Source organism: Mustela lutreola, chromosome 8 (assembly GCF_030435805.1).
Source record: "Mustela lutreola isolate mMusLut2 chromosome 8, mMusLut2.pri, whole genome shotgun sequence".
Lineage (NCBI taxonomy): Eukaryota > Metazoa > Chordata > Mammalia > Carnivora > Mustelidae > Mustela > Mustela lutreola.
Genome location: NC_081297.1, coordinates 103,099,869 through 103,244,047, shown reverse-complemented (window position 1 = coordinate 103,244,047; position 144,179 = coordinate 103,099,869). Strand labels below are relative to the sequence as shown.

General features: G+C 37.7%; 3 protein-coding genes and 1 long non-coding RNA gene across 10 annotated transcripts in view; all 4 read right to left on the bottom strand.

Moving 5' to 3' along the window:
- The window catches only part of SLC35E3 (solute carrier family 35 member E3), a 16,017-nt gene extending 4,368 nt beyond the window's left edge, over positions 1 to 11,649 (bottom strand). Inside the window, exons 1-4 of the mRNA XM_059186277.1 lie at positions 11,016 to 11,649; positions 10,034 to 10,144; positions 5,377 to 5,535; positions 2,373 to 2,455 (exon numbers count right to left, since the gene is read on the bottom strand). Coding sequence (XP_059042260.1) covers positions 2,373 to 2,455; positions 5,377 to 5,535; positions 10,034 to 10,144; positions 11,016 to 11,417 — 755 coding nt within the window. The 5' untranslated portion in view covers positions 11,418 to 11,649. The remainder of the gene's footprint in view (positions 1 to 2,372; positions 2,456 to 5,376; positions 5,536 to 10,033; positions 10,145 to 11,015) is intronic.
- Positions 11,650 to 18,458: 6,809 nt separating this feature from the next.
- Positions 18,459 to 64,441, bottom strand: NUP107 (nucleoporin 107). 6 transcript variants are annotated; one of them, XM_059186273.1, is made up of 29 exons: positions 64,245 to 64,441; positions 63,170 to 63,307; positions 62,188 to 62,279; positions 61,661 to 61,747; positions 60,740 to 60,855; positions 58,398 to 58,542; positions 54,092 to 54,195; positions 50,481 to 50,608; positions 49,723 to 49,771; positions 44,383 to 44,454; positions 43,887 to 43,975; positions 41,727 to 41,805; positions 39,295 to 39,408; positions 37,153 to 37,243; positions 36,926 to 37,002; positions 34,463 to 34,522; positions 33,644 to 33,789; positions 33,479 to 33,527; positions 29,625 to 29,694; positions 29,089 to 29,207; positions 27,887 to 27,925; positions 27,414 to 27,564; positions 26,968 to 27,080; positions 26,064 to 26,166; positions 25,426 to 25,586; positions 24,533 to 24,658; positions 22,592 to 22,705; positions 19,139 to 19,306; positions 18,459 to 18,784 (listed from the first exon to the last, which is right to left on the bottom strand). In XM_059186273.1, the coding sequence occupies exons 3-29, from the start codon at positions 62,261 to 62,263 to the stop codon at positions 18,677 to 18,679; spliced, it is 2,754 nt and encodes a 917-aa protein (XP_059042256.1). In that variant the 5' UTR covers positions 62,264 to 62,279; positions 63,170 to 63,307; positions 64,245 to 64,441; the 3' UTR covers positions 18,459 to 18,676. The 6 variants fall into 6 exon arrangements, with proteins under 6 accessions (XP_059042256.1, XP_059042257.1, XP_059042253.1 ...); XM_059186274.1 differs by having other exon boundaries at positions 63,170 to 63,284; XM_059186270.1 differs by lacking the exon at positions 63,170 to 63,307.
- A 19,348-nt stretch (positions 64,442 to 83,789) lies between these two features.
- On the bottom strand, positions 83,790 to 127,531 carry RAP1B (RAP1B, member of RAS oncogene family). 2 transcript variants are annotated; one of them, XM_059186268.1, is made up of 8 exons: positions 127,398 to 127,531; positions 93,461 to 93,543; positions 92,038 to 92,106; positions 91,226 to 91,282; positions 90,325 to 90,465; positions 88,299 to 88,442; positions 87,354 to 87,470; positions 83,790 to 85,117 (listed from the first exon to the last, which is right to left on the bottom strand). In XM_059186268.1, the coding sequence occupies exons 2-7, from the start codon at positions 93,515 to 93,517 to the stop codon at positions 87,384 to 87,386; spliced, it is 555 nt and encodes a 184-aa protein (XP_059042251.1). In that variant the 5' UTR covers positions 93,518 to 93,543; positions 127,398 to 127,531; the 3' UTR covers positions 83,790 to 85,117; positions 87,354 to 87,383. The 2 variants fall into 2 exon arrangements, with proteins under 2 accessions (XP_059042251.1, XP_059042252.1); XM_059186269.1 differs by lacking the exon at positions 127,398 to 127,531 and adding an exon at positions 94,065 to 94,086.
- Positions 127,532 to 137,259: 9,728 nt separating this feature from the next.
- On the bottom strand, positions 137,260 to 143,639 carry LOC131839132 (uncharacterized). The gene is made up of 2 exons (XR_009356823.1): positions 143,548 to 143,639; positions 137,260 to 138,572 (listed from the first exon to the last, which is right to left on the bottom strand). It is a non-coding gene; the product is annotated as an uncharacterized LOC131839132 (long non-coding RNA).
- Positions 143,640 to 144,179: the final 540 nt, after the last annotated feature.

The window sequence follows — 144,179 nt, the reverse complement described above, 5'->3', positions numbered from 1 at the left end:
CCCAAACCTCCTTCGGGCTGTTCTACTTCAGCTGCGGCAGTGCCATTCTTTCAGTGCAGTGCTCCTCAGCCGAGGTGACGTTGCCACCAAAGAGGACTAGACATCTTTCGGCTATCATAATTGGGAAAAAGGGGGCGCCACTGGCACCCAGCAGGCAGAAGCCGGGGTGCTGCTGAATATCCTGGAGTGCACCCGACAGGCGTCTGCAAACAAGAACTGTCCAACCCACACGGTCAACTGCACTCATGCTGAAACGCCCGCTTCAGGCCGTCCTCAACATCGTAGCCCAGAGTGATCATGTTGGAATGTAGATAAAAGCTCGTCCCTTCTTTGCTCCGAGTGCCAACAGCTTCCCATCTCAGGTGCAAGCTCTGCTCAGCCCAGCGCCCTGTTCTGCTCAGAGCCTTACTATTCCCCACGCTGCGCTCTCCCTGCTGCAACCTCGAGGCCTCCTGGTTGCGCGTCAGGGCCTCCCTGCGGCTCCCTCTGCCAGGAACACTCTTCATCCTGGTCTGCATGGGGTGGCTTCATTTCCTCCAGGTCTTCACTCCAAAATCCCCTCCCTGTAGATGCCCTCCTGACTCTCCCTGCGAATTTCAACCCAGTCCCCGACATTTCAGATTCTCTTCCCTGCTCCCTGCTTTACTTTTTGTCCTTGGCACCTCACAGTATCTGACACTGTACATGTATACGTGAATTTTTTTCTTTAGTGTCCCTCACCAGAAAGGAAACCTGGGAGAGCAAGGATTTTTGCTCACCCCTGTATCTCCATGCCCAACATATGGTAGATATTCATCGTGGAAGGACTTATTAAGTCAGTGAATGGTTTATAGTGGTTGTTCAATAAACATTGGTTGAGGGGCACCTGGGTGGCTCAGTTGTTAAGGTTGTTGGCCTTTGGCTCAGGTCATGATGCCAGGGTCCTGAGATCGAGCCCTGTATCGGGCTCCCTGCTTAGCCAGGAACCTGCCTCTCTCTCTCCCACTCCCCCTGCTTGTGTTCCCTCTCTCACTGTCTTTCTCTGTCAAATAAATATAATCTTAATAATAATAATTTAAAATTTAAAAAAAATATTGGTTGAATGAATGAATGTTCTTAATCAGGGCACAGCACTGGATACCTTGATTCGGCAGCAGGGGACAAGGTCAGGGACTAGACTCTGTGGGTCCAAATCTGGATACCAGACTTCTCAGCCATATGACCTTAAGCATATGACTTAACGTCTCTGCACCTCTGCTTCCTCCTCTGCAAAATATAATGATAGAATTTATCCGACAGAGCTGCTTTGAGAGTCCAATGCCTACTACATCTGAGGCGTTTCTTTCCAACAGAGCCTGGTGCAAGATAAATATTTACTAAATGTAGGGGATTTTTGGTTTTTAAATCATTCTTATTATAACTGTTGTATTTATTGATAGTTGACAAATAGGCTGCTTTTTAACTTTGGTGACATCTCAGCGTTCACTCATTTAAATAGATCAGCACACTTTGGATATGATGTTACTAAACTACCTCTCTGAATTGGGGAAATCCTTCTTTGCCTTTGCTTAAGAGTGGAGAAGGAGTGAAATGAGAAGAGAAACAGAATGACAAGCAAAATGTTACAAATGATTCAGACCTTTGAGGCCTGATTTCATTTCTTGATTGGGAAGTAATACTGAGAAAAACAGGCACACCCATATCCAAATAAGTACAAAACCATGTTCAAAAGTCAAATGTCAATGGTCTGAAGTTATCTTTTGTTTTTGGATTGGCTGTACCTGTACTTTAATACTACAGGGACTGAAAATTGATTAAAAAAAAAAAAACCACCGGGGCGCCTGGGTGGCTCAGTGGGTTAAGCCACTGCCTTCGGCTCAGGTCATGATCTCAGGGTCCTGGGATCGAGTCCCGCATCGGGCTGTCTGCTGAGCAGAGAGCCTGCTTCCCTCTCTCTCTCTCTGCCTGCCTCTCCATCTACTTGTGATTTCTCTCTGTCAAATAAATAAATAAAATCTTTAAAAAAAAAAAAAAAAAAAAAAAAAAAAAAAAAAAACCAACAACAACAACAAAACCCAGCATCCATTCCATTATCCACTCAACAAGTATTTATTTAACTCTACTATAGGCCAGGCTTGGTGTTCTATGTTGATTTTGATAAGGGTAAAGGTCACTTGCTGCATAAGAAAACTAACCTATTTCCCTGGCTCACCTTTCTTTAAGTTTCCATAGAGTCTAATGTGGAAAGATACAGGAAAAGACTGAAGATCAGCCTAGCTACTCAATTTAGAACACGTAATAGTAAATGCAAGACTCACAGAAGGAAATGAATGTGACAGAGTTTGGGAAAACAGAAAAGACAATGCATTCATGAGCCGTTAGGAAAAGGATACGTGACTGGTGACGTGTTCCCAATGATCCAATAAATCGATAAGTTCACCATGAAAGCTATTACTCCAGAGAGCAGCACCATAAGCTACAAACAAACCCAAAGAATCATTAATGTAAAGCAGTTGCGATCATTATCATCATCAAGTAAAAATCCATCTCATTAGGCATTTCTAAAAATTTAAATAACCACCATTAAGAACAAGAGTTTAAAAAAAATCCATTTGGGAGACGGCAAGAATTGAGGGTAAAATAGCGGAACGAATACTATTTGAAATGTAATTTTGTCTACAAGGTGCAATAGAAAGTTCTCCAGTAACATCCTGGTTGAATGTAGATTTCCAGGTTCACTTTTCTTATCCATCTGATGAAAATTTATTTTGTAATAATTTCTAATTATAAAAGTAATACACATTCCATATAGAAAAATCAGAAAATAAAAGATAAGAAAAAAGAAGGTAAGGACTTTTATAATCCTAACCACCCACCACTGTTAATACCTTTGTATGTATCCTTCCAGATGTTTTTCTATTAATTGCTCATATTTATCCTTATTTAAATTAAATCAATGGGTGTTCAGTGGTTTTCCATGACCTTTTGAGGAACAGAATAGGGTCTTGTCCTCAAAGAGCTTGGAAACCACTTGACGACATACTAAAAATCATGATAATCATAGCTGGCACTTACCCAGCACTTATGACGTGCCAACAACTGTCCTCCATGTTTTACATATATTAACTAGTTTAGTCCTCACAAACACCCATGAGGTAGTAAAATATTATCCCTTTTCACAGACGAACAGAGGAAGGAAAAGCACTTTGCCTTAGATCACACAGTAGTACGTGGTAGGGTTGAGATGAAGCCCAGGCAGACTGATTCTGGAGGCCCAGTATATAACCCATTCCACTGTGCCACCTCTTAGCCACAGGAAAGCCAGTGAACTCAGGAAATAGGTAAAAGGGTCTGGAATGCTGCCTCATGAAGAGACGAACACACAATAGATTTTTTATGAATCTCTAGGCAGGAGATATCATTTAGGGCTCGGAGAGGGAGTGGGTGTTTGGACCTTGAATGCATGTACAGATTAGACAAAGAAGGGGTAGGACTCCAAGCAGTCGTAACAGTAGGGGCCAAAGCACGGCTGCAAGAAAGCACAAGACGTGTGCGTGGGACGTGAAGAAACTGGCTTGGCTGAGGATGGGGGACAAAGTGGCTAAGCCCCTGTGGGCCCCTAGTGCATCCATTCAGACCTTTCCCACTGTTGTATTTAAAAGATTATAAAGTTATATTCTACTTCCAAAATAAGAGAATCAGATAAAGTATCAGTTATGATTTGAATTATTAAGAAATATAAATTCTAAAGAAAAAATGTCGTATTTGAAGAGTCCTCTATCCCCTGAGGCTTTTATCAGCTTTTAGATCACGGAGGTCACAGGAGGACTGAAGGAGCTGGATTGTGTCCTATTTAGGTAACAAAAGTAACACTTCATTTGTTTTACCACAGTGAGTCCGTTATATTTTCAACTAAGAGCATTAAAGACTTAAAAACTGTTTCTAGAAATATACTGTTGTTAATTTTATTGAGTTGACAGAATGTTACACGCGTACTCCTTGATGACTTGAACCATCACTGAAAACATAATTGCCTGCTCTACTTTGAGGCAACGATGCCCTCTAGGGACCTTAAGGAACGAAGGTGACTCTTTCTCACTCAGTGGACTCAGACCGCTATGCTCTTAGTTCCTCTGACTTTTTGGGGGCCACTTTTCTTCTTCGACTCTGTCAGGGGGCCTATCGCAGAAAGCCCCTCCTTTCGGTTTAAGCTATCTATGCTGCAAGAGTGTGAAGACCAGGTAACCAAGACGGCTAGCACTTTGGTAAAATTAAGAGGAAATACTATCTGAGAGACGGACAAGTGATTTCTACCGTGGATAAAAGGTTATATGCAAAGATGTGAACTGGAAACCACTAGCATTTGCTCACAGGCAGCGGAGCAGAGCACCTGAGAACGTGGGTTTTGGAGTCAGCATGCTTGGTCTGCTGACTGATTGTGGGGTCTTAAGTCAGCTCCTTACATCTGCCCCTCAGTTTCCTCATCCTCTACCCTAAATATGAGGATAATAATAGCAGTCACCTAATAACGTTGTTATGATGATTAAATAAGTTAACATTTGCCAAGTGTTGGAGTTGTTCTCAGGATAGAGTGAGGGCTGTGCAAGTTTGAGAAATGATCACTACCAACAAACAAGCTTTTTCTGCGTACTGTGTTCCAAAGGTTAAGGTTGTGGGAAGCAGAAATTCCTTCCCTAAGGAGGGGGGTTGTACTTTCTAACTTAAAATGTCCCCAAAGTACACCTCCCTTTGATCTGGACATTCTGCTCTTAGAACTCTATTCCAAAGGAAAAAAAAGCGCCAGTTCCCAAAGATATATATAATAAGGCAACACCGGATCTATGATACGGACACTGAACAGAACATCTGAAGAGATGTTCATGAGGTACGAAGCGAGAAAAGCAAGATGCAGAAAATTATTTTCGTTATGACCCCACTTTTGTCAAAGAAATAAACATTTAATTTATGTATATACATGTGTGTATGTGTATGTGTACTGTTTACATGCGTATGGATAGCACAGAGCAAAATATGGAAGAACACACACTAGAATGTTAACAAGACTTACCTCCAGGGGCAGAGACGGGAAAATGAAATGCTGAATGTGTGTGGGGAGGAGGGCTGGGGAAAAGGAATCCATGATCAGAACAGCATTTATGACACGAGTCCGTGTCTATAAAATTACACACACACACACACACACACACACACACACACACACACACGCTGTGCCTCAGTCTCTTCATCTAAAAGAGAATCCTTCACTTGCCTCCCTTCAAGGGTAATTATGAAGATTAAATGTGAGAATGGATCTGAGATCGTGCTCTGAAAACTAAAAATCGCACTAATAGCAGAGGGATGATTCTCTTGTTTCTTAGCGAAACAATGAGAACTTACCAATGCAGACAGTGACCAGGGGCCAAATATTCCTCCTTCTCCGAACACTGGCTCGAAGAAGGGCACAGCGACCAGCAACATGGCGGAGGACATGGGGGCCTGGTAATACAAGAGCTGCATGGAGTTCACTTGCAATTCATGCTGCTTGGCTCCTACCCACTGAAAATCAGGAGACGAAAGGCTTGAGGTTAGGAAAAAGAACCATCACCACTTAGTAAACAAAAGATGTGACTCCAGTCACCAGGATGGGAACATGGGGCAGGGCTGAGGGAAGCAGAAATGCCTAATTCTTCTACAAGACTCCAAAGATCATTTTTTTTTTTTTTAAAGATCAATAATATACAAATGTCCTTGAAGCACCCTGGATGAAAGGAGCTTTGCAAATTCAATGTATGACAATCTATTTTCTTTTCAGTTATAAAGAAGGAGAAAAAATATCCTCTCTTCCCTGCTGACCCTAGTAAATGGGGCAAGTCAATGAATTCATATGGGGGGGCCCCACGAATATCAGATCTTGGGAAAAGGAGTGGACATTTAGGTGACCAGCAGGAACAGAGATGTAGTGTTAGACTTCACGTCTTTCTAAAACTGCTCCCCCACCCCTCAAAAGAAGTAGGGGGTAAGCAGGGCAGACTAATTAGGGATTGACAGGAACCTCAGCGATCCTGGCTGCCAGTGTGGGTGGCTAGAGTATTATGTGAGACCTTTTCATTAATGTAAGAAAACCCAGACAATGGCAGAAGGAATTTTCTTCTTTCTGGATGATTTTACTGTGAGTAATCCCCCATGAGTACACTAGAAGAAAGTAGGTAATTGCAAATCACTTTAAAAGACTGTATCAGGGGTGGCTCAGTTGGTTAAGTGTCTGCCTTGGGCTCACGTCATGATCTCAGGGTCCTGGAATCGAGCCCACATCGGCAGGCTCTCTGCTCTTCGGGGAGCCTGCTTCTCCTTCTCCCTCTCCCTGACACTCACCCTGTTTGTGCGTGGGCTCACTCTCTCTGTCAAATAAGATAAAATCTTAAAAAAAATAAACAAATAAAGATTGTATCATTCAAGGGGTGCCCGCGTGGCTCAGTCAGTTGAGTGTCTAACCCTTGATTTTGGCTCAGCTCCTGCTCTCAGGATTGTGGGATCGAGCCTAAGTTGGGTTCCACACTGAGTGCAGAGCTGGCTGGTCACTCTTCCTCTGCTCCTCCCCCTGTTCATTCTCTCTCTTTTTCTAAAATAAACAAAATCTTTTAAAAAGATTTTTTTTAAAAAACCTATATTATTCAGGAGAACCAACACCTCAAAACCTCAAATCCCATCCATCCTCAAAATGTTTCACAAATACGACTAAAAGGAGGCTTTAAAGAAGGCCTGACAGGACTGGTTGAATACGATCTGGCAGGAACAGCCAAGCTTTTGAATAACTGCTCCTACATAATTCTTTTTCCTGTAGATCTGGGTATCCTGTTCTATAAACTCGAAAGCTATAGAAATACACCAAGACAAAAATAGAAGAGCAGGAAATTTGAAACATACTCTGCCTGCCTTCACTGAGAGTCTTCTGTGACTACAAAGGACAAAGAACCAATTCTTCTGCGGCCTGCTCCTGGGAAGGGTACAGGGAGCAAAAACGGAGGCAGAGTGTGGATGCCCGCTCCTCGGTTTCTTTAGCAGCCTCACTGGATAGCTGCGTGTGTGATAGAGAACTGCCTGGAATGGTGGCTCTTCTCAAGGCCTCCATTTCTCACTGCACTGCTCCCTGGCTTCTGCCCACCATCACTCTAATGCAACTGCTCCCCCAAAGGGCACTCTCACCTTCAGAGGTGACATCCCTCTGCCCTCTTCCTGTGGGGGCTGTCTGCGGAACAGGCAAACGTCTCCTGGAAGACCTTGACTTCTGGTCTGCACTGTTTCCTCACTCATGTCTTCCTTCATTGACTATATGTAAGGTAGATGTCCCATCTTTTTCTTTTATCTCCCTGACTGATCTCACTTACACCTGAAGACATCTCCAGCTCTGACCTCCTTTCTCAGGGCACCGCTAGTCCCCAAACTCCAACAGCTTACCGGCTGCCTTCACTTACACGATCTGCAGGGACTGTTCTAAAGCCAAGTCAGTACTTACCTCCCCAAATTAGCTCCTCCTGTGTTCCTCCCATCATTAAATATCTCATCTCCCCCAAGGATGAGATGCCTTCCTTTTCTCATTCTACATTCTGTCCGGTACTGCTCATTCCTTCTCCAAAAAGTTCCTGGGCTCTGTGTTTTCCTCTCCCACTTTCTGTCCGGTGCCTTCCTGTCTTTCCCTTGAACCACAGACAGCTTCCTAGCTGCTCATCTGTCACTGTCACCAGTTACTTCACTGAAACACAGGTAATGATCAAGTCACTCCCCCGCTCCCCCAATCTAAACCCCTTCCTGGCGCCTGCAGGATAAGGAGCACACTTCCTCAGCATGACATTCAAGACTGTGCCATCTGGTCTTGCCCACCCTTAAGCCTCAGGTTTCTACAAGGCAACTAGAATCTCACCAAATCCATCAAGTTCTCCAGAAATGCTCCGTATGTCCACACATCGTTGCAAAGAAAGACCTCTGCTGTACTGCTCTGCTAAGCAAATTCCTGTGGGCCCTTCCATTTAAATCGCTAACTTTTCCATGAAGTCTTAACCTCACCACTCCCTTGTAGAACTGCCACTTCCTCCTGGATGTTCCGCGGAACTTTCCTCAGACCCTGAGCTACACTGCGATTAGCGCTCTACATGTGTTTCTACCATGCTGGATTTTAGTTGCTTTTCATCTTTGTATCTTCAAGGCTGAGCATCAAGCAAAAGGAATGTCTGCTGAACGAATGCCTAAGGTAATCTGCCATCTTTCCACAACTAAAGCTATTACCTTATCACTCATCTTTTAACTCCTTTGATTGCCCTAACACTATAAGAAGAAATAACTTAGAAATTACACCTGGATACAATGGGAAACTACAGGCTTTTTTTTTTTTTTTTTAAGATTTTATTTATTTATTTGACAGAGATCACAAGCAGACAGAGAGGTAGGCAGAGAGAGGGGGAAGCAGGCTCCCCGCTGAGCAGAGAGCCCGATGTGGGGCTCAATCCCAGGACCCTGAGATCATGACCTGAGCTGAAGGCAGAGGCTTAACTCACTGAGCCACCCAGGCACCCCGAAAATACAGCTTTTTTAAAGTGAACTTTTGGGGAGTCCTTAACAGTACTTTTACTGTTTACTAATAATAGAAAACTCTGCCTATTAGTTTGTCCACAATCATTCCTTAGTCAATCCCATTTCAAATATGTACCTGAGGGATACAGAATCCTAATCTACAGTATCTATCTTTGATTCTAATCTACAGTAATTTTGAGGCTTGTGGGGAAAATGGTCATATTGGGAAGGACAGTGAATACTCTGAGTTGAATTTATGTGTCAGGGATACAAGAAATTCTGATGTTCAATAAATAAAATTTTTTGTTGTACTTAGTAAATAAGTAATCCCTCTTGGGCAAAAAAAAATCTGCTTAACAAAAAAAGAGGCACAGGAATGTTCACTTACTATATCTAATAACAAAATTTAAACTCACTGAAGTATATCTAAGCAAACCTTCTTAAAGCACAAGGGTTAGCTTGCTCTAATTCCTCTCTGTAGTGAGAGTATCTTGGAGCCAAATGACAGCACAGAGTGGTCTTCCTGACATCTCTTCCTGACATTGGTCTCTTATTTACACAGCTCCTTCCCACTTAAAAATGTACTCAATCCCACAATGTCTATACAACAATGTTTCTGAAATGATCAGTACTATAATGTTTCAGATGCTAAGGCTGTATTCTTAAACCTGTAACATTCATAACAAGAACACCTTAGTTTATAACCAACAGATATTTGTGGGGAAAAAAAAATCAGTTACACAATTTGGTTCTGACTCCCCATGCAGGCACACACAGAATTTCCAGTCCAAGGTTTTCAGTATAGAGAAAATAGTTTCACAGCACCCTACAACAAGTTATTTTTCCCAACTACCTAAGAAACAACAACAAAAAATACTTGCTGAGATTTTACTGTAATGAAGTGAGTGGATCCAGGCATAAATTTTTAATGAGAGCCTCCTATAGGCAAGGCACTGGGATACAATAGTACCAGAAGTGAAATACCCATTGCTAGAAAATATGGATATAGACAAATCATTGGAAGGTGATGTACAAGTAGTGTCAGCAGCATATTTTTTGAGGAAAAGATTTATAAATCTCAAATTTTCCTTTCCTGTTCAAATTTTGGAAATGGACTTGCTCCTTCATAGTAATCTTATAATTAAAGAGTAAATCACAAATTTCACCAGTAGTCTTGGTTTCAAGAATGAAGTCTTATTACTTATTTTGTAAAGATTTCCCAGATAATGCTACAGCATCCTCACAAACTCAGACTGTGAAGCATGGATATTATACACTTACAACAGGTAGGGAGGTACTTGGTGAGCATCAAACACCAAAGTTTCTCTGACTCCTTTCTTCTCTTCACCTTGAGTCAGACAATTTATGCAATTATGCTTTCTTCCCAACAGTCTATTGTCTCTATACTGTATTTTCTAAACCTTGGGATACAGCTTCAAAATTTATGAAATCTGCTAAAAAGGCACATAAAGAAAAAAAAATTACCAACCACTTGATAAAGGGATGTAACTAAAACACCAAGAGCAGCAAACACCATTCCAAGGAAATTAAACTTCACATCGTAATAAGAATTTAGGATTACACCTAAGGTTATAGGAATCTGTAAAGAAAAAGAGGCAAATGTCGTTCAGATTAAATTCATGAGACATAAATGTAGTATTTCTTTCATGTTGTCTTACAAGGTTAATCATAAAAACATCACTGGGAAACAATGAACCTCTATAATTGGATTTTTTTTTCCATTTGAAAAAACAAACTGATTTCTTCAAAATGAAATAAGTTAATTCTATATTTATGTTCATATTTAATTCTACTTAAAATTCTGGGTAAAATTAATGAGTCAATGCATTGCAATTTGCAACAAACACATTAAACCTGCAAGTACAGAGGACCCTCCCCAAACTAGTGTCTAAACAAACCATAAGCATGAAGGTATAACAAAAGCATTAAGAATTTAAATACTGTAAATTATTAAGTACTAAAATTATCATCTCCTTTTATTTAAAGACACAAAAAAACCTCTGCAGTATGTCACTGCAGACATACTCAGAGACATATTGTATATTGAATCTTTAACGTTTACCATATAAGATTTTATTCTCCTGGATCAAAGGAGGGCCATTTTTCAGTTTGAGATTTTGCAGATATTCTGAAACGCTGAACTGCATAATGCAATACAGCTTTCTTTTCTTACTAATCACAGCATTTACAGATTTCCAACAAACAGTAGTTACTAAAACTTAAACAAGCACACTCTTCTGGGCTAAGAACCCAACAGAGTGCCAAGATGACTTTATTCACCTCTCCCAAATAAACCTGAAGTTCACATGGCCACGGATGACTCACTGGTGGATTTCAAGACGATGGGGAAAGAGTGTGGCACAAGGCTAAACATTCGAATTTCCCGGGGAGAAAGACGGTCCAGGAGATGGACTGGTAAAGGTGCGCCTTGCCAAGCTGAAGCTACTCACCAGCGTGAGCTGTATTTTGGTAGAGAAGGTTTTCTTGTAGCAGAGGGTCTGGATGACTATGATGACCGGCGTGGTCATGGCCTTGGCCAGCTGATAGGTGCCTATGGTGTTATTCTGCAGAGAGAGGTTGGTGAAGACCACGAAGCCACAGAAGCTGAGGGCCAGGAGGAGGAGTTTGGAAGGCGGTAGACTTTTGGGGGCAAAGATGTCCAGCTTCTGGCAGATGTACAAGCCCAGCCAGGTGACCACGAAGTGCACCAGGGTCAGGCTCATGTTAGGGAAGCCGTGGTGCACATAGATCCATTTGTTGAGAAACACGATGCAGATGGACACCAGGAGGTTGAGCAGGAGCCCAGCGGCGATGCGCCCGTTGCCTCGCATTCGGTCCGCAAGCGATGCCATAATCCCGGCCAAGCCGGAGCCCTCCAGCCCCGGAGAGGGATGCCCAGCCTGCCTCCCGCTGCTCTCCCCCTCCTCCGCCGCCGCCACGTCCTCTCCGGCTTCACGGTCTGGCCCGGGAGAGGCATGCACTCTCCACGTCCCGGGCGGGCAGCAGCCTCAGCCGCACACACATGCTCCGCCGCCGCCCATTCAGCTGGTGACGACGCGGCAGCACGTCCCGCGCGCCACGCCCCGCTCCGCCCGCGACCACGTGGTTCGGGGCGCCCGAGCTTCCGCCCCCGAGGTGTGGATGGGGCGGTCTCTACCCTGCACAGGCGCGTTGGGCTCGGCGTGAGATTAAAACCGCGTCCTCGGTCCCCACCTCTTTGGTGGCTTAACGTCAGCTCTGGTTGGGTCCGTCTGGGACCCCTCTCTTGATGTTGGACTTCTCTTGGGTGTCAGTTGACTCACTCGCTAGACAGCTGCTTTCAAGCTGGTGGAGTGCGGACGCTATGGGCCAGTTTTATGTACGAGACAGGTGCTGAGCAGATGTGGTCATAGCCAAAGAAGGGACAGCATTACTTCTTGGGAGCTTATTTTTAAACATTTTTTTTTAAGATTTTATTTATTTATTTGACAGATAGAGATCACAAGTAGGTAGAGAGGCACTTATTTTTAAACATTTTATCTTAACAAAACATACAAAAATAGCATGATGAACTCATACTTATCATCGTTAGTACACCATTTCGATTTTCTTTTTGAATCAATGTTGGGGCTTTTAATTGTTCTTGAAAAATAGCCGGCTAACCTAAATGTCCTGATATACTTGGTTAGCGTTGTATATAGTGACCTACCATATTTAAAATTTATTTTTATCTATTGTCCTACCACTTACTGTAAAAACGCATTTGGGTTTTTTGTTTTTTGTCCCTTGATTAGTCTTGCCAGTAATCTGACTATTTTAAGCTTAAGTTTTTATTTTATTTGGAGAGAGAGCGAGAGCACGCAAGCACATAAGCAGGGGGAACAGGCAGCAGGAGAAGCAGGCTCCCTGCGGAGCAGAGAGCTGGATGGGCTATGGAATCCCAGGGCTCTGGGATCATGACCGGAGTCTGAGCTGAAGGCAGACGCTTAACCGACTGAACCAGGGATCCCATAGTTTGACTATTTTATTGGCCTTTTCAATGATTTTGATTCAGGTTATTTCCTTTTTTCTTTTTTCTCCCTAATTTCTTGAATAGAATGTTCAGTTAATTTACTTAAAAATAAAAGGACTTTGGGGCACCTGGGTGGCTCAGTGGGTTGAGCACAACTCGTGGTTTCACTCAGGTCATGACCTCAGGGTGAAGAGATGGAGCCCCTAGTCTGGGGTGCTGAACTCAGCTGCCCAGAGTCTGCTGGAGTTACCTCCCTTCTCCTTTCCATCCTCTTTGCTCTTCCCCAGGCTCACTTGGGGATGGGCATACATGCTCTTTCTCTCCCTCAAATAAATACTTGAAAAATAATTTTTAAAAAAAGGACTTGGGGCGCCTGGGTGGCTCAGTGGGTTGAGCCGCTGCCTTCGGCTCAGGTCATGATCTCACCGTCCTGGGATCGAGTCCCGCATCGGGCTCTCTGCTCAGCAGGGAGCCTGCTTCCTCCTCTCTCTCTCTCTGCCTGCCTCTCTGCCTACTTGTGATCTCTCTCTGTCAAATAAATAAATAAATAATCTTAAAAAAAAAAAAAAAAAAAAAGGACTTAGGCTAGGAGTTTCCCTCCTGAGAATACCTTTACTCACAGTCAAGACAGTATAATATTCTCAGTCCTTAATTCCTTTTTTTTTAATATTTTATTTTTTATTCGACAAAAAGACAGTGAGAGGGAATACAAGCATAGGGAGTGGGAGAGGGAGAAGCAGGCTTCCCACTGAGCAGGGAGACCTATGTGGGGCTCAATCCTCTTGGGATCAGATGTGTAACGACTGAGCTACCCAGGTGCCCCAGTCCTTAATTCCCAAGTAGTCTGATTGACAATTTTAATTTCCTCTTTGATGTAAGAATTATTTAAATATTGAGCCCCTGTTTTGTGTCAGGCACTAAATTTGGCACCTGGAAGATAGTGTGGAGTAAAGCCAGACCAGACCCTCTCCCTTAGAACTTAGTGAGAGAAGACTGGTAGTAAACAATGATCAACTATGATAATGAATATTTTGAGGTAATAAAATATGGTCCTGTGAAGTTATAATACAATTAGATCTAAACTTGGGGAGAGGGAGGTGGTCAGTGGGTTCCCCAAGGAAATGAATCTTTAAGATACAAGAATGAGAATTACGCAAGGTCTAAAGTCGAATTTTCCTAACATGGTCTTCTTGATAAGCTTTTCTTCCTATCATGCCACCAAATTCTATGGATTCTTACCACACCATGTGCCCTTCCCACTGTTTATATTGCCATTCTCCCTTCCAATTTGGATCCAAAGAACCCTCTAATCAGTGATTTACAATGTTTACCCTCACCTGCTTGCCAGTTAAGGGCCGTGGCACCCTGTCTTCATTTAGTCTACTCAATTGTCCCCTTGTGCTTATAGATTTGGACTATTAATTCAAATGCCTTTTGTGTTAGGGTTACTGAGTCTAACCCCATATTTGCCATTTAATCCAGATTTCTACTGTTCTGGAAACTGCCCTTCTCCAGACTGATTTAATGATTAAGCAGCTTTCTTGACCTTCTTCACAAAGCACAGTAGTCCTAATCTTTACTTGTCCTGAAATGGGATTATAATCTTTATTCTCATTTACAAATGTTAAAAATAGAGGTTAATGGCTGTTATCTTGCAGCTGGAGCTATGAGAGTAAGATTCCAACTCAGATTTCTCTGGTTCCTGGCCCACTTCCCCTCCTTTTTATTTTGGAAAATTTCAAACTCGTGCAAAGTTAAAATACCTATCACCTGGTTTCACCAGCTGCCATTTTCATGTGTACCTACTCCTCACCTCTTCATTTGTTATCTCCAAAGAAAATTTACATTCACTCAAATGCAATAATCTAAAGTGTACATTTTTTTGATAAATGGAGGCACCTGTGTAACCCACACCAGTTAAGATACAGTATACTTCCATCACCTCACAAAACTTCCTAGAAAATCCCCACCCCCCCATGCCCAAGAGGAAATCACTTTTTTCATTTTTCCTTAACCATGGTTTTGACTGTTCTAGAACTTCATGTAAATGGATCGTACAGTATGTACTTCTGGTGTTTAGGTTCTTTTGCTGGGTAGAACAGTTCTTTCCTTTTTATATTGCTGAGTAGTGTTTTGTATGAACATACTGCAGCTTGTTTAGTCATCCTATTGATGGTCATTTGGGTCATTTCCAATTTGGGGCTATTATAAATAATGCTGCTATGAATACATTTGCACAAGTGTTCTTTGGAATTTAGTTTCATTTCTCTTGAGTAAATAAATATATGAGTGAAATTTCTAGGTTAAAGGATAGGGGATTATAAAAAAGTCAAAACTTTTCCCAAAGAGTGTACCATCTTATATTTCCCCAGCAATGTATCAGTCACAGTTGTTCCACAATTTGGTGGTGTCAGTTTTTTATTTTAGCCATTTTGATGGCTATATAGTGTTATCTCTTTGTGGCTTCCTTTGCATTTCCCATGACTTGAGTACTTTTTCATGGGTTTTCTGATTATGCATATTCCCTTCCTTTACGAATCGTCTTTTTTTTTTTTTTTTTTTTTTGGCGCCACTTTTTGCTTTATTATTTAATTGAAAGAGTTCTTTGTATATTCTAAGTAGGAAGGTTTTTTTGGTCAGATATATTTTTGCAAATATTTTCTCCCAGTCTGTGTCTACTCTATTTATTTTCATAATGGGGTCTTTTTTTTTTTTAAGATTTTATGTATTTATTTATTTGTCAGAGAGAGAGAGAGAGAGAGAGAGAAAGCACAAGCAGGCAGAGGCAGAGAGAGAAGCAGGCTCCCCGCTGAGCAAGGAACCCCACATGGGACTCGATCCCAGGATCCTGGGATTATGACCCGAGCTGAAGGTAGCAGCTTAACCGATTGAGCCACCCAGGCGTCCCCATAATGGGGTCTTTGATGAGCAGTTTTATATTTCAATGAAATAATATTTCCTTTATGCTTATTGCTTTCTGTCAATAGGAAAAATCTTTTTTTCTTGTATAGGAAATCTTTGCCTACTCACAGGTCATTAAAGATTTTATTTTTCTTCAAACCTTTAGTTTTAGCTTTTATAATGAGGCTTATAACCCACTTCTAATTAATTTTTGTGAATAGTATAAAGTGGGGGCCATGATTCATTTCTTTTCCATATGGATATTTAGTTGTTCTGTCACTATTTAACTCCACTCAAATCTTTTATTTTGAAGATTTTTAAATCTACAGAAAAGTTGAGATTAATAAACATGACTGTGCCCTTCACATAGATTATGCAGTTAATATTTTGACATATTTATCTGTGTAGACTTTTAAAGCTAAACCTATTTTTAAATTTTTATTTATTTTTAAAAGTATTTTGTGATCTCTTTCTCTCTGTTAAATAAATTAATAAATCTTAAAAAAAATAAATAAAATAATTTTTTTTAAAGGATTTATTTATTTGACAGAGAGATCACAAGTAGGCAGAGAGGCAGGCAGAGAGAGAAGGGGAAGCAGGCCCCCCGCTGAGCAGAGAGCCCAATGTGGGACTCGATCCCAGAACCCTGAGATCATGACCTGAGCATGAGGCAGAGACTTAACCCACTGAGCCACCCAGGCGCCCTAAATTTTTATTTATTTTTTAAGTGATCTCTATACCCAACATGGGGCTAGAACTCACCACCCCAAGATGAAGAGTCACATGCTCTATCCATGTCTAGCCAGCCAGCCAGGTGCCCCAAAGCTAAACTGTTTTAAAGTGCAGACTTCATGGCCTTTCATCTCTAAATATTTCAGTAGGTATCTCTTATTCTTTTTAAAGATTTTATTTATTTGCCAGAGAGAGAGAGAGAAAGAGAGAGAGAAGAAGCAGGGGGACTAGCAGCAGGCAGAAGGAGAAGCAGGTTTCCAGTTAGCAGGGATCCCAGGCCCCTGGGATCATGACCTGAGCTGAAGGCAGACATTTAACAACTGAGTCACCCAGGCGTCCATTGGGGTGTATCTCTGAAGAATAAAAGACACTCTAATATCTGGCTACAATTATCACACCTAAGAAGATTAATTCAGTCATACCAAGTAATATATAATCTATCTTCTTGCTGAAATATTAGTTAGAATTGTGTTAAACCTGTTTATCAATTTGGCATCTTTACTATGTTGAGTCTTCTGTTTAATGAATATGGTATGTCTCTCCATTTTGCTCTTTTTTGGTTTATCAGTATTTTGTATTTTCAGCATACAAATCTTATACATATTTTTTAAGATTTAGACTTCCAAGTCAGTTCATACTGCTTCACCTCATTTTTTTAATGTATAAAAACTAAAGAGGTTTTGGAAAGTAAGTATTTCCTCTAGATTGTTCTTGCTAGCATAAGAACTTGAGGCGGAGTCCACTGCCTCTACACCTTTCCAGGGCTGATGCAAACAGTTGTATCATGATCAACTCCCGCTGTGTTCGGTACAATATCCATCTCTGATTTAAGCCAGAATACCCCAAGCTAATTAAAATCACCTATGGCATATTATACTTAAATATACAACTTCCAGGACCCTATACCAGGCCTCCTAGCCAGACGTCTCTAGGGTGGCATCTATAAATACATCTTTAAGAAACTGCTCAGGTGTGGGGTGCCTGGGTGGCTCAGTCGTTAAGCATCTGCCTTCAGCTCAGGTCATGATCCCAGCGTCCTGGAATCAAGCCTTGCATCAGGTTCCCAGCTCCACTGGAAGCCTGCTTCTCCCTCTCCTGCTTCCTCTGCCTGTACTCCCTCTCTCACTGTCGCTCTGTCAAATAAAATCTTAAAAAAAAAAAAAAAGAAAGAAAGAAATTGCTCAGGTGTGGGCACCTGGATGGCTCAGTCACTTACATATCTGATTCTGGATTTCGGCTCAGGTCATGAGATCGAGCCCTGCATGGGGCTCTTCACTAGGCCTGGAGCCTGCTGGAGATTCTCTCTCCCCTCTTTCTTCCTCCCCATTCTTGCACGCAATCTCAAGACAGACAGACAGAAAGAAAGAAAGAAAGAAAGAAAGAAAGAAAGAAAGAAAGAAAGAAAGAAAGAAAGAAAATTCTTGCTGATTCATAAATATGCTATGCATTACCATTTCTGGGCCTTGCTCATACTGATTTCCCAATGTGCAGCCCCTCACTCTTCTTGTGCTTTATCTCTGCCCTTGCAAATTCAGTGCATTACTCAAACAGCAGCTCTAATGCTACCTCCTCAGAGCCCTCTTAGCTGGTGACAGTGTCTTACTGCGCAGATTACTTGCATTTTTTTAACGGCATTTAAAAAAGGTATTTGTTGTATAACCCCTACTAGAAGGGCTGGAGTAGATTCCACTCATTTTTGTATTTCCCAGCTTAGTCAGTGCCTACTGTGTACCAGATACTATGATAAGACTTCATAAGATCTAACTTAATTAGTAGCCAGTTTATTGAATGAGTTAATAAAAAAGAAATGTTTCCAAAATAAAGAAAACAAAAGCGTAATATTAGACAAAACTCTTGCTATATTCATCTTAACTGTAGTATTTAAAAAACACTAAATTTATGAGGCACCTGGGTGGCTTAGTTGTTAAGCGTCTGCCTTCTGCTCAGATCATGATCCCATGGTCTGGGATCCAGCCCCGCATTGGGCTCCCTGCTCAGCAGGAAGCCTGCTTCTCCTTCTCCCACTCCCTCTGCTTCTGTTCCCTCTCTCAGTGTCAAATAAATAATTAAAATCTTTATCCCCTCCCCCCCAAAACCCACTAAATCTTATAAGAAATTACATACCTGATTTAGAAAAGAATCTACTTCTCATCCTCTTTATAATTTTAAGATATCAGCATATTTATGCTCACAGGAGAAAAGTAGGATAACAGGAAACTTAATTTCTTATTACATAAGAGGTAATTCTGGAACTTGTAAGAACAGAAAATTTTAATTTTTATATAATTTTATTAATAAATGCAGGGAAATAGTCATATAATACATTAAATTTTCAAAGTATCATCATAATATTCTGAAAAATATAAAATGCAAATGTGTAAATTTTCATTATTCCCATGACAATGCAAAAGAAAAAACCCAGTAATTACAAATATGTGTATTTTACAAGAAACTCCATTTATCATAGAAATTAGCAGAGTGGATGAATTATGACTGAATTTCATATCCTAATGGATCAAGTCCCTGGTCTAGGAGCATTAGAGAGGACTCTCTTAACTTCTGCAACAATTTCCTTAGTTCTTCCTTAGAAAATACCTGATTTTAAGAGAAGAAAAAAAAAAAAGTTAAGAATGAGAGCAAGGAAGAATATATGAATTTATGGTCATTTAATCAACCTGATTAGCTTAACATAAGAAATTCCTCTTTAAGATTTATATAGCCAAGGGCCACTATGTTCAAAGCTATTTCTTTGAGCCAATCTATTTACTTCTAAGTGTTTATGAATATGTATGTATTTTCAAAAAAAAAGAACAAACATTAGAAGTGGACCATTATGTTAAGAAAATCTAAGAACATCTCAAAAATGTAAACACATCTCACAAAATCAAATATTATTACAGAGCTTATCAAATCACTAAAATTTAAAACTGTAAATGCTCCAGAACTTACCAGATACAGTTTGTGGCGCTCAGAGGAGACCATATCTGCTAACTGCAAGCATTCCTGATACTGACCAGTACTATGCAAAATGGTATGAAGCAGAAAACACAACATCGGCAGACAAAGCTTTCTCAATGAAACCATTTGGTGTGTCCTTTCATGGTCTTCTTCAGCATCCTATAGTTGGACATCAAGTTGTCATTTTAAAAAGTTTAAGGTAAATATTGTTATAAAAAACCCAAGTTTTGAATCAAAACCAAAATACAACAAGTAGAAGCTAATGGGGTTTCTCTAAAGCTCATGATGCCCATTTAAAATAAAACAAGGCAGGATTTTAATCATGACAGACACACAATTTTTGGTAAAACCGCATGAAGGCAAACAAAACCTAATACAGAGGAGTCCCTGGTCTGATAACAAAAACAAAATGCTTCTGAATTTATATTTTTCTTTTTTTTTTTTTAAATTTGTATTTCTAATATCTATTATGTCTTGAATAAAAACATGCTTAAAGCCGTAAGAGAGACTAAATACCACTGGAACAAAACTGGGAAGAGAAAAGAAGCACCGTTTCCCTTGATGTGTACAGATGGAAATACATGTGAGAGGACATAAACTGACCGTGGTGACTGCTGCTGGGGAGAAGGGTCATGAGGTGGGGAGAGGCACACAGGGAGGGACAATGTCACCACAAACTCTTTTTAAGCAAAGTGAATTTATGATTCCTTTGTATAACTTTTCAAAAATAGAAAAACTAAAAGACCCCATAGATTTGAATAATATAATTAATGAGAGAACTAACAGATACATGAGAAAAACAAAATGTGGAGAAAACAATTAGCATTTCAAAGTACATATGGGCCTTTCTAAAAAATTATGTGGGCAGTAGTAAGAGTACAGAAATGTACCCAAAACGTTTTCTTGCAACAAATTTGAAATCTAAAAATCATTAAAATAATTTAAAAAGAACCCAGCCTTAACCTTTGTGAAATAATCTTAAAAATAGAAAGAAAAAAAAAATAGAAAGGAAATTCACAGAGTTCATAGCATAAGACAAAACAGAGAACAAGACAAGCTGAATACCTGGTCTTTAGAAAAGCCTAATAAAATACCTAATAAAATTTTTTTTAAAAAATATTTTATTTATTTATTTAACAGAGAGATCACAAGTAGGCAGAGAGTGAGGAAGGAAAGCAGGCTCCCCACTGAGCAGAGGGCCCGATGTGGGGCTCGATCCCAGTACCCTAGGATCATGACCCAAGCCGAAGGCAGAGGCTTTAATCCACTGAGCCACCCAGGCGCCCCCCTAATAAATTTTTTTAAAAAAGTGGATTTACCTTCTTAGAAGTCTGGAACTTTTTGTTGTTGTTTATGACAACTTATATTAATCAGTGTAAGTATCTTCATGGGACAGACTATGTTAAGCTGCTAAAGCATTTTTCAAAAGCAGATGTAAGTGGAGCAAAAAAATGTATGTGGTAATTCTACCAAGGAGTGATTTGTACTAATTTAGGCTGATCTAGGTCAGTTTTCCACACATAGGGAAAATTACTATCAATTGTTCAGTCTTGTTTTGAGATATAAATATATTAACAGTAAATATTAAAATGCATGCATGCGTTGTGTTTTCTTAACTTTGAAAGGGAAAGCACTTTTATTTTATTTCTCAAATAGGCACTCACTACCTTCAGAGGTGGATTTAAAACCAAAGGTCTTACTCATAATTCACATTAGTTGTTTCCACCCAGAGCCTGTTAAGAATGTGAGCACTTCCTCTGAGTCACTCCATTTGTACTCCAAGGGCGTCTTTCGCCCCCTTGCTAGGGAGGCAAAGCGGCCCTTGCTCCCAGACCTCTTATCACCTGAAAGTAGCATCAGGTCTATTAGTAATCTGATCTCACAGGATGGATTCTGGCCCCCTGCTTCTTCTAGGTCTTGTTGCTGGCCAAATATCAAAGGGGTGTTACTAGTAATCTGTTCTGCTAACTCAAATGGCTTCCCACACCAGCAGACTGAAGGCTACTAACTGTCCTGAATTATGCCTGATGGGCCCAGCAATTTGCCACAAGGAAAAGAAAATCAATTGCTCTCCACAACCTAAGCTGTTTTTGTCATTCGAATGAACAAAAGCTTTGAAAAATCCTGTAAATGTATAAAATTAAAACATTCTTTCCATTAGGGACATACAGTAGGGCCTTACATGTGAGAAAAATTCATTAACTGGTATGTGTTGCCCACAGGAGTTGAACTGCACTGACATTACAGGTATCTCTAATATGAAGACAGTGCGTTCACCCCAGTCATTTACTAAATGTACCAAACATTTTCTGAAAGCCTCTTATGTTCCAGGCATTAACTTAAGTGCCAAATTCAGAGAAATGAAGAAAACAATGTTGCTGCCTTCATCAAGTCTACATCTTAATGGAGGTAGACACACAACAAGCAAATAATATACATTATACATTATATGTAACTGCCACAAGGAAAACCAATGCAGGATAAGAAGAAAGTGATACAGGGTGGCTGGGGCTGGGGAATGGGGAGGGTCTCTAGAGAGAGAACATTGGGCATACTACTGAAGAAGGTAGGAAAGCCATCGGTATAGCTATCGGGGAAAGGGCATTCTAGGTTCTCTGTTCAAAATGCTGCACCAAATATTCAAGAATCCAGCATTTACACAGTTCCCCTTTAACAGATCATGAAGTCTGCAGAGGCAAAGCTGATTACTCAAGGTTTCTGTTAAACCACAGGATCAGGCCTCTGTATTTTTTCACTAACATGATAGTTACCTTCAGTATCCTTCCTTTCCCCTCTACTCACTCAGCTTCGACATCATTTTTTAGGAATCAAATACTATACCTTTCAAGTACCCCGTCTAGACCTCTTCCAGGTAAAACCAACGTTTTCTTTTCCTGAACTCACAAAATACTTAATCTGTGCTTTTCTTATGGCATTAGGTACTTTTGTAACTAGTCTCAACCCAGGATATACATTTAAGCTCTCCAGCAGATTAAAAAAAAACCAAAAACCAATAAATCCAGGCCTATCACAGACCAATTAAATCAGAATCTCTGACAGTGGAGCCCAGCATTTAAAAAAAGCTGCCTGCCCCCACCAAGGTCATTTAAATGGATAGCTCAGAGGTGAGGGTCATGGCTACTAGACTTATCTTTGTATCCTTAAATTGAATTGAATGCAAATACAATTAAATTTTTAGATCCAGAATTTTAAAAAGTTACATTTTAGTATCTTGAATGAATACATTAAATCTGAAGAAATAAGTTTACTCAATAGTCCAAGATTTCTATTCCCTAGTTATTATTTTCAGTCTAGGTTTAAATTAAGGGATGTTCAGTTACAAGAACAAAGGATATATAAGATCCATAGGTGCTTCTACTTAGAGAAAGAACCTTTGAAAATAGACTTTTACTTTTTTATCTATATACAATGTACAGAGCTTACCTCTCTAACATCTACCATCCACCCTCCATCAACAAACAACAAGACATTGTACATTTTCTCCTTCACATCAGCAGTCAGGGCATCCAAATGTCCTTTCCAAATAACATAATCCATCTGCAAAACAAACACAAGACATTAACAGACTAAAACCAATAAATAATGTATTTGTAAAAGTACATACAGGAATATTTACATGGAACATCATTCTAAAGAGTTCACTTTATTGAGAAGCATGCAACTCTTGATTTCTGGGTCATGAGTTTAAGCCCCACATGAGTACAGAGATTACTTAAATAAATACATAAAACTTAAAAAAAATAAAGTTAACTTTAGTCAGCCAAATACAAAAATAATCAACAGACTGCAGTGAAATAAAACACTAAAATGTTAACTTCATAAATGAACATTAATGTCACCTGAGGGTAATTTTCATGTTTGGTTAATAAGCTGCAGAAAACTAACAGGTGTCTTTTTTTCAAATAGCATTAACAGAAAGATCACCTGTTACAGTAAGAATAGAACTGCTGAAGAAATTACCTCTTTAAATATGACCTGATCAACTCACAGTTATATGGTCAATTAATCTTCAACAAGCAGGAAAGATAGTCCAATGGCAAAAGACAGTTTCTTTAACAAATGATGTTCGGAAAATTGGATAGCCACATGCAAAAGAATGTAACTGGACCACTTCCTTACACCAAACACAAAAAACAAATTCAAAATGAATTAAAGACCTAAATGGGAAACCTGAAACCATAAAAATCCTAAACAGAGCAGCATCAGGGTGGCTCAACTTGTAGGCACCCAATTCTTGGTCTCAGCTCAGGTCATGATCTCATGGGTCGTGGGATAAAGCCCTGCAAAGCAAAAGGCTCTGCACTCAGTGGGGAGTCTGCTCAAGATTTTCTCCTTCTACCCCTCCCACTTGTACTCACTCTCACTCTCGCTCTCTCTCTCAAATAAAATAAATAAATCTTAAAAAAAAAAAAAAAAAAAAACCTAGAAGAGAGTACAGTAAAGATCTCTAAAATTGACCATAGCAACACTTTTCTAGATATATCTCCTGAAGCAAGGGAAACAAAAGCAAAAACAAACTATTGGGACTATAGCAAAATAAAAACCTGCACAACAAAGGAAATAATCAACAAAACTAAAGGGTAACCCACTAATGGAAAAAGATATTTGCAAATAACATATCCAATGAAGGCTAGTATCCAAAATATATAAAGAATTTCTGCAACTCAACACCAAAAAAATGAAATAAACCAGTTAAAAAATATTCAGAAGACCTGAAAAGACATTTTTCCAAAGAAGACATAACAGATGGCCAACAGACACAAGAAAGATGCTCAACATCACTCATGATCAGGGAAATGCAAATCAAAACCACAATGAGGTATCACCTCACACCTGTCAGAATGGCTAAAATCAAAAACACAAGAAACAACAAATATTGGTGATGATATAGAGAGAAAGGAACCCTTGTGCACTGTTGGTGGGAATGCAAACTGGTACAGACACTGTGGAAAACAGTATGGAGGTTCCTCAAAAAGTTGAAAATAGAACTACCCTATGACCAGCAATTGGCACTACTGGGAGTTTACCTAAAATATAAAAACACTAATTCAAAGGGATACACGCACCCCTATGTTTACTGCATTCTTTACAACAGCAAAGTTATGGAAGCAGTCCAAGTGTCTGTCCAGATATGAGGGGAGGTGGTTGGGGGATGGGTGAAATAGGTAATGGGGATTAAGGAGTGCACTTGTGATGAGCACTAGGGGATGTATGGATGTGTTGAATCACTATTTTGGACACCTGAAACTAATAGAACACTGTAAGTTAACATACTGGAATCAAAATTAGAAAAAGAAATCTGAAAAAAAATGTGATCTGTATTTTTAAAGTGCAATAGATAGGTCTTATATAAATTCAACTTACTTCATATTTCTTTTCTTTGTGTTCATGAGCCACTCTCTCAGTAAAAGTTGCTTGAGGTATCAAAGTAGGTTTCTGTGGAGCTGAATTCATATGCTTAAACCACTCGTTAAAGGTTTCATTGGCTTCCTAAGATGTAAAATAAAATATAAAAAATACGAAACAAACACAAGTTTTCCGTATGTTCTACAGAGCTTTTAAAATCTGGTTCTTAGAAGTAATTTTGCAACATCAAGAAACAGAACTGTTCAACATTTATTTTTTGCACCCAAAAAAACCACTGTGAATAAATATTTTGTCAAATGGTGAACACCAGCAAGGTACATGTATATTGTGTTTTCTGGCACCTAGTCCTATCTCAAGCACTCCAGTCATATACGTATCTTGACACTTACCACTTTGTGATGTTTACTTGTCTGTCTTCTTCACTAGCCCATTAGCTTCTACAGGGCAAGGACAGACTGCTATCCACAGATGTCCCCTAGAACCTAGCCTGATGTAATCACTTCATTTTTTGTTGAAAGCATCTTAAATGAGTATGTTGTTATTTTAGGTATAACAAATTTAATTGTTTCGCCTTTGTCGGTTATTGACCCCTTACCCCCAAAGAAACACTAAAGTTGATACAAGCATTCAAAGAATTGCAAGGACACTAAGTTTTAGACATCACCCACTCTATGAAGTGAAGTTCTTGGTCGGTTAGCATGAATTAGAACCTTATGCTGATGAAGGCCGGATCATGATCTCAATGCTCCTGTGGATCAATCAGTACCACAGTCACAAGAGAGAGAAGATAAAAAGTCAGTCACCACTATTGGATGAACAGTTCAAAGTCTGAGAGTGAATCAGAAAAATCATGAAGGTAGACACATTTGTGATTTTCTTTATAGGCTCACCAAATAAGCTCTAATGCACAAATGTTCTCTGATAGCATTATCATCTTCGGCAGGAAGTGGACTTTCCATTCCTTGTTCCTCCCACTGATTATAGATTTCCGCTATAGAATCCTGAGGAATTTTCACAAATACTTCTTTTGCAGCTTCATGCTTTTTTGATGCTGTGAAAAAGAGGCACAATTTTTCAATATATGTGAATTGCTGTATGGTGGTTTCTAAAGGAGTCAAATTAATTGGTTTGCAACCTTTACAGTCAGCTGTAAGCATCTTGAGTCCCAAAGTAGTTTTATTAAAGGTATGGGTGATTCTTTGTACTTAATAGCCAGGCTTTTTCCTTATTTCAGTGGGTCAAGTCACAAAAGGATTCATTTAATGCAGTTGCTTCTACCAACTTTTGTGTCTTAAGGCAATTACATTTTTCAAAGCCTTGAGATTATAATAAACACTGATTAGGACAATGATAATGTTAATTTTGTTTCATTATACTAGACCTGATATATAAGAATGGCTGTTTTGTCACCTGCCCCCCTCCACCGGAAGGATTAGAAAAACAAAGAAAAACCCACAACAAAACAAAAATTTAAGAATATATAAGTTTGAACAAAAGCCTGAGAAAAGAATATTAAAATAAAGCATACCCAAGAATTTTCTCATTATCGCATTGCCTTGTTTAAGTGCTTCCGCCCTCTGTGCTGGGTCAAATACCAACCAGTCAATTACGTCAATTTTTAAACGGTCCTCCTATTCATTTATTTGAAAAAAAAGAAACATTGATTGTACCTTTTTCTAATATATTCTAGTTAGTAGAATTAACTTACATCTAGTAAACATGATCATCCCTCAAGCTATATGAAATTATGAAAGAATCTAGCTTTCCTTAGTTTCTTCTCACACTTAGTAACTCAAATTACAAAAAAGGGATGCCTAGGTGGCTCAGTCAGTTAAGCGTCTGCCTTTGGCTCAGGTCATGATCCCAGGGTTCTAAGATCGAGTCCCACATTGGGCTCCTTGCTCAGTGGGGAGCCTGCTGCTCCCCTTGCTTGTAAGTTTGCTCTCTCTCTTCCTCTGACAAATAAATAAATAAATAAATAAATACATAAAATCTAAAAAAAAAAAAAAAAAAAATCCTGAAAAAATTACAAAAAACTTCTTGGAGTATGAGTCTGAAATTAAGTATTCTATGTCCCACCAACTTAACCAGGTGATTCCTTAGCGGCTACTCTAAAATGGTTTTTTGTTTTTGTTTTTTTTTTTCCTGAAAATAGGGTAAGTAAACTACTTAAAGAGTTAGAGATTGATCAAGTGTCTAGAATAATCCAATAATCCAATAAAGCTTCCTTTAACACAATACTACTGCAAGTAACTTAAATCCCTTACATAAGACCTTAAGTCTGCTGCCAATTTTAAAATTTAAAAGGTTTTGGCTGACAAAGAAAAATTCTTAAAGAAAGGAGGCAGAGTATGTTAAGGAGGAAGTTCACCAAAGAGCCACCAAAGAGGGATTAGGAATTACACATACAACTCCCCTGCCCCTTATGTTACCTCAGTAGTGCTGGTATCTAGGGCTGGGGCCACGTCATGATGACTGAATTCACCATTATCTTTCTTTCGGATATTCTCGACTACAGTCTTTGTTATAGCTGCAATATCCAAATCTAAGGAATTTTTTTAAGAGACAAAAACCAGAATTAATCATTTACACTAATATTCTCTAAACAGTCACAATGATTTGGTAAACTGGAATTAAAATTCTATAAAAATATGTGTACAATATGAAAGACATTATAAAATTGTAAAAGAAAATGCCATAACAGGGATATTCTACATGGGTTACAGTATAAGTTATTTTATTCCTAAAACAGAATTTCATCAAAAATTTCATTCTTTTTCTCTCAAGAGAAGATTTAAAACTATAAAGATAAGTGTTACTAATGCCAAAATGATAACTTGCCTGTGAAACCCAACAAAAAGTTCTCAACCATTTTTACCTGCTTCTTTAGCCAGTTCCAGGCAATGGTGGCGCTGCTCAAATTCTGTAACACCTTCCAAAAATAATGCATACTGGGCTACAGCTAGGTCTTGAGGTAAATGACAGGTATAAAATGCTATAAGATTTGTATGCTTCTCATTTATTAAAAGCTAAAAAAACAGAAAAAGATCAAAATATGTCAATAATAACAACAGGTTCTGGGATCAGCAGTGTTTTTTTTAAAAAATTCACTTCAAAATTTCAAACATTAATGAGAGATTCATATAGATGTGGATTTGTTCTACTGAACAGAATGATTTTAAATTCTAAATAAAATATACTTAAGATAATTAAAAGATCTCTTACAGATTCTGATGACTTCCCCACCACTGAGCATTAAAACATCACCATTCTGATTTTTGTTTCCACCAAAAAAAAAAAAAACACACACAAACAAAAAAAACAATCAAATTGTGGATTCTTAAAGTTTACCTGTATGTAGGTCTTTAAAATTTCAATGGCAACTTCTTCCTTTATAGAAAAAAGGATATAATTAAATTATAAACAAAACTGCTTATATGTACCAGCAAGGTATCTAATAAAAATTCTACTAAGTGATTGAATGATTTTAATATTTACCATGGAGCAATGACTACATGCGAGGCTAAGTGCTTAGCAAAGTTTATATGCTGCCCAAATGAACCTTCCATAACTCTTTGTGAGTAGTTACTATCATTGTTCACAATTTACAGAGGAAGAAACTAAGAGTTTCTAAACTAAAAAAACTACAGAGGTTTTTATTTTACCCAGAATTACATACTAGAAGCTGCTGAGTAAGGATGCAAACCCAGGATTCTACTCCAAAGTCCAAACTTTCAACTACTGTTTATCATTCTGCCTCCTATAGGTACTAAATGTTACCATCATTTAGGAAAAAGAAACAAAAAGAAAAAAGAAAACAAAGGTTTGAAACCTCACATAGAAAAAGTAGTCTTGTTCAGTTAGCTTGGTGGGTTGATTTAGAACTGGGTACTGATGAGGATAAAGTTATGAATTTATCAAAAACCACAAAAGGCACCTGGGTTGCTCACTCTGGATGAGCATCTGACTTCAGAGCCTGTCATAATCTCAAAGTGCTGGGATCCAGCCCCACACTGAGCTCCCTGCTCAGTGGTGAGTTGGCTTGTCTATCTGTCCCTCCCTCAGCACATTCACGTGTGTTAATAAAATCGTTTTAAAAAATTACTTAACACACACACACACAAACCCCCACTGGTATTCTGCATCCATAGACTAGAGCCCTAAAGGGTCATCCACAGTGAGTTATCACTGAGTGACCATACAAGACTGTCTAGAAGACTTCTATGCCAGGGCGCTTGGGTGGCTCAGTCGATTGAGGGTCTGCCTTCAGGTCAGGGTCATTATTTTGGGGTTCTGGGATTCATATCTGGGGTTCATGTCAGGCTCCCTCCTCATTCCACTCCCCTGGCCCCTCCCCGCATGTCTCTCTCTCTCTCTCAGATAAATAAAATCTTAAAAAAAAAAAGACTTCTGCACCCTTACCACCATTTCTAGGGAAAAAAACCCCAAAAACCAAAAAACAAAACACCCCACAAAAAAGTAGCATGTTTTCCTGATGAGAGGCATACAGCATCACCCTTGCAAAGGACAGTCAATTGTTCTTTTTTATTTACTTTGATCTGTAGTCCCAGAGTGTGGAAAAACAAAACGAGGTGAGTCATGAAGCGGAGAAGGTGTCCAGGTAGATTGTTTCTGCTTTTGGAAAGCCATTTGTTAAATTCATTCATCAAACCTACAAGACATCAAAGCAAAAATTCAGTAATAGGAATAAAGACCAAAAGAATAGAAATAAACATTACTCAGGATATTTACTGTATTCCTATAGTACTATGAAATCACTACCTCATTGTTAAATACCCCCATATAAAACAGACCCAGGATTAAATTCAAGCTCTATTATCTTACAATTAATAGCTGCATTCAAATAGGCTGATATAAAGATTAAAAGATGCGGTGAGTCCTGTACTGTTTTGATAACTTTTTAATGGGCTCCCTGCTCAGCAGGGGTCTGCTTCTCCCGCTGACCTCTCTCCTCTCATGCTCTCTTTCTCCCTCTCTCTCAAATAAATAAATAAATAAAATCTTAAAAAGAAAGAAAGAAAAGAAACAAAGAACTCATAGAAAGCAAAACAAAAGTATAGTATCTTACCATCAATGTCTCCCAGGATAAGGAACTTTTGAACTATATGATAATGTTCTTGATTCTCTTCCAAAACTCTCTGAAAAAATTTTTACATTTTCCATAAATCTCCCAGTGATCATTCTTTAGTATGTATTCATTAGTAAGCCAAAGGTCAACTTTTGAAACAAGAAAAGTTGCACATGAGGGGTCTTAGGAGATGAAAACAAATTTGAGAAAGTAATGTCTTTGGAATATACTCAAGCTGAACAATCGTTGAAAGCAGAGAATTGTGTGAAAACAATTTAATCTCTGAATATTATTACTTTCATTTTTTATATTTTATTATTGTTCTTCTGGCACTCCATGGTGAGCCAGAAAGGAAGGGCACACGTAACCTAAGCAAAACAAACTATAAGATTTCTCCAAAAACGAAGAGCAGTTGTTGAAAGCATTCCTTTGTATTCTCTTCTGCAAAGGGCACCATGCATAACAGAAGCCACCAAAATAGTGATTAGACAGTAGAAAAAACTATAAGTGACCTTCTGTTGCACTGTTTGGAAGCAAATAGTTTATTTCTTTTTTGCCAAACACGTTTTAATTTTTTATTTCATTATCTAACTTTTCTTGCAGCATTCATTCTTGGTTACGTTCAAATCTTTGCTCTATCTGAAACTGACTTTAAAATGTGGCATGAGGTAGGGATTTAGCTGTTTTCCTCCAGACAGAAAGTCAATCATGCCCATATCATGTATGTAAATAAATCCCTCTTCCTTTGAAATGAAAAATCACCTCTGTCATCTATAAGTGCTAATACATATTTGGATCTAATAACAATGTCTGTGTTTCACTGATCTATTTATTCATTCCCGTGTTAAGTGCATATTGTTTTGTTGTATAATTATTTTGTTTTATTATTAAGTAAGGCAACTAGTGCATATTATTCTTTTTCAAGTTTTCTTGCCATCTTGCCATTCTCATTTATTCTTCTTTTTGTAAAATTCTGTTTAGAAATAATCCTCCAGGGGCACCTGGGTGGCTCAGTGGGTTAAACCCTCTGCTTTCAGCTCAGGTCATGATCTCAGGGTCCTGGGATCGAGCCCCACATAAGGATCCCTGCTCAGCGGGGAGCCTGCTTCCACCTCTCTCTCTCTGCCTGCCTCTCTGCCTACTTGTGATCTCTGCCTGTCAAATAAATAAATAAAAATCTTAAAAAAAAAAAAAAAAAGAAAGAAAGAAAAGAAATAATCCCCCAAAGATTAAGTTTCTATGTTAATTTTGGAATGGCTTACATCAAATCCTCTCATCCAGGAACATGGTACATCTATTTATACTCATGTCTTCCAATAAGATTCAACAGTTTCTTTTTGAAAGTCCTCAAACCCTTAGTTAATTTTATTCCTATGTATATTATGGCTTTGGTCAATAATTTAATGGGACTTTTTTTGGGGGGAGCACCAAATCCTTTTCTAATTAGTTGTGAAAAATACAGACAGGCTATGATTTTGGGGGGTAACTTTGTATTGAATTTAGGTACTTAAAAATTCTCATTCTGGGCGCCTGGGTGGCTCAGTGGGTTAAGCCGCTGCCTTCGGCTCAGGTCATGATCTCAGCGTCCTGGGATCGAGTCCCGCATCAGGCTCTCTGCTCAGCAGGGAGCCTGCTTCCTCCTCTCTCTCTCTGCCTGCCTCTCTGCCTACTTGTAATCTCTCTCTGTCAAATAAATAAATAAAATCTTTAAATTAAAAAAAAAAAAATTCTCATTCTTCTATGAATCCTAGTAACTGAGTTTCTAGTAAATTGAGTTTCTAGATTTATACTTTCATCATATGTAAATATTCCCCTCTTTCTAATACATATATCTAATTCCTAATTCTAATATGTAAATATAATTCCTAATTCTAATATGTATATCTATTCCTTTACTTGTTTTATTTTTAATTAGCTGGAATCTCCACAAAATAACAGACTGGTAAGAAATACTTGACAGAAGAAGTATTAATTTCTTTAATATACAGTTATACATAGTAAAAAGGAAAAGATAAAACTCAACAGAAAAACAGGTAAAAGATGTGAATAGGAAATTCACACATGGTCAATAAACACAGGAAAACTTGCTCAGCCTTATGAATAGACAGGGAAGTAAGAGCAGAACAGCAAGTTCCTATTTCCCACCTAATCTGATACATTAGCAAAAAATTCAAAGTGTGACATCTGGGACTGGTGAGAATGCAGGCAGATGGCTGCATTAATAAATTACTTATGGGAGTATGAATTAAATGCTACAACCAGGTAATTAATAATATATATCTACTCTTTATTTCAGCAACCCTGCTTTTAGGACACTTACCCTAAAATAGGACTAGTAGATAAGCATATATGTATATAACAATGTTCACTGCACTGCTAGAAACAACCTAAATACATCAAAAGAGAAATGATTAAAAAGAATAGGTCAGGTTACCCTAACTCTGTATCCCCTAACTTGGAGAAAGTATCATTAAAAGAAAAAAAAAACCAAAAAACAAAAAACAAACAGTTGGGGTGTCTGGGTGGCTCAGTTAAGTATCTGACTCCTGATTTCAGCTCAGGTCACGATCTCAAGGTTATGAAACTGAGCCCTGTGTCTGGCTCCATGCTTGGGCTCTGCGCTGGGCATGGAACCTACTTAAGATTCTCTTTCCCGGGGCACCTGGGTGGCTTAGTGGGTTAAGGCTCTGCCTTCGGCTCAGGTCATGATCTAAGGGTCCTGGGATCGAGCCCCACATCGGGCTCTCTGCTCGGCGGGGAGTCTCCTTTCCCCTCTCACTTTGCCTGCCTCTCTGACTACTTGTGATCTCTCTGTCAAATAAATAAATAAAATCTTAAAAAAAAAAAAAAAGATTCTCCTTCTCCCTCTGCCCCTACCCCTCCATGAAATCTCGCTCTCAAAAAGTTAATAAAGAGGGACGCCTGGGTGGCTCAGTGGGTTAAGCCGCTGCCTTCGGCTCGGGTCATGATCTCAGGGTCCTGGGATCGAGTCCCGCATCGGGCTCTCTGCTCAGCCAGGAGCCTGCTTCCCTCTCTCTCTGCCTGCCTCTCCGACTACTTGTGATTTCTCTCTGTCAAATAAATAAATAAAATCTTTAAAAAAAAAAAAAAGTTAATAAAGACAAAACACTCCTCCCAAGTTGGAGAGTAATGCAAGTAATATGATGCAAAAAAAAAAAAAAAACAACAAGAAAAATCAAAATCATATCTCAGAATTAACTACATTATTTACACATATTTGTAAGATTATGGAGAAGGAGAAAGATATAGAAGACTATATAGCTATATATTTTATCATCTCTGGGGAATGAGAATAACCATAAAATGGTTGGGAGGAAGTTACTTTATAGCTTTTATACTATATAGATTTTATTTATATCTTTGGATTATTTTGCTACATACTTCAGTTATTTAAAATTATTTATGAGAATATTACCTAAAAATATTAGATTATTTTAAGATCTAGGAAACGTCTTGTTCATTTTCCATTAACATTTTCCTTTTTCAAAAAGAGAGAAATTAGGGACGCCTGGGTGGCTCAGTGGGTTAAAGCCTCTGCCTTCAGCTCAGGCCATAGTCCCAGGGTCCTGGGATCAAGCCCCACTTCAGGCTCTCTGCTCAGCAAGGGAGCTTCCTCTTCTCTCTCTGCTGGCCTCTCTGCTTACCTGTGATCTCTGTCTGTCAAATAAATAAATAAAATCTTAAAAAAAAATGTCTCTCATTTAGATAAGAGATAAGGAAAAGGAGAAAATATAACAGTTTCAGGTTATTTTTTTGCTTTTCAGATACATGGCACAACAGCATAACATTGTTTCCTATTCTAGTTATCCTAAAATGTTCTTACTAATATTTACCTTTTTATCAGTAGCTTGAAGTTCTTCAAATACCTTTTCTAAGGTCCAACTTTAAAAAGAAAATAGGAAAGGATAAAACAATATTAGTAATATGAATAAGGGCTACAAAATAAAACTTTACAGAGCATACTGCAAATCACCAAGACAAAAAACAAAAGAACTCACTTTGCTTCCAAATACTCCCTAGGGAGTTCTTCAGTTTCATCCAGATTCACTACCGATGTCCGGATCTCCTGTTCTACCAAACTGTCCACCATCACCCGAAAGTAGGCCCACACTGTATCTTCCCAGGTGTCACAGACGGGAAGCAGCTTTTTTCCCCATACCAAACCAGAAACACATATATAGTCAACAAGGGGTGGGGAGAGCAGTGACTTCCATTGATATGGACTATAAAGTCATTTTAATGACATAAAACATAGTGGATTGTAATATACATACCAAACAGCCCATTACCCAACTCATACCAATCTTTTAAAAAGTTTTAACTATTAAGATTTTTTCCATACTCAGTTCACAATGGCATCAATTTTCCATGTTGGATGTAAGATGATGTTTCAACTAGTTATTACAACACACACAAATAGCTATAAAATGCAGGGGGTGGTAGCGTTTGTAAGAAACACACATACACAAACATAGAACAATCCCAACAGTCACTATGCCTCAGTGGTACACTTCTGTATAAACCGAGGGGCACTATAAGTCATCAATAAATGTGTTTTGTAAAAAAATATACATATATATTGGAATTAAATTTATAATTCTTAGAAATTAAAGTCTGGTTCCATTTATTAAAACATCATTTGGTGTATGGCATACATGAAATTAAGCAACTCAAGTCACTATTCTATTTCATGATTTTGCTGTCACTGCTACTCTTAGAAAGTAGCTTAAGCTTATAAAATTTATTATATATGAATATTAGACGATGTATCTGATTTTGATCTACAGGGGAAAAATGAATTAAAGTAGATTACATACCTGCTTGAGATTTCCACTTAAAGCTGCATAAATTGCCCTCTCGTATCTATTAAAAAGCTCCTGAAATACAAGGAGTATAAATGTGAAATACTGTTTTTCTAAGGATGTACATTTTTTCATAATCTGGAATTTTATAAGTCTTCTAAATGGCCTTATTTATTCACTTGATAGTTTCTAAACTTTAGTTAAAGATCTAGTGGGGCAGTAAGGACTCCTTTGGGGCGCCAGGGTGGCTCAGTTGGTTGAGTGACTGCCTTCAGCTCAGGTTATGATCCTGGAGATTGAGTCCTGCATTAGCTTCCTGCTCAGCATGGGGTTTGCTTCTCCCTCTGATCTTCCCCCTCTTATGTTCGCTCACTCTCTCTCTCAAATAAATAAATAAAATCTTAGATTAAAAAAAAAAAAAGAGGACTCCTTGGTTTGCTGATGTAGGCAGTGCTGAAATCTTCAGGAAAAATCAATCATCTCAATTTCAAATATAGGATGAAAGATCATAGTTAAATTTATCATAGTTAAATTTTATTCCAGATAGATCTGGAGTAGCTGTTTTCCTCTAGGAAGCTCCTAAATGCCTAATACTACTTGATACTTACAGAACATCAAAACAAGGCACCTGGGACCTGTCTTTTATCAGTCTGCATTTAATTCCTAAGCAGGACTAATTATGTTTATCAAATTAGTTCATTTTACTATCAGATTCTATTGATGGCACTTCCTGTTTTCTTATCATCTAAATAAGACTTCAAAGACTTTCACTGTTTACCTGAATCCTCTTCTGCCTTTGTTTCCAATCACCCTTTTGACCACTCTTGTTCCTTCCTTTCCACTATCAATATTATCCTAGGACAGGCCCTTAATACTTAGTGTCTAAATAATTCCAACAGGCTCCTAACTAGTTTCTCAGACTTTGGTCCATTCAATTTTTAAGCCTATTTTTTTTTTCACTATCATGTTAATCTTATTAAAGCACTGTTACCATGTGCTCTCAAAGTTTTGATGGTTCACTACTATCAATGATATATACTCCTTTAGAGAAACACTTGAGGACCACCAATGCCTGTTCTTTTTTCTTTAAAGATTTTATTTATTTGATAGAGATCACAAGTAGGCAGAGAGGCAGGCAGAGAGAGAGGAGGAAGCAGGCTCTCTGCCAAGCAGAGTCTGATGTGGGGCTCAATCCCAGGACCCTGAGATCATGACCTGAGCCAAAGGCAGAGGCTTAACCCACTGAGCCACCCAGGCGCCCCCAATGCCTGTTCTTAATTTAACCTTTTCAATCATCTTTTCCATTAGTTCTGTTCCAACCCTGGTTTTAAAAATGTGAATTTGTTCCAGTGCAACTGATCTATCAAGGAACAACATAAACGTAATGCAATTTCTCATAATAGAAATTTCATCTACAAGAAACACTAGGTGAATGCAGAAAACCACACCGAGCTGAATGGAGGCAGTTATAAATACACAAAACTAACATATCTCAAACATCTACCTGCCACCTCACTTCATTAGGTATATTATAAGCTAACTCCATCCATATCAAGAGTTACAATTTTCATTTTAATTTCAGCTAACCTCCTTCTACACCTCACAGTAACTCACAAGCTGCAACGCCCTGACACTCAAATGCACAAGTAAACTTCAGTGTTTTTTCAAAGTAAAATGCCATATTTACTGTAACATTTGTGTATTTCCTGTTTAACAGGGTCTTAAGTTTTTATCTTTTGATGTGTTGCCGATGGTTTTTGAGTACTGTGCTCGAAACTCTATTTTCCCCAAAAGGCCTGTGGGCTTTCTGCAAAATTTTGCATGCTGCAGTGATTTTTTTTTTTAGGAAAGCACAGGTCATATGGTATGGTAACAGAACTGACTCTATTTCCTTTTATGAGCCCTCTGCTCCAACCTGATAGCCCTAGACCTACCACCTTCCGTTAGGTTTTCCAACTTACATAACCTACCAAGAATTCCTTCCACTTCTTTTCATATCCAACAACTCAAATCCTAGTAATTTTTTAAACTGCAATTCAATTCTCTTCCCTGGGAAGCCAGATTTAGCCCAAATGCTTATTCTCTGAATTCATTTGATACATTCTTTCTATTTTTACTTTTTATCAGTATTTAATTCTTAGTACTTAGTGTCTGAATAATTCTGGTTAATAGTTAAACCTCCCGACCCATTCTTCAATTTGATCAGAAGTTTTTTTTGAAAATGAGCCCCTGCCTGGCTCAGGCAATGTGATCAGAAGTTTTCTGAAAACTTCTTGGCTCAGTTAGTAGAACATGCAACTCAATCTCAGGGTTGTGAATTCGAGCCCCACAACTGGGTATGGTGCCTACTTTTAAAAAAAAATTTTTTTTTGGAAACAGAAACCTTAGTGTTCTACCACTCTAAATGTTTCACAGCACCATCAGCAGGCTTGCAATTAATTAAAAATCAGTATCAATAAAGGTTTTCTTGTATCTTACATCTTCTGCCATTCTCCAACAACTTATTTTCCAAATGATTCTATATGGATTCCCTTCAACAGGTTCTAATTCTGTTCCTATAAAACAGTAAAAGAAATAAAAATTTACAGTTTAAAATAGAGAACTCCTATTTCAACAATTTCTAAAAACAAAAGCTATGCTTCATAAAGACTGGCATTTAAGCTAAATATATCATCTCATTCTGAGAATCAAATCTACTAAAATACCTCCATTCACATTAGGGTCATGGTAGAGTTTCCAGCCTTCAAGTGTTGCAGCTCTCCATGCTTGACCACAACGTTTACAGAGTCGTTGTGCCTTCAGAAACAAAAAGGGGCAGTCAGTCATATAACCAGAGTTAAAAGCATTTGTGACTTAAAGAAAAGTATAAGCAGGGGCGCCTGGGTGGCTCAGTCAGTTAGGCATCTATCTGCCTTTGGCTCAGGTCAAGATCTCAGGGTACTGAGATCAAGTCCCACATCGGGCTCCATGCTCAGCCAGGAGCCTGCTTCTCTCTCTCTCTCCCTTCCACTTGTGTTCTCTCTCTCAAATAAGTAAATAAAATCTGGGTGCCTGGGTGTCTCAGTTGGTTAAGTGACTGCCTTTGGTTCAGGTTGAGATCCCAGGGTCCTAGGATCGAGCCCCATGTCGGGCTCCTTGCTTAGTGGGAGACTGCTTCCCTCTCCCCCTCTCCCTCTGCCAGCTGCTCCCCCTGCTTGTATTCTTTCTGTGTCAAATAAATAAAATCTTTAAAAATGAATGAATGAATGAATAAATAAAAGTATAAGCAATATACTTCAGGATTAGATAATTTAAAGCACAATTATTTCAAAGGACAATGTAGGCAACTAGTACTGGCATTTCACTTTGCCACCAGCAAGCATGTCTCTTCTGTGGTCTCCACCTTTCTTTCTTTCCCTAATAATCCTTTTGGTTTGGGGCTTACTAATTGGCTCCCATGGTGCCTACAAGGATTTAGTTCCACTAGAGACAAATGGGGCTTAAGAGATTGATATGACCACTGATCTAAGCAAAAGTATTATGAAAACCAGTCTCTATAATGACAAGGCCCTAGTGCTCATTCAGCCCACTGATATTTATGTTAACTGTACCAAACAGATGAACTTAGACTAATCAGCGAAACATACCAGTGAGATAGATAGCATCACCTCTTTAGGAACTGTCTCTTCCCCATTTAGTTCATATGGTTTAGGTAAGATCCTATGATTCCACCTCTGAACTCTAGGATTAGGGATGTGACCTAACAAGAATCACTCCCAGGGCTCTTGCTAGAGATTCTGAGGAGGAGACATACTCCTTCTGCTGGAAATGCTAACTGACAAAAGGATGTAAGCCTGGGGCTGCTGGCCATCAGTGACATGAGGCTTCTTGAGAATGAAGTCACACAGAGAGGGACAGAGCCAAGAGCCTGGGAAAGAGATGGTATCCTAGTGAGTCCCCGGATCCTGCTTAAAACCAAATATAACCCCCTATACTTCCCTGTTCTACAAACCAATCAATTCCTCCCTTGTAAATAACCTGAGTTGGGTTTCTATCACTTGAAGCTAGAGAACCCAATTAATATAACCAGTTATAGAATACCCTCCCCCAAACATCATTCTGGATGTGTGGCTATTAAAAATTATAAATGCTATGAAGTAACATGGAAAAATGTTTTGATATGCTATCTAAAAAAGGAAGGATAAAATAAATCAGATACAAAAGAACAAATATTGCATGATTCCACTCACATGAAATAGCTAGAATAGGCAAATTCATAGAGACAGAAGTAGATCAGAAGTTACCAAGGGCTGAGGGAAGATGTAATGGTTTCATAAAATTGTAAATGCAATTAATAGCACTGAAATGTACACTAAAAAATGGTTAACAGGACAAATTTTAGGGCATGTGCGTGGCTCAGTCATTAAGCATCTGCATTCGGCTCAGGTCAAGATCCTGGGGTCCTGGGATCGAGCCCTGCATCGGGCTCCCTGCTCTGTGAGGAGCTTGCTTCTCCCTCTCCCACTTGCCCTGCTTGTGTTCCCTCTCTCACTGTACCTCTCTCTGTCAAATAAATAAAATCTCTAAAAAATAAAATGACAAATTGCGTTATACTTTACTACAGTGAAAAAAATAAATAATGCAATGTATCAAAACTATTGACTTGCATATTTTAAACACAAGATAAGGGGGGGCACCTGGATGGCTCAGTGGGTTAAAGCCTCTGCCTTCAGCACAGGTCATGATCCCAGGGAAATACTGTGGAAGAGATGATTGCATCGAGGAGACAAACTAGGTGGTCACAAAGATCCCTTCCAACTTGAAGAGTCTATGACTTTGAAACTGAAGCAGCAGGATATATGACTTACCTCTTCTGTCATTCCAGCACGGATTAAAGTGAAAAGATACTTGAGTAATCGGACTTCATCTTCTCTATCCAGATCATCAAGGGGCATTTTCTGTCTAATAGGAGCATCAGGGTCCTATATGCCCCCCCCAAAAAAATCAATGATAAATTCTTTGTACCTACATATATTTTGAGTATCACCAAGAGATGATAAATCTCCTGAGTTTATATACTGAAATAACTTTTTTTACAATTTAGTTAAGTAACAAAAGGAGTGAAAATATCACAGGTATTCCAGAGAGACACACAACTATCTGCTGCCCATTCAAAACAAACTCTGTTGGCCCACAAAGGTACAGGTCTAGTCAGGCAAGGCAGTAACACTACTACAGCAGCCTAGCCAGACAATTCTAAAAATGCTACTTATCATTCTAGCTGACACAAGCTGTACCCTGTTGTAGCAATCACACAACCAAGTTAATTCTAAACGGAATTGAGGACACCTGGGTGGCTCAGTCGTTAAGCCTCTGCCTTTGGCTCACATCATGAACCCAGGGTCCTGGAACTGAGAAGCCTGCTTCTCCCTTTCCCACTCCCCCTGCTTGTGTTCCCTCTCTTGCTGTGTCTCTCTCTGTCAAATTAAAAAAAAAAAAAACAAAAAACAAACAAACAAAAAAACTTAAAAACAAAACAGAATGAGGCCTAGATGGAGAATGAGCCAGAGGAAAACTAAGGGAGTCGACAGTACATTCTGTAACTTGAAAATGCTTAGCTGGTACTTTGAGATCATACTGAAAAGAGAACCCACTATGGAACTAAGACCATATAAAACACACCATGTCCAATAAAAAAAGTTTTAAGAACAGATTTCTAGTAAATAAAATCCACCTAAAACAGTTATTCCCACCTACTATTTTTCATAAATAGAACAAAATGTGCCTTTAAACATTTGGGATAACATATTGTCCTCACTTTTGCAGTAAATAGCACATGTGATCTTCATGATGAATTTTAAGTGAAAAACTATTTTAATGTGACTCATTTCAAATGCTACTAAGTATACAGTAATATGAATATTGATTCAGAAAATAAAGTTTACAATAAGGAAAATAGCTCTTTCACAAATATTCTGCAGACCAATACAATCATTCAGTTTTCGAGCACAGTCTCTTTCTGCCAAGGAAATCACTTTTCAGATGTTAAGATTAAATGATTTTTAGTTGCTTGCTACAAAGTAATTTAGCTATGATTATTGCAAGTTCTTCTAGTAGTTTCCAAAACAATTTTCATCAACATCACTTTGGTACCCAATGGAATTCTATCAATTTTTCCAGTTGTTACTTATTTCTCCCACTTTTCATTATAAATATTTAGTGCACGTGTCTTCACCTGTCACAAAGCTCTGTTCCTTTATTTCTACAGGAATTAGACTCCTGTTCTCTTCAATTGTACTGTTATTCCTATTACTCATATCCTGGAATGACCTTTCTAACGTCAAGCTTTCTTCCCCCTGCTTTTTATATGTAAGAGCTTTCTTCTTTCCTTTTTTTTTTTTTTTTTAAAGATTTTATTTATTTATTTGACAGAGATCACAAGTAGGCAGAGAGGCAGGCAGAGAGAGGGAAAGAAGGGAGAAGCAGGCTCCCCGCTGAGCAGAGAGCCTGACACAGGGCTTAATCCCAGGACCCCAAGATCATGACCACTGAGCCACCTAGGCGTTCCCCCCCGCCCTTTTTTAGGTTTTATCTATTTATTTGCTAGAGACAGACAGCAAGAGATAGCAAGAGAGCACAAGCAGCAGGGAGGTAGGTGAACAGAAGCAGGTTTGCCACTGAGCAGGGAATCCGACGTGGAGCTCAGTCCCAGGATCCCAGGACCACAACTTGAACTGAAGGCAGACACTCAACTCAGTTCAGCCACCCAGTCTCCCTATAAAAGAGCTTTCATAAGTCATCACCTTACAGTTGAAGGGTCAAACCTTACTGTAAAACCAAAATTAATTTATTTTTAAAGCTGGGAAATCACTTTCTGAACCTTCTTCTACAATTTACAATTCATGGACCACAGATATGTTCAAATACATTTGGTCACATTCAAATGCAACTGAGTAGCTTTAGAGTTAAATGGTATAATGCAAACTTTTGGGAAACCAAAACTAGGATCTGTGTGAATAAAAATTCTCAGACTTTAGAAAACAATTACAGGGGGCACCTGGGTGGTTCAGTTGGTTAGGCGACTACCTTTGGCTCAGGTCATGATCCTGGAGTCCCTGGACTGAGTACTACATTGGGCTCCCTGCTGAGCAGGGAGTCTGCTTCTCCCTCTGACCCTCTCCCTTCTCTCTCTCAAATAAATAAATAAATAACTCTTTTAAAATAAAAATAATAAATGAATTAATAAAATAAAAAACAATCATGGATCCTTGAAGACAACTTTCATTTCAAAGAAACTTACCAATTCAGTGACAAGGGGACGGACACTTCCTATGTAAGAAGGTAGCTGCCGCTGTTTCAGGGTATGCAGGGTGTTTTCCCTATAAGAAAAAGTATAAAAGTTCTTACAGGAGAAAATTTAGGAGGTCTATTTAAGAAAATAAAATCAAGTCAAAGTAAGAAAAAGAGAGTACAAACTCAGAAATACATGCAAAAATGCTAAATAGAAAGAGGCATTTGAGCTTAGATGACTAATGATGCTGAATATGTTTCCATGTCTTTATTGGCCATTCATCTGTTTCTGTGAAGTATCTGTCAAATCTTTGCCCTTTTTTACTGCATTATCTTTTTCTATTTTTTTTTTTAAAGATTTTATTTATTCATTTCACAGACAGAGGTCACAAGCAAGCAGAGAGGCAGGCAGAGAAACAGGAAGGGAAGCAGGCTCCCTGCTGAGCAGAGAGCAGGATGTGGGGCTCCATCCCAGGACCCTGGGATCATGAGCTGAGCCCAAGGCAGAGGCTTTAACCCACTGAGCCACACAGGTATCCCTGCATTATCTTTTTATTGAGTTGTAGTTCTCTATCAGCTACAAGCCTTACATGTTTCTTCCAGTATATGGCTTGCTCTCTTTCATTTTCTTAATGATGTCTCTAATGAGGTTTTTCATTGATGAAGTGCAATCAATCTTCCCTGATTATTGCTTCCCACGACCTAAGAAACTCTTGTCTATCCCCAAGTCACAAAGATGTTCTCCTCTAAAAGCTGTGTGGTTTTTAGCTTTTGTGATCCACCTTGAATTAAATGTTGGGTATGGTGTGAGGGAGGTGTCAAGGCTGACCTTTTTTTTTTGCAGCAGTATCCATTTTTTATGCATGGTTTGTTGAAAAGACATTCAATACCCCCCATTGGACTGCTTTAATGCCTTTATTGAATACCAACTGACCATCAAAGCGTAGGTCTGTTTCTGGGTTCTATATTCTGTTCCACTGATCAGTAAGAAAAGGAGACTAACCATAAAAAATTGTGCAAAAACCTTAACAGAACATTTTACCTAAAATTTTTAAGTTTTAAATGAAAATTCTGGGGCGCCTGGGTGGCTCAGTCAGTTAACCTCTGCCTTCGGCTGGGGTCATGATCTCAGGGTCCTGGGATCAAGCCCCGAGTCCAGCTCTCTGCTCAGCAGGGAGCCTGCTTCCCCTCACTCTCTGCCTGCCTCTTGGCCTACTTGTGATCTCTATCTGTCGAATAAATAAATAAAATCTTTAAAAAAAAAAAGATTTTTTCCTGGAAAAATCACAACCTCTCAAGATTTAATTTTTAACAAACACTGAATAGCACTAATCTCCTAGTTCAGCAAAGATATAATGATGGACTTGCAGACTTTGTAACAGGCATAATGTTACTGAACTGAAACACAATTTGAACTTTTTCAAGTCTTAAAATCAACTGTCCCTTTAACCTAGGGATGCTTCTTGGCTTCAAGATCCTAAAATAATTTAGAAGTATTAAAGGATGCAGTGACCAAAATTTTTTTTTTTAAAAATCACAAGTAGCTGTAAACATAGCTGAAGTATCTTTTTGATGATGGAATTACAATTATTAAGAAAATATAGCCAGGTAACTGTTTGAAAATACATATTAGACATGTCATTATTCTGTTCTCAAGGTTTTCTATCACATTTAGAATAAAGTCCCATAGCTTTACCCTGGCCAGCCTATAAAGATCCTATAGTATTTGACCCTCTTCAATCTCATTTCCTACCATACTTTTCTTTGCTGTGTTCACATTGGCCTCCTTGTATAAATACTTTGTTTTCTGATCTTTGCAGTTTCTGTTCCTGCCAAGAAAGCTTATCCCCCAGATGTTTGTGTTTTGCCTCCTCTCACTCACTACCTGCTACATTCTTAGAGAGGCCTGCCCTGATGACCTCTTCTATTTAAACTTGCACCCACTGTCATCCTCTATCTATTAACTCTGACACTTTTTTTCAAAGCTCTGATTTCCAACAGGCTACGTATTTGTGGTCTAAAGCTGTTAAATGATTATGACACCATAAAGGCAGAGTTTTTAATCTTTTGTTGACAGGCTGAATAAGCAATAAGAACTGAATATGTGCTGAAAGATAAATAAACAAAGCCAATGTTGAGTGACTTTAAGAATAAATGATTAGTAACTTACCAATACACTGATTTTGCATAAAATTCAATATTATCGGAAAAATCTCCGATCTCATCTTTGGCAATACTCTCTAGCCAATCCACCACAAGCTAGGAAAGGAAAAAAACAAAAACAAAAAAAAGAAGTATTAATTATAAAACCTGTCAGTGTTTTATTTAAAGTGGTACTTCCATCCTTAATTTAAAAAAGGTTTCTATTTAAAAAAATACCAACTAACAATTTTTCCAACTACTTTTTACTTTTTTAAGATATACAAATATGGCAAAAGAAAGATATTTTCTACAGGAATAATACAATTCTTAAAAGGCTATTCCTGCAAATACTAGGCTATTATTCAAAAACTGAAGAACAAGGTTCTTAATGCCTTTTAATTACAAGTAGAAGATCAAAAAGAAAAAAAAGTTAATGTTTTAAACTTAAAAATCTTCAGTTCTTTGTATGTCATTTAGTTTTTCTCCATGTTTCATAAAAAAGTATTTCAAAATTTTAGTCATACCTGACTTTGTCGGACAAGTGAATCTCTCTGAAATAATGCTTCCACCACCACTTTCTCACTGGCATTAAGAGCCTATTAAAAAATTATTTGAAGGAGAGGAAAAAAAAAGAAGATGCTCTAGGATGATTATTTTAAAACAAAGGGAAAAGTGTCTGACATAATTATATGTAATTATGCATAAACATTTAACCATACAATAAATCTGTGTATTCATGTTTGAAAATTTTTCCTAAGAAAATCTCAAACTGCTAGATCAATTTGCAGCTGCTCTTACTTGATACTTTAATTCTCTGGCTACACTTCAAATTTTATTTTATTTTTTTAAAGATTTTATTTATTTATTTGTCAGAGAGAGTGAGCACAGGCAGACAGAGTGGCAGGCAGAGGCAGAGGGAGAAGCAGGCTCCCCGCTGAGCAGGGAGCCCGATGTGGGACTCCATCCCAGGATGCTGGGATCATGACCCGAGCCGAAGGCAGCCGCTCAACCAACTGAGCCACCCAGGCGTCCCTACACTTCAAATTTTAAAACATTACTTCCCCAGAGATGATGTTGTGGGGAAAAATAAAACACAGAACAAATGAAACACAAAAAAATCTTAATAAAGGGCAGTAGGTAGTCATGTGACATATCAGAAAGTAAACATTTAAAAACTTTAAATTCTTTTCATTTTACATAGCAGAAGTTGATAGGTAATAAAACTTAACAATCTAAGGGTCTTTTTTTTTTTTTTTAAAGATTGTATTTATTTGACAGACGGAGATCACAAGTAGGCAGAGAAGCAGGCAGAGAGAGAGGAGGAAGCAGGCTCCCTGCTGAGCAGAGAGCCCAATGCGGGGCTCGATCCCAGGACCCTGGGATCATGACCCTAGCTGCAGGCAGAGGCTTTAATCCACTGAGCTACCCAGGTGCCCCACAATCCAAGGGTCTTAAGACTGACTTTAAAAGACAACTTCACATAGATATTAGCAAGTAATATTAAGCAGTGTATCAAAAGGTTTGTGATCAGTAGATGCACGGGTCAAATCTATTAATTAATCCATCTTATTTTTGGGTTAAAAAAAGGAAAAAGCAATATGAATACCTTGATAGATGCCAAATGTCATTTGATAAAAAAATAACTTTATAAATTAGAAATAGAATATTTAGCCAATATAATAGACTATCTTGTTGAAACCTATAGCAAAGTAACTATAAAGAGATATTCCTTCAAAAGCGAGAAGATATGGGCGCCTGGGAGGCTCAGCTGGGTGGGCATCTGACTTCAGCTCAGGTCATGATCTCAGGGTCCTGGGTTAGAGCCCCACATTGGGCTACATGCTGAGTGGGGAGTCTGCTTGTCCCTCTTCCTATTCCCCCCTCCCCTGCTTGCTCACTCTCACGAATAAATAAAATCTTTAAAACAAACAAAAAAAATAAAATCGAGAAGATGAAAATAATTTCTGTAATTATTCAACTTTACTTTGAAAGTTCTAGCTAATATATAAAACCAGAAAAAGAACTAAGTAGTAATAAGTATGGAAAAAACATCAAAGTCAGTCATCACTATTTGTAGATAGAAAAATAAAACAATCAATGGAAAACTATTAAAACTAGAAAGTTCAGGGGCGCCTGGGTGGCTCAGTGGGTTAAAGCCTCTGCCTTTGGCTCAGGTCATGATCCCGGGGTCCTGGGATCGAGTCCCGCATTGGGCTCTCTGCTCAGTGGGGAGCCTGCTTCTCCGTCTCTTTCTGCCAGCCTCTCTGCCTACTTGTGATCTCTGTCAAATAAATAAATAAATAAAATCTTAAAAAAAAAAAAAAACACCAAAAAACTAGTAAGTTCTATAATACCTAAGTATATGATAATCAATCTTCCTATATGTGCATGTCACTTGGTTAGAATTAAACAGTGTTTGTAGAATGAATAAATTAAAAGATTGAAAAGATGTTAGTATTTTAAGTGAAGAGCAGATTAACAGACATGTATGACTGAAATAATTTACTATAAAAATGTCTATTTATTTTCACTTTTATTTATAGTTGCTTCAAACATATAATCAGAAAATAAAAAGCAATTAAACCCCCAAAGACTACCTGGTCTTTATGATTTTAAAGGCATATTTTTATCCCATCTTTAAAGAACAAGTAGTTTCCATGTTCTTTAAATAGAGGATGGAACAATGATGGGAGATATATGATCTTGTTCTGGAGAGGAACAGAATTCAGACACCAAAACTGGATAAGTAACAAAAAAAGAAAATACATTTGCAAAAGTTCTCAATAAAATATTAGCTAAAAAATTTAGAAGTCTATTTAAGAATATATCATAACAGAGTTTATCCTACTTGAAGATAACTCAACATAAGGAAAATGCAACTACATTAATGCCACTACATTAATAAATTAAAGCAGATATTCATGGAGGCTAAAACACATCTGAGGGGCACCTGGGTGGCTCAGTGGGTTAAAGCCTCTGCCTTCGGCTCAGGTCATGATCTCAGGGTCCTAGGATTGAGCCCACATAGGGCTCTCTGCTCAGCAGGGAGCGTGCTTCCCCCTCTCTCTCTGCCTACTTGTGATCTGTCTCTGTCAAAGAAATAAATAAAATCTTTAAAAAAAATCTAAATAAATAGAGGGGGTGGAGGGATAGGGTAACTGGGTAATGGACATTTAGGAGAGGAAATGATATATAATGAGCACTGGGTATTATATAAGTCTGATGAATCACTCACACCTGTACCTCTGAAACCAATAATAATACATTGTATGTTAAAAAGATGTAAATAATGGGAAAGACATGCTATGATCATATGCAGATTCAACATGTAAAGATGTCACTTCTCCCCAAATTTACAAATTGAATAGCCACTTCAATAAATATCCCAATAGGACTTTCAAAAAAATAAAAATTGCAAAGTTCATTTGGAAAAAAGTGTGCAAAAATGTATTTTTTTAAATTATTTATTTATTTATTTGACAGAGAGAGATGACAAGCAGGCAGAGAGAGGGGAGGAAGCAGGCTCCCTGCTGAGCAGAGAGCCCGATGCGGGGCTCGATCCCAGGACTCTGGGATCATGACCTGAGCCAAAGGCAGAGGCTTAACCCACTGAGCCACCCAGGCGCCCCACAAAAATGTATTTTTAAATGAAGGAGACTTATCTTGCCAAATACCAAAACTTCTGAATTAGAGACTCAGCTATATAATACTGGTTTTCAAATAAATCAATCAATAAAAGAGAAAGAAGATATATGTATAAATATGATAAATACATTTGTTTGATAAGTGGTGTTGGGACTAAATGGATATCCATCTGAAAAAAGTTAAATCTCTTTCTTACTTCAGAGACAAAATTACTCTAGGTGAATTCCAAGAGCTTATTATGAAGAAAATGAGATTTGGGTTTAGAAGAAAACACTGGGGAATATTTTATTTACTTATTTATTTTTTAAAGATCTTATTTATTTATTTGACAGAGATCACAAGTAGGCAGAGAGGCAGGCAAAGACAGAAGAGGAAGCAGGCTCCATGCTGACTGGAGAGCCTGATGCGGGGCTCAATCCCAGGCCCCTGAGATCATGACCTGAGAGGAAGGCAGAGGCTTTAGCCCACTGAGCCACCGAGGTGGCCCTGGAGAATTACTTTAAAAATAGGTAGGAAAGGCCTTCCTTAACAAGACACAAAATAATCAATGACAAAGGAAAACCTGACAGATGTGAACACAAAAAAAGGGAAATATCTGCTTGACAAAGACTCCTTAAAGTTGAAAGACAAGTAACAGAAGACTATCTTTAACATACACGAGGAAATAATAATTGGAAAATAAGTAAAGGATTGAATATACAATTTAGTATAAGAATATTAATGCTTAAGGGGCACCTGGGTGGCTTAGTAGGTTAAGTCACTGCCTTCGGCTCAGGTCATGATCTCAGAGTTCTGGGATCGACCCCTGCTTCCTGCCCCCCACCACCACCTGCCTCTCTGCCTACTTGTGATCTCTGTCTGTTAAATAAATAAATAAAATCTTAAAAAAAAAAAAAAAAAAAAAAGAATATTAATGCTTAAGAATGAAGAACACTCCACCTTCCTAATGATCAATGATATGCATATTAAAATAACATACTTTTAGGGGCACCTGGGTGGCTCAGTGGGTTAAGCCGCTGCCTTCGGCTCAGGTCATGATCGAGTCCCACATCGGGCTCTCTGCTCAGCGGGGAGCCTGCTTCCCTCTTTCTCTCTCTCTCTGCCAGCCTCTCTACCTACCTGTGATCTCTCTCTGTCAAATAAATAAATAAAATCTTTAAAAAAAAAATAAAATAAAATAAAATAAAATAACATACTTTTTCTGCAATTAGCAACATCAAATGATTGATATTAAACATTTTCACCCACCATCAACATATTCCATTGGGAAGGCAATATGACAATCTCTATCAAACTTTGACCCAACAATTCACTTCTATAAATGTAGAAAATTTTGGAATATACAGATAAATTGAAGAATATTCATGGCATTATTGACTGGTATAGCAGAAATACTGGAAACAACCTAAATATGTTCATCAGAATGTCTGAAAAAATTATGGTTCACTTATACTCTAGCATATTATGAAAAAATAAGCTCAATCTACATGAACTGACATAAAAAAATACAAATATTGATGAATAAAAAGGAAAATCACTATAATATATAACAGAAATCATACTATACATTTAAAAAAAAAACAGCAACTATGTGGGGGCACCTGGGTGGCTCAATCGTTAATCATCTGCCTTCAGATTAGGTCAGGGTCCTGGGATGGAGCCCTGCTTCAGGCTCCCTGCTTAGTGGGAAGCGTACTTCTCCTTCTCCCACTCCTCCTGTTTGTGCTCTCTCACTGTTTCTGTCAAATAAATAAAATCTTAAAAACAAAACAAAAACCAAAATCAAAAACTATGTGAATGTATATACATATAAGGATCACAGAAAAGCGGTAGCAGAAAGACTTAAGAGTAAGAGAGATGAAATTTTACATTTTACTCTATAAATTGATATTTAAACATTTTATGAGATTATCTTTACTTGTAAAAAAGATTTTTTTTATTTATTTGACAGAGAGATCACAAGTAGGCAGAGAGGCAGGCAGAGCGAGAGGAGAAAGCAGGCTCCCCGCCAAGCGGAGAGTCCGACCCGGGGCTTGATCCCAGGCCCCTGAGATCATGACCTGAGCTGAAGACAGAGGCTCAACCCACTGAGCCACCGGGGTGCCCCTTTACTTGTAAAATTTTTAAAATGAAGAAACTCAAGATGGTCAAAAATAAAAATCTATTACTAAAAACCATTTTAAGTTTTAAATATTTATAGAGGAAAAAATTAAGCTTACAGTAACTGCAAATGTATTTTCCTCTTCTAATGCAGACTGTACTCTGTCTCTGAGGGAAAATAACACAAAATTAAAAGCCTTAATTTATATATGAAATCACCTCTTAAACTACATATTTACACAAACTTGTATTCTAGTCAGCATAAATGAATGAGTTTCCAGGCAAACTTAATCATTCTTTAAAAACAAAGTTACAAGCAATAAATATCTTCTGGATCTGATATTGAGACCTGAACAAAACTGATTCTAAAAATACACAGTGCAAAAAGACTTTTCTTGGCTACCTACTAATGCACACACCTAACTTTTTAATATAATATTTTCATATGGCAAAAATTAAATAATCTGATTTCCTCTCAAGATTTTCTCATCATGATGAAAAAGCAACAGAATGAGAGCCAAAACTTTTCTGAGAGCAAGAATCTGAGAGCAGGAAAACATGGTTAACTTCTTTCAAACTGATACTTGACATAAAGTCTGTTTTTCAGTTCTTTTTCTTATCTATCCTTTCCTAAGTACTCAAGTATTTTCAGCACTTTCCTTAAACCATTATACATATATTCTTGGGAGCTACCGGCTTTATGACCTCGTATTCCCTCTTCCCTCCTAACTCAGTCCCAACAATGATCTAATGACAAGGCATTCAAAATGATAAATATCAAAAACAGCAGAACCTATTTCCAAACACATACTACTTTCACTTTTGTCTTTTGGTTACTGTGTGTTTATGTTACTGAGTCAGTCCTTCAGAGTTTTACCTATACAGAGAAGCCAGCAGCCTCCACGTGACCATCTCCTGTTGAAGAAGCCAGAGCATACTGGCTGTTTTTGAGAACTTCTGAAGTCCAGGTGTTGCTCGGCTCACTATTTTACTCAGTATGTTCACCTGTCATAAAAACAAGAGATTCTCTTTCATTCTAAGTCATAACTTTGTGTTCTTCAACTGCATGGTGCTAAAACTAAATATATACATGTATAAATATACACATACACACTGTATTATAAATTGTTCCTGCCTATCTATTACCTTTTTTAATTGAATGAAATATAACATTCCCACCAGAAACAGCCTTTGAAGTAAGGTATGCTTATTTGAGTATTTATGTAAAAGTTTTAATATACTCTAGAGTTCAGATTCAACATTAACAGCCATGGGTGTATTTTTTTCATCCTATATACCTACTCAGAAGATAAGCTAATTCTAACCTATACCTGACAAAATCATAACATGAATAGCATGGCAATGAAAATTAAAAATATCTTCAAATTATGACAGAAAACTTAATACTGTATAACAAATCAAGAAAAGCATTTTAAGATGGGATGCCAGGTGGACTCAAGTCGGTTGGGCCTCTGACTCTTCATTTCAGCTTGGGTCATGGACTTGGGATCAAACCCCTAAGCCGGGCTCCAGGCTGCATGTGGCGCCTACTTGGGACTCTCTCTTTCTACTCTCACTTCACCCCTCCCTTTTAATCCCCCCTCAAACCCATGGGTGAGCACTCTATCTCTTAAAAGAAGGAAAAAAAAAAGATTGGTACTAAAACATTGTCATTTCTAAACAAAACTTAACTAAAATCCCTCCTTGTTCTAAAACAGTAGTTTTTAACATTTTTCAGTTGAAGCATATGTGAAAATCTAATGAAAAGTAGGGATGGGGTCGCCTGGGTGGCTCAGTGGATTGGGCCGCTGCCTTCGGCTCAGGTCATGATCTCAGTGTCCTGGGATCAGTCCCACATCGGGCTCTCTGCTCAGCAGGGAGCCTGCTTCCCCTTCTTTCTCTGCCTGACTCTCTGCCTACTCGTGATCTCTCTGTCAAATAAATAAATAAAATCTTAAAAAAAAAAAAGAAAAGAAAAAAGTGGGGATGGTCTCTCCAGAAACACACATAAAACTGTTTATCAGAAAGTTTAAGGACACAGGGTAAAGGAAACCCTTCTCAAAGGTCACGAATAGTTCTTCCTTATCTTACCAAAGTAAGTACTTCCTTATCTTACCAAAGGGAACTAGGAAACAGGAGCTCTCTCATTCAGAAGATGAGGAATTGCTACCATGCAATTTTTCTCTCCATTCAAAAAGCATTCACAAAGTAATGGCACTCTTATCTTAAGGGCAATGTTTAATAACAGTGTTATCTGTACTTCTCATTATTACCTTTTCTATTGGAATCTTAACTCCAGTAATTCACTAAGTGATTATTATTGCTTTTGTTATTTAATGAAGCTACTGCTTTTATAATAGAGCAATTCAGATTATTGAATTAGTATTATTATTGAAATATTATTGAATATTATTATTGAAATAGTATTAAATGCTCAGAAAATATTGGCTATTATTTCAATCATTCTTAAATGCGATAGTTATTTGAAGTCCTTTTTTTTTAGTTTATTTACTAATTTTTAATGTAATCTCTACACCCAATGTGGGGCTAGAACTCAAGATACCAAGATCAAGAGTTGCATGCTTTTCCAACAGAGCCAGCCAGGCACACCTCCTTTTCCTTTTTTTTTAAAAAATAGAGTTTTTTTAACAGGCGCCTTACTGGCTCAGATAATTAAGGAGCCAACTCTTGGTTTTGGTTCAGGTCATGACCTCAGGGTTGTGAGATGAAGTCCCAAGTCAGGCTACATCCTTGGCATGCGGAAGGAATCTGCTTGAAATTCTTTCCCCTTCCCTCTCCTCATCCTTTCTTTGCTACTCCCCCAGCTCACATGTGGACTTGCTCTCTAAAATAAATAAATAATACAGTAAAAGAGACAATTTTTTCAAGCAGTTTTAGGTTCACAGCAAAACTGAGTGGAAAGTACAGAGTTCCCAGTGCTTTCTGACTCCACGTGTAACTTCACCCCTTATTAGGAATATCTAGTACCAGAAGAGTACATCTGCTACAGCAATCAATGACCAACACTGACCTGCCATGATCATCCTGAAGTCCCCAGTTTATATTAAAGAGCTCATTCTTGGTGCAGTATATTCTTTTTTTTTTTTTTTTTTTAAGATTTTATTTATTTGTCAGAGAGAGAGCACAAGATGGAGGAGCAACAGGCAGAGGGAGAAAAAGGCTCCCTGCTGAGCTAGGATCCTGATGTGGGACTCAATCCCAGGGTCCTGGGATCATGACCTGAGTGGAAGGCAGATGCTTAAACAACTGATCCACCCAGGCATTGGTGTTGTATATTCTACGGGTTTTGACAAATGTACAAGTATCCACATTATAATCTCATACAGAGTAGTCTCACTCACCACCCAGCTCCACTTTTCATCCTTATTTTCTCCATCCCTGGGCAACCACAGGTCTTTTTATTCTCTCCAAGTTTTGCCTTTTCCAAAACGTCATATAGTTGGATTTAAACAGTATGTAGCTGTTTCAAAGTGATTTCTTTAGCTTAGTAATATGTGTTTAGGGTTCATTCTTGTCTCTTCATGGCTTGATAGCTTATTTCGTTTTAGCATCAATCAATATAGTCTTTAAGTACCACGGTTGATTTATCCATTCACTTACTAAAGGACATCTTTTTTGCTTCTAAGTTTAGGCAATTACAAATAAAGCTGCTATAAAGATCTATATGCAGGTTTTTGTGTGGGCATAAGTTTTTAATTCATTTTGGTAAATACCAGAGTATGAATGTTGTTGAATCATAAGCTAGGAGTATGCTCAGTTTTGTAAGAAACTGAGAAAATGTCTTACAAAGTGGCTATACCATTTTGCATTTCCATCAACAATGTATGAGTTACTGCTGCTCCACATCCTTGTTGGCATTTAGCGTTGTTAGTGTTTGGGACTTTTGCCATTCTAATAGGTGTACTGTGACATCTCATTGTTTTGATTTACAATTCCATAATGACACACGATGTTGAACATTTTTTCATATGCTTATTTGCCAACTGTGTATCTTCTGTGGCGTGCTGTCTATTAACATAGTTTGTCTTTTTTTTTCTTTTTTAAAGTAGGCTTCATGCCCAGCATGGAGGCCAACACGGGGCTTGAACTCACAACCCCGAGATCAAGACCTGAGCTAAGCTAAGAGTTGGACGCTTAATCCTAAGCCACCCAGGAGCCCCATGTCCATTTTTTTAATTGGTCTGTTCATTTCCTGATTGTTGGATTTTTAAGAGTTCTTTGTATATTTTGGATTTTCCTTTTTAAAATTTCTTTTAAAGCAGCAGAATCCTTTTGTTTCCAAATAAATCTTTTATGGAACTTCAATATGCAAAAAGCAGAGCTGCTCTGGCTAATGTCCCAACCATGCCACCCCTGCCACTATACCCCTAAGGCATCCCCTTTAAATAAAGTATGGTAATTCACAAGTTGAGGCTGTTCAAAAAACTAAGAGTACTGAAGTCTGACCAAACTTAGTGCAAAACTTACCTGACAACTACAAATGTTTTCATACTCTTCTACAAGGTCAAAAACTGTAGACGAAGAGTGCTTTAAAAAAGACTGCAGGAAATCAGAATACATACTCATGGATGCTAGAACACATAAAAAGAAAAGGAACAAAAAGTTAAGTGACATATTCCTAGGTAATTCTGTTTCTTCGAACACTTAAAAACATAGCTACACATCCCTTTTTTCCCTTCACTTCTGTATTTTCTTAAAAATTTTAACTGTGGTAAGAAAAATATAACAAAATTTACGATTTTAACCTCTTTTATGTAGTTAGTGGCATTAAGTACATTCACACTGTTGTAGAACCATCACCACCATCTACCCACAGAACTCTTTTCATCTTACAAAACTACAACTCAGCATAGCCGAAGCAATCCTAAGAGCAAGAAAGTGGAGGCATCATACTTGATCTCAAACTATACTACAAAGTTTTAGTAATCAAAACAGTATGAGACTGGCATAAAAACAGACACACAGACCAATGGATGAGTCCAGAAATAAACTCCCACATAACACAATCAAATAATATTTGACAGAGGAACCAAGAATACTCCATGGGGAAAGGACAGCCTTTTCATTTTTTAAAAAAGATTTTATTTATTTATTTGCCAGAGAGAGAGTGAGACAGAAGAGTATAGGCAGAAGGAGCAGCAGGTAGAGGGAGAAGCAGGCTTCCTGCTGAGCAAGAAGCCCAATAGGACTTGAAGATGCTTAACCAACTGAGCCACCCAGGTGTCCCAAGACAGCCTTTTCGATAAAGTGTGCTGGGAAAAGGGTGACCACATACAGAAAAATAAAACTGGACCCTATCTTATACTACTCATAAAAATTAACTTGACATGGATTAAAGACTTAAATAGAAGACCTGAAACTATAAAATACCTAGAAAAAATATATAGGCAAAGAGCTCTTTGACATTGGTCGTGGCAACAGTTTTTTTGGATATGACACCAAAGTACAAGAAACAAAAGCAAACTCAAAAAGTAAGACTACATCAATCTAAAAAGCCCTGTACAGCAAAAGAAACAATTAACAAAATGAAAAAGCAAACACACAACCTCTGGAATGGGTGGAAATATTTGCAAACCATGTATCTGCTAGGAGGTTAATTCCAAAATATATAGAGAACTCATATAATTCATTAACAAAAAAACTCCAGTCTAACTAAAAAATGGGCAGAGGAACTGAATAGTATTTCTCCAAAGACCTACAAATCGCCAAGAGATATATGAAAAGATGCTCCATGTTAGTATCAGAAAAAAACATAAATCAATACAATGAAAGTATTGCTTCACACTGGTCAGGATGGCTATCATTAATAAGATAAGAAAAAACAAGTGCTGTGATGTAAAGAAACGGGAACTTTTGTGTACTATCGGTAAGAATGTAAACTGGTACAGTTTACTACAGAAGAGTATGGAGGTTCCTCAAAAAATTTTAAAAAGAATGACCATATGAAACCATAATCTCACTTCTGCATATATATCCAAAGAAAATGAAAACAGAGTATCAAAAAGGTATCTGCACTCCTATGTTCACTGCAGCACTACTCATAATAGCAAAGACATGGAAACAACCCAAGTATCCATCATGAGATTAACGGGTAAAGAAGTGGTAATACATACAATTGAATATTATTCAGCCATCAGAAAGAAGGAAATCTTGCCACTAGTGACAATGTGGATGGACTTTGAGGACATTACGCTAAGTGAAATAAATCTGACAGAGAAAGACAAATACTATAAGATAACACTTACACATGGAATTTTAAAAATCCGAGATCTTATAAATAAAGGGTAGAGGAGTGGCTACGGGGCAAATAGGTGAAAAAATTGAAGATGTTGGTCAAAGGGTACAAACTTGCGGTTAGGAGATGAGTAAGTTCTGGAAATCTAATGTATAGCATTGATTACAGTCAACAAATCTGTATTATATACAGTTCGAAGGTACTGAGAGACTAGATCTTAAATGTTCTCACCACAAAAAAGAAATAGTATTTCTGTGATGTGAAGGTATGATGGAGGTATTAGCCAACACTAGTAATCACAATGCAATATGTAAATACATCAATTTAATGTTGTATACCTTAAACTTACACAATGTAGTATGTCAATTATATCTCAATTAAAAAAACCCAAAACTGGGACGCCTGGGTGGCTCAGTTGGTTAAGCAGCTGCCTTCGGCTCAGGTCATGATCCCAGCGTCCTGGGATCGAGTCCCACATCGGGCTCCTTGCTCGGCAGGGAGCCTGCTTCTCCCTCTGTCTCTGCCTGCCATTCTGTCTGCCTGTGCCTCACTCTCCCCCCCCCTCTGATAAATAAATAAAATCTTTAAAAAAAAAAAAACCAAAAACAAAACTCTGTACCTATTAAATAATTACTCCATTCCTCTTTCCCATAGTCCCTAGCAATCATCATTCTATCTTCCAGGAGTCTGATTACTTTAGGTACCTCATATAAGTCGAATCATACACTATTTGTTCTTTTGTCACCTACTTATTTCATTTGGCAAAATATCTTCAAGTTTCATTCATGTTGTAGTATATTGTCTGAACTTCCTTACTTTTTAAGGCTGAATAATATCCAGTATATGTATATAACATATCTATTTATCCATTCATCCATCAAAGGACATTTGGGTTGCTTCTACCTTTTGGTTATCATGAATAATGGGGCTACAAACAATGATACACAAATTTCTTTGTGATCCTGATTTCATTTTTCTGCGGCATATACCCAAAAGCAGAATTGCTCATCATACGGTAATTCTATTTTTTGAGGAATCACCATCTGTTTTCCATAGCACTGCACAATTTTAATTTCCCACCAATAATGCACAAGGGCTCCAATTTCTCCACATCCTTGCCAACACTCGTTATTTTCTTTTCGTTTGTTTTGATTTGGTAGTATCCTTCCTAATGGGTGTGAGGTGGTCTCATTTCAGTTTTGATCTGCATTTCCCTAATGATTAGTAATGATGAGCATCATAACATATTCGTATTGGCCATTTTTATATCTTCTTTGGAGAAATGTCTATTTAAATCCTTTGCCCATTTTTAAATTGTGTTGTTTTTTGTTGTTGAGTAGTAGTTCTTTCTACATTCTAGATATTAACCTCCTATCAGATATAAGAATTGCACATATCCTCCCATTCCATGGGCTGCCTTTTCACTCTACTGATTGTATCTTTTGATGCACAGAAATTTTAGATTTTGATGTAGTCCAATGTATCAACTTTTTTTCTTGTTACCTACAAGTCTTTTAAGAGCCTGAAGATGTGTTAGGTATTAATGTGATCTATCCACAATCACTAAGAAAATGTGAACCAAAATTTAAAATATCTGAATTGCATTTTAAATACATAACAAAGAAGCTGAGACAGAATAGATACTAAGATGACATGGTCTACTCAGGGAAAATACATACACTCTACTAAAGTACTGTATCGTATTTAAGGTCTCATCCATTACTCATACTAAAAATGAACATTTTTTTGTATTTTAAAGATTCAGTATAAAGGATTTCTGAGTCACTCAAAATTTGAGTACTTATTATTGGCAGATACTACAAGGAAGCAGTGGTTACCACAGTGTTAAGAGAAGTGCTGTGAAATCAAACTGCTTAGTTTCAAATCCTGGTGCCCTCAATTCTAAGCCAGGTGAGCTGAAGCAGGTTAACCACAAAGAGCAGCAGTTTCCTTTCCCCACAAATGGGAATAGTTATTGTAACTCTTTAATGGATTGTTACAGGAGATAATGTTCATGCAGAGGTAAGCACACAGACTCTATTATGTTAGCTTATGATGATGATAAAGTGAAGAACCTCTGTAATAATGACTACACACAGACACATGAAAAGCATACTTTTTTCCAAAAGGGAATGGTAATAACCAACCTAAAACTAGAAAGGTCACAATACTATTTGAAAACAAAACAAAACAAAACAAAAACAGCATTAGCACCCACATCAAAACATATCAACGGTATTACCTGAAAACTAAACCTAAAAAAAAAAAAGAGAGATGTTCTTCCAACAGAACAAATGTGAAAAGAATAAAGATGAGACTAGTCTACTCACCTGACAAGGTATTTAAACAGAAGCAAGATGCTGTAGCTGAGAACTCAGGTGAGGTTCTCAAAGTTCCAAAGAGACTACATCAAATGACTCAGGCATTACTAATCAGCTTAACAAAAACTATGTTAATGACATTCACAAGGAAGAGATAGCTTCCTTCATCGTAGTAAAGGAGCAGGCTACTTCGTTAAAAAGCTCAAAGCCATCTTACCAGCTTCACCAGGGTCATCCTCACGTAACATAACAGCACTCAGAGTTACATCCTCTGTTACACTGTGAGACTCCGTGTTTGTGAGGGTTCCTGATCGCTGTGACGTGAATGCAGTGGTCCAATTACTGTCATCCAGATTAGTTACCTAAAAAACAAAAAACAACAAACCAGGAAGATATAAAAAAGTAATGAATGACCTACTGCCATTGAGGGAATAAAAACTTTAAACTATTGCTAAATTTTTTTAAACCTCTATATGTATTTTTCATATTTAAGAGATAGCCATAGGCTATTTTGTTAAGGAAATCACAGCTTTCATGACTGTTTTCTTCTTTGTACTACTCCATATATATTTTTTAAAGGCAATAAACATTGCATTTGTACTACTGAAGCTGATATTAACAGGTAAATCCTACTGCTCTAGCTTCATATCAGTTTTTCACGACTGGGAAATTGTAAGGGACCTATGACACAGTCTTATCAATATATAAATGGTAATAAAAGGGATGACGGAAGAAATTACAGATTAAAAGATGAGACATATCGGGGTGCCTGGGTGGCTCAGTGGGTTAAAGCCTCTGCCTTCAGCTCAGGCCATGATCCCAGGGTTCTGGGATCGAGCCCCGCATGTGGCTCTCTTCTCCTCAGGGAGCCGGCTTCCTCCTCTCTCTCTCTCTCTGCCTACCTGCGATCTCTCTCTGTCAAATAAATAAATAAATAAAACCTTTAAAAAAGAATTTCTCCACATTATGTGGAGAAAGTTTAAAAGATGAGACATATCAAGCATATGCAATGTGTTTATTTTATATGAAGCCTAATTTAAACAAACCAACTTAAAAAAATTGCCATAACCAAGGAAATATGAATACTTAATGAAATATAAATAATGAAAAAATACATACAAAATGGAAATTTGAAATGATAAAGGAATTACTGTGTGTGTGTGTGTGTGTATATACAGTGTTAGATGTGTTAATAGGAATGTGTTAAAGAAATATATTCTTATGTCTTGGGAGACATATACGAAACTATTTATAGGTAAAGTGGTGTGAAATCTGGGAGTTGTAAAGTAACATAGAAGAAACGCTTGTGGGTGTAGATGAGACAATATCAGCCATATATTGATAACTGGGCAATGAGAACATACATGGGGGCTTACTCTACTATTTTTGGACATGTATAAAATGTTAAAAACATGTCCCTATTTTTAAAATTCACATTTAAAATTCATCTTTTTAAGCCAGAGAAAGCTATCTGAAGGTTTAAAAATTTTAATCTTTATTTTTTTTTAAATTGCCTTTATTTAAAATCCAGGCACAAGCAACAATAAGAAGTATATTTAAAACCAAACATTTTATAATAATCAATACATATTTTCTCTGTCCTGGGTTTTAAGACAGTAAGAATTTTACTATTAATCTTGCAATTCTGAAACAGTAAATAATAAGTCATCTTCTTTTGTTTAAAACCAAATGTGGTCAATTCCCTCATGTTTTCAAGCAACACTGCCAAAATGAACCAGATTCATATGCAGAGTAAAACTGCTCATTGGCTAGATCACTGTTAGACATTAACACAAAATCTGTAAGACAATAAGTATTTTAAAGATTAAGACAGGAGAGATTTAACATGTAAAACCATTCTTCAGAAAACCTAATCTAGACAATTTCAAGTGTGTGTAAAAATCCCTGTGCCTTTTTAATAAGCAAAGAGGCAAACATAGAAGGACCATTTTTATCTTGTTTTTAAGCACTAAACTAGCCATCATACTCTACTACTCCAACAGAACTCAGTTCTGTTTCTGTCTCAGTTAGATACAATCCTTTCTTTTTCTAGAGGATATTTTAAACACCTAGGTCAAGTCGATCTGTATTAGTTTATATGGTATTTCAATATATATTCAATTTTCAATACTGTACCACAGTAATTCCTGAAGAGCATCTCATGTACTTTTCCCAACATTTCCCTTTTCTTTCCTTTAATGCCGTGTCTCTCTTCCTTATGCTACTCTTCATCCATTACTCTTGGCTTCCTACTCTTCCATGCTTCAAATCAGGGCTCAGCTTTTATAGCTGTCAGCAGCCCACCAATTATTTCTTAGGATCAGCAGACTATCAGATTAATACAATCTATCTGCACCTAAATGTTTTCGGCGTCACAGCTTCCACCTGTGACATGAGACGCTTCAGGTTTTTCTGAAAACCTAACCTAAAAATTATTTCAGTCTCTGTCACCTACTTACTCTTTTGATGACTACGACTTCAAATCACACTAAAGGCGTTTCAGCTCAATATCATACTTTTGCATAAAGAGAGAAATTTTCAGCCCTGCTTTCTACATACCATAGATAGGTTTCCCAAGAACCCTGAAGACTGTGTAAGCCGGGGAGACCTGCCTCCTGTTCCAAGAATGCAGGAAACATCTGGATGCCTTAGTGAGCTTCGGCCGGGTGGAGTAACTACAAATAAGAGGTTAGTAAAAAGAACCTAAAGTACATGAACAGTGATCACGAAAACAAAACAATTAAACAAACAATAAATAACTTGTCTTTTTTTTTAATTTTTAAAATTTATTTAAGTAATCTCTACACCCAAAGTGGGCTCAAACTCATAACCCCAAGATCAAGGGTCATATGCTCTACTGAGTCAGCCAGGTGGCCCCAATAACTTTGTTTTCAGTTACATAGATTCTAACCAAGTAAATACTTTAAAAATATTAACATTTCCGTCATATGAAGATTTAACTTATTTCTCTAAATTTCAGCTTTTGGTACTATTGAGCCCATCAGGAAAAATTTTTACTACAAATAGAGATGCTTTCATTAGAACATAACCAAGTGGTTAAAAAAAAAAAAAAAAAAAGGACATGACTAAGTCTATGGATTCTTCATATTCCAATTTTATAAAGCATTCTGAAGAGGCCATTTAGTGTACAGGGCATAGGCTTTGAAGTATACAATCACTGCTTGAATTTTGATTCCATTACTTACATATTTACTCAGCCATGCTATCCTTACAGAATAGATTGTCCAAGTCTCACTTTGTTTTGGCAAAATAGAGATAATTATGTTACAGTGACTGTGTATTTATGTAAAGTACAGTACCTTGTACATGGTAAGAGTTCAACAAATAGTAACTGTAGTCATTATTATTTGTTCTTAATTATTGATACTGTAACCAAAGATTATATTATGTGCATTGTTCAGTCTTAACCTACAGCTACCATTATTATTATTAAATGCTTTAAAGGCAAAAAAATCTTACAAGGTGGTCGAAATGAACTGGGAGTCCGAGGGATAACCTGGTTTCTTGGTGTAGTAGTAGCAAAAATTTCATCTTGGGATGGCCGAACTATAGGAAGTGTTAAGAAAAGTTTTCCACATAGAAAAGACACCACTAAAGATCAAATTAACCATATTTACACTACATAAAATATGTGAATACATATTTTTTATGGCAACCATTTTGTCTACGCAAAAAGAGTAAATAACTCCTACTACCATTTAATTTCGCAGATATCAGTCTTAGATTACTACACATGGTCCTTACCTAATCTCAGCAGAAGCTATAATATGATAGTAAAACAGAATGCCCTATTTTCAGGGTAACACAAATCTTAATCTCCCTGAATTTCAGCATTTACCAAACAGATCTGGGAACTTAAAAAATTTAATTCCACAGCATTTTATTATAATAGCGAGTTTTAGTATATCTCATAAAAAGAAAATTCTATAATCCTGATTCCAAGCATATGGTAACTTGTATAACAACACTTACAATGAAAAGGATACTTAAAACTCTTTTTTGAGCACTCTGTTTCCGAGCAGTCCGAGTCACCTCTGCCTCCCGGATCACAGGGGATGACATCTCGCCATAGCCACTCCTAAAATAGTGTCATTAAATTCATGTGAATGTAGCATTTGCAAAGAACTTTATCATCACTGGAGCAAAGGACCCTGGGTCACTCAAGGTATAGATCATCCTAGGAGCCAAGTCTTTGATCTTTTGGTTGACAGTGCTGTTTCCAAATCTTGGTTATCCTTCAAAGTCCCTCCCAAATTTTTCCTGCACAGGCATCTTTGAGTTTCTAGTACTCACTATATTTGCCTATGGAATGATTTCAATACTAGGAATCTATAACACCATTTCACATAATTGCTTCAGGAAGGCAGGTATTTCCTCTGCTAATTTGAGGAGTTCCCTAAAACTGCAGGAACTATCTCTTATAAGGATCTTCTGTAGTTTCCAAAATGTTTCAAACCAGAGGTACTATGAAAAATTCTGTTGTTTGGACTGGTGTGACGGAAGGCTAAGTAAAAAAGAATTCTAGTAACTTGGAGAGAAAACTTCTCCGCAGGGTACACTAATGGTGTCTCTTGTCTCAGTACTATTGCAGTCACAGTGTCCATGATCTCCCACCATTCTCAGTCCAAGGTCTAGAACATAAATTATGTGAATTAAAAGACCTGTATTTTAAGAAATAAATCTAATGTGCTTTTCCTCCACTTAAAACCTTTGGTAGCTCTGAAGCCTACGGAATCTCTCTGGCTTACAGAATCAAGTCCAAATTTCCTTTGTTTTTTACAGCCTAACCCTAACTTACCAGTTCAGCCTTATATTCAGCAACCAACATCTCCACACAAACACATATTGCATATGACCATTAGACTACACAGCACATTCCTTTTCATATTCTTGCACCCTGTACCTGTTGTTTCCTCTACAGAGGCCTACGTTTGCCCCTTTGATCCACCCAGTAAACACTTAACTCACCAGAAAGCCACCTGGAGTCTGGAGGCACATTGATCCAGGTTGGCAACTTGGTTCTTCTATTTATTAGCTTCCTAACTGTGACCAAGTTCTTAAGCTCTTTTAGCCCCAGTGTTATCTATGAAAAGAGGATCATAGTACCTATCCTCAAAGATAGGAAAATTAAATTAGCTAGTAATATATTGAAAGCGTTAAGGAACTCAATGTTGGCTACTATTATTCAGACTAACTAGAAAGTTACTTCCTTGGGGCGCCTGGGTGGCTCAGTGGGTTAAGCCGCTGCCTTCAGCTCGGGCCCTGATCTCAGGGTCCTGGGATCGAGTCCCGCATCGGGCTCTCTGCTTGGCGGGGAGCCTGCTTCCTCCTCTCTCTCTCTGCCTAACTCTATGCCTCTATGCCTACTTGTGATCTCTGTCAAATAAATAAATAAAATCTTTAAAAAAAAAAAAAAAAAAAAAAAAAAAGAAAGTTACTTCCTTTGAGAATTCTTCCTGCTACTTCCCGTGACAGGTAGACTTAACCGCATCCTCATTTTCTATTCTCATAGAACAGTCAAAACACATCACTTTGCAACACTCGGACGCCTCCTCCACTACACAACCAATTCCCCGTGGCCAAGAACACAGAAAAACTCACCTATGTCGTACGTGGCTAGCATAGTGTCAAGGTCACTGAAAAAACTCAATTCAGTAACTCTGATGCTGGAACTTGGAATCAGAAAGTCTGAGTTGAGAACCCAGTTCCGTCACTGACTGGCTTTGTGATCTCGGGCAGGTCACTCAGCATCTCGAACGCCGGGCCACGTCCTATCCCGCCCACTCGAGGAGCGAAAAATGCGCGAAAACACAAAACACGTGCCCGAGCTGCCGTGAGACGGTCATTATCACCGTCTATAAGCACCCCGACCCAAGCGGCCTTTCCTCCACCATCTACAGTGACCCCCAGTCCGGGTAAGGAGTCCTAAGGCAAAACCCGGGCCCTCCACGGCTTCCTCTGAGAGTTGGGTTTCGCCTATTTCGTTCCGCCAACAAGCAGGAGGGGCAAGTCTCCGAGCTTAGATAGTACCACCTAAACTGACCTGTCCATGGCCGCAGCCTTCTTCAACGAGAACCTCGCAAACTCCACTCCAATTTAATCAACCCGCTTCAGCCTTCCCGCTTTCCGGAAGCAAACTCTTTGACCCGGAAGCATGTCCTAGAAAAGCCGCCCTAGAGGAAAAGAGGAGGGAGGGAAGAAATAGCTTTCTCTTCCAGCGCACGCGCGACCACTTCCGCCTACAGCCGCAGGTCCGTCCTGCGCAGGCGCGAAGGCTGTGGAAGAGCGTAGAGGCGTCAGGCCGGGCGGGGCAGGGGGCGGTGCCTGAGGGGGTCCGGCGCGGAGGCGGGGCGGCCACTTTGCCTGACGGGTATTTGCAGGCGTGGTCCAAGCGCCAGGTTATCCTAAAGGGAAACTTGAAATGTGTTGACAGTCTAGGGAAATGTGTGCAATCGTTTCCTGGTATTCTTAGTAAGAAGGAACCGTGGACTGGGAATGCAGACGTGCAGACTCTGCCCTCCACCTCAGGCGTCCCTGTCAGTCTCGCTATACTCACCTTGTCTGAATTTTAATGTAAACGCCCTACAGTTCTTGAAATTCTTTTCCATAACGGTTATTTTTTACTTGATATTTTTCCCTATTGAGAAAAGGATCAGCTGTCCTAAAAAGCATAAAGAGTGATATGTAAGTGATGAATCACTAAATTCTATTCCTGAAACTAATAGTTTCATTTAAGTTAATTGCAGTATGCAGTTTTTACTTAAAGTTTTAACTTAAAGTTTAAATTTAAACTTAAATTAAATAAAAAATTTGAAATAAACATACAAAAAAAAGGATAAAGGGTGACGGTATTGCTCTCTATTTCAAAGTACCTCTATAGGCAAAAGTAGTATATTGTGGCCCTGAAGGAATGAGTCCAAGTTTTGCCTTACCTGTTTATATTCTGCTGCAATCCTAGGTAGTGTACTGGAAGCCCTCTTATACTGGATTCCCACTAAAATCACATGACATTTTTGGGGAAAAAAGTGAATTTGGGTTCTATCTAGGCTTGCACCATTACCCCCCCCCATCTGTAGAATGGAGGTAACACCTTTATCAGAGTTATCACAAAGATAAATGAGATGCCAAATGTACGCTTCACATAGTAGTCCTCAAATTCTCCTCTTTCAGAAACAAACTGTAAGAGACTCTTAACAATAGAGAACAAAGTGAGGGTTGCTGGAGGGAAGTGAGTGGGATGGGCTAGATGGGTGATGAGTATTAAAGAGAGCACTTGTTGTGATGAGCACTGGGTATTGTATGTAAGTGATGAATCTCCTAACTCTATCCAGAAACCGATCTTGCACTACTAAAATTTTAAAAAGTCTACTCTTTCAATAACCTATTTTATGAGTCCAACTCTTGCTCTCTCTCACTCTTCTTGTCTCCTAATATTCCTGTACAAAAGCGCACCTGTTCTTTTATAGAAAGCGAAATCTGGACCTAATGATTTTGTGGTGCTAGAGCAAATTTACTCACAGTGTGAGCCAGTGGTTCAGATTCTTGCCATGTGTCCCCTGGCAATTGAATTCCAATGTGTTCTATTCATCTAATGTATTTGAAGTGACTGACCATAAGACAAACAAAGCAGTTTGGGCAAAGGATTAGCCCAATGTTCAGTTCATAGGAAAAGAGAAAATGCTTGTTGAAGAGTGCAGGGAGGGTTGCTGACACACTTAATTAGTAGGCATGAACATCATACTACCCCCAAAATATTTAAAAATATTTTGATTATCTGCTTTAAAACTATTGTGAATAAGGGTGCCTGGGTGGCCCAGTGGGTTTAGCCTCTGCCTTCAGCTCAGGTAATGATCTCAGGGTCCTGGGACTGAGCCCCATGTTGGGCTCTCTGCTCAGCAGGGAGCTTCTACTCTCTTGCTCTGCCTGCTACTCGACCTACTTGTGATCTCTGTCTAATCAATAAATAAAATATTTTTTAAAAGTACTTTAAAACTATTTGGAATAACTCCCTGTGTGGTGCATATTGTATATATTATAACTTTATTTTTAGAGATCCTGATTTCAATGATAGAAATTCACTATTGCTAACTTAAGCAAAAGGGAATTTACTAGAAGCCTATCAGAAACTCACAGAATTGTTAAGAAGCTGGAGAAAAGGCTTGGGAACAGCTGCACAGGAGCTAAAGACCAAGAAACAGCAATTCCAAGAGCACTCAGACCCAAACTATCGGATCTGGAGCACTCTTTCCTCTCCCTTACCCCCAACAGTTGAGGAAGAAAATCATGACTTGTTTATCCCCTTCCCAACTTTTAATTTTGAAAACTTTCAAACCAACGTTAAAGCTGAAAAACAGCACAATAGGTGTCAATACAATGTAGGAAAGATGTTAGGGTTCAAAGCTGACGTCCAAGAAAGAATTCTTGAGACGTCTCTGGTGCAAAAAGGTGGTTTTATTAAAGCACAGGGACAGAACCCACAGGCAGAAAAAGCTGCACTGGGGTTGTGAGGAGGAACTGATTCGATAGTTTCAAGTTGGGATAGCACAAGCCTCCAAGGTATTTTGGAAACAAGGTTTCTAGTACCCTGAGGGGCTAGCTATGTTAGGAAAGGTCACGTATCATTCTCTAGTGGACCATGTGCTTGGAGAATGATTCCTAACATGTATCTTGGGGGGGGGGGTGCAGTGTAAAGATAAAGGAATGTTCCAAAGGAATTTTTATAAAGTAGACTTACAGGATCCTGGGGGGAAGGGAGGTCAAGCTAAGATTGCCTTTTGCCCTTAGCAAAATATTAACATTGAAGCAGCTGAGTCCGTAGGGGAATGTCACTCTGCCTGTTTCAAGGACTTGTCTGATGCTTAACTGACTGAGCCACCCAGGCCACCCCGGGGGTTAATATATTCTGTACCTACAATCATTTAGGTTTACTAAATTACTAACATTTCCCCACAATTGCTTGCTCTTTTTATTTTTTGCCTGAACCGTTTGAACGTTACTTGTAGACATCTTGACACTTCACCCCTAAGTGCTTCAGAAGGCATCTCCTAAATCAAGAACAAGCCATGCTTCTACATAATACAGTAAACACTCAGAACATCTAACATTGACAGAAAACCATAATTAACATATTCAGTTTCCTCCATTGTCTCAATAATGCCATTAAGAACAGCCCTCCTCCCAAACAGGATCGAATGGAGGATTAGGCATAGTTGTCCACTTTGTTCTACTTTCATTTAGAATAGTCCTCCGGAATCTCAGACCAAGTTTGTAGGATATTCCTCAATTTGGATTTGCCCCCATTATTTTCTCATGATAAGCATTTAAAAGAAAAAAATTTTTGGAAGGACAAGGTGCGGGAATACTACATCAGTATTGTTAAGTGTTTCTTACGATCGCATCAGATGGCACGTGAGGTCAGTTGGTCTCTGTTGCATAATCTGCCATATTCCCTCAGAAGAAAGCATTCTTACACCTGGTTCTTCTTTCTGGCTGTCGTCTTTTCAGTCTTTCCCTTCTCAGCTCAATTTCTCTTTTGGTAAATTGTAAGCAGCTGGTCGTGGTTTTCTTACTCTGAATCCATGTGACTTCTACCTGAATGTCACATCCCAGCTCCACCACTTCCTAGCGATGTCACGTTGAGTGCAAGCGCATGCCTCAATTTTTCTTTTTGGGTGTAATAATAGTGCTAGATCATAAGGTTGTTATAAAAATGTAATGAGTTAATATGTGTAAAGCCTTAGAACAGCACTAGGCATTATAATATGTATGGCATATTATATATGTCCAAAAATTATCTTATTCTTCCTCTAATAATAATTATCAGTTCATTTGGCAACATCAAACTCAAGACATAGTGATAGAGGCATTAGCAACATAGATTGAATTGGGCTAGTCCTGATCCTGTTTCTTCTGTGATGTTGCAGTAACAGCAGAAGTGTATTTCCCTGTCTAGATCAAGAGCTCAAAATAATTAACTTCATACTGAATAATATAAATTTGACTGTTAAGTCTCCTTTTGTTCTCCACAGAGAGCAGTTCAGGGGATCTAATCCTGAAGAAGCCTTTATTCATCCATTCACAATTTTTTATTAAATGTCTACTACGTAACTAGGTACTGTGCTTGCACCTGGAAGATATACATTGGGGGGAAAAGGAACATTCACTCAATTAAAAAAAAATCATGTAAGGTTACATACTCAAACGTAGTTATTTGGTCATAACATGGATAACATAAATATTCTAAATTACTATTGTAGTTACCAAATAAAATCTGGTTATTATTTTCTTAAAATACTCTTACTGGGGTGTCTGGGTGGCTCAGTTGGTTAAGCGATGGCCTTCAGCTCAGATCCCGATCCCGGAGTTCCAGGATCAAGTCTTGTGGTGTGGCAGGTTCCCTGCTCAGCGGGGAGTCTGCTTCTCCCTCTGCTTCTCCCTCCCCCTTTCCTGTTCTCTTTCTTTCTCTCTCAAATAAATAAAATCTTTAAAAAAAATAAAATACTCTTACTTAAAACCTATTATGAAGTTAAACTATTCCATATTACAAATTGAAATTGGTGCTTGGTTGCCAATATTTTATTCTTTTTCCCCCTTCACATCAACCAGCTCTTTTATTTATTTATTAAAAATTCTTGTAACATAGGGGCACCTGGGTGGCTCAGTTAGTTAAGCATCTGCCTTCAGCTCAGGTCATGATCCCGGGGTCCTAGAATTGAGCCCCACACCCCACTTTGTAGGGAGTCTGCTTTTCCCTCTCCCCCTGCTCATGCTCTTTCTCTCTCTCTCTCTCATAAATAGAATCTTTTAAAAAATTATGGTAACATATATATAATATATAATATCTTAGCCATTTTTAAGTGTGCTATTCAGTGGCATTAAGTATATTCATTATTGTGCAAGGCAATGTTTAGTATATATATACCAAAATAAACTCTAAATAATGTTTTATTTAATTAGTCTCTCTGCTCAAAATGTATTAGATCTCAGTAAGTAGAATGAAATTTTTTTTTTTTAAGATTTTATTCATTTGTCAGAGAGAGTGAGCGGGAGCGAGCATAGGCAGAGTGGAAGGCAGAGTCAGACGGAGAAGCAGGCTCCCTGCGGAGCAAGGAGCCCGATATGGGACTCGATTCCAGTACGCTGGGATCATGACCTGAGCCGAAGGCAGCTGCTTAACCAACTGAGCCACCCATGCATCCCAGTAGAATGAAATTTTGACCAACATTTTATGCATAAGCAGTAGAGATATTACAAAGTAGTTAAAACATCAATGTTGTGAAGCAAAACAGAGCTTTGCTGCAAGATACAAAGTTGGTTCAGATCAGGAAGCAAAAAAAGATGGAATAAAATGTTAAATTAAAAAAAAAGAAGTTCATAAGTCAGGGAGAAAAAAATACTTAAGTGTGAGGTATAGACTGTGCGCTCGAAGATTCAGATGTGTTCTTTGAACTTCATGTATAGGAGAAAAACTAATGGAAAAACAATGAGACACTGATAGGATTCTAGACAAGGATGTGGTTGTGGTAATAATAACGGGAAGCTATTGACTGAGAACATTATGTCTTTTCAGATATGACATTTTTTTCTTTTTCTTTTTCTTTTTTTTTTTTTTTTGCAGGGGGAAGGGTGATGCTGTCTGGTTTGAAGAAAAATGCTTTACTCCAAGGTCAAGCAGGGTCAAAGTTTAAATGCAGAGGCTGCTTGACATTGATCTTTCTTCCCAACAGAGCAGTGTAGCGGGTAGGATCTTGGTCAGTACACATTTAATGAGTTATTTCACCTCTCTATGAGTCAATTTCCTCTTCTGTAAAATTGAGAAAATGAGTATTATCCTTAACAGTTTGTATTGGTAATTAGATGATATTCACATCGCAATTTGAGAGGTGATACAGAACACAAAAACTCCTTGGCTTAAATCCTGGCTCCCCCTGTCAACTTGGTGGAGCCTTGGACAAATTATGTCTGTGCTTCTGTATAACAGATTGGACAGATTTATTGTGTGGATTAAATCAGTTTACATATATAAATTGCTTAGAACAGTCCTGGTATATAATAACCAGTCAATAAACATTGGCTAATATTATCACGCAGCACATACAGCAAGCATTCAATAGAAGTGCTGGCTCTTTTGTTCAGCACCAACAGCGCAGGGAGCACATCTGCTTTTTTCACCTCTACCTTTTGTCATTTAGTACATGCTCAAATTTTTCTTGAATGAGTGGGTCATTTCCAATCAATACAATTGATTCAGTTCCTCAAAAAATATTCAAGTAAGAGTATCTATATTTGTATAATCCGATTAAATTTATTTTCATTATGTTATAGTCTATCATAGATAGATACTTCACGGTACTGTCTACCACTTCAAAAGATTTCTTTATCATCTAAATCTTGTGAAGCTTAAAAACAGGAAGAACCCTTGAATAATTTATGTGTTACAGCTTCTCTTAGTCGTTTAAATTGTGTTCAATCTGAGGAGCAAGTAGAATGATGAAATGTGAAACTTTGTAGCTTTGAGTTACTCTTATTGCTGAATTGTGATTTAAACCGATGTCTGGGAGATTTTTAACATAAAATCATAAATATATTATTGCTTCTTAGAATTCTAACAGTAAGGGTTAGCTCAATATAGGTTTGATTGTGGTTTGGGCTTCTAGGATCTTAAGCATAGTCAGTGACATTTTCAAGGTAGTGGTGAATTTGCTGACAAAAAGTTTGCCAGACAAATAAATCAATTACAATGACTCCTCCTTACAGACATCTCAGGCTTCATCAATAGTGGAAATGATCTTGGGAGCAATTGAAAAACTAAAATCATTATTCCCTGTTGATATAGGACATTCTCCGACTAAACCACAATGCAGTTTATGCATTTTACTTTGCTGTTTTCTCATACTTCTCTGCTTGGCATAGAAATCCTGTAAATCAAACACATTTGTGTTTCTGAAGAATGATTTATTAGGGCCCTGGAGAGAGCATTGCTTTGTTCTGTTTTCTCTAAATAGCACGATTTACACTCTGTTTAGTTTTATTATGAAAAGAAGGTAGCTAGCATGAACCTTACCCATAAATTCAACTGGGTAAGAAAAGTCACATTGAATTGTTTTTCTTATATGGTATTAGTTCTGACTGAGCCCTCATCCTGCCTGGCCTTGTGGGTTGAAGGCAGGAAATTCAATCTCACACATCACGGGTGTTCTCTCCTCTTTTCTGGGGTTTGCACAAGAGTCCAGGGAGCGGCTTCTATAAAGCTGAGAACACGGATAAGGGCATTTAGCCTTCCGTCCAATTTCCCTAGTGCAGGTCATTGTCCAGACCTCAGTGTGTTGGCTGAATACGGGAGGCATGCGCTGAGTGAGATGGAGATACAGAGTGAGACGGAAGAGGGGAGAGTGGGGGAAGGAATACAGAGAGAACGAACACACCTTATGATCCGACTAAATGATAGACTTTAAGAAACACTATAACAAATAGTTAAAAATTTGAATAGGCAGTTTACCAAATATGTACCATTATCTTTCTTTATAAAGAAACATTTTTCTAATTTAGAGAATCTATCAAAATATATCCTTGAGAGGATGCATTATGCATCCATAACATTATGAATCTATTCCTTTTTTTTTTTTTCCTAGAGCGGGGAGAGCAGAGGGAAAGGATGAGAGAGAATCCCAAGCAGGGTCCACACCCAGAATCTGGAGCTCGGTCTCATGACCCTGAGATCATGACCTGGGGCAAAATCAAGAGTCAGGGAGCACCTGGGTGGCTCAGTGGACTAAAGCCTCTTCCCTCAGCTCAGGTCATGATCCCAGTGTCCTGGGATCGAGCCCCACATCAGGCTCTCTGCTCAGCAGGGAGCCTGCTTTACCCTCTGTCTCTCTCTGCCTCCCTCTCTGCCTACTTGTGATCCCTGTCAAATAAATAAATAAAATCTTAAAAAAAAAAAAATCAAGAGTCAGACGGTTAACTGAGCCACCCAGGTGCCCTGCTATGAGTCATTCTTCAACAACAAGGTTTTCAAGGTGCTATTTTAATTATCGAAAACATAGAGTATCTGGTTCGTAAATCAAGAGCAGGAGTTGACTTTAAAAATACTCCGAATGTATTTTGAGCTACAAATATATTGACATATAAGAACAAACTACGCAGTTTCTATGAATAGAAGTGCATTTAAAAGCATAAAATGATAGACTGTAAGTATTAGCAGTGCACTATAATGCAAGAAAAAGCTGTGTTGGTCTTGAACATTGACCTTGAAACTTGTTTGGAAGTTTTAGTCTGCGCTGCAAAAGGGCATTAGGTAAATCTGTACTTCAAAATCCATCTTGGCTTCCTATTTGCAATTTTAAATGAGTGAGTTTAATCTTTAGGACACTGCTTGCCAGTCTGGGGGTGTACAGCTTCCTTGTCCTTCACAAAATCAACTGAAGTTTGATTCTTGAATTTTTTTTTTTTTTTTTTGAATTTGAAGTAAGCCAGGTTAAAAGGTTGAATTTTTGGTAATGAAAGAAAGCTGAACTCCTTTGACTTTTTTTTTTAAAGATTTTATTTATTTATTTGACAGAGATCTCAAGTAGGCAGAGAGGCAGGCAGAGAGAGAGGAAGGGAAGCAGGCTCCCCACTAAGCAGAGTCCGATGCAGGGCTCCATCCCAGGACCCTGGATTCATGACCTGAGCCGAAGGCAGAGGTTTAACCCACTGAGCCACCCAGGCACCACTAAACTCCTTTGACTTTTTGAATGAGGATTTTTTTCCCCCTGATTTAAGTATGAAGCTATGATGACTTAAAATTTTTTAAAACTTGGGACGCCTGGGTGGCTCAGTTGGTTGAGCCACTGCCTTCGGCTCGGGTCATGATCCTGGAGTCCTGGGATCGAGTCCGGCATCGCGCTCCTTGCTAGGCAGGGAGGCCGAGTCGTTCTCTGCCTCTGCCTGCTTGAGCACTTGTAGTCGCTCTCTCTCTCTGACCAAAACAAAAACAAACTTTAAAACATTTTAAAAAAAAATGTTTTTTTTTTTTAAACTTATTTTTACATAATGATAGTATAACACCATGAGGGGCAAACAAATAATTCAAAAGTCACTCATATTACTACTGATCTGCACAGTGATTTTTATTTTTGCAAATAATCCCTACATGTTTACATTCATATTTTATACCTAATAATGACATTCATATAGCTTTTAAAATTTATATTCCAGAAACTGTTATTTACCTGCTACTGAGGATGATGCCCTATATCATCATCCCTATGATGATGTGAGGATGCCCTATATCTTTGTGTTCCTGTTTTTTCTTTTCCTTACTGATGTATTTTTGCTTTTTTTCTTCCACCTACTGAGACCCCCCCTAACTTCCCCACCTCTTCCTCATAGGTAATCGTGTTAACAACCGGGTATGTATCTTTCAGTACCTTTGTCCACTTTTGATACCTCATAGAAATCCCTTTAAGACAACCATTAAACATCACACTCATTTTGAAATGCTATATAATGTTCTATGTTATACCTGAAACATAAACTATTCGATTATTCTTCGCTGATGATGTCATTCACCCTGTCTCTCTTTTTTCTTCAGCAGTGTGTGGTACTAGTCTTGTGTATATTCCCTTTCACATTTTTGGTGTAGCTATCAGGAGTAAGATAGCTGAGTCAAATATACTTGCTTCCAATTTTAACAGATATTAGCAGATAGCAAATTAAAATTTCGGTTTACCCAAGGGCTCTACAATGCACATTGCCATCAGCAATATAGGATTCCTCTTTTGTTCTCTAAACTCCTTTCTGAAACTAGAGTGTTAGCTCTAGTGAGCTCTAGTGAATTTGGCCCGTATGTTGGGTTCTTTGGTACTTTCCTTTGCACTTCTCTGCTCTAGTTGAAGCATTTGTTTTTGTATGTTTATGAGCTGTTTGGATTTATTTGCTCTTCTCTGAATTGCCTGATAATATTTCGGCCAGTTTTCCTTTGGATTGTTTCTTCACAATTTCTAAGAACTTCGTATTCTGTATTTTCCCAAATCTGCTTTGTATATTTTGCCAAGCAAATTGTATGTATGTATATATATTCTTTAGGTATATAGAAATAGATATTTTTAATTTTATGATAATTTAAATATAAAAAATATTTTAATATAAAAATAGATTTTCTTGAATTTACTAAAAGGTCTTCTTTATTTCTAGACTACACTTCTAGTCTCTTAGATTTTCTTCTAAGATTTTTGTTTTACTATACAGCTTGAAAAATTTTAAAACATCTGAAGTTTGCTTTATACAGGGGTTAAACTTTTATTTTCTTCAGATGGATAGCTAGTTGTGACAGCATCATTTATTAACATCCTTTCCTTTGAAATACATTTTTCTTGGGGTGCCTGGGTGGCTCAGTTGGTTAAGTGTCTGCCTTTGGCTCAGGTCATGATCCTCGTGATCGAGGTCATGATCCTGGGATCGAGCCCTGCATGGGGCTCCCTGTTCAGCAGGGAGTTTGCTTCTCCCTCTCCCTTTACTGCTCCCCCTGCTTGTGCTCTCTTGCTCTCTGTCAAATAAACAAACAAACAAACAAATAAATAATAAAAAATATTTTTCTCATATATTAATTTTTGTTATACACTAGAATCTACTTCTGAACTCAATTCTATGCTGATTAGTGTCATTCTTTTCAAATTATTTATTTTTAAAAATTTATTTATTTTTGTCATTGCTTCTTTCACTTGAATTTTAAGATCACTCAGTTAAATTTCAATTTCAAAACTTCACCCAGTTAAAGTTCAAATTGGAATTATATCACATTAAAACATTAATTTGGGGGAATTGATTATTTTATGATATTGTCTTCCCATTCAAGAATATAGTATTTGTTCAGAACTTGATTTATGTCCTTTATTAGGACTTTATAATAGTTCTTCCTTATTAGCTTTATTCCTTGAGGGATTTATAGTTTTTGTCTAAATGTTTACCTTCATATCAACTTCCAGGTGGTTACTGTAAATATAAACTAAAGCTATTAATTTTTGGCATACTTATCTTGTATCTAGCCACTTTCTCAAGTTCCTGAATAATTCCAACAGACTTTTTTTGAGCTTTTGAGGTATTCACTTGGTTTTTTTTTTTTTTTTTAAGACTTTAAGTTATCTCTACACCCAAATGGGGCTCAAACTTACAACCCTGAGATCCAAGAGTCGCAGGCTCCACCAACTCAGCAAGCCAGGCACCTCGAGATATTCACTTATAATAACAGCAAAAATAAGTTCATCTTCCAGTGTATAAAATGAACATTTAATTCCACCGATTTAATGTTTCTGTTAGTAGTATTAGGGGACACTAATAACCCCTATTGCATAGCATTGTTTTGAGGACTAAATAAAAACATGTCAAGTGCTTAGAGCAGGTTCTGGCATATAATAGGGGACCCAAGGAATGATTATTACTTCCAACTATTAGAGCTTGAGTTCTTCTTCAATCTAAAAAGGTCTCTTTTGGGGCGCCTGGGTGGCTCAGTGGGTTAAGCTGCTGCCTTCGGCTCAGGTCATGATCTCAGGGTCCTGGGATCAAGTCCCGCATTGGGCTCTCTGCTCAGCAGGGAGCCTGCTTCGCCCTCTCTCTCTCTCTGCCTGCCTCTCCATCTACTTGTGATTTCTCTCTGTCAAACAAATAAATAAATAAAATCTTAAAAAAAAAATAAAAAGGTCTCTTTCATGGAAACACTATACCAGAAAACAAGAATTAAAGAATCATTTGCTAGTTTTTCTTGTTCTTTCATCATTCCCCATTTTAATTAGTTTTGGGTAACCTGGGTGACAGCTTTCTTAAACTTTTATTTGTGCTTCTCTCACCTTGACAGAATAGCAGGAAAGGAAAGCAGAGAAATAGCCTATGTTTGGAATGATTCCATAGATTATTATGTAATAACAGGTTAATAATTAAAATATAATTATTACAGTTTTACAGATTTTCCTTAGGAAAAGAGGAGTTATAGTCAAACTAGGTTTAAGCCTAGATGTTGAAAAAAAAATATATATATATACAGAGAGTGGGTTTCAGAGTTTATTTTGTGCAGGTCAAGGAGACCTGCCAATCTTTTGCTACCTAAAATTCATCTTCTTCAAAGTGAGATAAAGCAGTTGAGCCAATTGTGACCAATTTTACTGCTTCTCTCAGTGAGTTTTATGAGGAACTGAGCTTTTAAAAAAAAAAAAAAGGCTCTTCCTTATGATGTAATAGCCTATGGGGGAGGAACTCTTGGGGACATGCAGCTCTTCTGCCAGTGGTGGAAGAGGTGGCATTGCAGATTTCCTTCACTTTCCAGGGCTGACATAGTTCGGCATTTTACATCCACCCTGTTCGGATGACTTCCTGAGACTTGTCCTCTTTACCCTCCTTGAACAAGCCTTGGCAGAGGGCCTTGGACAACAAAATCATTAATGCTACATCTGACATTAGCTACATCTGAGAAGGCGAGAATGCCTTGACAGTAAGAATATCCTATACTAGTTCAGAGTGGAAAGAGGGGGTAGTGGGTGTCACTTCCTTCGCTGGTGTCATCCTCTATGACAGCATTGGTGGAATGAAATTAGTGTTACGGCAGTGGCTAACAACATTCTCTTTGTTCCTGAAAAAGAAAGAGCTAGCTGTCAGGTGTTTGCTACATAGTTAATTACCAGCTGGTCCAGCTTCTGCAAGGAGTTCAAAATGTATTTCAGGAATCGATACTGTATTTTAGTCTAACCATATAGACTCTATTAAGCCTGCCAGTTAAAATCTTTTCTTTACTGAAGTCAGAAAATTCAAAGGAACGAATGAGTGAAATGACAACCTTTTCCAAAATAGTTCAGTAGAGAATGACTAAATCAACTTCTGGGAACCTTAGGTTTATATCTTAAACATGTAAACCATACAGATGGTTACTGTCTCCTTCTACCATTACTTCAAGTAATTAATGCATAAAACTTACCTGGAGATGGTCCAAATTCAGTTTTGGTAAGTGATTACACAGACGGAAACCTCACCCCTAATGTAAGATGTGCTAACAAATTAAAAAAAAAACAACCTATTGGACTAAATCCCTAATTTGCTTTAATGTTCAATGTACTTCCTTCTGTTCAACCAAATAAATTTTTGTTATTTAATTCATGCCTGTCCATCACTCCCATTTCTAAAACAAGAAACAGCCCCAAAAGTAGTAAACGTTAAATTCAGTGCAGAAGTTGAGTAAAATCTAAATCATGACACTGTTTGCTTTTGGAAGCGCTCCTTTTCTTCTAATATATATCATGTACATCTGATTAAAGGTGGGGTGAGGAGGAGGGAACATCCTCAAGACTGAAAATGAAAGTAAGGAAATAAAGTTCGTTATTTATATCACTTCTAAATCTAAGTCAGTAGAAGGGGAAATTTGTCACCACTGAAAAATATAAAATATGTAGACAAGATGTATGCTAACACATAAGTGGATGGTAATTCAGTGGGATAACAGTAATCCATGGGTACTATGTTGGTTTTGAAATTGTGGAACTACCCCAGAATAGACCTATTATGGACTTCTCTAAGTCTCATCTGATTTTAGGTTTCCCTCCAAAGAATCTCTACAGAGTAGCTCAAACCTGGGGCTTTTCCTAGGTGGGCTCTCGCAAGGGAGATCCCTAGGCTTGCTGATTCAATTCAGTATGTTTGGGGGTGATCCTAGAGTAGACCCATGCTGGTCTTTGTTACTGTAAAATTAGAAAAACATGCAGTAGGCTGATAATGGCTCCCAGATAATGTCCAAGTCCTAAGCCCTAACCTGGGATGTTATCTTTATTTGCTTGTGGATGTAATTAAGAACTTAGAGATAACATTTTCCTGGATTACCAAGGGGGGCCCTAAATGCCATCACAAACGTCCTCCAAAGAGAGGAGATACACACAGAGAAGATATGAAGATGGAAGCAGAGTTTGGAATGGTTGTAGCCCAGCACCAAGGAATGCCAGTGGCAAGGAACAGATTCTCTTCTAGAGCTGCTAGGGAGCAAGGCCTTGCTGACACTTTTGCCTTTTGGCCTCCATTAGTGTGAGAAAAAGTGTTCATTTAAGCCACCAAACTTGAGGTAATTTGTTACAGTAGCCCTAAAAACTAATACATACTGTTCAACTAGAATATGAGTATTTTTCTAGAGAGCCATAGCAATAGATCAACAACAGGTAAGAGCCTAGTTAGTAAGAGTTTATCTCCCTAACACATTTCAGTGGCTAAAACACCAAAGTGCCTTGTAAGAACATTGAGAGGAGCAAGTGTTTTTATTACTGAAAGGTATGGGGAGAAATACTTCAATGGGATGTATTTGAAAGGCATCTCTTGCTTTTGGTTTGAATTTGAAAAACGGGTCAACATTGGCTCTGAAACATTTTAGTCACTACACTGACATCCATAGACCTGGTACTAATTAGAGAATGGTATTTCCAAAACCATCCTACTCTCTCATATTAGTAGTCAATTCTCCACCAAGAAGTAGAGAACATTATCTTGCTCCTTGTGGTCAAAGATGCTGTATTCTCAGGCTACGGAAGGCTATTTGCTACCTTCCCTTTGTAACACCCACGTAGGCCAGGCTTTCCTATTTCACTTTCTCTGTGCTTAATTCTTATGAAAATAAGGATTTTCATGGTTTCATTTGGCTCCTATATGTCAATGACTCCAAGACTCAACTGTTAAAATCTGCCTCTTCTCAGAATACACTCAGTAAAATTATTCACTTCACATGAAGTTTATCTCACCAAAAAAAGTTCTTTTGCTCATGCACTAAAAACAATTCCTCGCAGGCGTCTCCATTTTACTGTTACTGGGGCTCAATCCCTTTGGTCCTGTTAATATAATCAAATATTCACTCTTTCCTTCAGTCCTCACATCGAAGTCTTGACCAATTCTCCAGTTATACCTTTAAGAAATTTCTCCAGCGGGGCGCCTGGATGGCTCCATAGGTTAAGCATCTGCCTTCAGCTCAGGTCATGATCCCAGGGTCCTGGGATAGAGTCCTGCCTCAGGCTCCTTGCTCTGTGGGGGAGCCTACTTCTCCCTCTGCCTGTCCCTCTCGCTCTCTCTCCCTAATAAATCTTTTTTCTTTTCCATAAAAATGAAATTTCTTGGGTTTCCCTTTGCACCATGGCTCCAACCCGTCATTTCATGCTTACAGACCCAAGCAGCCCACAAGATGGCTGGGTTAACTCTGGTTCTACCATTACTCCTCCCAGGGCTATCTTTCACACAATTATCCAATCTGTTGTTGCTTCAGTCATACAACTCCCATTTACAACAGCAGAGTAGCTCCCTGATAATTACCCACTGTGTTCTCTACCCCATTGATTGTACTCCATTTCCAGTATGGAAAGATACTAGTTTTTTCCTGCCAGCCATATAGTTCTCCATCACTGGTTAATTTGCTCAGAGAATCTAATTAAAACTGACCTGATCAAAACAGAAATATATATCAAATAGTCCATACATTTAAAAACAAAGTACAATTTCTACTGTTAGTCATTATTATTAGAACAGATAGTAAGTACAAACTATCTGTTGTTAGACATGAATTACTAGATTTTTACTTTTTGGATACTTTTTGACTGGTCTTCCCCATCACTGATTCATTAAATACCTTGTCAGCAGGGTCTGGGCTTATTTTATCACTTACTCTTTGCTACTTCCCTATGCCCTCAGTAGCATACTATCTGATAGTAGCAGAGTTTCCTGTTCTGAACTTAGTGTTCACAGGAGATACAGACTATCACAGTAGAAGCAGAAATTTGAATGGGTAACAATGGCAGATATCAAAAATTAAAGACTTTGATCTCTGCCTACTTTAAAACTGCCATAAGCTTTTGACTTAAGTGAAAATGTTAGTCACATAAAAATCCTGTAAGGTATGTGTTTAGTTTTCAGAAAAACAAAAAACCCTGGACTTTGGCTCAAATGCTGAATCTGGGTAATTATTTATGTTATTGTATAAAGAAAATCAGATTAAACAAGGTTCATAACAAGAGAGAAACTCTTTCCATACCCTTTCAGACAAATCAGAGAAATTACTGGCTGCCTATAGATAATCTTTATACAGGTTAAAAATGTTTTCCTAAAATCATTAAATTGTCCCAAATGGAAAGCTGTGAGACAGTTTAATAGACTATTACCAATTGAGCTTTTTTCGTTTGCTGAGTCTTTTATTCCCCCGATAGAATGTATGTTCCATGTAGGCAGAACATCCCTGCTAGATCCCTAGCACAGGAACAATGCCAGGAACATGGTAGACGTGCAGTACTGAATACATTTGTTGATTCTTGGATACAAAAGTCAGGCAGGTGTCTCTAATTTTGGATAAAATCTTTAATTCTTAAGCTCAGTAATCTATAGGCTACAAACAAGGATGTTTTAAGGAAGCAAGTTCAAAGTATGTGTGACATTGTGGAATACTTTTTATCTGCATTTAGAAAACAGAACTTTTAAGCAGTATTTTACTTCTAACTTTCAAAGGTAAACTGTCAAGCCTACAAACTTAGCTGCTCCACTAATAGGCTTATTAGCCAATTTTGACAAGTATTATCAACATCCCAACAAAAACTTATGCATTTTTCTATCAAGTTATGGGAAACCAGGTTTAGTTCTACTCAGAATCATTACACTTCGCTCATGAATTCATAAAACACCAGATAAACTGTGCACTGTTAACAAATTATAGAACAGATTAAAACACAAATTTGAGGGTGCCTGGGTGGCTCAGTCAGTTAAGTGTCTATCTTTGGCTCACTCAGATCATGATCCTGGAGTCCCTGGATCAAGTTCTGCATGGGGCTCTCTGCTCAGCAGGGAGTCTGCTTCTCTCTCCCTCTCAATTAATAAAAAAACTTAAAAAGTTAATAAAAAAATCTTAAATCTTAATTTTTAAATTTAAAAAATTAAATCTTAAAATCTTAAAACCTTCAATCTTAAAAAAGAAAAAATTTGAGTCGTATTGGGGTGGCTTAGTCAGTTGAGTGTCTGTCTTTGGCTCAGGTCATGATCCTGGAATCCTGCGATCAAGCCCCATGCCCTTGGGTTCCCTGTTCAGTGGGGAGTCTGCTTCTCCCTCTGCCTCTTACCTAACCACTAGTATTTTCTCTCTCAAATAAGTAAGTAAAATCTTAAAAAAAAAATCTTTGTCCTATAAAATTACAAATTGTTAAGATTCACCAATAGTTCAGAAGCCTGAAAACACTCAGATTTTTATTTATTTATTTATTATTTTATTTTATTTTTTAAAGATTTTATTTATTTATTTGTCAGAGAGAGAGAGCGAGCGAGAGCGAGCACAGGCAGACAGAGTGGAAGGCAGAGTCAGAGGGAGAAGCAGGCTCCCTGCGGAGCAAGGAGCCCGATGTGGGACTCACTCCCAGGACACCGGGATCATGACCTGAGCCGAAGGCAGCGGCTTAACCAACTGAGCCACCCAGGCGTCCAACACTCAGATTTTTAAAATAAAGTCATTCTATATTTCCAAGATTTAAAGGGGTAGATGGAGATTAAATTCAAAGAAGACACTGAAATAAACCAAAAGAAAAAACACTGTGGTGGTAAGTTTTGATTCTAAGTTTGCTGCCCCACATCTAAAGATGAGATGATTAAAAAAGAAAAGCAAAATTTACTTCCATTAATTGGAGGTTTTAAAACTTTGTATCCTAATATCTGCATGTGATAAAGTTTATATATGTAAGAAAAAAGCAGCTACATTAACATAAAAGTCAAAGCAGGGGTTTTTACATTTTTTTTTTTTAAGAAAAAAATTAGGTGAAAATGTCACTAAGTTCCTCCTAAAATTCAAGTGTCTGCAAGTATCTGTGGGGACATGAAAAAGAACTCATAGGACTTTTCTGACTGAATTATAGTATTTTTCAGTGTAAGCACCAGAAAAGTCGATCTACATGATCTGCATTCCTAAGCTGTAGCTACTGTTTTGTATGAGACAATGATGCTTTTTGCCAAACCACAATCCTATTTCTAGTAGCAAAATATAAAATAAAAAAAAATGACGAAGAGTGTCACTTGCATTTACTTCACTCCCTAACGCTTCACGAAGTAGGTATTACTATCATTACCATTTTACAGATAAAGGAACAGAAGTACCTAAGTAGTGTTACATGTGAGGAAATAGCAGAGCTGAGATTAGAAACCCAAGAATTCTGGTTCCAGGGGAGCCCAGTCTTATTCACTAAACTGTCCATTTTGTTCCCCTAAAACTAATCTATAACTAATGTGTTGCTTACCAGCAGGTCAGTGGTTTTCAGTCAGGTGATTTTGCCCTTCAACATTCCCACCCCTGAATCTAACTGGAGAACACTTGGCAATGTCTGGAGACAATTTCAGTGGTTGCAACTTGGGGGCGGGGGTGGTACTACTGGCATCTAAAGGGTAGATAAAAGATATGCTGCTAAAAATCCTATAATGCACATTACCGCTCCCCAACAACTCATTATCCAGCATAAAACACCATACTGCTGAGGCTGAGAAACCCTATAATAGGGCGGGGTCCTAAATTGATCTCAGTTATTGCTCTACACTCAGACCTAGAACACCTATACTTATCTGAATATTTGTTTTCGAGAACCTAGAACTCAGGGGTGCCTGGGTGGCTCAGTTGGTTAAGCGTCCAACTCTTGATTTCAGGTCAGGTCATGATCTCAGGGTTGTGGGAACAAGCCTAGCGTCAGGCTCCCTGCTCCAAGCAGGGTCTGCTCGAAGATTCTCTCTCTCCCTCTCCCTCACCCTAAAATTAACTGAATTAATGGTGGTACCTACAAAGGTCAAATGGGTGTAACCGGATATAGTAAACTGAAGTGATTTTGTGCTCTATAATGCCACAATTGGGGGGGGGGGGTTTCTCTTAATGGCTATAAATAAAACCAGTTCTGCCAAGACAAGTCTCTTAATTAAGTGGGTCTTCTGAGAGAATATTTTTTTTCTTTAGATACATAAAACCTTTAAATACATGGAACTCCTTGAGTTAAATTTGTAAGGAATAATACCTTTTTCTTCCTAAAATGAAAGCCTTTAAATGTTCCATTCAAATAGGATGTATCTTTAAGAGATTAACAGACACCCCTAAATTAGATGATATCACTAGTTGATTGTGGATATGCTTTAGTGACTGGCAAATACTTTGAGAAAGATTAAGATTTGTTTAAAAACTTCAAAAAGAATTGAATTATAGCACACCTAAGGAAAAGACAGATCCTCTATAAAGAAATTAGTTCTTGAGTCCACTTCAAAGATCTTTATAACCATAACATTCTAAATATAACTTCATCTTATATATTTTTAAAAATCCATAAGCATAACATCTATCAAAGTATTTTCAATTCTTTCTCCTACACCTCAAAGAGCTACTGAACATTACCCAAAAAGCATGTATTCGTCAGTAATACTGCTTGATTTACAAAATTCTTACCCCCCCCTCCAAAATTCAAAAGATGGTTATGTGGATATTCAAACACTACTGGGGGAAAAAATCTGATATCTTTCACTCATTATTTCTGTAATCAATGAATCAACCTGGCTTGCCCAAATGTTAAATTATGAAACCACACTATGTAAAATGCACCTGTTACATTTAAAAGGAAGTTAAACCCAAATTTATTTGCTAGCACTGTTAAACATTACACAAAACATTCAAGTGGCAAGTAATTATAATGCAAGCCCTTGCATGGCAATCCAAATTTATTGAACTACTGATGCTAAGTTATACAAAATTGCACCACTTTAATTAAGGCTTTTAGTTTACATTTGGCCACCTCAAAGTAGTTGTAACATTAGGTTGGTCAATTTAAATACTGTGGCTCCCTGTTGGATAGACACACAATCTTTACACCCAAACGGTTAATGCATACAAAGCAACAAGGCATTGTTAAATAAAACAGCAATAGTTACTGCAACTTAGGCCTTGTGACCAATTACACATGATTAAAATTACTTCCCACATTCACATCCACAGTACTCGTCCACCATTTAACATCTCAACCAAAACGTTACACATGTGAAACAATCACTAACAGGCAAAAATACTAAACCTGTATATTTGGTATTGCAAATACACTTATGCATGAGCAAGCAAGGGATTCACAGTGAGAATCTACAGCTGCAGAAGCCTGAAAATGATTTACAAAAATTGTTAAATCATTAAAAAATTGTTTGAAAATATACACTTCTTGTTGTAGACCCCCACTGTACACACAACTATAAACATGGTTCCCTATGTAAACAAAAAAGGAAACATATAATAAAAGATTTGAAAAGTCTGGACATTTCCTTCCCAACAGATATTAAAGGCAATGTCTTTAATCTAAGACATTATACTGAAAGGACTATCATATTTTAAAGACAAGATCACTGTCTCCACAGGTTTTTTTAAAAATTAAAAAAACTATATAGCTGTGTTAATCAAAGCGCTTATTTGTACAATACAATGATAATGACCTTGAATTTCTTAAAAAAAATTACAATAAGCTACAAGTATCAAAGAAGCAAAGTTATCTGGAGTAGTCTATATAGGAGCTCTTTGGACTTTCTTTTATTATGCTAAAATAGTGGTGCTTTTAGGATTTACATTATTGTACTCTCCAATACAAAGTACGGGGTATGTTAAAGTATACAGTACACCATTTTTATACATGTACAACATTGGTGGATGAAAAATGTCTCTTAGCAGTAATACTGGATTGTAGCCTCTGGTTTTACCAGCTGCATACTCTAGGACTATTATATAAGTAAAAATCTCTCTTGTGATACTGGAAAGTGATCAGAATGTGCAAACTGATGTAGTAGCTTTCATCCGCCTCTTAAAGGGTACCACCACAGAAAGTCCATTTAAGATGTTGGTAGGTTTAACAAAGTTGGAATGCTGGCACTGTTGAATTGGGCAACAGTTCTTCAGACCTGTTGAAAGGAGAAAATTAAATTGAAAACATGGCGTTGAAAACAGCAGACTACAGATCCATAGGTATACATTAAAGCAACAGTGTTTTATGTGTTAGAAATGAATATAATACAAGCTCTTGTCATTACATTCATGACAATGTATGACAATGCACCACACAACTCATAGCAAGCGAAGCATAGGTAGACATTTTTATCTTTTCAGAATGACTTCATCTACTCTGCTGCCCTCTTTAAAGTCAGTCAAATTAACTTTTAGACCCAGAAAGGGAAGGTACCTTAGTGCAAATTTCTGTGTATTATCTTCCAAAGATTCAAAGCAGAAAGACAAAAACCAAAAAAACCACATTAATATTTTAGTTCAGGTCAACTTTATTAGAATTAGGATTTAAAAAGATAGCCATATTAACAAAATGAGTGTTTCCAATCCTAGAATTACATCGTAAGGATAGAATGTACATCTAATCAGGGTTTCTAGTATCTGAAAATCAAAACCTTTCTTCCTTACTCTTCCAGAAAGAGTAGCTACAAAGCTGGTTCAGAGAAGTAGACAAAAAATAATTTATTTCATGATGGCTCTTTATAGTCGACAGTTATAAACATTCTAATTTCATATTTAAACAAATTCTATCAACTTGATGGAGGTTAGAAAAAGCTGGTTTTGTACGAAAATCCTATGTAATTAAACTTCAAAAAATTGTGAGCGATATAAAAAAAGGTAAAATTAGAACTCATTGTCTGCCAAGTATTTATTTACTTTGGATGATTTTCTGCATACACTTCTGGGCTAAAGAAAGTTTTCTTTTTACTGTTTTTCTGGGATTTAGACTTGTTGCAAGTTCCAGAAACAATGTTAATATTGATATGGCTGTTGAGGCAATTGCCTTGAGCTTTAAGTCCTCAGTCTGAATGAGTTTGGTAAATTTTCTAAATCCTAGCAAACCAACGGTGGCAAATTAGATAGGACAGATTGGAGTATATGAGTTTACACACATGTGTGCTCCTAGGAATGGACATGTGGTGAGGATTGAGAGGATTATCAGGAATGAGAGCATGTATCTCTAAACAGAAAACCTTAAATAAAGAGTAGGGACAAACTCTCGAAGATTAAAGTGTGCTACCATAGAAGGTCATTTACATTTAATCTTCAAGAGGTCCTTGAGGAGAGCCACAAACATTACAAGCTCCCAGAATAAGGGTAGAGTAAAATATAGTTTTAATGGTAAAGGAGCAATAAGCCATTCTTATTGGCAAAGAGCAGCAGCTAATAGCTGAAGGTAAGTTTACCAAGTACCAGGCAGTGATCTGATTTACAAGTATTAAATCATTTAATATGACTGTTTTCAAAAACCATATAAAAATGTTGTATATGTTTAGTTTTCCTTTGCTGTCTCATCTCTGAGCTGTTTCTGTGGTTTTCTCTGCCTGACAACTCTTCGGATATCAGCTTAGATGTCTTTTACTTTGACATATTTTCCCTGAGTCCGCAGTTTACATCTGACTAATTTGGGGTTACAGTTATTCATGCTCCTGTAGTACCCATAAGAGCATAACGACTAAGCATGGGCTTGGGAGCCAGTTCATCACTCAAATTCTGAGCCATGCGCTCAGATCATAGGATTCAAATTTTGGCTCCTATATTTACTAACTGCAGGGCTTGAACAAGTAGTAATCTTTTTGTGTTCTAGTTCTCTCATATGTAATATGGGAACAATAATAGTTCTTGCATCATAGGATTGTTGTAAGAATTCAATGAATATGTGGATAATAGTTAAGAGTGCTAGCTAGCATATGATAACTGTGTCAGGGGTTCTTATTACTAGTACTGTGCTGGACCTAGTCTATCCCTCATTTATCGTATTTTTCAATTGTCTAACTCTTCCACTAGACCTGAATAGCTTAAGGCAAGGAAAGAAGGTTGGTTTTGTTCATCACTGTACTGTCAGCGCAAACCAGTGTTCCAATGGGGCATAAGTATATATTGGATGAACTTACCTAGAATATTCACTTATGTGGAATACCCTACTTTTGATGATGATATATAAAGGAAATAGTTATTTTAATTACTAGGATATCATTCTAACTCATGGATACCTTAAAGAGAAGTAATCTTGGTTTTTTTAACAACAACAAAACATTTTATACTTGTTTTCTTGAAAGAGTGTCCTTAATGAAGCTGAGGTTAAAAGTTAGAGGAAAAGAATATAAAAATAGAGGGAAAGATAAATTAACATACCTGGCTCAGAGCTACAATGCATCTAATATATTAAAGCAGCTGACATGTTGACTTTTTGCGGGCCTTCCCAGGCACTGGAGTTTTTCTGTTAATTTGCCGCACTAGGTCATAAAAGATCTGCAAACAGAGTTGGGTTGTTTTTTTGGTTGTTTTTTTAATTAGGAAAAAACCCCCCAAAAACAAAAAAATGGAAAAAATAAACTGAAAACCTGAACTCCACGTATATATATGAACTCCAACAAATATTCTGTTCAGCTAAGGAATAAGTAAAACTTATAACTATCAAATACTTTTATTTTTTGGGAGTGCTAAAATTTCTCTCCTTAAAATAAGAACTGAGTTAAGGAGCAGCAGAGATCTTACTGTCATTCATTAGAACATTTAATATCATTCAAAGAAAACAATCCTTTACTCTTCAAATCTTCCCTATGTTATCTTTACCCTACCACATGACTTAAGCCCCTTCAAGGCAAGAACCATGCAGGCCTTCTTAAATTTGTCTCCATCTTTTACAAAACATCCTTCATCGCTACATATATACACCTGAATACTTAATCCTGTCTTTCCCTCCCCTAACCTTTTCTGTCCAGTCTTCCCTTTTCTTTTTTTAAAGACTTTTACTTATTTGAGAGATCATGAACAGGTAAGAGGAGTAGAGGGAAAACTGTCCCTGTTGAGCAGGGAGCCTGGGATAATGACCTGAGCCGAACAGATGCTTAACTGACTGAGCCACCCAGGTGACCTAGTCTTCTTTTTCCTCTGAGCAAATTCTAGCACTGTTGCTTATTAACATACATATATTAACATAAGATTTTTGTCTATAAGATCAACAAAGCACCCAGAGCAAACATTAACCTAAGGTTGTGTTAATACACACACATTATTTTTTCATTAATTTTAAATGTTGAATTCCAAATCGAGTTTTTAAAGTGTATTTTACCATACCTCATTAACATTTATTTTTGATTTTGCAGAAGATTCTAAGAACGCACAGTTGTTCCACTGTCTTGCTAGGTTCTGACCTTGTTCCTTTCCTACAACTCTTTCATCTTCCAAGTCACACTTATTACCAACCAGGATCATCGGAACCTAAAAATACAAAAAAATTGTGAGGGTAAAAAAAAGTAAGTATGTTATATAAATTCAAAACAGAAGAATTTTTTAAAAAATTAACATATAATGTATTATTTGTTTCAAGGGTACAGGTCTGTGATTCATCAGTCTTACACAATACATAGTGTCATCCACAACACATACCCTCCCTAATATCCATCACTCAGCCACCCCGTCCGTCCCACCCCCCTCCACTCCAGCAACCCTCAGTTTGTTTCCTGAGATTAAGAATCTCTTATGGCAAAACCAAAGAATTCTAAGAGTCAACCCTAAGGATTACTTTATATGCCAGAGAAAAATATTGAGTAACTAAAATCCATTAATTTCATTAATATGAATGCCTGTTAAGAATCCTTCACGTGAAATTTTTAGAAAACTAGCTATGATCTACTTTTAAGAAAGGAAAAAAAAAAAACCCTTAAAATTACGTCCCAATGGATTTATAACTAAATATAGTTAGCAAAACACAAAACCTTTTAAAAAATAAATTATAAGAGAGTATTACTATGAAAAGCCAATACATTTCAAAATTTTAAAAGTCTTTCTAAGGGATGTGAAGTAACTTCAAGTTTTCTGGTTTACTGACATGCATTTATCAAATAATCATTCTCCATTTCATGACACAAAAAGGAGAAATTTGGAAAGCCCTTACGTAGAATTTTTAGTTTCTCATATAATATATATTAAAAAGCCAGAAAGTAAAATCATCCTAAATTATTAAATATTTAGACCACCTTAATCATTTGATGTCTATTTTACGAAGACACGATAGAGAGAAATAATACTTATTCTGCAAAATTCCCATTAATCATTTGGAGGCTGGCTTTCTAGAGAATTTTTGGAAAAAGATCCAAATTAGGAATATCAAGAATTTTGGTTTTTAGGAATAGACACAGAATTTTATATTCATACTTATTTAATGTAACTGACAGAAGAAGAAAACTATTATCAGAGACAATAGAAAATATTTACTAATTGAGAAATGGTAACTGAGCTATAAATATGTGAGCATACCCCAAAGTTCTCCTGTTTCAGAAGTCTAAGAAATGGCAACATTTCCCACAGATGCCTCTGAACCCTCACAATATTTGCTTATAATTAAATTATATATGTAATACAGTGATTTTTAAAAAGTGTGGTTCCTGGACCTCAGCAGCATCAACACCATCTGGAAATCTGTTAGAAATGTAAAATCTTGAGCAGTATTCTTGACCCACTCAATCAGAAACTTTGGGAGTGAGGCTTGGCTATCTGTTTTAACTAGATTTACAAGTGATTTTGATGCAAGATCAATTTTGAGAACCACTGCTATCTATAGTATGATAAGGAATTAAAGTAATCCTTCTGAAGTTTAATACAGGGATTAAACTCCATTATGGTACACGTAAGGGACATGCAAATTAATGTTAGAATTTAATGTACTGGTTGGCTTCCTTTTAAAAGTATTATTATGTTAGTTTTCTGTCAGTTGCTTGAGATGTGTTCATATGTAGTTTTGATTCTTGTTAGAAAGGCTCTTAGGTCTACCAGAAATATACCCAGATATCTATTAGTAACATCTGCCACCCACATCTTTCCTTCTGCCCCACCAAACACATTATTTAAAAATAGGAAGGGTATAACGTTTATTTTACACAGGCTAAGGAGAGAGGAAAGTTATTTCTCACTTTCCACATTATATATATTTGAAAATATGCACGAATGGTAAAGATATTTTACCTTCTAGGAAAAAAATTGTTTGAAATCCCCCTCCCCAAAACACATGACCTTTAAATTCCATTTAAACTGAAACCCTTAAATTGGATATCACTACACTGAGAGTCTGAAATTAAATATATTTATTAGGAACTCAGCTTACATCATCAGTGTCTTTAACTCGAAGAATCTGCTCTCTCAGATCTTGTAAATCATTAAATGTGGACTGTGCTGTGATGGAATAAACTAATGCAAAGCCTTGTCCATTTTTCATGTATAAATCTCTCATTGCAGTAAATTGTTCCTACAGTAGAAAGAAAGCATCATTAAAAAACAATAAAGTTCTGACAGTTAATTTGACAATTTTTAAAGTTTATAATTAGCGCTCAATGAAGAATACAGTAGTGTTATGTAACATTTCTTAAAATTATAGTCTGTGGCAAGATGTGATTTGAAAAACTATTTCATGAAGTAAGTTTTTATTTAAACAATAATACAACCAAAGCAGATTTATCTGCAATAAATATACTTAACTGGGAAAGAAATATCCTTTCCCCAAAAGCTACTTAAGACAGTTTATATTTTGATTTGTTTTTAAAGTACTATGAGACTGAAAATTTTAATTCAAATAATTTCTTTCTTTCTTCCCCCCCTCCCTTTTTCTTTGAAAATTTTATTTATTTGAGACAGAGAGAGCACAAGTAGGGAGAAGAGCAGGCAGTGGCAAAGGGAACAGCAGAAGCAAAGAGAGCAGGAAGCCTGAAGAGGGGGCTCGATCCCAGGACCCTGGGACCATGACCTGGGCTGAAGGCAGCTACTTAATCAACTGAGCCACCTAGGCACCTCTCATTCAAACAAATTTCTATTTATTTCTTCAGTAAATGGCCCACTGCAATTAGAAAGCGCACACACACAGAACTTAAAGAGAATAAGAAAAATAGCTGTAAGATTTAATGCAAGTTGTAGGCTTTTAAGTTTAATGAGCATTTGTCTATAGAGTACTAGCATTTACAAGGTCAATACCACAGAAGTTGTGCACATACTTTCATACTTGTTTTACATACCGTTCCTGCAGTATCCAAGATTTCAAGCATACACTGTTGTGCATCTACTTCAACTTGCTGGAGGAAAAATTAAAACATACCTTCATTCTTTAATGTGTAAGAGTACCTTATTATATACAAAAACTAGCATGATATTTAAATAGCGAGATTACTGTAACTTTACAACTAGTTTTATGCAATACCTGAATAGAACAGGAGAAAAAACAGCTATATAATCAAGGTCCACTGACCCCCAAATTGTATTAGGTGCAAAAACCATGTGTTCTCAACAGTATCTACATAGCAGCTGGGGGGGGGGGGGTGTCAAACTGTTACATAAGGTGGGGAGATAACTCTCCCCCTAAATTAAAAATGTCTGCATATTAAGTTTTATTGTCACATGTTGTATCTGTGGACATAGAAACAATTCTATTATTAGTAGTGATACTTTAATAAGAAGGGAGCCTGACAGTGTTCAGTTTTTGGTGGTGTTTGGGGTGGAGGGACACAACTATCACTTGAAATGGATAGCCTAATTCTGAAGTTTGTGTGTCGAATTACAATTTTAGGGTCAGGATAAACTTAAAATTCTCTGAGGAGGGCAGGGAGAGAGAGAGAAAGAACACATACGAGCAAGTGTTTTTACTATTTTCATTAACTGGTACGGAAACAAGACCAAGAAATCGAGTGTTTTTTCCTACTAATTTTTAAATAAACTCTTGCTTCTTCCTCTGACTTTGTAAACAACATTCAGCAATTACAAAGTTAAAACTAAGAACTTATATTTATAGTAAAGTCCAAAGCAAAAGTCTTCTAGAGTAAGTAACATATACCTTTCTATAAGAATCTTCTATCGTAGGATCGTATTTTTCAACAAAAATTCCTTGAACAAACTGTACAGTCTGGAAAAAAAAAAAAAAGAATACCATTTACACTTAAAGAAAACAAGAAATTCAAATCTGTATGCTTTGCACTATTGATTTCACATAGCCAGTTACATCACTGATGAAAATATAACCACTACTACATTTAATGTATGCATTTGGTGAGTAAATTACCTTAGAAAGCTTTTTAAAAACATTAATAATCACTATCCTCCCTTTTAGGTAATTTAACTTTCGAGCTCATATATTTAAAATTTATTTATTTTATTTTTAGAGAGGAAAAAATGGGGGGAGGGGCTTTAGGGGAAGGAGAGAGAGAATCTAAAGCAGGCATCATGTGCCCCGTGTGGAGTGATCTGAAGACCCAGAGCTGAAATCAACAGTCCAACGTTTAACCTTCACCTACTGAACCATCCAGAGGTCCCATATTTAAGCAAAATTTTAAATGTCTTCTATTTCAGTCTTAACAGCTTAAATTTGAATTTTAATTAGAAATGGGCTATTTGTTTCATGTACAAAAGTACATACCTTCAAGACACCTCCTCATCATTTTGGATATATTTACAAATGAAAAAGCAGCTCATGCCCCACTGCATACATTTCTCAGTTTGATTCAAACTTCAAGTTCTGTGCTAGGTGGCCATTCTAAGTGGCTGAGTGAGATGGTCAATCTGTTTTACACTGGGGCTTTATTAAACTGAACTACTCATCAAGTCATTTTCCTTAAGTTTCTCTCCTTCCCCAGCCACTACTGCCAAACTGTCTTTTTTTCTCACTATATTATTACTTTTAAAATATTTTATTTTTAAGTAATGTCTACACCCAACATGAGGATTGAACTCACAACGATCAAGACATACATGCTCTTTCCACTGAGCCAGCTGGTTCCCAATCGCTGCACTATTTTTTTCCACCCACTACACTATTCTTGATACTGAAAGCATGGCTGCTAAAATAATGTGAAAACTGGACAGTCACGGGTTGTATTGGAAAAAGGTTTTTTAAAAGCTTTATTTAATATTTTCAGAAAATACATATTATAAGCCAAGTCACAATAAGAAAGACCAAAATTCATTCCTATCTGGCTCAGAAATACAGATGGACACATATTTATATGCTCCCACTCTCTAGGCTTAGCCCAAATTGTATTCTGGATATCTCATGCTGGTCTGGAACCAACAGACCAGAAACAATATGATCTACACAGGTCCAACTAGAAGTGGACTAAAATTACAAGAAAAATACACTGCCTCTAAAATCACTGAGATTTCACTTTAACAAATAAATGAAGACAAATAGTCAAAACCTAAAACTCAACAGAAAAAGAACATGTGTTGCAATGAATAGCTTAGGTACGGTAATAATGACTTACCAGAGCAGATTTTCCAACGCCTCCTGAGCCAAGAACGACTAGCTTATACTCACGCATGGTGCAAACTTGTCAAAAGCTAGTACCTTATAAGGAAAAAACAGAGAGAGAGAGAGAGAGAGAGAGAGAATTATTAGGTAATATATCTTTGTATTCATGTGCTTCTTATATAAATTAGATATTCAACCAAATAGTTAAAAAAAAATGATTACTCTACCATACTAATATACGTATTTGATAAACAGACTTACTAAAAGGATGCTACTGGTAGGGCTCTTTATATCACATCAGAATTACTGACGTGACTTTAGCCCTAACCTAAATTCAAACAGAATAAAATATTTCTCTATTAAAAAAAAAAAAAAAAAGGGAGGGGGCTGAAAAACAGCACAAACGGGTATATTACTGGTTACAAGATGGCGGTAACAGGCATGTTTAACTCCCTTTCCTGAACTATCTGTAACCTTGAGTCACAAGTAGTTGAGTGCCTACTAAGTGTGGGGATATATACAGTTAATGAACAAAAAATTCCTGTCTTCACTAAGCAATATTCCAGTAAAGATAAACAGGCTAAAACAAAGGTCTGCAAACTAATCCAGTCAATCACCTCTTTCTGTACATGAAGTTCTGTTGAAATACAGCCATGTCCATTTATTTGCGTAGAATCTGTGATTGCTACCTTGCTGTAATGGCAGAATTTAGTAGTTATAATATAGGCCATCTGGTCCACAAAGCCTAAAATATTTACTATCTGGCATTTACAGAGAAAATTTGCCAAACCCTGGGATACATATATGGTAAATGAGTTAGCCGAGAAAATGGACCAAATATCTATTCCTGAAGTGGGGGAGGTACAAAAAGTCTGAAAATGGTTAGAAATCAGAGACAGAACTGAAGAGTATGAGCCCCAGACTGAAAAACTATGGCTTTCAGTAAGATGAAATAGTGGAAATCAAAACAAAACCAAAAAGAAAAAACCCATACCAAGGCTTATTACCATCAAATTTCAGTACATGAAACATAGAGAAAGAAGATCCTAAACGTTTCCTGGCTAGGGAAATAATAACAAAGCTCTTACCGTCCTAGAAAGAAAGAATTGGTCAATGGCCATGGGACAAAAGCAGCCACCAGAACAGATTCTAAACCTTCTTAATCAAGAAATGACAGTTCTGTAGTCATAGTAACAAGTAACAACCATAAACAGAGCCCTCATTAAGATTCTTTTTTAAAGATTTTATTTTTTAGTAATCTCTATACAAAACACAGGGCTCAAAGTTACAACTCCTGAAATCAAGAGTTGCACATACTGAAGCTTACACCAGCCAGGTGTCCCACACTTCATTAAGATTTAAAACCCTTCTACCACCCAGAAAGTTCCCAATGTGCCTCTTCCCAGTTAATTAACCTGACACCCTTTTTCTTGACTCTAGTGGCTGCTTTATTTGTCAAAGCCACAACCTCTTCTAGGAAGAACTTCATGTTTTGTTTTTTTTTATAAGCTCCCAATATGACCTGACTTTTTTTTTTTTTAATTTATTTATTTGAGAGAGAGACAGTGAGAAAGAGCATGAGCGAGGAGAAAGTCAGAGGGAGAAGCAGACTCCCCATGGAGCTGGGCACCTGATGCGGGACTCGATCCCGGGATTCCAGGATCATGACCTGAGCCAAAGGCAGTCGTCCAACCAACTGAGCCACCCAGGCGTCCCATAACCTTGACTTTTGTACTTATATCGGCAAATGACAAATACTGTGATATTGACAAGTGTGACTTAACCAGACTTATGACCAACTTCTGAAATGCCAAAATTAGTAGCTTAAGAGGAACTGCACCTACAGAAAAAATTATGAGACAAAATAACAATCAATAGTCAACTTCTTTAATTGATATTCCAGGGCCTCAAAATAAAATGACTAAGATAGTCTTTCTTTACGTCCCCCTGCTCAAACCTCTGGAAGCCTACTCTCCTTGATTTATTCTGTCTCTAAACTACCCACACAATCCTATTCCTTTTGTTCTTTCCCTTTACCTCTGAAATGAACTACTTTTCTTGAAGGTTTCTCAGCAAAGGAACAATTTTATTAGCCTCTTTAAAAGGCAGAAATATAGAAACAGAGTTTAGACATGAGTCTAGATTTAGTTGAATTTATAGTGAGGATTTTCTTCAATTTCAGGGAGACAAATTTGTTTCAGAACTTCAACTTAATCACTAATTACTTAATTTCCTCTTTATAAAGAAAAATGGTTAAAAGCAGAATAGGAAAGATCAGACTCAAACAACTCAGCATATTTTAAAAAATTGGTCCTGAGAGATCAAGAATCTACTTAGGAACTACACTATTTTAGAAGTCTTTCTTAAAGGTAGATTGGTCAAGATTTAAAATTGTAAGCAAAATAAAAATGACTTGATATGAAACAAAATAAAAATTGATGTCAGGAAACTGTAAAATATATTTAGCTGAGGTAAAGGAAGACATGTTTGTTCTTTCTGTTAATTGGGCTCAGACCTGAATGGGAAACTTGAAATTTAAAAAACCTAGCAATTTAGGGGTGCCTGGGTGGCTCAGTGGGTTAAAGCCTCTGCTTTTGGCTCAGGTCATGGTCCCAGGGTCCTGGGATCAAGCCCCACAACAGGCTCTCTGCTCAGCAGGGAGCCTGCTTTCCCCACTGCCAACACCCTTCCCCCCGCCCCGCCTACTTGTGATCTCTGTCTGTCAAATAAATAATAAATAAAATCTTAAAAAAAATAAACAACAAAAACAAAACTAGCAATTTAGAAATCTATAATGGGTGAGATTTTTAAAAGACCCTTACAAAGTGAAAAAGCTAGAAAGAAAAACAAAACGTCTTTATATTCTAAGAAATGGGAGCCTATGAGTGAGGACACATTTTATATAATGCAAAGAGAAGAGTCACAGTAAGGATCAATGTTCCATGTTTACTAAGCAAGAGAAGTACAATGATTCAAAATCTGCCCCATAATGCTGCTCCAAGGAAAACTTGAGCACCCAGCAATTCCTGCCCTTTCTCCACTGGAGGTAGACGTGGACTAACTACCTAGAGCCACGAGTGGGTGATGGAAGTGTTCTAACACTGGTTGTAGTGATGACACACAACTGTATAAAGTTACTAAAATCCCAAAATGAAAACAATGACACAAATGATTGAATTAACATAAAAATTTCCATTTAAAAATAGACTATAAAAAGTAAACATTTATGGAATTGCATTTCTTAGTGAGATCACTGAGACCTGTTTCCCCAATTGCTTCATTTATCTATAGTAAATATTACCTGTTGCTAGAATTACAATCAGGTTCATCCACATTATTGCTTCCATCAGTAATCTGTTCCTTCTATTTCTTATGTTAAAAAAATATATATCCAAAGAAAATACCCATCGTATGGCTACATGACATTTTCTTTACCCATTCATCAGGTGATGAACATGTGGATTATTTCTGGCTTGTGGATATTATAAATAATACTTAATGGGGGACCTGGATGGCTTAGTCAGTTGAACATCTGACACTTGATTTCAGTTCAGGGCATTTTGTGTCAGGGGAGGTGGTCCTGAGACTGAGCCCTGTGTTGAGTTCTGTGCTCAGTGGGAAGGCTGCTTGGGATTCTCTCTCTCCAGCTTCCCCCTCTATCCTTCTCCCCACCTCTCTAAAATAAAAAAAGTAGTGGTTGTTTGTTTGTTTTGATTTTAGTAATTCAAACAGTAACTTTTATTACAGAGAGCCCTATGGTCATAGGAAATTTAGAACTGAAATTTTAAATTTTGGTAGAGAAATATGATAAAGTTGTTAATAAACTTTCAAATCCAAAACTGGTGGCAAAACACATGTAACTTGCCAGTAAGAAATTTTTGTAACAAGCAATACTGGGGTAAGGAAATTCAACTGAGCAAAGTCACTTAATTTTTATCAGTATTTCCTTACATGTCTAAAAAACTAAAATATTTTTATCTAAATCCTGATAAGTAACAAGACTAGGGGTATTTTTTTCCTTAAACAAACAAACAAACAAAAAAAACAACCACCCAGCAGTATGATAGCTAAGATTTGGACTAAAATCTGCTTTTCAAATAGGTGCTTTCTACTCTACCAGCTTTAAATTGTTTACAGATTCTATGATTGAAATAATGTATTTCAATTTCAGTGACTGACTAGGAATGGCCATTATTTCTGTTTTTAAAAGGACTCTGTGGCTGTATCTAGTTTTCGCAGAAAAGACAACCCTGTTCAGTAATGTAATGTCTGTCATTAGCTTTTTTGGCAGAGAGGAGGGAAAAGGTGCTAGCATCTACGTATTTGTGAGCTGTGGGCAGGACCTTCCTGTTCAAGTGCTCTTAATGCCCACGAATGAGCACTTGAGAGTCTGAATTTCTAAAATTTTAGGCACAAATTTGAAGGGGTGAGTTACATCAGAATTTCAAAGGGATTTGTGATAACTGTTGTTTGAGACACTGAGAATAACTGTTCTCTTTCACAGAATCCTAAAGAGGGACAATCGACAGCACAGCATAGTGGTTCACAGCACCCAAGTTTCAAATCCCAGCTTTGTATAACCCTGGGAAGTCATGAAACCATTCAAAGCTTCACTTTCTCTATAGGGAAAATGGCAAAAATAATATCTACATGATAAAGTTGTGAGGCAGATACACAAGAAAGTAAACTCCAGAAAAATATGGAGTTTTGTCTGTTTTATTTCCTAGAACATGAACCAGTGCCTGGGGCACTCCTGTCACTATAACCAGTTTGGATCAACTTAATTATATTATAATTCTTTAGCTGTAGACTCTTAAAGTTTACTACCATATTCTACTAAATCTAAGAGGCACTTAAAAAAATACATTTTAAGGGTGTCTGGATGGCTCAGCTGGTTGTCTGCCTTTGGCTCAGGTCATTCATGATTGCAGGGTCCTGGGATTGAGCCCTGTATCAGGCTCCCTCCCTCCCTCTGCGGCTCACCCCCTCCCCCGCCTTTTGTGTACATACTCTCTCTTTCTCCATCAAATAAATAAATAAAACCTTTAAAAAATATATATTTTAACATCTCTGCAACTAGAATGTGTTACAACCTCCCTGCCATGTCAATACAAAAGGAAAAAGCTAAGTACATGTCAGTATTCTGAATCGTTTAAAGAAGTAGTTCAGGGAGAAAGACTGGGAAATAATCCTCTTGCAAGTCTTTAAAAAACAGATTATTTCACAAAAAATTCTGTAATATTGGTGTTATCTCTGACCCTTAATATTAATTACACAAGTCAATGAACTTTACTATACCTCGAGTTTTGCAGACTGTAATTTTGACAGCCTAGGGAGAATCTCAGTACACTTTAGGAACAGTGAGAAAAATCCCGAGATTGTAATATAAAATGAATTTTAATTCTCTTGAATGTGTAAAACAGATATGTGATAATGTGGGGGATCATTTTTCTTCTACTTTTATGTTTTTATTACTAATAAACAATTAAAATATACGAATGAAACCAAAAGTAAAAGAGGAGTTGTGGAGTTGTCTTGTAATTAGCTCATGTTATTATCATTTATGAATGCTGATAATCATTGGCATTTTAATTTTATTCTTTTAAATTTATTCATTTATTTGACAGAGAGAGAGACAAGCAAGAGGGGTTAACACAGGGGAGTGGGAGGGAGAAGCAGACTTCCCACTGAGCAGGGAGCCTGATGTGGGGGGGGCCCAACTCCAGGACCCTGGGATCATGACCTGAGCTGAAGGTGGACACTGAATGACTGAGCCACCCAGGTGCCCCAATCATTTTTATACAGTGGTCATTAGTAATGCAAAAAACACCAAGTTTAGACGGTCATTCAACTCACAATGAGTAGTAATTAGAATACTTACACTGGCAGAGAGAAGTATCTTTCAGATAAATATACTATTGGTGACAGTGCATGTTTAAATAAAACAAACAGGCAAGCTTAAAAGAAGAAACAATTTTTAATCCTATTTTTAAACCTTAATAACTAGTATGCTTGTTCTTGAAAGGGGCTAAGAGGTATTTATTGAAAATTACAAAATTAAACATTGTTTTAAGTGCTCTACAGAATTATCAACATAAATACTGACAATATTTACTCTAACAATGTAAATAGGAAATTTTAAACACTTTCCTCTCTATTGTCAAAGCAAAATTTATCTTTATATTAATTAGCATGCCAAAGCGTCTACCTAGAAAGAAAAGATAAGTAGGGTAGCAAAGAATTTAAGTTCTAAGTACTTTAACTGGTATGCCACAATCAAAGGATTGTATTCTGAAAAGCTTGCTGGTTTACCTTCTTGTACTTCAGGAGAAAATAAAGATTAAAACACAAGAAAAGATACAAAGTAAAATTAGAGTACTTGATATTAGAAATTACTAAGAGTTCTGGTAACCAGGTGTTACTGCCACTTGGAAGAAATAGGAAGTGCAGTTAAAAACATTTCACAATCAACTAAAAAAAAAAAAAAAAAAAAAAAACTACATTGAAAGAAATCGTAGTAACTTTCAGGAAATTAAGGGCAACAGCATGAGAAATGTTAGATGAAAATGCCATCAGCAATGGGAATGTCCTGGTTAAACACTGCCAAAAATTATGGTGCTATTGGTCAATTGTGAAACATTCCAGTTCGACTTTTTATTATTTATTTATTTGTTTGTTTGTTTGTTTGTTTATTTGACAGAGAGAGAGAGATCACAAGTAGACCGAGAGGCAGGCAGAGAGAGAGAGAGAGAGTGAAGCAGGCTCCCTGCTGAGCAGAGCCCGATGTGGGCCTCAATCCCAGGACCCTGAGATCATGGCCTGAGCCGAAGACAGCTGCTTAACCCACTGAGCCACCCAGGCGCCCTAGTTTGACTTTTTAATACAGGTCACGGGCTTTGGTTGGTTTACATATATGTTCTTTTTTTGTGGTATTCCTTGTAAATAATGGCATTTATTTGTAAAATTTAGGTGCACTCTGAAAATTAAAAGCAAAATTAAGAATTGCTAATTAAAAATAATATGCCTAAATTAATCTGCATTTGAACTAAGCTTTAATCTATTAAGTCATTAATTAATGGGGCACTCTCAGATCCTCATTTTCTTCTGGTAGTTAAACAGGTAAAGAATGTAGTATATATGCAAATTGAGAATGGTGGTTTACGAATAATGCCATTTCTGACTTCATTAGCAAGAAAGTGTAACTTCCACAACAAGCAGGCATTTACACAATTATAAATATGAAGCATGATTCACATTACTTCTCCAAGAATCTCAGATTACAGATGAAGCAAACCAATTGGTTTAATAAATGAACTGAATAAGAATACTTGGCGGGGAGGTAAAAGTTGCATTAAAGACTGGGTGAGGGGGGCATGAGGGTGGCTCAGTGGGTTAAGCCTCTGCCATCAGCTCAGGTCATGATCTCAGGGTCCTGGGACTGAGCCCCACATTGGACTTTCGGCTCAGCAGGGAGCCTGCTCCCCCCCCTCTCTCTCTGCCTAGCTCTTTGCCACTTGTGATCTCTTTCTCTGTCAAATAAACAAATAAAATCTTAAAAAAAAATCTCTTAAAAGAATTGGGGAAGGGGGGACGCCTGGGTGGCTCAGTTGGTTAAGCAGCTGCCTTCGGCTCAGGTCATGATCCCAGCGTCCTGGGATCGAGTCCCGCATCGGGCTCCTTGCTCAGCAGGGAGCCTGCTTCTCCCTCTGCCTACCATTCTGTCCGCCTGTACTCGCTCTCTCTCCCTCTCTCTCTCTGACAAATAAATAAATAAAATCTTTAAAAAAAAAAAAAAAAAAAAAAGAATTGGGGAAGGGTAATTTTAGGAATTATATATTTACATGTAAAGATTTCTAATTTTAATTACTTACATAGAGCTTCTAAAATTTGTATGACTTACAATCAACTTCTGATCAATGAGAGTAACTGACACATCTTAGATTTTGCTGTATTTGTTGCAGAACAAGCACTTGGATACCCTATTCACTAATTTAAAAGGTTATTTTATTATCACCTTCTACAACTTCCTCCATTTACTCTACAGATCAGTTTTACTGGCATTTTTTTTTTCCCAGTTAATTTAAGAAGTTTTTTATTTCTAGTCTCAAAGATAATCATAGCAAAGACATGAAGGGACAAGAAAACAAAAAATTCTAGGGCTCCTTGCCAAGTCAGGTTTCATGGGTTGCTTTGTAATTGCCTGAAGTGAAAGTTGAGGAAACAGATGCAATCATAGTCTACCTGAAGTTCAGTAAATATATCCAAGATAGTACTTCATCAACCAGAAATGAACTGGAATTTTCACACACACACACAAAAAAAGATGCTATGATTCTGAGAAAATTCTAGAGACTTTTGAGTCAGAAAAAATAAAAATTCAGTAAAATTTTAATCTAAATGTGTTCATTATATAAAAATACATATCCCAAAGCAAGTAAGTGACTTGATTATCTACCACTCTGTATTACACGTAATTTTCATTAATAAGACCTAACACAGACCCAACTTCAAATATTATTGACCCTCATTATGAACCATAAGAGTAATTCTAAAAAACACTGTGGAAATAAAGCATAAAAGAATGATGGATGTATTTTAAAAAACCATATATATATGTATGATTACAGTTTTGCATATATATATTTTCAAACTATATACACAGTTCTAGTTTTTAACATCCATTCATTTACTGATGGCACACGGGCTGCTTCTATAATGCTGCATTAAGTACAGGAGTGTGTATGTCCCTTCAAATTAGTGTTTCTGTATTTTTTGTGAAGGAGATTAAGAATACACTTATCTTGATGAGCACTGACAAATATACAGAACTGCTGAATCACTATATTGTGTACTTGAAACTAATTTAACACTGTTAACTACATTGGAATTAAAAAAAAACCTAACAACTCATAGCTTTTACTTAGAGTTAACATTTACTGAAGACCTACTCTTGTCCAAGCTGTGCTAATACCTTAAGATTAAAAAAAAATCTAAGAAATGATGACTTATATACCAATATTACTATAACATTTAATATTAAATATCAATAGATAATGAGTGCCTACAACATTTTAGGTACAGCTCTACCTAATGGGAATGAAGCAGTGAACAAAAGACTCTGTCCTCAGAATTTACAATGGGGTGTGGGGGGACACAAAAATCAATATAAAACATGTTAGAAGTGATATAAACACTATGGAGAAAAGAAATAAAAGTAAGGTAAGGGGACAGTGTGGGAATGGAGGGATCATCTTGCACAATATGGTGATAAAGGACTTCTGTTAAGGTAAAGGTACTATACACGTGACCCTCTAACAAAGGTTTGAGCTGCATGGGTCCACTTATATGCAGATTTTTAAAAAAATATAGTACAAAGGAGGGAGAAATGAAACAAGATGGGACCAAGGAAGGAGACAAACCATAAGAGACTAAATCTCAGGGAACAAACTGAGGGCGGCTGGGAGGATGAGGTGGCTGAGAGATGGACACTGGGGAGGGTACATGCTATGGTGAGTGTTGGGAATTATGGAAGACTGATGATTCACAAACCTGTCTCTCTGGGGCAAATAATACATTATATGTTAATAAAAAGTAAATAAAAAATAAAATACAGAGAAAAAGTAAATAAAACAGTTTAGTACTATAAATCTATTTTCTCTTATGATTTTTAAAAAATATTTTAGTTATTTATCTGACAGACAGAGATCATAGATAGGCAGAGAGACAGGCATAGAGAGAAGGGGGAAGCAGGCTCCCTGCTGAGCAGAGAGCCTGACGTGGGGCTTGATCCCAGGACCCTGAGATCATGACCCGAGTGAAGGCAGAGGCTTAACCCACTGAGCCACCCAGGGACCCCTCTCATGATTTTCTAAAAACAATTTCCTCTAGCTTTTTTTGTTCTAATAATACTGTACACAATATATATGACATAAAATATGTGTTAATCAATGTTATCAGTAAGACTTCCAGTCAGAAGTAAACTATTAGTAAAGTTTTGGGGGAGTAAATTATATGTGGATTTGACTCTTAATCCCCACATTGTTCAGGAATCAACTGTATAGCTCAGTACCCAAAGCCCCCTTTTAATAGACTGAATTTGTGTTTTCAAAAAAAGTTTCTAGCATTTGGCTTTATTCTGTTTTTTAGTTTCAAATCAACATCTCTAGTAAGGTAATATGCCAGTTAATTTGTAGCTAAAGTTAAATTTGGATTTGGGAAAGTCACAGGAGATCTGTCTAGAATCCATTGGAGAGCTCATGGCTAAAATACCCCTTTTTCCTCTCCTACCAGGAGCAAAAACAGGATTTCTGGAGCAATCTAAATGTAGGTGGTCTTATGAGATACCATTATTCAATATGCACAAAATGCCCCTCAGTCATTTCCTTTGCCAGCTCTATAGGGAAAGACATTCACAATCCCATCTCCAGCACCACCCCCTCCACTGTTATGTAGCGAGAATACTACATACACATATCAGGATAGATTCTGACTAGCAAATACTTAGAATGCAATTCTTACAAGGGTAGTGTCAAGAAAGATTTCTAAAGTATTCTTAACTGTCCCAGCCCACAATGATAGTTCCTCTTTCTGAAAACCCACACCAAATACTTCAGCACTTGATTATATACTGTCCTGTATTGTTTTCTAAGAAGAGACAACAAATTGTAGAAAGGAACATTATCTCAAGGTTTAAGAAGCTTGGCTTTATTTAAAAAGTTATACAATTTGAGATAAACCACTTTGTGCTCAATTTCCAGTTTCCTTGTTTGGAAAATGAAGGAACAGGGAAGGGGGAAGTACTGTACACAGAGTTGCCCTAGATGAGACATCAATGTCTGAAGCTGCAAGGTGTTAATATTAGGGAATGATGTGAATTGTGGCCAAGGGGAATGAATGCTTATACAGCTAAAGTCATTCAAATTCTAAAAATGTGAATATTGTGAAAATCAATAAAATTTATGTAAGGTATGATCTGGACTGTGAGTCACTAGTTTTCTACTTCTGGACTAAATGATCTCTAAGGTCTCTTTCAATTCCAAAATGTACTGTTACATATACCAGGGTTCTGAAGAATTATATATGGACAGAACTTTTTTTTTAAAGTATCTTAATATTATATTCTCTCTTCTTAATTATTATAAAAAAAGATATAATTCTATGTTGGTACTAACATTTAATGATAATGTAAATTTTTTTTCCCTAACTTCATAATGGTAGTTTCATATTACAGACATTTTAGGATTATTATCTTTCAAACTTAATACAGATAAAACTAAAATAAAGGGGCTGAAAATACAGGGCAACCTACAGATTCATAGGCTGCTCTAACATGGGAAAATCCATTGATCCTAATGGGCATTCAACCGAGGCAAGATGTAAAGGCTTTCCATATTTTCTTCTTATTTCTGGCATGCTAGTCCAACCTGCTCTGTACAAGTAAGGTCTTTTGAACTAACTCAAGATTGGGGATGGACACAAGGTCCTCTCTTGCCCAGGGTGGTAAAACATGGAATCTGGAAATAAGGGAACCCTAGAATTGACTACCTATGTAATTTACCAGAGGGTAGGCACTTATTCTCGGCTTGTGTCTTAGTGTGTAAAATATAGACAACATAGACCAATTTCACAGACTAAATGGACAGATTAAGGAAGAATGTATATTGTCTATAACAGTTTTTAAGATTTTATTTATTTGACAGACAGAGATCACAAGTAGGCAGAGAGGCAGGCGGGGAGAGAGAGAGAGGGAAGCAGGCTCCCCGCTGAGCAGAGAGCCCGATGCGGGGCTCGATCCCAGGACCCCGAGATCATGACCCGAGCCGAAGGCAGCGGCTTAACCCACTGAGCCACCCAGGCGCCCCTGTCTATAACAGTTTTAAGTGTTAGTCATTACTATCATCAACTAGATGCACAGTACTCCCTTATTTTTTCCTCAGTTTGGTCTAGAAATGTTTGTTGAATCAAGGAATGACTAGAGATTAATAATTCAGTTCCAGCAAAGGAAAGAACTGTTTAGATCTTTAATAAAAGACCACAAATAAGTTACCGTTTGTATGTAAACTGCCATCGGAGTTCACTTCAATTACTGACAGATGTCAAGAATCTCAGCTGAAAATGAACTATACAAATCTTGAAAAAAAAAATTAGTCTTTTTTTTTTTTTTAAAGATTTTATTTATTTATTTGTCAGAGACAGAGGGAGAGAGAGCGAGTGAGCACAGGCAGACAGAAAGGCAGGCAGAGGCAGAGGGAGAAGCAGGCTCCCTGCCGAGCAAGGAGCCCGATGCGGGACTCGATCCCAGGACCCTGGGATCATGACCTGAGCCGAAGGCAGCTGCTTAACCAACTGAGCCACCCAGGCGTCCCCAAAAAAATTAGTCTTTATACTTGCCCTGTAGGAGTGCAATTCCAGTAGAAAAGAAAATGCTCTGAAGCAGGAAAAGTATTTAAAACAGCAACTTGGATTCCAGAGACACCTGCTCTCAACCTCGTAATCTAATTTATTCTTTTAATCAACCTCATTAGTAAATGTAAAAAGGCTGTAAGAATCAAATCCTTAAAAAGAGGTGATATTAAAAAAGCATAATTCCTTTCCATTAAAATATGTCATAGAGTCTCCAAATAGTTATAGTCAAATTAGAAAATTTCCAAAACTATGGTAACTCAAGTAATCCTATCCCCGTTATTTTCCTACGACACCCACCCCCAACCATCCATTTTTGAAATTCTGTGATCTTAAATTATAAATAAAGGACTAAGTAAAAAACTTAACTACTGGTTCCTGAAGTCAAGTGACTTCTCCCACTGAACACTTTCTGGAAGAGATGATATTTGATTTCTCCTTTCCGCCTCCAACTCCCAAAGTAGTATTTTAGCAGCTGAAGAGGATTACTTGTTCTCTTTGCCCTCCTAAATAAAACTAACTAACTAAAATGTCAGGAGAACTTGGTACTAATCTGTTGGGAGACAATGAGAGAATTCAAAACTTTTAAGCAGATTTAAAAATTATTTTTGGAGGTCCAAACACTACCTCTCATACTCTCTTTTAAAAATAAAACTAACAATGGACTACAAAATAAACAGAAAGCTGTTAAAATCAATGTTACTTATCATATTTACTTTCTGAGTTGTGTCTCTTGTAATGAGGACAAAAGGGAAATGCTTCCAATCTTACATTCTGCTGAGAAAAGTCCTCTCTGTGAACTAGATTTCTAAATCCTGTCAAGTGTATAATTTGTAGACTATCAAACTGTTCATAGCATTTTCTCTAACCTGACTGTATTTATAATCTCAAGTAGGAAGAAATTCTTCCCTTGACCTTTTCATGGATTAATATTGCCAGTAAATAAAGCTTATTCCATCATAAACTATGACATCCAAGTTAAGATCATGTTTTCTAGCTTTATTACTGGAGTTACTACCTTTCGGTTTAGTACTTGATCATGTCTCTTAGAAATTATAGTACAACAATTTATCAGTAATATGACAAATGCAGAAGAACCTGTTTCTTAGCTTTCTCAGCAAAATCAAGGGATGAGCTGGTAGCTAAGACAAAAAAATGAAAAGTCTTACATGTTCATGTTTTGAAAACAGGAAGAAATAACGTTGGCTCAAAAATGACCTATTAGTTTCTACCAGATCCCTCTAAATATATCGAATTTATGTAGAACTCTCCCCTGCTCCCAAGAGTTCTTTGAACATGACCTAAGAATTAACCTGTCAGGGTTTTGTTTTTGTTTTTTTGTCCGTCAGATCTAGCAGTAATTCTATAGGTGTACACAGTGACTCAAAGATCTGCTGTGTATTCCAAACATAATTTAGGTAAATATGGATAGGAGTATGGAGATTAGCTTTACTACTGGCTATATATCTTAGAATCTGAAACATGCATGCCTTATTTAACAAGGTTTAAAATTGAAAAAATGGTAAGACAGGAAAATGTAGGTGTTAAGAGGATAGGCTTTAATCTGATTTCCTAGACTGCCAGTTCTAACTATTAGCTAAGTGACCCTGGTCATGCCATTTAGCCTCTAGGTCCCTGGTTTCCTCATCTGAAAATGGGAGTAATAATATCTATTTAAAGTTTTTAAGATTCAAATAAAATAACTTATCCCATGAAAATGTTTAACAAAATGCATAACACACAGTAAGCAGTGTTACTTGCTATTTTAAAAATCCCATCTATTTACAGTGTTCAACTTGAAGCACCTGCAGTGCCTCAAAAGCACAGTATATTACAGGAACCTGTGTACCTGGGGGAACTGTCACTAACACTTCTACTTTCTCCATTCCGTTACCAAGTCTGGTCCATTCTACCTTGGCATCTCTGGAATCAACTGCACTCTCTCCCCCCTTCATCACCCTGTAAGGGCCTTCATTATTTCCCAAAGAGGAAAAGGCGGGGGTGGGATACAGGAGGCAAATATGAAGGAGAATATTAACTTGTCAGACACTTGAATTTCAATGACCAGATTAGAGATATTTTAGTTTTGACTGTGAACACAAAGAGGTAGGGCATGCTAGAAATTTGAGAAAAAGGCAGTATATGACAACTGTATTTTAGAGGCCTTTATACCCCAGAAACCGTTAGTTTAAAATATTAAAATGGGAGGAGGGATAGGGTGGCTGGGTGATGGACATTGGGGAGGGTATGTGCTATGCTGAGTGCTGTGCACTGTGTAAGACTGACGATTCACAGGCCTGTACCCCTGAAACAAATAATACATTATATGTTAATGAAAAAATAAATAAAACATCCAATGGAGTGTTTGGACTGTGTTACTTCACAGTCAAGCAGGGTCTACAGAACAAAGTGCTATGTATACATGTAAGAGAATTCTCTGCCTAAAAGGGTATGTCAAGCAAGGCTTCACTAAATGGGTATTTAAACCAGACCAGTGGATATTTTAAACAGGGGAGTTCACTGGGAAATGAGGGCATTCTGGGGGAAAAGGATGAGGAGTGCATGGGGTCCAAGTGGGGGAGTAGATTGAAGAGGTAGGGAACCCTCTTAGCTTAAGAGTTTGACCTGTATTCTTCTTCTTCTTTTTCAATTTTTATTTATTTATTTGACAGACAGAGATCACAAGTAGGCAGAGAGGCAGTCAGAGAGAGAGGAAGGGGAAGCAGGCTCCCTGCTGAGCAGAGAGCCCAACAGTGGGGCTCCATCCCAGGTACCTGAGATCATGACCTGAGCGGAAGGCAGAGGCTTTAACCCACTGAGCCACCCAGGTGCCCCTGTCCTGTATTCTACCAGAAACTGAGAGATAAAGAATTTGCAAGTTGGGAAATGATATGAACATATCTGTGCTTTACAAAGATCACAGAAACTAAGTATTTGTTTTCTGAATTCTGGGAATTCAGTAAGAGATTGCCACAGCTGAGAGACAGTGACCAAGGTTAGGGTAATGACAGAAGCAATCAAGAGAACATGGTGACTAACTAGATAGGTAAGGAAAGAAATATATGATGCAGCATGATCAAACATGGATAGGGAGGCCATTAAATCAGACTGGGGACTTAAGAGGAATAGACTCGGTTCAGGAAGTACCTTTTATCTTTTGCAATAGGTTTCAAAGACAGCAGAGTAAAAACTTAACAATAGTATGGACATGGTAGTAGCATCTTATTCCTAAAGAGATTGGAAAGAAGATGCTCACTGTCTGTATTCAAAAGGCTTCAGGCATAAAACAGAACACTGATTTTTTTTTAGCAAGATTATAAATGTACCAGGTGTAATTTGTTCCACTCAATATTCCTGGCTTATTAATGTGAAATATGTAATTTATTTAGATGATTATAAATCTCAATGTTAAGGTTTATAGTTTTAGTCATTAAGTCTTCATCAAATGAAATGTGATGGAGTTTTTTGCCAATTTATGAGAAACAGAAATATGAATAGAAAAGATTACTACTGTACAAAACCAAAAACCTTTCTGGGCTTAATGAGTATCTCAGAGCAAAATACTCAGTGACTAACTTGTGTTGTACAATAAACCGTAACACAAAAAAATCATTTGCCCACAAAATGCCACACAGTGTCTTTACACTTGCTCCCTTTTCCTCTTTATTGGAAGCCTTTTGTAGATCTTATTTTCTCATTTCTTTAGGAATAAACAAAAAACTACTGTTATGGTGACACCACTGCCAGTGTTTACTTTCTTTTCTTAAGACCTAGTCTAAAAGAAAACTTAACTATGAAAAATCAACTAGAACTACTATAAGCAAAGTACAGATTCCCTCCTTCTTTTGTGGAAAAAACACCATTCTTTTTCAACTTCAACCTAAATTTTTCCATGGTCTTGCCTTCTCAAGTCTTTTCATAACCCAAATCTGATCTTTACATTTCTATATAGGTATATAATGTTGGATACATTTGTTTTAAAGGCACAAGTAATTTTTCTACAATAATATGGCCCAAGACAAAAGCTGGCAAGTCCATAGGTTGGCAAAAAGAACCATTAAAAAGCTAAAATAACATCAAAGGATTCTATTCACATTCTTAAAACAAGAAAAATAACAAGAGGGTAACAACCAAACAAACCGGTCCAGAAGAGTCTATTTTAGCCAAAGATTAATCAAATTAAGGATGCTATTATTATTCTACATAGCCCCAAGAGGTAGAGTTAAAATTTAATCATTACAAAATGGGAGGGAACTCAAAACAAAAGAAGGAGGGTGGAAGAGGGAAGGAACTGGGTCATTAATGTCCTTTTTGGTATAAAGTATCAAAATTTTTAATGGCACTTTTCCAACAATACCACCATGCATAGTGTATTTCCCAGAACAGTTAAGTCACTATTACCTAAATGCTGATAAAACTTAAAAGGATTTTTAGTAACTTGGAAGTTATACCCCTGCTATTATTAGAGAGTTCTCAGCCATGGACTTCTCTGATCTTTATACATGAGCATATACAAGAGATAATTCCAGCAAAGGTATGACCATCCTAGACATTTCTTTAGACACATGGTCTCTGCAAAGCAAATCTATGAGTAAAGCTTAAACTGCTGTAAAGGGAACTAAGGAAAACTTCAGGTCACCTCAGACTTTGCCTTATCTAATAAGGTACATCTAAATAAAGCATTAATCATCTGACAGAATATGCAATTTTAAATTAAAAAGTTGGGTAGGACCACCTTCTGATAAGGTCACCAATGATATACAAATATATTCCTAAATGGATCAATTAATTAAATATACTTTTATATTTTCATTTGAACATTAGAAAATGTTCAAAATCATAGTCAGAAACTTAACAAATAAAAGCCCAAGTGCCCCAACACCTTCCTCCAACCAAACCAATCACCCAGTTACTAGGCATTTATTACACTTCTTAAAACTGTGCCAACACAGAGACATGCAAAGGAGATGGCTACATCATAAAGTGGATTCTAACCAGCAGCCCTGATTTAGCACTGAAGTCTCGTGTCTCAGGAAATCCTCAGTCCTGAGCAAATCAGGATGGTTGCTCATCTTAAGAGGAATATATCTTAATGGGAATTTGTTTCCTCTTATGTTTCATAATCTTCAAGATATGAAACTGGGAAGGCTTAAAAAATATCTTGCAAACATTTGGGGCATTACATAGCTTGTCTTTTGCCACAACAGAATCCTACTCTTCTCTGAAGTAAAATATGGAAATTAAAAACCAAACTGTGCAGCACTTAGCACAAGAGCTACGTTGAGTGTTTACCGTAAGAGACACTATTTGTACAGTATTTACCAACTTAAGGTGTATCTTGACATGAGTTTTCTCATTTGGATACAAGACTAAGGACATTTCTCAGGAAGAAACATAGTCCCTTGCTTATTTAGGAGTACCTTTCATCTAATTAGTATTTTAATATGCCTTAAGTGCAAGTCACTATGAAGGTTACAAAGATAAACAAAACATACTTGCTTTCAAGAAGTTTATAGTTTTGTAGGAAAGATGAGATAAAAATATGAAAAATATGAGAAACAAAAATATGAAATTTGAAGAGAGGTCAAGAACAAACTTATGAAGAAGGTGGCAAATGAACAAAAGGCACAGCATTTCAATAGGAAAGAAAACATTAGAGAAAAGAAAAGCACAGAAGGCAGCAAAATGCAGGAATATGATTAGACTACAATAGAAAGCACAGTCTGAGTGATCTCAGGGTACAAATAGGTAAATAAAACCAGCATGAAAGTCAGTCTACAGTCAACATAACATAGATCTCTGAGTACTGGTCAAGAACGTGGTCTCATTTTATAAGCAACAGTACTGGATGATTTGAAGAGAAACACAACCGAAACTGAGAAAACTAAACTACTTTTTAAATGAACAAAAGCAGTTCTAACAGAAGCCTGGACAATACATCTAGAAATGTTAAGCATTTTATTGAAATATAATAAATATTCAGCTTACTTTTAAAATGCATCAGTTTGGGGGCACCTGGGTGGCTCAGTTAATTAAGGGACTGACTCTTGATTTCAGTTCAGGTCATAATCTCAGGGTCATGAGACTGAGCCCTGTATCAGGTTTTGCACTCACTCAGCAGGGGGACTGCTAAGATTCTCTTCCCTCCTCCCAACTGCCCCCCACCAAAACAAACAAACAAACAAACAAATAGCACAGGTTGCAACAAAAACCTATAATGAGATGAAAAAACTAAAATTAAGAAGTCAAACAATATACTGCATAGAGTAGGAAATTGCAAGAGACTGAAAAAAGATCGCTAAGTCAGAGAGCAATTTTAGCTTTCTTTTCTAAGACTGTATGAATACTGTGTACCTACCTACCATGGGCAGACAGTGCAGATATCAGATGCATGTCAAGGCTATTTTCCACAACAGAGTATTAGCTATCACACCATGTGATGTCCAAAGCATACTGAGATTTCCTTTAGCTAATATTGTTACCACATATCATGGCACCACTTAGCATATTTGCCTAAGATCTCATTTATATGGACAAATGGAACAGATTTATGGGGGAGGCCATACTTTTCCTCAAAAAACTGCTTTGGATCTGTCCACATGCATAAAAAATACCAGTTAAGACTTAAATATCTCAGGGGGACTGGGTGGCTCAGTCAGTTAAAACATCTAATTCTTGTCAAAGATCCTATTTAAAAACAAAACAAAACAAAACAAAAACATCTAATTCTTGATCTTGGCTCAGCTCATGATCTCAGGGTTTTGAGATCCGACCACATGTCAGGCTCTGCACTGAGCATGGAGCCTGGAGCCTGCTTAAGATTTTCTCTTCTCTCTCTCCCACTTCCTCACCAACTCCCCCCTCCCACATCCACTATCTTTCTCTTTATAAGAAAAAAAAAGTCTTAAGTATCTCAGGGCAAGGGATATAAGTGTAAAGTTAATGGCTGCATAACCAGCACTTAACACACTTGGCATACAGAAGGCAATTATCTGTTGAATGAATCAAAACCAGTTTCTTGCCCTAGAGGAGAGACTAGCAAACTCGAGACCTCAGACCAAATCCCATTTACTGCCTGTTTTTTTTTTTTTTTGTAATTAAAGTTTTGTTGAAACACTGCCATGCAACTGCATACTGTTTATGGTTGCTCTGGTAGAAATGAATGGTTGTGACAGAGACTGTGTGGTCCAGTCCCCAAAGGCTAAAAATTTATTATTTGGTCCTTTAGAGAAAAAGTTTGTTTATTATCTACCCTATATGGTAGACCCTGGATGAAATAAAGATAAATCTTGTCTATTTATTCACAGGTGGCAAATGGGTTTTAGCTCAAACACCAATGCAAAATTAAACAGCTACCTGGAGTGCAGTGTTGAGAATGATTCTGAGACCAACTCTGGTCCCAAAGGGAAAGAGTATAGTCTCAATTATCAATGACTACAGGGGTTTAGAGGAAGGAGAAATAGGGTTACAACTCTAAAAACATTCAAAACTTTTGCTGTAGAATACTTTTACCCTAACGAACTAGCACTGTTGTCTGATAGTTTTACAAAGGTGATTAGCTGCAAATATGCAAATCTCTCCCCACCCACCCCAACCCTGAAGGAATCACTGAGAAGTGTATGCCTGAATGCTAAAGACTGTCTACCAAAAACAATGGTCTGGGTTCTGGCACAGTTGATGTTGCTCATTTTTACTATATTCATTCATTCACTTCATATTCACTCATTATTCACTTAGTCAACAGATTCAGTGGTTTAAAACTATTCCTGAGAATGATTTAACAGTATTATTAGGGGAACCTATGGCAAGAAGGTTAAGTGCCCAACATGCCCTAAAACTCCCATCAACCTTTATAGATAAAACTGTAAAGAAGGGCATGCTGAGTAAGTACTTTTACATTAGAAGCTGATCTACTAAAAATTTGCCTACTTTGATTCTGGAAGTAGTTAATAAACAATTTCCTACTGAAGGATTCATGCTACTGGAGCTCTGCAGTTTCCCTTGAATTTTAGAAAATTCCTTTGTTTACTGGCTGCACCTCAAGTACTTGCACCCTAGCTGCCTGGAAGGCTGGGAAAGCTAGTTCTTGGCATTTTTACTTTCTACAAAGCAAGGTTGTTGACCAAGATTCATTTAGACCCATGTCTTTTCAGACACTGGTAAGTCTCTAAAAATAAATGTGAACGCACACATCCATACGTCTATATAAGATATTTTGAGGCAGATACTATGTTTCTGTTAGATAAGGTCTGGCCTATATGGGCCACACCCTAGCCTGACAAGTAAGGAGCCATGCATGGGATATCTGAAGAGGTGACAAAACCACTGCTGGAACTGGTAGGAAGGTCTCAAAGTCAGATCACATTTAAGTCTCAAGACAAAGAAGCCTAGGAAAGCTAAGGGATATCACAGAGGTGGTCATCAGTGACATCTCTCATCATAGTAGGAATTATGTATGTGTGCACACATGCCACACATTTTTTTTTAAAAGATTTTTAATTTTACTTATTTAACACAAAGAGAGAGAGAGAGAGAGAGAGAGAGAGAGAGATCACAAGTAGGCAGGGAGGCAGGCAGAGGGAGGGGGGTAAGCAGGCTCCCTCTGAGCAGAGAGCCTGATGCAGGAGTTGATCCCAGGACCCTAAGATCATGACCTGAGCCGAAGGCAGAGGCTTAACCAACTGAGCCACCCAGGTGCCCCGTGCATTAAGTTTTCAAAAGTACCTTTAGAAGACTCTGATAACACCTCCCTGTTCCTCCTAAAGACCCTAAGACCTGTATCCCTAGCAAAGAAAAGTCAGGGTTCACCAGAAACAATTATATTCATCATTTTGCTTTCAAATAACTGTCCCAAAATTTAATAAAGAAAAAGAGAGTCTGTTGTTCTTCAGGTCTGCAGAAATCAGATTCTTCAGTAAATTTAAATAACCTGCTCTTAATGTCTCAACTTCCACAAGTCACAGAAAGAGATATGATCACTTCAAAGGGATGACCAAGAAAGCTAACCATTATTTTTCTGTTCCAAGCTGAAGCCGTATTTTTTCCAAGTTTGCTGATTTGTCATTCAAGAATTTAACACTAACACCAAAGGTGCTCAGTAATGTCTTCTGAATAGGATGCAGAATGAGAGAACTACATTAGCCAGAAATATCCCTATTAGGGAAAATATCTGCTTTTATATATTTTAAGCAATATATACTAAGTACAGTTTATGACCTGTTGGGGCAAAAGTGAAAGAAATCAGAAGTGAGGCACTTTAGTACTAGCAGGTAAATTAGAATTTATGGGTAAAGATTCCAGAATAAACCACACCTGATATCATAATGGAAGACCACCACAAATATTTTTTAATATAAATACTCAGATTTTACAAAATGCCACCCTCCACAAGGATGGGAGGGGAACACTGTTTAAAAGGGGAACATTGTTTAAAAAACCTATTTTACAATCTGTTTCAACATAAGGCTGAGTTCAGAAATAAACAGAATTAGTGTGTTCCATGGGAGAAGGAATAAATGACTGCAAAAATATTTTATTTTATTTTACTGTTAACCTCCTAACTAGGATTAAATGACAAAGCTTAGTATGATTGCCCCCAAATGCATGAGAAACCATACCTAGAAAGCCATGATTTAGACTGTGGGTTCATAATTTGCACGACTAAATTACAATCTAAATGAAATTTCAAGGCCAGGACATTTCTAATGGAAAATTCCCTAGTAAACCTGCCAAAAGTTCAGAGGAGAAAAATTAACCAACTTACAAAAAAACAGGGGAAGCAGAGGTAGTTCCCATAATTTTCTCTGGTAATTTTAGTATCTCAAGCTAAGCAGCAGTTTAGGCTAGCTACTTAGTGCTAACACTGGCTTATACAACTAACTGCCTTACGAAGTTATTTTTCACTAAGTTCTTCCTTTTACACTTTAGCATGTTCAGTTTCTTCAAAGACACTGATTGAATAAAATAAAGGCCATTCATAAAAATAAAATGCATGCCACATTTTGAAGCCCTAAATAATGCTTCTATTTGGCTTTCTGATACATTACTTCACTTAACTTCCAAAATTAGGTCAGTAAGTATTTTTTTTTTTTTTTTTTTTAAGTCACTTCAGAACTTGCCTTTCTTGGCAATTCTATAAAATAGAGGTCAGTATCCAAAAAATAATATATACATGTTTGCATCCCTGGAAATTAGTATGTACCAAATGAATGGATAGAAGCAATGAGAACCAAAGTCTGGGTGTTAATTAGGTTGTTGGAATAAGGAGAGCATATGGGGAAACCATAAAAAGTGGGCAGGCACTTTCTGTAATCAATTCTGAGTTTCAAAGAAGCATCTTCAGATACTTCCTTCCATGTCAAAAATGAGTGATTCCATCAAGAATCTTTAGAGATTACGTTGTTAGTCCTGTAATAGTCTTATTTCAATCTTCTAGACTGTACTCTAACTTAACAATGAAATGTATTATATAACTCTTAGAGCCCTTAAGAACTGGGAGACAAATCACATGATATCTTAAAAGACTTAAAAAATCTATTAAGAAATTGTGGCTAACATATGAACTCTCAATCATTAAACATTTTAAAAAACCATTTATTATGTTCCAGGCACCAATATACACTTCCCAAATATACACCAATATACAATTTCCAAACATTTAATGGGACTCCTAGGAATTAGCTGGTTTTCCCATAACCTTAAAGATTCATAGGCCCAAGCAGTACATTCCATCCTGAATCTGTGTCAAGAAGAATTCCTTGGCAGAGATGGTTTGTAAGCTGACTGCTTCAAAGTAACATTTTCAGACCCTGATGTCCTCCCCAAAGACACAAAGTAATAAAGAGTAAAGCATTTCCAACAATTTCAGATCCATTTCTCACAGAAGATAATTTTTTTTATACAGCAAAACTTCACTTAAGCACCATTATGAGGCTATTTATAGTTTTTATTCATCCCATTTAGTGTGACTGTTTATGTTTCACTTAAGAAATATTAATTTGATTATTCTTACTAAAATTCAAGACAAATCTTTCCACAAAATTTTGAATTCCAAAGATCTGAGACCAAGAATTTTAAGGGGACCTGTAATCCATTTCATAAACATCTACCATAGCAAAACACTCCTTTGAACATACTTTGCATATTCTAATTTCTGTATTGTTGCCCACCCTGATTCACTGTTAGTCTAAAACTTACATATTCTTGATATCATGTACACATCCCACCTCATTTATAATTTCTTCTTTGACTACTAGAGCTTATGACTTTTTGTTACTCCTTTGACTCTAAAAGCACTCTTCTGTATCACTCATTTGGGTATCAATTATTATTATTTTGAACTGCTATTTAAATTTCATATTAACTTTTAATGCCTTTGCTAAAAACCTCAATTTAATCCCAACATCCAGTAACTGAGAACAATTAGCTCTCAAAAACATGCAGTCACCAGGGACAGAAGCCCTAAATAATGAAGAATTATAGTTGGAAATAGATTGTAACACTTTAAAAAATTAGTGTAAGTAGCCTATGATGGGAAGTGATAAAGAAATCATTCAACACCTTATATATCCTTTTTATTAAAATAAAAAACGTTTGGCACCATATGCCAGTTATTGGGATAACCATTGGAGATTGTGGTGGTAAAGTGACATTGCTTTCCTGCTCTCTTGAGACAAAAAGTTTGAAGGGCAAGAGAGAATAAATGGGTAAGTGTAATTACAGATTATGATAAGAGCTAAGAAGATAATGAAGGGGATGTTCCTTTATATAGGTGATCAGGAGAAACCTCCCTTAAATGTACATCTGAGCTGAGATCTAGTGCTACTTAGCAGAATGTCAGAGAGCTAGGGAAAGAAAGATCATGCTAGAGAGCAGCTATAAACACCAAACCTCAAAAGACGGTGGGCGGGGGCACCTGGGTGGCTCAATCAGTTAAGCATCTGTCTTCGGCTCAGGTCGTGATCCCAGGATTCAGGGACAAGCCCCACATCAGGACTCCCTGCTCATCTTCTCTGAGTCTGCTTCTCTCCCTGCCTCTCACCTGGCTGGTGCGCCCTCTCCTTCAAACAAATAAGTAAAATAAATAAAATCTTAAAAAAAAAAAAAAAAAGATGGTAAAGGGCTTCTTGGGTCAAGATCAGAAAGAAGTCCAATATGGGTAGAGCTTAGTGAACAATGGAGAGAGGAGATAAAGTTGGGAAGTAAGCAAGAACTGGATCTGGCTTCTACTTTAAGCCACTAGAGTGGGTGGGAGAGGAGCTTGGACCCGAGGGTATTATATGATCTGATTTACATTTTTAGAAGATGATTTTAAAAATCTAGGTGGAGACTGAGGTAGAGGAGGACAAGAATGGAAACAAGTCAGGAAGGTCTTGAAGGAGTCTAAACAAGAGATGACTGGCTTAAACAAGGGTAGTATCACAGAAACACAGAATTTTAGAGCTCAAGAAGACCTAAACAGCCATTTAATCAAACTGGCTTATGTAAAGATAAATCCTGAGAGAGAGAGACAGAGACATTAACTTGTTCTCAAATTTATTACTCATGCTCAAAGTAATCAGCTAAAACTTAGGAGAAAAACAAGTGTCCAATTTAAGCACTGAAGGTTCAGAGAAAAGTGCATTAAGAGTCTGTTGGGGAGTAAAAGTAAACATACTCTCAACTTACACTGTTTACTGATGAAACTTTTACTTTAACCCCATAATATCACGATAGATAGTATCAATTTATCTTCTACCCAGGACCATTTCTCAGGATACAAGATTTATCAATCACTAAAGTATCACAAATGCTTTTCCAAGTGTGTATCATTCCTATTAATCTGAACTCTAAAGTGAGTGCAGTTAACAGTAGCTTTGCTCATTAGAAAGAGAATCTCTTAATCATCATCTTTATTCTTTTCTGCGCTACTTCCTGCCCTCCTGCCTCTCCACTTCCTATTACCATCATCATTTTCATGTAAACAATAAAAAAATGTTATGAATGCTCTTCTGTCCTTAAAAGCTTGCATATCCTGTCTTCTCTTTGTCGAAGGATGATGAAGTAAGGTGACAGGACTCTTGCAAGAAAGAAAAAAAAGCCTAAATGTAAAAAATCTAAAATAGAGGAAATTACATAAAATTTTTTCAGCTAGCAACTAAAACTGAATAATAGCCAGTGGCAACCTTCTAATTTGAATGTCCTGAACATAAAATATGACCTCAGTATGTTCCCCAATTCAGAACAGCTAGAACAGCTGACCAGGTAATTGTTTAATATAGAGAGAACTAAAGCTTCCTATTAAATACCCTCCCTCACTGTGGGATTAGCTCAGGCAGGCAGGAATTCCATAATGCTTATTCCTCAAAGTTACCCCAAAGTTAGCATTTTCACACTTACTCCTCTAAACCACTCCACTCCAGGCGTCTGACTCTGTCAATTCTGTCCTTACAACCGTAAGAACTCAGACTCAACTACTCTTTCTTCACAGAACACACTCATTTTATTACCTCTAGGGGAATAACTGGCACTAAATTTCCAAGAAACTAAGTACAGTATAATCTACAACTTACCTATCTTCTCTCATACTCTGAAACTTTTTAGATGAACTGAATGGTTAGCCTAAAAATCCTTTAAAATCCGGAACTGTACTATGACAAATGGTTTATAAAAATAGTTGTTAACAAGGATTGCTACGACTCTTCTCAAACAAGCACAAACAAGAAACTGTTTTTGCCCAAAAGGTAAGGATATTATAATTTGTTTAAAAAATATCTGCTAAAGGTAGACAACATAGCAAATACTCAGGTCAAAGAGACATTATTAAACTTGAAATGGGAGAAAGTCCATAGCTTTTACTACAGGAAAGCTGCTAAATAGCCTAAACTCCTAAGAAAGTCAACTATCAAAAGCTTTTTTAAGGTTATGTCAAAATCTGGGCACACAAGCAATCTATGTGCATGAGATATCAGGTGTACAAGTATTAAAACCAAGAAATAGGCTTTAAAAATACCAACCACCTAATTTATTACGCAGTTCAAAAGGTGAATGCAATGCTCAAGGAGAAGACTATTAAAAGAGTCAATCTAGGAGGTGCTGGGTGGTCTAGTCAGGTCTCCCACTCCTGGTTTTGGCTCAGGTTATGATACTCAGGATCATGAAATCATGCTCCATGCTCAGCACAGAGTCTGCTTGTGATTCTCTCTCCTCCCGCTGCCCCTCCCACTCATGCTCATGCATCCTCTCTTTAAACACATCTTTAAAAAAAAGTCAACCTAAAATGATTATGTATTATTAAGAGATTTCAAGATGAAGTACATGAAAATACTGTCTCACATATATCTCTGGTTCCTATTCTTATCTTCCCCTCCAACAAAAATATAAACTAAAAAAATCAAAGACATTATACATTGAGAGCAAAGCATGGAAAAATGAGTAAACAAAAAAGTGAATGTAAACACACAGCTGGGGATATTTTAGTAGCCTTTTCAGATAAATCTGGATATTCTCCTTTGATACTATACCAAAACCTGACAACAGGTTCCAATATATTGGAAAGGAAAACCTTACCAATAAACTTGAGGTCTGCTTTAACATTAAAATCCATAGGTCTAGCTAGAACTTAGGAAGGATTTCTTATGCATGCATGATTTTGTAACATCATGCATTCACTGAACACTTGGAAAATATTTGTATAAAGAGTTATGTGGATCTTCAAATACTGACACATTATATATCACTTTTATTTATTTATTTAAAAGATTTTATTTATTTATTTATTTGACAGAGAGAAATCACAAGTAGATGGAGAGGCAGGCAGAGAGAAGAGAGAGGGAAGCAGGCTCCCTGCTGAGCAGAGAGCCCGATGTGGGACTCGATCCCAGGACCCTGAGATCATGACCTGAGCTGAAGGCAGCAGCTTAACCCATTGAGCCACCCAGGCGCCCCTATATATTACTTTTAAAAATCCATGTTCATTAACATCACCAATATCTTCAGATAAATTTTCTAAATATTGGGAAGCAGTCAAGAGCACTGCGGATGATAAATATTTTTCAAAATTCTAATTTTCACTTGAAAACTAGAACTTTATCACTGACCATAAATAGTATTGATCTTTTCCTTAAAGCAACAGGCTCATTCTGTTTATTTCCAAGAAAATGTCAGCCCAATACCCGGGTCCAAAGAACTCTGAATAGTTTTTCAGTCATTCCTTCAAGGAAAAAAAGTATTTATGAAGAAAGCGGCTGGTTCAGCTTGCAACTGCAATAATTACACAAATGCTTTTCCTATAGGCAACCATTTTCACCCTCAATATGGCAGGAAAATAGTGTTTCAAGCATACTTTCCATTTTGTCATACTATATTGAAATATTATGTGTAAGAGCCAAGATTTGATTAAAAAAAAAAAAAAACAACCATTTTTTTTTAAACTTCTTCATCAAGTGCATTTAGGTGAAAGTTTTTTATTTTTTAATGCATGGCAGTGAAGAATACAATGGTTATGAATACAGTGTGGTGTTCTGACTTGATTTGTTCTAAGGTGCAGAAGTTTTATTCACCACTGCTTTTGTACCATTGGTACAAATGTCAACGCTGTGAAAAGGCAAAGAACATCTCAGTATTATTGTAAAAATAGTTTTGTATTTGCAGACTCCTGAAAATGTTCAGGCAATCCCCAGGATTCCCTGGGGTAAATTTTGAAAATCCCTGAACCAGACAATTTGTTAAGCTGTTCACAGTCACAATTATTCTTTCTTAGTCCTTATTCATGCCTTAATGAATAACTTCAATTGGGAGAAGCGATGCTAGAGAGAAATAAAAGTTTCACAGAACAAAACTAATACTGTATTAGTATCTCTTTTATAATCATTTATGGATAATACTCCACTTAATCCAACAATTCTTTAAGTATAAGCCACTGTTCCCACTAAGGAACCAAGGAGGTAGGAAAGGTTCAGAAAAAGGAGGTACGAATTTTGCCTAGAAATTCACTGTTCTGGTGGTATTAAAAGTGATATTAATTTTTTTCTTTATACTCTTCTGTGTTTGAAATATTTTAATAAGAAAATTCAAAAGACATACACTTAAAAACTCAGCCAGTCTTACCCATACAAATTCAATGCAATATCTCAAGTTGCACAATTTCAAGAAAAGAAAACAGACACATATTACATGCTTCATCCCTATCCTTCTTTATTATCTGTCCAGTACAGAATTCAAGATTACCCAGGGATTCCTGAGTTTTGTTTTCAAGGAATGTAACCATAACTTATCAATCTTAGTTAGCAGCAATTTAACTTTGCTATCATTAAGTAGTGATAGTAATGTTTTCACTATAACCTTAAAACACAACGTTTAACAGCTGGATGCAATATGCATACCACTTTGTCACCCAAAACCTACTAATTAAAGAGTTTATATTTAATGCTTTTATTTTACTGACTTCCTCAGTTCCATTTACTGAGAACTCTTAGAAAGTCTCCCAATTTTTTTTTAGAATAAAGTGACCAGGAAAAATATATTCCAATGTATAAACTTTAGAAATATAAATTTTAGAAGACACAGATAATTAGGCTTTTATTTTATGTAACATTTTCCATTTCCTTTCCAGAAGCTTTTGCCAAAAATTACTATTAAATGGACAAAACAGATTTTCTTTCATCTTTTTTCTTTTCCACAAGGCAAAGAAGAGGAAAGGAACAGGTAGAGATAATCCACTATCAGGACAACCAGTTCACTGTATATTTTCAAAATAAAGTTACTTAATAAAATGCTAAGGTTTGAATATAAGAAAAAAAATCTATTAAAAGTACATATTTAGACTTTCAAATCAACTACTGAAAAATTCAGCAAGATTTATAATGTAGTGAAGGTGATGATTCCAAGAAGTCAATAACTGAATGCAACCAAAACTATTAACTGTGTTAAATAAATGCTCTCTTCCTTTAACATCTTTATTGGGTCTGGGGTGCCTGGGTGGCTCAGTTGGTTAAGCAACTGCCTTATGCTTAGGTCATGATCCTGAAGTCCCAGGTCCCTCCATGCTCAGCGGGGAGTCTTCTTCTCCCTCTTACCCTCCCTCCTCTCATGCTCCCTCTCTGACCCTCTCTCTCAAATAAATAAATAAAATCTTTAAAAAAAAAATCTTTATTGAGTCTACTTATACAACAGTTAAAAATATTCAATTCCTCACCACTGGAAAAGATTACCTAGCAAATTATCTCATGAGATCAGAATCTGGTTTAAATTTAAATGGTCTCATTGGTTATATGCATAAAATATATGAAGTATATAAAGCAGCTTAACTATAAAATCATAAAATAGCATAACTACAAGGGTAAGCTTTAGAAACCAGCTCAATGTAAAATCCAAAATCAGAACATTAGAGAATTATTCTCTATGGTTAGAGAGACTAGGGTTCTTAATTTAAAAGTGAACATATTTCTAGTACTCAAGTACCTCAAATCCATCAATTTTAATTATATATTCCAGAATATTGTTCTGTACAATAAAAACCAGATGGAAATTCTTCAGTTCATGTTGCAGATATTTTTTCCTTTGATAAGTAATTTAAATATTATTTAAAACATGGGTGTATTTCCCTAAATGTTCATTTTTTTCTAAGTTTTAAGGCTCTTTGGAAACAGTTTAAAAATTCCTGATCCTCTATTAATGCTGAGCAAAAATTCTTTCTAAATTGCTACTGAAATAATCAGTTGCTGTATACCCTTAATTTGACTAACACCAGGAATAAACACACCAGTGTGAGGAATGAAACAGTGGTATTTCTTTTTGTTTGTGCAACATTTTAAAAAGTGGTTTTAATTTTTTAAAGGCACCACAGAAGTTCCTCATAACCCTTCTTTTTATAAAATAGAAATTTTATGACTAAGGGATTGGTTTTATTTTTTTTCATTTTTTATTTATTTTTTATAAACTTATAATATATTTTTATTCCCAGGGGTACAGGTCTGTGAATTGCCAGGTTTACACACTTCACAGCACTCACCATAGCACATACCCTCCCCAATGTCCATAACCCTACCTCCCTTCTCCCAACCTAAAGGACTGGTTTTAGAATCCAGAGTTCAACTAGGCTCAAAGTACAACAGATTATAAATATACATATACATATATATATATAAATTAACAACAGTCCTCAAATGGTAATTAGTACCTTTGGATACTATTGCAAAATATCTAAGAACACTGAAAAATATTAGGCTTTCAGCATATGGTACAGCATTACACATGGTACAGTGTTTCAGCACATAGTATAGCACTCCTGTTTATTGAAAAATTTGTCCAGTGTTACAATGAATCATTGCATCAGCCAAAATGTCTGTTTTTTAAACTTTTTCTACAAGAAATTCAACTTGAAAAGGCTAATAGTAAAAACTTTACCCTAATCTCTAAGACTAAGGAATCCTCAAAAATGACAAGAGGGGAAAAATAATCAAGGCATTTATTTAATCACAACCTTGTGTGGTCTTACAAAGTTTTAAGATCTTATCAAAGTTTTTCTACAGACATGTGACATCACTGCCACAACAACAACAAAAAGCACTTCTGACTATTTAGTTCATAAATACTAAACTATTCCTGGTAAGTCATATATAGAAAGTACAGATCAATACCCACCCTCTTTATCAATACACACACAGGAGCATATTATTGATTAGTCTAGGAAAATGACACGTGCCAATCAGTGAGATCTTGGGTATTCAATAATAAAATTGCTTATTTATTCAATAATAAAATTTCCCACATTTGGGAAAAAAATAAACACCTGTATAAAATCGCCAAATTTTCTTTGTATTGAGATCTAGTTTCACTGATTAATTTTACCCCCTTAACAAATATTCATCAAGTACCTACTACAAAAGTGAAAATTGAACGTGAGCAATTTCTCATCCAAATTTTAGACTTTATATTTAAAACAACACGTATAGTAAGTTACTGTGTTACCGACCTCTGGAAAGACCCTCTACTAGTCTTGAATTATACTAGAAAATGCACTTAATATGATATTATGTACATGATCGAAGTTTTACAATTAATTCTTTTATAACATCTCAACAGATGCTCCTTACATGATGACTCTTTACCATGGGGGTTCACTTTCCCTTTCTATGGCTAAGAGAAAATACTGGAATTCTATATTGGAAATCTATTAAGAATTGTTTTGAGGATAAAATGAAAATCAATTTGTAAAGTCAAAAGGATTCCAAGCCAATGTGGAAATGTTTCTTTTTGAAGGAAGACAAAGTTCTCTTCAAATAATATTCTCATATGTTCACTACAGTTAATTCTTAAGTCTAAACACTTGCTATCTGCACAGACAAGGCTCTAGGAACTAAGAATACAATGGGGAATATAATGGTCCCTACCCTCATTGCGCTTACATTTAAGAAACTGGTATTACCTAAGTGCAATGTACCATGCCAGTGCTTTGGGGCATTCAAAGAAGACATCCTGTCCTTCTTACATCCTGTCCTTACAACTCAGTGAACCAGGTAACAAAAATCAAATGAATAATGATATCAGAACAGTAACAGAATGTTGGAAGTGACAGGTGTCTAGAAAGAAAGAGAGGACGTTTCATGGAGTGAAGCCGGGGGTGTTATGGGGAGAACGCAAAAGTCAGAGTAATTGTTTTCAAGCCCTCTATCACATTTTTAAAAATTAAGCCAGGTTATTATTGGGTTCTTCAGTGGTATTCGGCTATCTGCACATTAAAACTAAACGGGCTACAGGCGTTTTAAAGATTTACTTTGTGGCTTACTCAGAGAAGGCATCCTCACAATTTATTGAGAATTCAAAAAAGAAAATCCAAGTGAAAACACTGTGTCATGTAGAGTTTAAAAGCAGGAAGGGCTCAAATAAGACCATTATTCAGGGCTCTGTGTCCTTAAAGTTATTTAACCTCCTTGAGTATCAATTTCCTCTCCTAAAACCTGAGAATGTGGTTCTTCCACACTATTTGACTAAGATACTAACATTCTGTATATGACTGTTATCCTGTAAAAATGTAATTCACTATAAATATATTCTATTTCCTCCTCCTGGTTCTCTATTACATACTGTCCTAAAAGTCAGCAAGGCCACTAACTAACCTTATCTTTTCTAGGCCTCAGTTTCCTCCTCCATAAAATGAGAGGGTGGGACTGGATGACCTAAATAGTCCCTTCCGGCCCTTAAAAAGTCCCATGACTCCATTATGACTCAAATACTATTCAAAAGTCAGCTTTTAGGAGTTTGAAGTTAAATGAACGTCCGCCTCTTTTACAGTTACTTCTTGCTAAAATAAGGTTTTGTTGAGCAAGTCTAAACAGCATTGTAATTACAAAAAAGGAATAAAAAATTTGCGAGTTAGAAGCTTTACGGTGTAAGCACTCGATATATATTAGATGCCACCAGCAAAACGAAAATCCACTTAGACTGAATTTATCTTAAAATATTACAATCACAATATTCATTTAGTGTCGACTTTCTACCCCGTTAAAAATGTAATTTCCCGTTACTGTAATACAGAACTGCGTACGTTCCTTCCAAACGTTTTGCAGAGCAAAAATGTTTTGCTAAACTTATGGGGGCGGGGGGGGAAGCAAATCTTGTGCTTAAACTCGCCAGGATGATCTTTTCTCCAAAAGTCATCAGTTCTTTTTAGAAGAAAAATCCAAATGGCCTGGTTAATTTGGAGTAGTTTTAAATAAAACTCATGGTGCTGACAGTTTTAGGATTAGACACATTGAGATGGCGAAAAAGAGAAGACGACAAACTTCCTGGATTTTGTCTCCCTCTGTAAAAGAAAAGAGATTTCCTCTTGCTGACGAAGGGAAAGGCCCCTTTAACAGTTTTTCCCTACGCGGTGGTTGCTGCCAGACTAGGTGGGGCTCCCTCCGCTGCCTTCCTCCTGCCACTTCCCGCAACAAATGGAGCAAACCAGTCCCGTTTCAGGCAAACTTTTTCCCTGTCAGGCTGGAGCCTGCAGGGCGCCGGGGAGTGGTTTCCCCCGAACGCTCCTCGTCCTGGCTCGGGGCTGGGGGAAGCTGCGTCTTCTCAAAGGACAACTTTCTGGTTTCCGTTCTAACTTCCACCCACACCCAGGAGGGCACCGAGGTGGTCAGCGAGGGGGCTCCGGGGCGGCGGACGAGTGCTCCGGGGAGCCGGAGGGGGACGGAAGGTAGCGAGAGAAGCTGCGGCGGCCGCGGGCAGGAGGGAGCGAGCGGGTGTGCGTGGGGGGGGGGGGGGGGTCCTCGGGCTCTCACTTCCTCCGCCATATTTCAGACATTTGACCCCTTCCGCAAAGCGCGCTGTTCCCCCGCGGCGGCGGCTCGTCCCCGCCGGCCCGGGAGACAGCGCGCTCGCCGGTCGGGCGCCGGGCCCTCCACCACCTGCCGCGCGCCGTGAAGCCGCCGCCGCCGCCGCCAGGGTCCCTGACCGCCGCGCGCGCCCCGCCCGGCCCGCGCCGCACCCCACCCGCTCCCCTCAGCCGGCGCCCGGCCCCCGCCCCGCGCGGCCGCCGTCGCCGCTCCCCTCAGCGGCCACGCACGCACTCTGCGAACCTCTCACGCTGTCACCGGGTCCCCGCCGCCCGCGTCGCTCCGCGCGTCGCGCTCCCTCCGGGTCGCTGCTCCCGGCGCCACGGCGGTCCTGCCGCTGTCGCCGCCGCCGCTCCGGCTGGTTTACACGCCTGACTCTGGGCGAGGTTTGGCGGTGTCGCCTTGACGTCAGGCGTTCAGCCTCGCTCTCGCTTCCGTCCGCGGGCGGGGCGCGCGGGTGCGCGGCCGGGGAAGGGGCGGGGCCGAGGGGCGGAGCGAGGGGAGTCGAGGGGCGGGGCCTTCCGCGCCGCCGCAGCCCAGGCCGGACACACGCGGCCCCTTTCGCGGGTAGTTCTGGGCGGTGTTTCTCTCCCACGTCTAGTGCCCCCTCAGCTTCTCCTGGGCCACCGGGCTTGGGACAGATGCGCCTGCCGACTTCCCTGACCTCAGCGGGTTACAGTGACGCGAGTGGTTTAAAAGCCCTCCGAAACTTAAAAGGTGCTTCTAATGAAACTAATAATTCACTCACTAACGCCACCCAACAGTTGGTGCTCGCGTATTCCTTTGTGCTGGGAAAAGTGGCTGGGGAAGTAACAGAGCGTACAGTTTCCACACAACCTAGATCTCACACCAAGGAAACCAGGCCAGGGACCTTCTATAGCTGAGGGTAATGTGGGTGGGGGCCAAATTGGGCAAGGTCCTTTTCATTCTTGAAAGGGTTTTTCTCCTGAAAGTATTTCATACACTGGTGTCTTAACCTCCGTGAACTCTTTCCAAATTACCTTTCCAAACTCGGTTAACAAATCGAAGATCCCAAACAACTTGGTACTCTGCCTAAATCAACTATTTGTAGAAATAAAATAAATCGCATATTTAAATACACGAGTCGGGCACTTTAAAGGGTTACTCGTGGGTAGGTTTATGGTGAAACTGCTGGGCAGTAGAAAATACCTTCTGTTCCAAAAATGCCTTCTTCCAAAAACAGTGGAAACTTAACGAAGGAACTTACATTATTATAGAGAAGACTGAAATACATCTACCCTTGGTACAAAACATCAGCTCTTTTATGAAACAAAGTTTTGATGAAAGAAGAGATTCAAAGAAAGTGCAAAATGCAGAGGAAAGTAGGGGTTGGGAACTAATTGAAAACTAACTTTTGCTTAGTTCAGCTTAACTTTATTCTTGAAATACGTTTTGGTCGGGCGCCTGGGTGGCTCAGTGGGTTAAAGCCTCTGCCTTCGGCTCAGGTCATGATCCCAGGGTCCTGGGATCCAGCCCCACATCAGGCTCTCTGCTCAGTGGGGAGCCTGCTTCCTCCTCTCTGCCTGCTTGTGATCTCTCTCTGTCAAGTACATAAATAAAAATAAACTCTTAAAAAAAATACATTTTGGTGAACTTTGAAGAACTTGGAAGATTAATAAAAAAGTATGATTAATTTCCCTCCCTTAAAGAATACTAGTAATTGAAAACTAACCAAGTTAAAGAATAAATAAGAATGAATTATAATTATCCTAAGTTTTCTGTAGGTAAATGCTTTCTAGGTATCTTGCAGTTTATGTTAATTGAATGTTACATATTTCTGCAATTTCTGTTTTGTTAGAAAACCCTTTTTAGTGGAAATTTCAAAGGCAAATTTCAGAGCAGTCTGTAGGAATTGTTTTTTTTTTTTTAAAGATTTTATTTTTTTGTTTGAGAGCGAGCGAGCACCAGCAGGGAGAGGGGCAAAGGGAGAGGGAGAAGCACACTCCCCTTTCAGCAGGGAAGCCCCAGGTGGGACTGGATTCCAGGACTATGGGATGAGGCCATGCTCCTAAGGGGAACACTTAACTGAGTGGGCCACCCAGGCACGCCAGTCTGTAGGAATTATTATAAATGAATGAATTTTAAATAAAATTTAAGACTTCACTGACTTTTCAGTTATTGCATGGAACGTTGATCAAGTCTGAAAGCCTTAAACTCTCTAAGTTCATGGAAGCAGATGTTACTGGGCTATACCTGTGTTTTTCTCTTTTTCTTTCTTTCCTCTCTCTTTGACCTTTAGGCAATTGATTTTTTATTTTTTTTTCAAAGTCAGTTTTATTTATTTATTTTTTAAATAAAGATTTTATTTATGTATCTCACAGAGCGAGAGAGACAGTGAGAAGGGGAATACAAGCAGGGGAAGTGGGAAAGGGAGAAGCAGGCTTCCCACTGAGCAGGGAGCCGGATGCGGGTCTTGATTCCAGGACTCTGGGATCATAACCTGAGCTGAAGGCAGATGCTTAACGACTGAGCCACCCAGGCATCCCCAAAGTCAGTTTTAGAAGGTTGGAGTTAGGATTATTTAGAATTTAAGGGAATACTTATTTTAATTAAGAATACTTTTCTTAAAGACTAGAAATCATTACACTTTTTTAAAAAAAGCATTTATTTATTAATTGAAAGAGAGAGAGCGAGCACCAGCAGGGGGAAAGGCAGAGGTAGAGAGAAAGGGAGATACAGGCTCCCGGTGAGCAGAGAGCCCAAAGTGGAACTCAATCCCAGGACCCTGGGATCATGGTCTGAAGTTGAAGGCGGACGCTTAGCTGACTGAGCCTCCCTGGTGTCCCGAAATCATTACTCTTGTATTAAACTATTATCTTTATACAGAGAATGCCAGAATCTTCATGTCTTGACCCCAAACTCATTTTTGGGTTTGGAGTCCGGGTTCCTGTCTTCTTGAAATCTTCACCAGGATATTCCACTGGCAACTTCAACTGGTCATGTTTGCAGACTGAATGGTCATCTTTATTACCAGACTAGTTTCTCCACCTTTTCATTTGTTAATTGTATCACCATCTTTTAAATTAGCCAGTGTCCAAGCCTGACACTCCTTTCTCTGCCTTTCCTCAAACCATCAGTGAATTAGCACATCTGTTAGATAATAATTAATTTCTTTTTTTTTTAATTTTATTTATTTATTTGACACAGGGAGAAACAGTGAGAGAGGGTCTAAAAGCAGGGGGAGTGGGAGAAGGAGAAGCAGGCTTCCCGCTAAGTAGGGAGCCTGATATGGGGCTCCATCCCAGGACTCTGGGATCATGACCTGAGCAGAAGGCAGACGCTTAATGACTGAGGCACCCAGGGGTCCCAGTAATTCATTTCTACTAGTACCACACTTGTTTAGATTGGCACTACCTCTCAACTCCTGGACTTTAGCCACACCTTCCTACCTTGCCTTGTGGCCTCTGTCTGGTCTTGCTGTGATCTCTTCTCCATTCTGTAGGTAGATGAATTATCTTAAGCATCCTGAGCAAGTCACTCTCTTCCTCCAAGAGCCTTCAGTTACTCTGTTGCCCTACCAAAATAAAGTTAAAATCCTTGTAGTGTGTCTTACTCTTCCTTCTCACTTAAAACTGCCTTATAGTCAGAGTGGATTTTTCATCTTGCCCAAAGACAGTGCTTTACTGCTCTGGTGTGTATAGGTGATTTCCTCTGCCTGAAATGTTCCTTCCCACTCTTGTCCACTAATCAAGGTCCGTTTACTTTCTCTAAGAAAGAACATCTTTCCAGTCAAATATGGTCTGATATTTTCAACTGAATGTGGTCTCTTCTCTTTGGAATTCCCGTAACACTCTATTGCTCCTTTCTTTGGTCACTTGCATTCTACTATCCTACTACAGTAGGGGTTTGCAAACTTTTCCTGCCAAGAGCCAGATGGTAAATATTTAAGGGTTTGGGGGCCAGATGATCTTTGTTGTAGCTACTCAACTCTGCCTTTGTTGTGCAAAACCAGTCATAGGATACATAATGAATGAGTGTGACTGTATTCTTTTTTTTTTTTTTTTTAGATTTTATTTATTTATTTATTTGACAGACAGAGATCACAAGTAGGCTGAGAGGCAGGTAGAGAGAGAGGAAGGGAAGCAGGCTCCCTGCCGAACAGAGAGCCCGATGTGGGCTCAATCCCAGGACCCCGGGATCATGACCTGAGCCGAAGGCTGAGGCTTTAACCGTGTGACTGTATTCTAACAAAACTTTATTTATGGACACTAAAATTTTAATTTCATATAATTTTCACATGTCACAAACCTCCTCCTCCTTCCCTCTTTACTCTTTTTCTTTCCTTTCTTCTTCCTCCTCCTCTCCTCCTCTACTTCTTCTCCTCCTCCTCCTCTTTCTCCTCCTTCTTCTTCCTCTTCTTTCATTTAAAAATGTGAAAACCATTCTTAGCCCATAGCTGTACAAAAACAGGTAGTGGGCTGGATTTGTCCATGTTTGCCCTGCTGTGCTCAGGACCAGCTTCATGAGCCTGTGACAGGGCCCGGAGCTTAAGAAAGGCTCAATGATCAGCTGAATGCTCTAATGTCACCATCTTGAAATTTTTAATAATTTTTAAACAAAGGGACTGTATTTTCATTTTGCATTGGGTTCCTCAAATTCTGTAGATGGGTCCTGCGTGGACTAGAAGAGAAAAATCCATACAATGTATATTTCTCATGTTTGGTATGGTGTTTTTCACATAATAGGCACTCAAAATGTATTAGCTGAGAGATTTCTCAGGGTTGTGTTTGCATTGGGCAGTGTTGAAGAATGAGGTAACCCCCCCCCACCTCCTGCAAGAGCAGAATTGTTTCTGCTCACTTTAAAGCAGCACATCTCCTAAGCTCAGGGCCCCCCTCCTGTATCACAACCACCTGCAAGTGTAGACATCCACAGAAGTCTACTTTCATTGCCCCCAGGGGACTTAGGGTATATATAGAACCAATGCAAGCATGATGCTCTGGTTCCTGCTTTTACTGTGAGTAATAAAGTCCTTTGGCTCTCAAAAAAAATGTATTTGTTGAATTTTTTATTCCTAAGGCACTATGGAATAGTGGAGAACAGGAGAGAGTTCAGCTTCACCGCTTCTTAACTGTAGGGTCTTAAGCAAATTCCTTAACATATTGAGCCTTGATTTTCCCTTCTATAACTTGGGGATAATAATCTTTGCCTTATGGAACTGTTGAGATTGAATATAGAAAATAGCTATGTCTTAGCCCCTGGGAGTGAATGAAGCTCAAAATTATTTTTTTCCCTTTTAGGGGAAGTGAATTAATAGGATGCTTGTCCAAAACTCTTGCTTATTTAACTGTATATAGCTGTATAATACTGTATTTAACAGTATTTATGATTTTTCATGCTTTGCTTCCTTAAAAGTTATACTTCAGATAACATCTATGCCTAGTTTAATTTCAAAAGTCCACATAAAGGAAAGGTTGTCTAGGTGGCTCAGTTGGTTAAGTGTCTGACTCTTGATTTTGGTTCAGGTCATGACTTCAGGGTTGTGGGATCGAGCCCCACACGGGGCTCCATGCTCAATGCAGAGTCTGCTTGAAACATTCTCTCCCTTTTCCTCTGCCCCTTCCCCCATTTGTGTTTTCTCTCTAAATAAATAAATCAATAAAATATTATTAAAAAGGTCCACATAAATAAAGGTCTTATTGCATGTCCAAAATTGGATTTTAAAAACCCTCATATTTATAATTTTCCTAATTAACAGTTAATGATTATTAGCATTAATAAGAGTCATGCTGTTTAACTTCCAATTAAGTATGTTATCAAGAGGCTTGAAAGTCATTAACCTTAAATATTATTATTTCATTCACAAATGAACAATAGTGAAATTTGATCCTTTTAAGGCATTTTCTTACTGTTTTTGTCCTCTGTTGTGTGTATTCATGTATGTATGTGTGTGCGCGTGTACATATATATATAATATGTATGTGTATGGTGTATATGTAACATGTATGTATATGTATAATATATATACACCAATATATATAATGTTTAGTATATAAATATAGTTCTATTCTTTTGCCGTATCCTGCATAGCTGGGGTTGGAGGTTGAGAAGGATAAGGAGGCTGCTTATTGATGTGAAAGAGAAAAAAACATGGCTTAACTTTCCAGTTAGGTTCATTCTGGGTTTTTTTGGTCAAACACTGTGTTCCAAACTCTGTGTGGTCATTTTTATAAATTCTGCCCTTTATCACACCAGAGACCTGGTAAGAGCCTATTTGACCATTGCTATTATAGGAAAACAACTCAGAACTCATACTCTCTAAGGGTAGTTTGTATGCCTCTAAGATTTCTGTTTTGGGGAAACCAAGTATTCATATATAAGAAAAAAATGAGGCAGTTTGGTATGTTTTCTACTCTGTGTAATAACCACATATTTGTCTCAAAATAACATTTCAAATTCTGTCTGCATTCTATTTTAGCAGTTGGAGGCTTGACCATCAAACCTGCCTATGCCACATTAAGTAAATCTAACAATTCTATAGTTTTGTCATTGCTAAAGTCTATGATATAAGGAACAGATAGATTGCACTTAAAATTTTCCCCTTTCTTAAGCTGTGGCTAAGGAAAACCATACAAATGACAAGGACATTCCCAGAGCTGGCATGTAAATGAATGTTAAAGGGAAAAACCACTGGAAGAACCAGCTTCATGAAATATCCCCTGTCATGAAATTTTAAAAAGAAATTTAAATGAAGAAAGACTTTAGAAAACCCTATACAAGTACTTTCAGAATTTGGGGCATCTCCACATAAAACAGCTAATGTAATCATTAGGCTCTAAAGTTAGGCATCTCCTCAGACTTTATCATTATGATACAAGTACTTGGCTTCTAGTCAAGTTAGCCTTGAATCCTGTGTCTGAATCACATACCTCAATAATAATGGCCAAATTCCGAGAGCTAGGTTTTAATAACCCATTACGCAGATGAGAAAGCTAAAGCTTAGAAAGGCTACGTGGCCACAGCCATATGAAACTATGTGGGCAGAGCTGAAATTTGTTATCTTTGTCTGCCTTCTTTTGGCACCATGCTGTCCAATTGTTCTTTTATTAATACTGTTCTTTCATCCAGAAAATCTCTCCTGTCTCTTTTGTTCTTATCTAAATCTTAGTCATTATTTAAGACCCAGTGGTTTCTTGCTTCTCTGAATTTCCCTAATAATATTGTTTGTATCACTCATTTGGTACTTATCAGACATGACCTTATTTAAATTGCTTTTGTCTTCCCTCCATCCTGAGATTGCCAAGACCTATCTTCCAACTTTTTGCAGCTACCATACTGCCTGGCATCACACAGTGGAAATAAAATGTAGTTGGTGGCGGGGGGGGGGGGGTCTTGCTAATCTTGGTTAGACCCTCCAAGCTGATCAGAGTGGATTTGTGACCTCTGGCAGTTATTTAACCTTTCCAAATTCCTTTTCAGTAATCTTTAAAAGGCGAGTAACTGTATCTATAATGTAAGGCTTTAAAATTTTTTATTTTTTTTAAGATTTTATTTATTTATTTGACACAGAGAGAGAGATCACAAGTAGGCGGAGAGGTAGGCAGAGAGAGAGAGAGAGAGAGAGGGAAACAGGCTTCCCGCTGAGCAGAGAGCCTGATGTGGGGCTCGATTCCAGGACCCTGGGACCATGACCTGAGCCGAAGGCAGAGCCTTTAACCCACTGAGCCACCCAGGCGCCCCAGCTTTAAACTTTTGAAAAATAAGAGAGCAGATACAAAAATGAAAGTAACACAGAGCAGCAAGGAAGTGCATTGGTTCTGGAATCAGACTGCAAGTGTTTGAACACAGGCTCCATTCATCTTAGAATGGCAACTCTGTTTCCTCCTTGGTAAAATGCATACAATAATAGAACTTGCATTATGGGATTACTGGCTGGGTGGATTAAAAGAGTTAACAATGCAGATAGTGCCCACCACAAAGCAAGCAGTCTATAAATGTTAGCTGTCGTCATCTAAAAGATTACCAATAAATGTTGGTTTCTGTAGTATTAAAATATTAAAATTTCGTGCAAACAGTAAGAATTCAGCAAGCGTTACTTAAACTTTCCTTTTGCCTTGCTTATGACAGTTCTCCATTAAAGATTGGTTGTGTTCTGGAGTTTCTTCCTGCTAGTAGCTTATAACTTGAAGATACATATGCAGTGGAAACTGTTACAAAGTTTACAACATGAGTATCTTAAAATATGACTTGGTTATTAAGGAAGCTTTAAAAAGCCTATTTTAATCCGTAGATACTAAAACACAGTTCTAAAAGTACAGACAGACATCAGAGATATTGCCAGTTTGGTAACAGACGGCCAAAATAGAATGGGTATCACAAAAAGCAAGTCAATATTGAATTTTTCTGGCTTCCCAGTGCATACAAAGTTATGTTTACACATATTCTATAGTCTATGAAGTGTGCAATAGCATTATGTCTAAAAAACAATGTATCTATCTTGATTTAAAAACTCTTTATTGCTGGGGCACCTGGGTGGCTCAGTGTCTGACTTCGGCTCAGGTCATGATCTTGGGGTCCTGAGATGGAGCCCCGTGCATTGGGCTCTACACTCAGCAGGAGGTCTGTTTCTCTCTCTCTCCCTCTGCCCCTGCTCGTGTTCTCTCTCTCACATAAATACATAAAAATACTTAACTGCTAAAACGTGTTAACCCTCATCTGAGCTCCCAGCAAGTCCTAATTACTGATCACAGATCACCATTACAAACATGGTAATAATGAAAAAGTTTGAAATATTGTGAGAATTACCAAAATGTGATACAGACACAAAGTGAGTAAATGCTTTTAGAGAAATGGTGTCAAAAGATTTGCTCGACTCAGGGTTGCTACAAACCTTGTTTGTAAAAAACACAGTATCTGTAAAGCTCAATAAAGTGAAACATAATGGAACAAGGCATACCTGTAGTCTTTCCACTACTACTAATCAGCATTTATAACACTGTTCCCTCAGTTTTCATAGCACCTTTTTCTAGTGGCTTTCCTCTTTTCTCTTTGGCTTTTTTTTCTTCTCACTTTCTTTGAACTATCTCTTCTTCTTTTTGAACTTTAAGGGTTGGAGTCCCCTGGAGCTTGATCCTAGACCTTCTTCTTATACACCTTCTTCTGGGCAGTTCTGGGCTTTCCCATGGCTTTATATGCCATCTAAATGATGGCAGCTCATAGATTTATGTCTGCAGTTCAGAATTCTCTGCTGAACTCTGGATGCATAGAGATTGCCTTCTCGAAAACATTCCTTGGTTGACCTCCCCCATAATTGCTCTTCCTTCAGGAATCCTCATCTCAATAGATGGTAGCAGCTCCCTAAAATAGAAATCTAACACTTTCCTCTACCTTACTTCACATAGCAGATTCTTTATCAAGTCCTTTTAATTCTACTTCCAAAATCACTACAACATGACCCCTCTTCTCCATTTCCATTTCCATTCTCTGAATAGTGGTCTTAAAGATTAAAAAAATTTTTTTTCTTATATTGGGAAGTTTTGAATATACATAGAGAGAGGGTTTAATGAGTCCCCTTACCCAATTTCAACATTTATCCTAATTTTTGCTACTCTTGTTTCATCTGTCTCTTCCCTTAGGGAAAACCTTGTAAAAATTTCAGTATACATCTCCTACAGATAAGAACATTTAAGAAATATAACCATAATGCTATTATCAAACCTAACAAAATTTAAAAGGATTCCTTAACAAAATATAGTAAACAGTCCATATTTAAAATTTCCACTGTGGGGCACCTGGGTAGCTTAGTCCGTTAAGTGTGTGAATCTTGATTTTGACTCAGGTCTTGATCTCAGGGTTGTGAGACTGAGTCCTGGGCTCTGTGCTAGGCATGGAACCTGCTTAAGAGTCTCTCTCCTTCTGCCCGTCCTGCCCTCCCTCTCTGAAAAATAAAAAGTTTTAAAATTAAAAATATTTCCATTGTGATGTATACAAATATTTGATTACTATGTTGCACATCTAAAACTAATATAATGTTATATACCAATTTTATCCTGATTAAACAGAGAAAGAAAGAAAGAAGTAGAAACCAGAGCCTGAAGAGTTAATAAAGATTTTAGTCCAAAAAAATTCCTGATTGTATCAAAGATGAATTTTTACTATTGGTTTATTAAGTTTATCATCCAAACAAGTTCAAACATTACATTTACTTATTTTGCCTATTAAATCTCTCTTAATCTCTAATAGTCTCTCTTCCTTTTGTTGAGTAAATGACTATTTGTATTTTTCTCTCTTGCAATGTGTCTTTCCTTATCCTTCAATTTCTGTACAAATGACATCACTTTCCATCAATGTCTTCATAAGCATTCTGTGGCAAAACTCCTATAGCTTTTCATTACACATCTTTATCTATAAATACAAGCTTGAGAAAGTAAGGACCTCGCTTTCACATATTTACATTATGTGAAGAAAATATAGAAGATGGATTGAAAACTATTCATCCATCCCCAAATACAGGCAAGAAGTCCAGTTAATAAGCCTTAAGCATACACTACATACTAAGAAGTTATCTCACTTCATCTTTTGAAAAACTCTTTGAGTTGGGTTTTTTTGTTTGTTTGTTTGTTTTTTTTTGCCTCTGTTTTTATGGTAAGAAAGAGATTGAGGGAAACTATGGAAAAATATGGGGCCATAGTATTAGTCAGAGGCAGGGCAAGGTCTGTCTTTTTGAGGGGCTCTTGGTCTCCCCACCTGGCTACACTGTGGCGGTAATAAAGATAGTGATGGAGTAATGAAGGATGGTTTGCAGGGGAGGGGGTGAAGATCCAGAGGAAATTCTAGTAGTTTCTTTGTCCAGATGGAAAAGAAAATACAGAGTCCTTACCTGAGTGTATAATCAGGGGGAATAGATTATTTTGGCCTCAGGTAAATATATTTGAGAAAGTAATTATTTAGTGGGATTCTGATAAGAATTGGTTCAAGTCTGAAAGAAGTTTAACAGTGGCAGAAGAAGCCTTCTAAGGGCGTGTATTTTTCAGTGACCCACTCTAACCGATCCTGTCTAATTCTTTTTTCTTTTTAAATTATATCCTTTGCCTTTTTAAAGACAGACTTGAACATCACCAATGTGCTTATACATTTCCTTCCTGCTTCTCAGTAGACCTCAGAACCACATTTTTTTTTCACTAGAATCCCTTTCCTAACTGTCTCTATCTAAATTCTTCAGCAGCTTGTCATGTTCTTAATGCCTAGGAAAGCATGTCCAAAGATCATGGTAGCCAAGGGAGGGAAATTGCATTTAAAATATATTTGGCTTGAAAAATTCTGTCTGCTTCACTAGCCTGCCTGAATGTGTCTACATTTACCAAAGATGTGAGACAGTCCAACCTCCTCCTGTGTAAGATGACAGAGGAATCTGTGTAGGTAATTACACATTGATAAGTGCTTCATAAATGGAAACATCTGCAAAAAACAAACAAACAAACAAAAGCAAAGAATAAGTGGCCAATAGCAAAGAGAAGAAAAGTATTTAAAATATCTTGGTTAGGGGTGTGTTCCCCAAAGAATTCGAAGCAGGGACAAGAACAGATATTTATTCTATCCATGTTCATTGCAGCATTATTCACAATAGCCAAGATAAAAGCAAACCAAATGTCCATCAATGGAGGAGTGGATAAGCAAAATGTAATATATACATACAATGGAATATTACTCAACTTTAGAAAGGACGGGAGTTCTGACACTTGCTACAGTATGGAATGAATTTTGAAGATAGTATATTAAATGAAATGTCAGCCACAGAAGGAGAAATACTATAAGATTCCACTTATATGAGGTCCCTAGAGTAGTCAAATTCATAGAGATGGAAAGTAGTGTGGTGGTTGCCAGGGGCTATGATGTGAGGGGAAGTTAAGGCTGAATGGGTACAGAGTTTCAGTGTGAGAAGATGAAAATATTTTGGAAATGGGTGGCAGTGATGCCTGCAGAACAATGTAAATGTACTTAATGCCACAAAACTGTACGCTTAAAGGTGGTTAAATTGGTCAATTTGGGGTTATGTATATTTCACCCCAGTACAAAAACGTCTTGATGAAGAACTTGGGCTCTGAGTCAGAAGGCCTGGGTTTAAACTCTGACTCAGTACTTCATTCGTTGTGAGAACCTACGCTATTTCCACACCCTACGTTTGAGTTTTTTTCACCTAGAAATTGGAATAAGAATAGTACATACCTTACAGACTTCTGAGGATTAAATAAAACAATTTATTTAAAATCCTTTGCACCTTGCCTTGCACATAGCCACTACTCAAAAAATGTTAGCCACTATGATTTTATTATCATTTAGTTACATAGATTTTCTGATGCATTTTTAGGAATTTCCTCCAGATTGAGATGTCTGAATTATGTGATTCCGGGGCGGGGGTACCCCACGTCAGCAACAAAGGTAGCTGATCTAGAGAGTCTGATGGAAGGGAGGAAGCTCCAGTGTGCAGTTTGGTGGAAAGAGCAAAGATATTGGAATAAATATAAAAGAACCTCTTTTATATATGTTTGGGAAGGGCAATTTTCAGCCAGTTTCAACAGCTCAAAAATAAGCAGCAAGGAAATTAATATTGATTTTTGAATATTCTGAAATGTTAGCAGTTTTTTTAATTGTTTGGTAACATTTGTGGCAGAATCCAGGAGATACTCTCCAGGTTGCAACTACAGGAACATTTTGTCTGGCCTAGAATGTCTTTCTAGAAAACTGGTGCCAGGTGTGGGTCTACTGACTCGACTAATTACAAAATGATAATTGTGAAATGTCTTAATTTAACACTCAGTTATGATCCTTTCATGAATTATTCTGTGTGTATGTGTGAGAGAGAGAGAGAGAGAGAGAGAGAGAGAAACAGTAGAAAGAGCTGTGGGGTTGCTGTTTTTAAAAAGGGTAAACCTGGGGGCTCCTGGGTGGCTCAGCGGGTTAAAACCTCTGCCTTCGGCATGGGTTATGGTCCCAGGGTCCTGGGATCGAGCCCCACATTAGGCTCTCTGCTTGGCGGGCAGCCTGCTTCCCCTGCTCTCTCTGCCTGCCTCTCTGCTTACTTGTGATCTCTCTCTGTCAAATAAATAAACAAAATCTTAAAAAAAAAAAAAAGGGGGTAAACCTGAATAACATAGAGAAAATGGTGTGCCAGGATTTACACTAACCAATCCTTGACCTACCAACGTTGTCACTGTCCTCAACTGTATTTTATTTTTATTTATTTTTTTAATTTTTAAAAAAGATTTAATTTATTTAACAGAGAGAGAGAGAGACAGTGAGAGCAGGAACTCAAGCAGGAGTGGAAGAGGTGGAAGCAGGCTCCCTGCTGAGCAAGGAGCCTGGTGCAGGGCTCCATTCCAGGACCCTGGGATCATGACCTGAGCCGAAGGCAGATGCTTAACCCACTGAGCCACCCAGGCGCCCCCTCAACTGTATTTTAAAGATGAGGAAACCGACTCTTGCCGTGTGTGTGTGTGTGTGTGTGTGTGTGTGTGTGTGTGCATGTGTGTGTGTGCACACGCGCGTGCGCTCGCGCACGCAAAGAGCTGCAATTTCAATACAGGTTGATTTGGCTCCAATGTCCGTGCTCTTTATCTCAAACCATAGGCCCCAAACTACAATGTCTTGCACTTTTTACTGTCCCGAGGGCTAGGGTCACTTTTGGAGCTGCTGCAGGTTCTGAAGTCACCCCTGGGAACTACGGCTAACACTGGTGGAATGTCATGACGGCTCTTTGCCCTCCAGCCCACCCTCTACTAAGAGGGAAGACGCTACTGCCCCGTGAAAGCAAATGGAGGGGGCATAAAAAACCCCTTGGCCCAGAAGTAGTCCTTCTCCTCTTTTCTGACCCGAAGTGGCTACGATTAAAGCCACTCGGTTTGGAAAACAAAAATGTGATTGTAAGCCCAGGCTACCTAGGAGTAGGAAAGAGAGACTGGGTTTCTTTCAGCTCTCTCTCATTAGCACTCTTTGCTTATGAGATAAGCTGGTTGTCTCTTGGAAAGCCTGGAAAGATGATCATAGCCTCAGCAAAGACACACTTGACAAGTGTCACTAGTGCTCAGTGAGGGGGGTCAGTGAAGCTGGCAGGTTTGGGCAGAGGTCTTGAAACCCACGTAGCGAGGGGCAGCGTGAGGACCCTGGACAGGCATGGCTGCCTGTGGTAGTGACGGTCTGTTTGTTGCTAGTAACAGATACAACCTGAGCTTCCTTAAGTAGAAAGGGGAAGTATGAGAAGAAAACTGGGGTACCTCAGGGAACTATGGAATTATGGACCAGAAAGGGAGGCGTCAAGGCACGACCTGGGACTGCAGTGGCAGTTGGTAAAGGTCCCCACCTATGGAAATCCAGTGATTTGACGTGACTCCTGGTTCCAGTGTTTCTTAAGCCTCAAGTGAGAGTGAAACTAGAATGTGCTTGGCTTAGGTTATCCTTGGCAGTTGGCTTACTCAGCAATGGCTGAGCAGGGGAGGGGAAGGGACTGGTGCGGCGGGAAATTCACGCAACAGAAACAGGAGCCCTCCCTGTGGGCAGAGACGAGGGGCAGGGGTGACACTGTATTAGATACCCTCCACATAGCCCCACAGAAAGAGATGTTACATGGAGAGTCGTTCTATAGGGGAAGTTGCTTATAGGCAGGATAGCATAGCAGTTGGCAGTTCAGACTTTGGGTCTAGATTGCCTGAGCTCAAATCCCAGCTCGGCCACTTCTTGGGCAACTTTAGTAAGTATACTCTGTGTCTGTTTCCTCCCCTCTAGAATGGTGGTAATAAAGTACTTACTACATGAGACCATTAGGATTCAATGAATTAAAATCAGGAAAGTGCCTAAAACAGTGCCTGACATGCAGTAAGCCCTTAACAAATTCCTATTATTTTCTAGCTTAAAAAAATTTTTTTTTAGGAGGCGCCTGGGTGGCTCAGTGGGTTAAGCCGCTGCCTTCGGCTCAGGTCGTGATCTCAGGTTCCTGGGATCGAGCCCCCCATCGGGCTCTCTGCTCAGCAGGGAGCCTGCTTCCTCCTCTCTCTCTGCCTGCCTCTCTGCCTGCTTGTGATCTCTCTCTGTCAAATAAATAAATAAAATCTTTAAAAAAATTTTTTTTTAAAAAAGATTTTATTTATTATTTGTTTGACAGACAGATCACAAGTAGGCAGAGGCAGGCAGAAAGAGAGGAAGGGAAGCAGACTCCCTGCTGATCAGAGAGCCCAATGCGGGGGTGGGGGGTGGGGTGGGGGGGGGGAGGGTAGATCCCAGGACCCTGGGATCATGACCTGAGCTGAAGGCAGAGGCTTTAACCCACTGAGCCACCCAGGTGTCCCTCTTTTCTAGCTTTTGAGGCATCATAATATTTATTGAAATTGTCAAACAGTCCACCTCACTTTAAAAATACCCAGTGGAGCTCTTTTTTATGTGTAACTTTATGAAAGAAAGAGGAAGGCCATCAGATAAACACTTTGTTATAAAGTATCTATTTAGTTTAACTTAGGCATAAATATAGATACAACTAATTAAAAAATATGGATATAAAAACATTAAGAAGTAAAACAAGGGAAATAAAAACAAAAAAATATGGCCGCAACACCAAAAGCACAGCCCATAAAAGAAAAAATTGGTAAATCAGCCACTACCAAAATTTTAAAAGTTTGCTTTTCAAAAGGTGCTGTTAGGAGAATGAACAGATAAGCCACAGACTGGGAGAAAATATTTGTAAACCATATATCTGATGTAGGACTTGTGTCGGGGGGGGGGGACAGTTACAATTCAATAATAATAAGATAAGCTACCTAATTAAAAATACAGGCAGAAGATTTGAAAGACATTTCACTGAATGGCTAATAAACACAAGAAAGGATGCTCAACATCCTTGGTTTGGGAAATGCAAATTAAAAATCACAATGAAATTCCACTATAAAGCCTCCAGAACAACTGATTCAAAGGAATGATTTGTGGGAGATATGGGGAAACTAGAGCACCTGCGCATTGCTGGTGAGAATGTAAAATGGCACATCCAATCTGGCAAAATGTTTGGCAACATCTTAAAAAGTAGAACATATATTTAGTGTATGACCCAGCAATTCTTTTCTTAGGTATATACCCCAAGAGAAACAAATAACATATGCTCACAGAAAGACTTGTATAAAAATGTTCATAGAATCATTATTTATAATAGCTAAAAATGGAAAAAATCCAAATGCCCATTGCACAAAATGTGGTATTGTACCACAAATACCAACCAGCAATCGCCCCCCCCCCCCCCAGATTATTGATCTATGGACAACATAGGTGAACCTGAAAAACATCAGGCAAAGTTGAGGAAGACAGACACAAAAGACTATATTTTGCATGACCCTATTTATATGAAATTTCTGAAAATGGCAAATCTACAAAGACAGAGAAACAGAATAGTAATTACCTGGGCTGGGCATGGGAGTGGCCATTGACTGCAAGTGGAGATGACAGGAATTTTGAGGGTGAGAGAGCTGTTCTCAAACTAGATTGTAGCAATGTTCCTACAACTGCATAAACTTATTAAAATCTGTGGAATGTATACTTGTTAATGGGTGAATTTTATGGTATGTAAATTATACCTCAATAAAGCTGTTTCTGTCCTATACTCAGTCATCTTGACTGAATTACCACCAGTAAAACCACAGCTAAAAATAATTAAGAAAGAAGAAATCTCTTAGTCCAACACTATTTGCTGAGCTTCTTTGGGGGATTTCATAATGTTTTATGCCCAGTTCCATCCTTTCCCCCCCACTGATCTGCTGTAGAGTGCTGACTTTCTATTATCAGGGTTGAAAAGTCATGTATAATCGATGGAGTTTAAGAGTCTTCTGCCCTGAGACTTTAGGTAGGGTGTCTTTATGAACTGTGTTTAAAGAGCTCTAGCTAATCTCATTCCTATTTGCTATGGTGTAGACTATTGAAGCTTTCCTGGAGTGCAAGGAAAATTCTCCAGTGCTGATTTCTACAGCTGTCTGCTAATACCCAGGAATCTCTTTTCTTTTTCTTCAATGTGTCATACTGCCCTAACCTTGACAG

Coding starts and splice junctions, on each gene's coding strand:
- NUP107 (XM_059186270.1), bottom strand. Junction 29,695..33,478: donor TTCAAGCTACTGATAAAAAG/GTAAATATTAGT, acceptor AAATTTTTTCAG/AGAGTTTTGGAAGAGAATCA. Junction 29,208..29,624: donor TATCCTGGGAGACATTGATG/GTAAGATACTAT, acceptor GATGTCTTGTAG/GTTTGATGAATGAATTTAAC.
- RAP1B (XM_059186268.1), bottom strand. CDS start 93,517: ATGCGTGAGTATAAGCTAGTCGTTCTTGGCTCAGGAGGCGTTGGAAAA. Junction 91,283..92,037: donor TAGAAGATTCTTATAGAAAG/GTATATGTTACT, acceptor TTTTTCCTCCAG/CAAGTTGAAGTAGATGCACA. Junction 88,443..90,324: donor GAGTTAAAGACACTGATGAT/GTAAGCTGAGTT, acceptor TTGTATTTTTAG/GTTCCGATGATCCTGGTTGG.